This window comes from Oryx dammah, unplaced genomic scaffold, assembly GCF_014754425.2.
Source record: "Oryx dammah isolate SB20612 unplaced genomic scaffold, SCBI_Odam_1.1 HiC_scaffold_5, whole genome shotgun sequence".
Lineage (NCBI taxonomy): Eukaryota > Metazoa > Chordata > Mammalia > Artiodactyla > Bovidae > Oryx > Oryx dammah.
In genome coordinates, this window is record NW_024070189.1 from 83,795,816 (window position 1) to 83,923,866 (window position 128,051).

At 37.4% G+C, this 128,051-nt stretch overlaps 1 protein-coding gene across 2 annotated transcripts; it reads left to right on the top strand.

The window, feature by feature from the left end:
* The first annotated feature begins 25,543 nt into the window (after positions 1-25,543).
* On the top strand, positions 25,544-121,151 carry SLC12A2 (solute carrier family 12 member 2). Of its 2 annotated transcripts, XM_040241762.1 has the most exons (27): positions 25,544-26,455; positions 51,662-51,781; positions 53,035-53,110; positions 53,419-53,514; positions 64,961-65,100; positions 66,773-66,883; positions 67,455-67,563; positions 71,851-71,978; positions 72,069-72,153; positions 74,148-74,299; positions 78,494-78,601; positions 79,636-79,759; positions 80,740-80,841; positions 82,162-82,317; positions 83,612-83,711; positions 88,217-88,328; positions 89,854-89,994; positions 101,291-101,397; positions 104,415-104,494; positions 106,731-106,856; positions 109,537-109,584; positions 111,003-111,125; positions 112,605-112,716; positions 113,910-113,996; positions 115,247-115,382; positions 115,684-115,751; positions 118,288-121,151. In XM_040241762.1, the coding sequence occupies exons 1-27, from the start codon at positions 25,730-25,732 to the stop codon at positions 118,421-118,423; spliced, it is 3,609 nt and encodes a 1,202-aa protein (XP_040097696.1). In that variant the 5' UTR covers positions 25,544-25,729; the 3' UTR covers positions 118,424-121,151. The 2 variants fall into 2 exon arrangements, with proteins under 2 accessions (XP_040097696.1, XP_040097697.1); XM_040241763.1 differs by lacking the exon at positions 109,537-109,584 and having other exon boundaries at positions 25,730-26,455.
* The last annotated feature ends 6,900 nt before the right edge of the window (positions 121,152-128,051 follow it).

Consider the following 128,051-nt stretch of genomic DNA (forward strand, 5'->3'; position numbering starts at 1 on the left):
AAGTCCTGCATCATACAGCAAATTCCCATTGTGTATTTATTTTACATATGGTAATGTATATGTGTCAATGCTATTATCTCAGAGGTGCAAAGGCAGAAAGAAAGTTCCTGCGATGGACACAGGAAAGCAAGTAGCCTGCAAAACATTGAAGCAGGTAGCAACAGAGCTAACTATGTTACAACAAGCTAGAATAAATATCACTACCTTCCTCCAGTGAAAACAATTGGGATGAACATGGATAGAGTTCCAGCATATTTTTAAGAAAAAAAATCAAGTAACAAAACACTATGTACAATATGACACTGTTTCTGTTTTTAAAAATCCATAAAGCATCCAAAGAAGACATATAGATGCCCAATAGACACATGACAAGATGCTCAACAACAATAGTTAGTAGAGAAATGCAAATCAAAACTGCAACTGTACCACCTTACACCAGTCAAAATGTCTTAAAATAGCAAATATTAAAGATATGGAGAAAAGGGAACCCTCCTACACTGTTGGTTGGAATGTAAGTCGGTGCAGCCACTATGGAAAACAGTATGGGGTTCCTCAGAAAACTGAAAATAGAATTACCATATGATCCAGCAATCCCACTCCTGGGCATGTATCCAGACAAAACTTTAACTTGAAAAGATACATGCATTCCTATTTTCACAGCAGTGCTATTCACAATAGCCAAAACATGGAAAACTAAAAGCCCATCAACAGATGAATGGATAAAGGAAATGTGGCTCATATATACAATGGAATATTATTCAGCCATAAAAAGAACAAAATAATGCATTTTCAGCAACATGGATTAGAGATTATCATACTAAGTAAAGTAAGTCAGAAAGAGAAAGACAAATGCCATTTGACATCACTTACATGTGGAATCTAAAATATGGCACAAATGAACCAGTCTACAAAACACACTCACAGACGTAGAGATCAGACTTGCGGTTGTCAAGGGGGCTGGGAGGGGAGGGAGGGGTGGACTGACAGTTTGGGGTTGGTAGATGCAAACTACTACATTTAGAATGGATAAACAAGGTCCTACTCTTTAACACAGAGAACTATATCCAATCTCCTGGGGTAAACCATAACAGAAAGGAATATAAAAAAGAATATATATATACATATACATATATATGTAAATATGTGTGCATGGGAGTGTGTATAACTGAGTCACTTTGCTGTATGACAGAGATTGGCACAACTTTGTAAATGAACTATACTTCAATTTTAAAAATCTATAAAGTGGTATATATTTCCCAAGGATACATATCAATATCCATCTGTAAAGGCATAATAAAAAAGACTGGAAAACTACTATGGAAATAAACAAATGAGAGTAATCAAAGCACATTCATTCAGGGCTTGCTATATTGAGGAGGTCAGGCACCATCACTAATGTTTGGCAGAGGCTGAAAGACAGGCAGGGGAGTGGTAAAAAGAAGTGCTATAGTGGAAAACAGGAAGGCTTTGGGTATTCTGTGATTGGAAATTGTTGCATGGAAAGCTAGAGATTGGCTGGCTAGAAGCAGGGGTATCTTAAGTGATTGGTTTAGGAAGCATGTTTTACTCTCTCTGGTTGGTCCTGAGTTGGAAACTGGCAGTCATTAACCAAACTTGCTGAGCTTGTGGTTTGACTTACCAGCCTGGGTGCTAGAGAGAGTGTGTGTTAGAGTTCTGTTGATATACGTAGTCTGGCTCTTGTTCATTCGTATATTCAGTCCCTCATTATGCACTAAACTGATATTTCCAGTGACCATTAGCAAGGTGGGAAGGGGTATGGTCATCAAAGACTAAATCCTTATCTGTAATTTTTACCTTTTTATTTAAAAAATTACTTATTTTTATCTGTATAATTTTTTAAAATCCTGAAGCAAAATGGAAGAAGGACGTAGTTGTCATTTCTAATGTTTACAACAGCATCGAAGGATTGATGCTTTTGAACTGTGGTGTTGGAGAAGACTCTTGAGAGTCCCTGGGTCTGCAAGGAGATCAAACCAGTCACTACTAAAGGAAATCAACCCTGAATATCCATTGGAAGGACTAGTGCTGCAGCTGAAGCTCCAATACTTTGGCCACCTGATGCAAAGAACTGACTTATTGGAAAAGACTGATGCTGGGAAAGATTGAGGGCAAGAGGAGGAAGGGGCAATAGAGGATGAGATGGTTGGATGGCATCACCAACTCAGTGGACATGAGTCTGAACAAACTCCAGGAGATGGTAAAGGGCAGAGAATCCTGGCGTGCTGCCATCCACAGGGTCACAAAGAGTCGGAGACTACTAAGCGACAGAGCAACAACAACAGGACGAGATGGAGACTATTGTTATTGTACTATTGAGAATACTAAGGCACTAGGAAGCTAACTTGCCCAAGATCATACAGTTGATAAACAACAGAATGTAACTCCACATATATCTGATCCTAAAAGCTCCTTTCCATTATGCCATGCTGCTGCTTATGAAAGTATAGTTATTCTATCATTAAAAGAGAGGATGGTTATTTATACTAGCTAGAAAGGGTAAGCGTAAGACATGTTGGATTAACACAATATTAGCATCTATGAGTATATTAGACTCTGTCTACCCATATGATATTAGAACTCAGAAATTATTGCTATTCTTTTCAAATTGAATTTATAAGCCTATCATATAACAGTCCTGAATGAATTAATACAAGTCTGATCCTTTGTATTTCCAGAAAGTTAGCTTTGGCTTTTGAAAGAGATAGCATCTAAAATGTAGTTATAACTAGAGAAAATATAGGATGGGATAGTATGGAACCTTTTGTATCTTCAGAGAATTCCATCCAGAGCAAAACCTATCACCTCTATTGCTGATAAAACGGCATTGCCAATTTCTCCTCTAGGAGATGCTAATGATTCCACTTGCTGTAGGTGTAAAGCAGAATATGAACCAGCTGACTGTTTTTCAGTGCTAATGTAGCTAACCTAACTTCATCAAGTTGATTTAGAGCTTACACTTATAAATGTCTTATATTTACCTCTGGCTGAAGGAGTGCCAAGGGCTTCTTCGGTGGTTCAGCAGGTAAAGAATCTGTGTGCAGTGCCGGAGACACAGGAGATGCAGGTTCATTCCCTGGGTTGGGAAGATCCTGGAGGAGGAAACAGCAACCCACTCCAGTGTTCTTGCATGTGACTGGGCACACAAGGAGTGCAAACTAAACTGAACTCTTCTTTTCCTTTAAATCTCATCGGGATCACAGGTTATGATGACCTATGAATTTTTAAAGTAATTTTTATATCAAGTAACTATAGTATTCACATGAGACTACAGATGTGTAAGTATTTTTGCTATTTTTCTGCCTTGAATGTTACTGCAATGATTTACACAATAATCTAGTAGTTTTACACTGAAAAGCACATTACAATCACCTGAAGAGCTTAAAAAACAACATCACTGCCTCGTTCCTCTCCATCACCACCTCTTACCCAAGAAATTCTGATTGAATTGGTAGCCTGGATGGCTACAGTCCTTGGGATCACAAAGAGTTGGACGTGACTGAACAACCAGCACTTTACTTCAGGGTATCTGCATAGCTGTTTTTTAAAAACTCAACAAGCAATTCTAACCTGCAGCATGAGTTGAAAAGCACTACTATAGACTGTGAAAATTAATAAAAAGAAAACATAATTAAAATAGTCAGGAGGCCAGAAGAGGGAGCTCTCATGCCCTAGGAAGCTAGCAAAGACCAACTCTTCCCGCCTGGCAGGAGCCCAGCCAATGAGAGACTGCCACAACTCAGCTATTAAAAAGTCACTGTACTTTCAACTCTCAGTTCCTCTAGCAGACCCTTTGTTCACAATTACCCTTCCAACTTTCTTTCTCCGCTTAAAAGAATTCCCCTCTCCTTGTACTTGTGGACTTGCTTAAAGTATACCAAGGTCATAGACCTCAAATTGAAATTCTCTTGTTGATCCCAAATAAAGCCATTGTTGCTGGAGAAGTAACTGGCAGTTTGTTTTAGGTCAGTAAGACCAAGACAGTTGTAATGCAAAGGATTTCATGATGCAGTTGTTCAGTGTGTTTGTCAGCATCCATCCCTTTGGGGAATGATAGTCTCCTCTGATATGAGGGCCTAGCAAGTTTGACTTTATCCCTATCCACCCACGGCAGTCCTAGTGATGTGCATAGAACCCAGTTCAAAGTGATCCAGACCATGGCAGAGACCTCCCTAAAAAGTTAATGTCAGTAGGTGGGAAATGTCAAAATTGGAAAGGGAGTATGTCAAGGCTGTATATTGTCAGCCTGCTTCATTCAGTTCAGTTCATTCACTCAGTTGTGTCTGACTCTTTGCAACCCCAAGGACTGCAGCACGCCAGGCCTCCCTGTCCATCACCAACTCCTGGAGTTTGCTCAAACTCATGGCCATCGAGTTGGTGATGCCATACAGCGACCTCATCCTCTATCATCCCTTTCTCCTCCTGCCTTCAATCTTTCCCAGCATCAGGGTCTTTTCTAATGAGTCAGTTCATCTCATCAAGTGGCCAAAGTATTGGAGCTTCAGCTTTAGCATCAGTCCTTCCAATGAGTATTTAGGATTGATTTCCTTTAGTATTGACTAGTTTGATATCCTTGCAGTCCAAGGGACTCTCAAGAGTTTTCCCCAGCACCACAGTTCAAAAGCATCAATTCTTCGACACTCAGCTTTCTTTATGGTCCAACTCTCACATCCATACATGACTACTGGAAAAACTATAGCTTTGACTAGACAGACCTTTGTTGGCAAAGTAATGTTTCTCATAGCTTTTCTCTCAAGGAGCAAACATCTTTTAATTTCATGGCTGCAGTCACCATCTGCAGTGATTTTGGAGACCAAGAAAATAAAGTCTCTCACTGTTTCCATTGTTTCCCCATCTATCTACCAGGAAGTGATGGGACCAGATGCCACAATCTTAGTTTTTTGAATGTTGAGTTCTAAGCCAGCTTTTTCACTCTCCTCTTTCACTTTCATTAAGAGGCTCTTTAGTTCCTCTTCACTTTCTGCCACAAGAGTGATGTCACCTGTATATCTGAGGTTATTGATATTTCTCCCGGCAATCTTGATTCCAGCTTTTGCTTCATCCAGCCTGGCATTTTGCATGTTGTACTATGCATATGTTAGTTAAGCAGGGTGACAATATACAGCCTTGACATATTCCTTTCCCAATCTGGAAGCAGTCTAGTGTTCCATGTTGAGTTCTAATTGTTGCTTCCTGACCTGCATGCAGATTTCTCAGGAGGCAGGTCAGGTGGTCTGGTATTCCCATCTCTTGAAGAATTTTCCACACTTTGTTGTGATCCATACAGTCAAAAGCTTTGGTGTAGTCAATAAAGCAGAAGTAGATTTTTTTTCTGGAATTCTCTTGCTTTTTCTATGATGCAACAGATGTTGGCGATTTGATCTCTGGTTCCTCTGCCTTTTCTAAGTCACACTGCTTAAATGCTGGGCTGGATGAATCACAAGCTGGAATCAAGATTGTAAAGAAAAATATCAACAACCTCAGATATGCAGATGACACCACTCAAATGGCAGAAAGAGGAGAACTAAAGTGCCTCTTGATGAAGGTGAAAGAGGAGAGTAAAAAGGCTGACTTAAATGGCAGAAAGTGAAGAAGTGGCAAAGAGCATCTTGATTAAAATGAAAGAGAAGTGAAAAAGCTGGCTTAAAACTCAACATTCAAAAAAGATTATGGCATCCGATCCCATCAATTCATGGAAAATGGGTGGGGAAAAATGGAAACAATGGCAGATTTTATTTTCTTGGGCTCTAAAATCACTGCAGAGGGTGACTGCAGTCATAAAATTAAAACACTTGCTCCTTGGAAGAAAAGCTACGACAAACTGAGACAGAGTATTAAAAAGCAGAGACATCACTTTGCTTACAAAGGTCCATATAGTCAAAGCTATGGTTTTCCTGTAGCCATGTACAGATGTGAGAGCTGAACCACAGAAAAGGTTGAGCGCTGAAGAGTTGATGCTTCTGAACTGTGGTGCTGGAGAAGATTCTTGAGAGTCGTTGGATTGCAAGGAAATCAAACCAGTCAATCCTAAAGGAAATCAACCCTGAAACTGAAGCTCCAATACTTTGGCCACCTGATTCAAAGAGCCAACTGATTGGAAAAGACCCTGATGCTGGGAAAGATCGATGGCAGGAAGAGTAAGGGGTGACAGAGAAGAAGATAGATGGTTTGATGCCATCACCAACTCAATGAACACGGGTTTGAGCAAACTCCAGGAGACAGTGAAGGACAGGGAAGCCTGGTGTTCTGCAGTCCATGGAGTCTCAGAGTCAAACACAACCTAGAGACTGAACAACAAAAACAACAAGGGAAAGGTGCTTTTCCTCTACTCACCTTAGGTGTAATGGCTGGAGTTTAATTGACAAAAGAGATTAACGGGAGAAAAACAAACAGATTTTTATTAACACATGCATTGCACATACTTCCAGGAGAGTTCAGTGATGAAAAAATGACCTCAGAGGGGTGTTTAAAAGTGGGGCTTATATATCTCCTTAATAGAAGAAAAAAAATTTTGTAGAGAAATGACCAGATAAAGGAAAGGGTTTTCAGCTTCTAAAGGGAACAAATTGTTGAAAGGTAAGTATTACTATTAGGAGGAAACTAATGCTGCCAAGCAGGGCCCTGAGGGACTCCTGGGCACAGCAGCCTTTTTGTCTCCCATTTCTAAACCTCCATGACCCTCTCTCAGTTCCAAATGACAGTACAGTTGCTAATCAAAGGAGGAACAGCAACAAAACCAAAAGATTAAAGAACCAGAGAGGCTCATCAAAATTAGGAAACTGGACCACCTAAGACCCTGCACACACCCTAATATTGTCAGCAACACCACCCTTATGAAACTTTGCAGAGAGTCTTATTGCCATACTCCTGTCTGTTATAACCTTTCTCTACTCACCAGGGAGTGGGGACAGAGTTCTTGAGGCCCTAGCCTACTGTGTTTCCCCTTTGACTGGCAAAGTAATAAAGCCACTCTTTCCTTCTCCTCCATAATGGTCTCCATATTTCTGTTCAACACCGGTGCAGAGAGAACGTAGATTTTGGCAACACTAATGGAAGAAAAGGGCCAGTTGGTAAGGAAGGTTATGTAGGTTCCTCTGGTGCCATCCCAGTGCTGATTGGAGTCTAGAGCTATCTCCAATGACTAAGAATTGTTTTGCCCTTTGTGGTATAGACCAGGAGCCATGTGTCTGTTTTTTCTCAATTGCCTTCAGCTCAAAATAAGCCACATGCCAGAGTGGCATATTTTAGGGTGGTACACTCTGAACCGTTTCAGAAATCCTCTTCTGTGACTATAGCTGTAAGGACATCAGGAATGACTCATACCATCTTTATTACTGCATGGAAGTACTCATTCACCAGTAGAAGAGAAGTGACGGTAACATACAAAGAGAAAAAAATATAGAGGTGGAGAAAGCACTTTGATTTTCTTTCAGTAAATATTTACTTATTATGCTGTTGGCTGGTTGGGAAAATGAGCAAGGACCCCAAGGTCCTTGCTTCCCATGTCCTCCATCTGCCTTTTGTCTGTGGACAAACTTTAACCAGTGAGTAAGTTTAATTAGAGAAGTGAGAAAATGAAGAGACAGAGGGAAACAGTTCAGGAGGATTCAATTATAATAGTTTAGTTATTAAGCATGGGCTTCCCGGGTAGCTCAGCTGGTAAAGAGTCATCCTACAATGCAGGAGTTCTTGGTTCCATTCCTGAGTTGAGAAGTTCCCCTGGAAAAGGGATAGGCCACTCACTCCAGTATTTTGGGGTTTCCCTGGTGGCTCAGATGGTAAAGAATATGCCTGCAATGCAGGAGACCTGGGTTCGATCCCTAGATTGGAAAGATCCCCGGGAGGAGGGCATGGCAACTCACTCCAGTATTCTTGCCTAGAGAATCTCCATGGACAGAGGAGCCTGGCAAGGTACAGTCCACGGGGTCACAAAGAGTTGGACATGACTGAGCAACTAAGCATAGCACAGCACAGTCATTAAGCAAAGTTAATGATCTTTAGTTTCTTCTCAAGGGCTACAAATAATATTCTGAGCCATATCCTGTGAGCTATTTTGTGGATACTAAAACCCCCACCAAGTGGAAGATATTAACTACATGATGACCAGACTAGCCATGATATTAGCTGCCACAATTCCAGGAACTGGCCTCAAGGAAATGGGAAAAAACTGACTTTGGAACTAAAGATTAATTGTACTTAAAACAATCAACATGACAGGGGTCAGACCACTGATGACTAATTTTAAGATGAGTGTCAGGGACTTCCCTGGGGAAGTTAAGACTCCACATTCCTAATGCAGAGGGCATGGGTTGGATCCCTGGTCAGGGAACTAAAATCCAATATGCAGCATGGCATGGCCAAAAGAAAAGATGACCATCAGAGCTGATGATGCTGTTTTTGCAATAGACCCCTCCCTCTGTCTATAAAAGCTCTTGCCTGCTGCTAGTCAGTGGTGAAGAGTCCGCCTTTGGACAGGAGTCTACCCTCCCTGCCAGTTGCTGGATTCCAAAATAAAGAAAACTTTCCTTTCTACCAACCTTGCCTCTTTATTGCCTTTTGAAAAGCAAGCAGCCAGACTCCACTTCTGATTACAGGGGTAGGCGAGTGATGATAAGCCCCTGGATTCATCATTAGAGTTTCTATTAGATGTTCTATAGAATTAGCTTAAGCTATTTCATGCCAATTGACAGTCTATTGCTTGAAACCAAAACTGCTACCCCCCCCAATATAATATGCAGTTAACATTTTTGCAACATCAGAACCATTTTTTGAAGTTATGGAATAGAGGACTCCCCTCTCCTGACTTCCAATCATGGTTTTAAAGTCTTTTTGTGTGTGAAATAGAACAGCCTTATTGCTAAAACTAGAAAGTTTTAGTGCCCTGGATAGAAGATCCAATCAGTCATAATAACATTCCCTTGAGCCAAAGCCTAATCCAGAGCAATGCCCTAACTCTCTTCAAATCCATAAAGGCTGAAAAAGGTGAGCAAGCTGCTGCAGAAAAAAAGTTTGAAGCCAGCAGAGGTTGGTTCATGGGGGTTAAATTTAGAAGCTGTCTCCATAACACCAAAGTGCAAGGTAAAGCAGCGAGTGCAGGTGTGTTAACAGAAGCTGCAGTAAGTTACCCAGAAGATCTAGCTAAGATAACTACCCTTGGCTACACAACAGATTTTCATTGCAGAATGACATCTAGGACTCTTGTAGCTAGAGAGGGGAAGTCAATACCTGACTTCAAAGTTTCAAAGGATAGGCTGACTGCTGCCAGAGGCTAATACACTTGTGACCTAAGTGGAAGCCAGGGCTCATTGACCATCCTGAAAACCCTAGGGCCTTTAAGAATAGGAAAATATTTGTAACACATAATAGACAAAAAAGTTAATTTCTTTAACATAATTAGTTTTACAAATCACTAATGAAATCAAGCATGATCATATGGGGACTGCCTGGACACAAAAGCCTTTCCTTGTTCCTCTTTTTCTTATTTGTAGGAAAAAAAGATCTGAACTGACTATGGCTCAGATTATGAATTCCTTACTGCAAAATTCAGACTTAAAGAAAGTAGAGAAAACCACTAGAGTGTTCAGATATGACCTAAATCAAATCCCTTACGATTATATATTGGAAGTTACAAATAGATTCAACGGATTAGATCTGATAGACAGACAGATTTGTAACATTGTATAGGAGGTGATGAGCAAAACCACCCCCAAGGAAAATGCACAAAGGCAAAATGGTTGTCTGAGGAGGGCTTACAATAGCTGAGGAGAGAAGAGAAGTGAAAGGCAAAGGAGAAAAAGAAAGACATACTCATCTGAAAGCAAAGTTCCAAAGAATAGCAAGGAGATAATAGAAAGCCTTCCTAAGGGAACAATACAAAGAAATAGAAGAAAACAATAGAATGGGAAAGACTAGAGATCTCTTCAAGAAAATCAGAGATACCAAGGGAACATTTCATGCAAAGATGGGCTCAATAAAGGACAGAAATGGTATGGACCTAACAGAAGCAGAAGATACTAAGAAGAGGTGGCAAGAATACAGAGAAGAACTATACAGAAAAGATCTTGATGACCCAGATAACCACCTAGAGCCAGACATCCTAGAATGTGAAGTCAAGTAGGCCTTAGGAAACATCACTATGAACAAAGCTAGTGGAGGTGATGGAATTCCAGCTGAGTTACCTCAAATTCTATGCTGTGAAAGTGCTGCACTCAATATCCCAGCAAATTTGGAAAACTCAGCAGTGGCCATAGGACTGGAAAAGGTCAGTTTTCATTCCAATCCCAAAGAATGCTCAAACTACCACACAATTGCACTCATTTCACATGCTAGCAAGGTCATGCTCAAAATCCTTCAAGCTAGGTTTCAATGGAAGCTTCAGTGGCAGCTGTGCAGCACTGGAGTGGTAGCTGCGCGGTGCTGGAGCTGCCATGAGGAGATACCCCACGTCCAAGGTCAAAGGAGAAGCCCAGCAAGACAATAGGAGGAGCAAATTCACGTTTAGAATCACACCCCATTCCCACCAGAGATGCTCAGAGGGCTCAAACAAATCTTGTGCACACCAGGACCCAGAGACCCCACAGAGACTGAGACAGAACTGTATTTGAGTGTCTCCTGTGGAGGTATGGGTCAGCAGTGGACTGCCACAAGGCCAGGGGCTCTGGGTGCAGCAGGCTTGAGTATGGCATAAGCCCTTTTTGAGGAGGTCGCCATTAACCCCACCACAGAACTGCCGGAACTTACACAGGACTGGGAAATAGACTCTTGGAGGGCACAAACAGAATCTTGTGTGCACCAGGACCCAGGAGAAAGGAGCAGTGACCCCACAAGAGACTGACCCAGACTTGCCTGGGAGTATCCAGCAGTCTCCGGTGGAGGTGTGGGTCGGTGGTGGCCCGTGGCAGGGCTGGGGGCACTGAATATAGCAATGCATGCATGGGACCTTTTGAAGGAGGCCATTATCTTCATTACCTCCACCATAGTTTGGCCCCAAGTAAATAACAGGGAGGGAACACAGCTCCAACCATCAACAGAAAATTGGATTAAAGATTTTCTGAGCATGGCCTGGCCCATCAGAACAAGACCCAGTCAGTCTCTCTCACCAGGAAGCTTCCATAAGCCTCTTATCCTTTTCCATCAGAGGGCAGACAGACTGAAAACCACAATCACAGAAAACAAATCAAACTGATCACATGGACCACAGGCTTGTCTGACTCAATGAAACTATGAGCCATGCCGTGTAGGATCACCCAAGACGGACGGGTCATGGTGGAGAGTTCTGACAAAATGTGGTCCACTGAAGAAGGGAATGGCAAACCACTTCAGTATTCCTGCCTTGAGAACCCCATAAACTGCATGAAAAGGCAAAAAGATATGGCACTGAAAGATGAACACCCCAGGTTGGTAGGTGCCCAATATGCTACTGGAGATCAGTGGAGAAATAACTCCAGAAAGGATGAAGAGACGGAGCCAAAGCAAAAACAATACCCAATTGTCGATGTGACTGGTGATAGAAACAAAGTAAGAGCAATATCACATAGGAACCTGGAATGTTAGGTCTATGAATCAAGGCAAATTGGAAGTGGTCAAACAGGAGATGGCAAGGGTGAACGTCGACATTTTAGGAATCAGTGAACTAAAATGGACTGGAATGGGTGAATTTAACTCAGATGGCCATTATATCTACTACTGTGAGCAAGAATCCCTTAGAAGAAATGGAGTAGCCATCACAGTCAGCAAGAGTCTGAAATGCAGTACTTGGATGCAATCTCAAAAACGACAGAATGATCTCTGTTCATTTCCAAGGCAAACCATTCAATATCACAGTAATCCAAGTCTAGGCCCTGACCAGTAATGCTGAAGAAGCTAAAGTTGAACAGTTCTATGAAGCTTCTTCATAGAAGAAAGTTCTATGACCTTTTGGAACTAACACCCTAAAAAGATGTCCTTTTCATTATAGGGGACTGGAATGCAAAAGTAGGAAGTCAAGAAACACCTGGAGTAACAGTCAAATTTGGCCCTGGAGTACAGAATGAAGCAGGGCAAAGGCTAATCATGTTTTGCCAAGAGAATGTACTGATCATAGCTCATCTCACACACTAGTAAAGTAATACTCAAAATTCTCCAAGCCAGGCGTCAACAGTACATGAACCATGAACTTCTAGATGTTCAAGCTGGATTTAGAAAAGGTAGATCAATTGCCAACATCCACTGGATCATCGAAAAAGCAAGAGAGTTCCAGAAAAACATCTATTTCTGCTTTACTGACCACGCCAAAGCCTTTGTGTGGATCACAACAAAGTGTGGAAAATTCTTCAAGAGATGGGAATACCAGACCACCTGACCTGCCTCCTGAGAAATCTGTAGGCAGGTCAAAAAGCAACTGTTAGAACTCTGCATGGAACAACAGATTGGTTACAAATTGGGAAAGGAGTACTTAATAAACCTTTCTCTGCTCCAAATGACAACGTTTCCATTTTTTGGCCTCACAGTGCATTGGGCACAGGAACTTGTGCTCAGCAATACTAAGAGAAAAAGAAATGCAGCTATCTAATACAGGCAAAGGATATTAACAGGCAGTTGAAAGAAAAACAAATAGAATCATGTGCTTAACTTCACTCATAATTAAGTAAATGCACACCAAAACAAATCATGCTTTTCAATGACCAGAAAAACAATCATAAATTATTCTGCTAATGCACAAGGCTGGCAAATAACAGGTGACGGACATGTAAATTGATACAACCTTTGGAAGGCAATTTTGCAACATCTATTAGAATTTATAATGCTTGAACACTGTGAAGTGTAAGTCTACAGCTAGGATTTCATCCAGTGAGCAAACTCTCAAAAATTACAAGGCGTATGTTTCCATATGTTTACTAATCCATCACTGGTAAGAACAAAAACCTGGGGACTTCCCTGGTGGTCCAGAGGTTAACACTCTGCTTTCAGCTCAGGGGACTCCAGTTCAATCACTGGTCAGGGAACTATGATTCCTCATACCACACCACATGGCCAAAAGAAAAACAAAAAACAAAAAACCCTGCACATGACCTAAATACCCATCAATTAGTCTGCCTGGTTAAATAAATTATTATATACCCAGTCAGTTCAACATTATTTAGTACTGCAAATTAAGAATGATATAATACGTGCTGTTAAAAGAATGGAATCATGCATGCTGTTAAAGTGAACAAAAACAAAGAATACCATATGCATTATCATCTATATGTATAAGGGGAAATATATTTAAACATTTTCCCAGGGAGCATACAAAAGAAACTGTTAATTAGGCAGTCAGTTAGGCAGAACTTTAGGGAGAGGAACTGGTAGAGACTTTTTCATTTTATGACTTGCTTAATTTAAACTTTCATTTTACCATATATATGAACCTATATTATATATTTATATTATATAGTGTATTTGATATTTATTTATACATTATAGTATACATTATATGAATTTATCATTGATGATTATATATTTTATATATTAATACTAGATAATTTATAATATAAAATATTTTATGTATTATCCAAAAGGATAGGTTTCCATCCTTTCTAGATGGTATTTTAAAATTTATTTTATAGTAAAATATAATACCATAATCAGCTTGTTTTCATCTCTCAAGAAACTTTGAGCAAACATTTGAAGATATGGTAAAGAATCTTAAAAATAATACCATTCTTTGTACAAGCACTTGGGAAACAGTTTGCCATCTATGGTTTCTGAAGAAGCACAAGCTGGAATCAAGATTTCCAGGAGAAATATAAATAACCTGATATGCAGATGACACCACCCTTATGGCAGAAAGTGAAGAGGAACTAAAAAGCCTCTTGATGAAAGTGAAAGAAGAGAGTGAAAAAGTTGGCTTAAAGCCCAACACTCAGAAAATGAAGATCCTGGCATCCGGTCCCATCACTTCATGGGAAATAGATGGGGAAACAGTGGAAACAGTGTCGGACTTTATTTTGGGGGGCTCCAAAATCACTGCAGATGGTGAAGGCAGCCATGGAATTAAAAGATGCTTACTCCTTGGAAGGAAAGTTATGACCAACCTAGATAGCATACTGAACAGCAGAGACATTACTTTGCCAACAAAGGTTCGTCTAGTCAAGGCTACGGTTTTTCCAGTGGTCATGTATGGATGTGAGAGTTGGACTGTGAAGATAGCTGAGTGCTGAAGAATTGATGCTTTTGAACTGTGGTGTTGGAGAAGACTCTTGAGAGTCCCTTGGACTGCAAGGAGATCCAACCAGTCCATTCTGAAGGAGATCAGTCCTGGGTGTTCTTTGGAAGGAATGATGCTAAAGCTGAAACTCCAGTACTTTGGCCGCCTCATGCAAAGAGCTGACTCATTGGAAAAGACTCTGTTGCTGGGAGAGATTGGGGGCAGGAGGAGAAGGGGACGACAGAGGATGAGATGGCTGGATGGCATCACCGACTCGATGGGCATGAGTTTGAGTGAACTCTGGGAGATGGTGATGGACAGGGAGGCCTGGCGTGCTGCGATTCATGGGGTCGCAAAGAGTCAGACACGACTGAGCGACTGAACTAAACTGAACTGATTGAAGATGAAGGACACACCCTTTGAATGACCAATAGTCTCCTAAATACAGACTCTACAGAAATATATACACATATTCACCAAAACACATGTACTAAGATGTTCACTAGAAAAATGTTTCCAATAGCAAAAACAGAAACTGACCTAGAAACCATCAAAATATTCATTACCAGTGGAATGGCTACATCAGTTGTGATACAGTCACTTAAGGCAAAGCTATAATGTTGTGAAAATAAATGCACCACAACCCATCAGCATGGATCAACTGTACAAACAAAGGATGAAAAGGAGCGAGATACAAAAGAAACATGTAGTATGAATCCATTTATACTATGCTTAGGGTGTATACACAGATAGGAAAACCAAGGCAGTGACTATCACAAACTATCTGGGAGTGGGACAAAAGGGTTGTAAGCTGGAAGGGGCACACCTGGGGGCTTCTGGAGACCTGACAATGTTATGTGACCTAGACTGTGATTTATATATATTTGCTTCATAATTTTTATCAAAACTTACACATATGTTTAAATGCTTCCCTGTATCTATGTTACATATCATAATAAAAACTACAAAAATTAAACAAAGCACCTGATACCATTCTGCATCTAAACCATAGTTTACACAAACCAATATTCTATCTATGATACCAAAGGGTACATTATGCTAGTTTCCAAGGAGTCATATTTTGGGCTTGCAGGATGAATCCTAAGATTTGGGCACTTATAACTCCAAAATAAAGTACAGAGGAACAGGATATCAAACTGTGTCCAAACCATCATAGTAAAAATCAGCCCCAGTACTGAGTATATTTAGAATAGATGAGAAGATGGAACTTCAGACTATTTTTCATTGTTAGATCTTTAATAGTTATTTCTATCTATACAGACCATTACTTTTCAAGAATGTAGTATTTCTTGAAGAATTTACTACATAAATTTCTAGTCCTCTTAAATAATACTACTAATATATTCTTCCCATCGTTATTGCTCATATCTACCTACCCTGCAAAAAAGGAATCTGACAGCTGAACAAAAGAAGTACATGAGGCATGTCAAGAGGCTTAAAGTCATCTAACTAAAAGAAAATCTCTTTTCTACTTAAGCGCCACATCCAAACACCTGTTGGTGGTGATGGGTGATGGTGAAGGAAGAGAAAGGTAAGCTTTGAATTGCTATGGTACACACACACACACAGAGTCTCACATACACCACCATTTTGTATGGGGAACCCCCCCTCAAAATGTTAGCAGTATATTTTATTTTCACTTAATATTTGTTGGTACATTTTCAGTTCCATGTTCAACATACTTACTATTCTAATAGGAGGTTTTACAAGCCTGCAAAATGCAGATTTCTACCCACTGGCAGGACTCATCATCACAGGGAATTCCAGCTCGATGGGTTTTTAGCTGACTACATCGATTACCCAGTAAATGGTGACATTTTCTAACCTGCTGTGCAGAGCCAAGTGTCTAAATTTTGGCCAATAATATGCAAGCATGTGAGTATGTGTGTGTTAGAGTGTGTGTGTGTGTTTAAGGAAGTTGCTTGTTTTCCACTCTCTTGTTCCCTCTTCACACTGAACAGAAAAAAGCAAGAGAAGTAACTGCCTCTGACCCAGAGATGACAGTTCCTGATGAGAATGGCAGAGCTACCTGATCATTTGAGACACATTTCTGGAGTGTTGTCTGAGTAAAAGCTAAATGTTTATCTTATTTCTGCACAGTAATTTGAGGATACTGTTAAAGTAGATTTTAAATACAAAAGCCAAAATAAATTATTTGTAGTGGTGCAGGGTAAAGCATCTGCCTACAGTGTAGGAGACAAAGGTTCAATTCCTGGGTTGGGATGATCCCCTGGAGAAGGGCATGGCAACCCACTCCCATATTCTTGCCAGGAGAATTCCATGGACAGAAGAGCCTGGTGGGCTATAGTCCATGGGGTTGAAAGAGTCAGACACAACTGAGCCTGCACAGACTAAATGAATATGAATTTTACTTTAGACACATCTGGCAACATGCTAACTGGTAAGAATAATAAAAAATAGACAGTATAAATTAAATCACTGCCTTACATCAAACAAAAGTAAATGTGATAAGGAGAGCAAACATAAAACTTTACCCTGAAACACATATACATATTAATTTTATGTACGTGGTCTGGTGATGGCAAGTTTCTCTCTAAGCATTATAAAAAAGGTAAAAATCACAGAGGAAAAAATTGAGATACTTGACTCCAGCCAATTTTAAAAATAATTGCACATCAACACTAGGTTGAACAAAACTGCAACGCAACTGATAAACTGAAGAGAACCAATTTAGTTTAAGGTATGTGTCTGTGATATTTAAAAACTCTTAAAATCGGTGAGTAAAAGACATTGGGAAAATGGCAAGGAACGTTGTATTAATACTGATTCTTGTTTGCAAGCCATGGGAACCAACACTGGTTAACTTAAAAGAGTTAAGTACTGGGAGGACACAGGAAAGCTAAAAGGAAACAGAATTGGATGCAGAAAGGACAAGAGAAGTAGTTCCAGAGGAACTACAATACAGTCTTCTCTGAGTGCTATCACTGGAATAAAAGGACAGCTCCCTGGAGATATTTTGAGGTAGAAGATGATGGTTTCCCGGTGACTGCTTTCAGGAGATAACACCTGAAAGGAAATGAGGTGAGACGGGCAGAGGGAAAAGCCAACTCAAGCTGCGAATGCAGCTGAAGCCTCAGCCAACCCCACAGGTTGCCCCTGAGAGCAGCCCCAAGTAGAGGCAAGGGCCTTTGTTTGGTGCTTTTCTCCAGTCCTGCCTGGGGCTGTCCACAGGTAAGGCAGTTGTCTATAGTTAAGGGGGCAGTGAAGTATGAGCAGCTAATAGACACAGCGGCGGACTTATTTTCTGACTTTGCATCACACCACAGAAAATTCAAAACTCTTAGAAGAAACAGACCGACACACTTGGTCATGTGCTTGGAGTTTGACTGGAGTGGTCCAGGTCCTTTAATAGTCTGTCCTTCTAAAACTGCACAGAGAGGCCATACACTATCCCCCACCACCAAAAAACCCATTTGTATGCTCGTACCAAAACAAGGCAGAGTGGAAGCCAGACTCCCAGGATACAGCCACTGTCTATTATAGATATCAATGAGCAATTCAGGAATAATGATATATAAATGACTGGTAGGTTTTAAAAAGTTCACCCTCACTAGCAACTGATGATCTGAAAATTAAGCCTTGCAAATGAGAGTGACAGGGCTTCCCAGGTGGCTTCACTGGTAAAGAACCTGCCGGCCAGTGCAGAAGACATAAGAGATGCAGGTTCGATCCCTGGGTTGGGAAGATCCACTGCAGGAGGGCATGGCAACCGATTCCAGGATTCTTGCCTGGAGAATTCCACGGACAGAGGAGCCTGACAGGCTACAGTCCATGAGGTCACAGCGTTGGACGCGACCGAGGCAACTTAGCACAATGAGAGTGACAAAGATTTAAGAAGGACCTTTCTCAGAATTTCCAAGGGTGGTGGGAGACAGGCACTCAAATACAATGCTAACAGAAGAATAAAACTGCATAACCTTCCTGAACATCAATTTTGCAATGTATGCCAAAAGTTTTAAAAATACACCCATTCTGCAATTGCACTTCTAGGAATCTAGCCTAAGGAAATAACCAATTATTTAAAAAGTTAAATGCCCAAAAAGATATTTAATGCAGCACTGTTTGCTATATTTATAAAGGAAGGAAGTAAACTAAACTTTTAGAAGAGGTTGTAGAGTCAGTAAATTATGGAAAATCCAGATGATGCAATATGATGAAGCCATTAGGAATCAATTGGTTGCAAGATAATTACATATACAGAGAGATGGTCATGTTACCGTAAGTTTTAAAAATTACAAAATACATAATAAATCTTGTAATATCAAAAACCAAAAGGTAAATGCTATTTTAGTCTGATGGCATTACAGGTACTATTTCCCAAATCTGTAACAGAAAAAGACAGTTTACATGTCACTCAAAAATTATTGAAAAGCCTCTCAAAATCAAAACAAAAAGCAAAATTTAAAAACTGAAGTAGGACACACCCTCCAAAAAAGATACAATTGAAAAGTTTAGCCTTGGAACCATTTTTTAAATTTCAATAAAACATTAAATGTTTCAAACATTTAATGTTTATATATGTTAGGACTTACCATGTATCAGGCACTGTTCTAAAAACCTTCTAGATCGTCATTCACATAATCCTCATAACTCTATGAGTTAGGTACCATTATTATCCATATTTTACAGATGAAGAAACTGAGGCACAGACATCCCACTAGCTATAGGACTAGTAACTAGTGAAGATGAGACTCAAATCCAGGTAGTCTGGCTTTGGAGACCATTATTGTAATCACTTGGCTATTTTGTAAAAGTATTTATTTGAGAAATACTAATATTTGATAACAATCTTTTACTCTTTTGCAAATGTTCACTGCCTGCAGAATTCGAGGTAAATCACTGCAGACAAACAGCTTTTCAACAGAAAATCTGAGTGAAGGTGATATCCTTGATTAGTCTTATGACAAACACATGTGTAGGTGGAAGTAAGGCGAAAAGACAGATTATGTTTATTTTAAATGTATTTATCAGGAATTTACTGTTTGGATAAGAAAAAAACATAAAATATTTCAATTCAATAAAATCTTGGGCTACCTTTTTTGAAAGATATAATTTACAAATACTAATTTAAATGTTATTGAGATAAAAGCACAGTCAGATTTTGATTGCTGTTTAATTCTATCACTGCCTTTAAAATCTTAATATATATTTGGACTTCCCTGGTGGTCCAGTGGATTAGGAATATACATGCCAATGCAGGGGAAACAGGTTAGATCCCTGCTTTGAGAAGGTAGCACATGCCTTGAGGCCACTAAGCTCCTGTGCCGTAACTACTGAATACACGTCCTGCAACTACGGAAGCCCACGTGTCCAGAGCCAGTGCCCCACAGCAAGACAAGCCACTGAAACAAGAGGCCAGTCGCCACAACCAAGAGAAGCCACCTCTCACAGCAACTAGAGAAAGCAATGAAAACACAGCACAGCCAAAAATAAACAAATACGATTTTTTAAAAACTCTAATTTTTAAAAAAGAATATGATTGGACTTATATAAGAAATGAAAATTATAACACAGCATACACAAGCTTCTCTAGGAAGCCTTTTTCCATAATAATCACTTTATTTCTCAAGAAAAATACCATTGACCTAATCTGTATGTTGATTGCTAGCTAGTAAAAAAGGGAAATCATAACCAGGTAAAATGTGAACACAGCTAACTAAAACTCACTGTGAAAAAAAAAAAAGAAAAAGATAAATAAAATGGTGACTTTAAAGGCTCTACATGGTTTTATACCTTACATCTTCTGTTGCTATAAGATATGAAGAGTCGTAGGTCTAACATAATTTTTATCTCCTTCCAGGACATTTTAGCAGTTGTGAAATAAGAGGCTTGGAACAACATCCTAAGTCCCTTCTAGTCCTAAAATTCAAAGTACATTCAATATATAGTTCTAAAGACATTTATACATACCTTGGCCAGACTGACTTCCTGGTGAAAGAGGAAGATGAGCAAAATGCCTGGGTTACTCCTCCATCATGGCCCTTGCAACGAGTCTGTTCTCAAAGTTAGTCTCTAAATTGACAACCAGTGTATCTGATAAACGTTTGTGAACACCAAATTACAGAAGACCTTTCCTGACAATGTCTCTACGTGTTTCACATGCATACTTTGATTCTATCTCCCGGAGTCCTTGCTCCCTCTCTCATTACCCCCTTATCATGTTGGCTAACACATCACTAAATTCAATGTATATTCACCTTTAACCATTCCCCACCTCGTGGCCCATTTAACACAGCTGATCCTACTTTGAAAATCTGGTTTTCTTCTCGTATCTTAGGCCACTTCTCCTTTAAGTTAGTCATCAAATGTTGGAATCACACAAGTCTGGGCCTTGGGCCTTTTTTAAACTCTATATCTATGCTGTTTTATACAGAAGGCACTAGGCCATGGGACTATTTAATAAACTAAAATTAATAAAACAAAAAAATTCAATTCTTTAGTTGCCCTAGGCATTTCAAGGGCTCAAAAACCACAAGTGGCTCATTGTATCGGGCAACACTGAAATAGAATATTTCTGACATTCTATTACACAGTGTTGCTCTATACCATCTCCCTGAGTGACTGTCTTTATGCCCATGTTCTCAGTTATCATCTATTTGCAGAAAAATCTTCACATTTATACTCTTGTAAAAACTTCTTTTTTGAGCAAAAGACCAGCGTAGCCAAACACTTCCTTAATTTTCCACTTGGATATCTCAAAGCCCAAAATGCCCCAGACCAGGTTTCTCAAGTTCATCTCCAAAACTAGTTTTAGAATATTCTTCCTAATGTCACTGCCATCTAATTCCAGATGAACTAGTTTGAAAACTCAAGCTATTCTCTATTTTTCCTCATTCCTTCAATCCATTTCCAAGTCCTCTGCATTCTCTCTTAAGTACCATATCTCTCAAAATTTCCCCTTCCTCGTTTTTCTGCAACCCCCATAATCCATACTCCTATAGCTTGACTAGTGGAGAAATATTGCTGAATTTAAATCTTGACTGAGTGACCTCAGGCAAATTTCTTAGACTCCTCCTTAACCAAGTTCTCCATCTGTAAAAATAGGGATAATACTATGATATTCTACATAGTGTTGTTGTAAGAATTGAATAAGATTATAAACGTAGAGCTTAGCATAGCGTATAAGACATAAATTCTCTAAATATTAGCTACTATAATTACTATCATCTAGTGCCTAGATTACTGAAATTGTATCCTGTCTTTCCATACTTACTCTTGCTCCTCTCCAATCTTCTGCCTGCAATATAACTAGAGAGACTTTTAGTAAATGTAAACCTGATCATTTGCCCCCTCAATCTCCCTGGAAACCCAGTTTATAGGTTTTATAGGTCTTTTGGAATAGACCTCTTTTATCACACTTGTCCCTTAATCCCTGTGCTTTAACCAAAGTGATCATATTCACTCTAAGAAGGCTTTTGCTCATGATATTTCCCTTTTCTAAAACCCCCATGAAAATTAAAATTTTATTCTAATCATCCTTCAGACCTCAATGAATAGTCACTCCTACCTAAGTTTGGTCCCTCTCTTTTGCATTCTCATTATACCATATTCCTCTCTGTCCCAAAACTTCTCGGTTTGCAATCACACATTTATATGAGTGGCTACTATTTATTATTACTATACATTTCTTTGTTTCCTTCAACAGACATGTTATATTGAACTTCTGATATTCCTCCAACTCAAGTCTGCTACATTCACCATCTTCTTCATCTTAGAAAATTGCAACACCATTTTTCTAGTTGCCCAGGCCAAAAGTCTTGAACTCTCTTCAATATTCTATAAGTAAGTAAGTAAGTTAAGTCGCTCAGTTGTGTTCGACTCTTTGCGACCCTATGGACTGTAGCCTACCAGGCTCCTCTGTCCATGGGATTCTCCAGGCAATAGTACTGGAGTGGATTGCCATTTCCTTCTCCAGGGAATCTTCCCGATCCAGGGATCGAACCCCAGTCTCTCACATTGTAGACAGATGCTTAACCGTCTGAGCCACCAGGGAAGTCAATATTCCATATCCATCAGCATTTTCTATTGCTTCCACACAGTCTGACCACTTTCCTCCCATTTCCACTGCTCCACACAGTGGCCAAAACCCACAATATAACTTTCTGGATTGTAGCAATCTCTCTTAACATTTGCTTACTGCTCAGTCACTCAGTGGTGTCCGACTCTGTGATCCCCATTGGACTGTAACCCACTAGGCTCCTCTGTCTATGGGATTCTCCAAGCAAGAATATTGGAGTGGGTTGCCATTTTGTCCTCTAGGGGATCTTCCTGACCCAGGGATCAAACTCAGCTCTCTTACATCTCCTGCATTGGCAGCTGGGTTTTTTAACCACTAGTGCCACCCACATTTGACCATATTGAAGATACTGCATTAAGGAGGTGATTAATGTTAAAATGAGTCATAAGGGTGGAGCTCTGATCAGATAGAAATGGTGCCCTATAGAAGAAGCAATATCAGAGTTCTCTCCTTCTTCCTATGTCTTCACTGAGGACATAGTGAAAAGGCAGCCCAAACTAACATACCATTCCACTCAAACTAAAAGACAAAAAGGTACTACACAATCTGGTCTTCATGTCCCCAATCCCTAAATTCTGATTTAAATCTCCTTTGATTCTCCTTATCCATTAAACGGCTTCAGCCACATCCACCTACATGCAATTCCATCAACGTTTTGGGCATGCTCTCACCTTCTGACCTTGGCTTCTCTGCCTGGAACACGCTTTTCTCAAATGTTTGCATCATTCATTTCCACAGTCAAATGTCACCTTCTCACTGGGGCCATCCTATGAAAAATTTGGTACCTCCATCTTACACATATATCCTACCCTCTACTTCAGTTCAGTTCACTTGCTCAGTCGTGTCCGACTCTTTGCCACCCCGTGGACTGCAGCACGCCAGGCTTCCCTGTCCATCACCAACTCCCGGAGCTTGCTCAAACTCACGTCCATTGAGTCAATGATGCCATCTAACCATTTCATCCTCTGTCGTCCTCTTCTCCTCCTGCCTTCAATCTTTCCCAGCATCAGGGGCTTTTCCAGTGAGTCAGTTGGCCACATCAGGTGGCCAAAGTATTGGAGTTTCAGCTTCAGCATCATAGTAGTATCATAGTAAGCACATAGTAGGTGCTTACTATTTGCTTAAATCAATGAATGCTGAATTCCCATAGCCATCAAATTAGCTCTGTAGCTAAAAGATACCACAAACACCAGCTACTAAGGCAGCAATTCTGTCGTGGAAACTGTACTGCCACTTGATTGCTCTGGCCTCTTCTAGTTTTCTGGGCTTCCCTTGTGGCTCAGCTGGTAAAGAATCTGCCTGCAATGTGGGAGACCTGGGTTCAATCCCCGGGTTGTGAAGATCCCCTGGAGAAGGGAAAGGCTACCCACTCTAGTATTCTGGCCCAGAGAATTCCATGGACCATACAGTCCATGAGGTCGCAAAGAGTTGGACACGACTGAGGGATTTTCAGCTTCAGTTTCACATAGGTGACACTAGTGGTAAAGAACCTGCCTGCCAATCCAAGACATAAGAGGCACGGGTTCAAGCCCTGGGTCAGGAAGATCCCCTGGAGAAGGATATGGCAATCCACTCCAGTATTCTTGCCTGGAGGATCCCATGGACAGAAGAGCCTGATGTGCTATAGTCCATAGAGTTACAGAGCTGGACCTGCAGTTTTCTGCCAATATAACTAAAGCTCATGATGGACTTAAATTGTGGCTACATGATCCCAGGGTGGTTCCTTCCTCTCTTCCATCTTTACAATAAAGATAAACTAAGATGAAAAGTGAATGTCAAATAAAATCATGGATAGGACAATTTTTTGAAAATTGCCTGCTTGCAGACTTCTTCACAGTATTTCCAAACAGTTCCACAAACTCTGCCTCTCGGATCATGCTTCCAGGATTCAGCAAAGAATGGTTTTCATCTCCATAAAAAAATTTTAAATTACATTAACAACAATACAAAAAGACACATGAGGGAAGAAGTCATTCATGGTTATCTGTTTTTATGTAGGGCTGTGGGTAGAATTTATGTTAAAAATGGATTTTCTCTACTGCTAAAAAAGTTACAAAGTTCCCCTGTTTTTGACAGAAGAAAAAAATAGGCCTGGACAGGAGAGAGGTACCTTACTATTTTACTTGAAATAGAATTCTTCATAACCTAAACCACGTCGAAACTTCCAGGCGAGTGCTCCACTGTTAGTTTTTGCTCTCAATATATTCATTAAAAAAAAAAAAAACTTCAAGTTAAAAATCGTCTTGAAACACTAAGTTATCACAACTAGGCTCCGTTCTCGTCTTCAAATATCACAGCTTTTAAAATGAAGGTGTCATTGTAAGAGTGAACACACCCACTGCATCACCACAAGAATTAGTAACAGATTATGCAAATTAACGCTGCCTGGGGGTAAACGCCTCAAAGACAGCACAGAGGAAATCCTTCCTCCCCAAAGGCTCAGGCCTGGAGTGAGTGAGGGGAGTGGCGGCGAGCCAGATCTCCACGCAGGCCTCGCCCTGGGCGCATCTTGCCTAAAACTCCGGAAGCACCTGCGGGATGGACGAGAAAACCGGCCCCATCACCCGCAGGCGCGCTGGGCGGTCAGCGGCTCCAGCATCGCCTCGGGTACCAAGCGCCGCAGGGTAATCAGCCCAGTAGCCCTGCAGCATCTCGCGAGATCTCGCCGTCTGAGCCCCGTACTGCGAGCTCAGAACTTAAAAAAAAAAAAAAAAAAAGGCGAGCGGGCGACATCCCTCGGAGCCGCCGCCGTGGTGGCAGCTGGCGCCTGAGCATCAGCGGTCGGCGTGCGCCGAGGCAGGGCCCGTGCGCCCCTTCTCCAGCCGGCTCGGGCTGGGCGCCGTCCGCAGCTGGTCAGCCGTGGCCTGGGTGCCGGCCCACTGACGCGCGGCCCCAGGGGCGGGGAGGAAGGGAGGAGGCCGGGGGCCAGCTCCTCTCCGCCGCAGAGTGGGGCGGGGGAAGGAGGTGGAGGGGTGGGAGGAGGGCGACGGAAGAGGAGGTAGCCGCGCAGAGATCTTCCCGGCGACGGCGGCTGGCGGCCGCTCCCCGATCACACTGCTCGTGCTGCCGGAGGCCCGGCTCGGACTGGCCGGACGCGATTCCTGCGTGGAGCCGCGCAGAAGCCGAGACCCGCCGGGAACCGAGGGAGCCTCTGCCGCGCGCCTCTGCCGGTCCGCGGGTGGGCGGGCTGAGGGGCGGAGGAGCCGCGGGCCCCGCCTCCCGCGTGCTGGTGCCGGAGCCGCCACCGCCGCGGCCCCGCCGAGGCTTTAAACAGCGGGGCCCGCCCCGCGCCCGCCACACTCGCGCGCAGACTCGGCCGCCGGAGGCGTTCGTGCCGGCTCGGGCTAGCGGCGGCGAGCGCGCGGCTGGGAGTGCGACTCCCCCACCTGGCGTTGCGGCCGCTACCACCGCCGGCCGGGGGCGCGGAGGGCGTGCAGCCCGCGAGGTCCGCCAGGTTCTCCGGGTCCGCCGGGGGTCGGGCGGCGATGGAACCGGGGCCCACGGCGCCCTCCTCCGGCGCCCCGAGGCTGGCCGGGGCTGGGGAGACGCCTCCAGCCGCCCCGCTGGCCGCCGCCGGGATGGACCTGCCCGGCACAGCCGTGCCCTCAGTGCCAGAGGATGCTGCAGCTGTGAGCCGTGGCGGCGGTGGGGTCCGCGGGGAGGGCGCCGCGGCGGCCGGCGACGGGCTGGGCAGACCCCTGGGGCCCACCCCGAGCCAGAGCCGCTTCCAGGTGGATCTGGTTTCCGAGAATGCCGGGCGGGCGGCGGCGGCGGCGGCTAGCGCTGGAGCGGGAGGCAAGGAGACCCCGGCGGACGGGAAAGCCAGCGTCGAAAGCGCGCAGGCTAAGGCCAGCGAGGAAGCCAAGGGCCGCTTCCGCGTGAACTTCGTGGACCCGGCTGCCTCTTCGTCGGCGGACGAGAGCGTGTCTGATGCGGCAGGGATCGGAGGCGACGGGCCCAACGTGAGCTTCCACAACGGCGGGGACACGGTGCTGAGCGAGGGGAGCAGCTTGCACTCGGGCGGCGGCGGCAGCGGGCACCACCAGCACTACTACTATGACACCCACACCAACACCTACTACCTGCGCACCTTCGGCCACAACACTATGGACGCCGTGCCCAGGATCGACCACTATCGGCACACGGCAGCGCAGCTAGGAGAGAAGCTGCTCCGGCCCAGCCTGGCGGAGCTCCACGACGAGTTGGAAAAGGTGAGCTCTCCCGGCCCTCTCCCTGCAGCCCTCCCCTCCTCCCGAGCCTCTGGTTCACGCTGACCGCGGGACACAGCCGCCGGCTCTCCACGGGTAAGGCGGCGGGATTGGACGTGCACGACTCGCTGGCATCTCTGGATTCAGCTGTCAAGGGTGGAATTGCAGAGGAATGTAACTTAATATCTTGAAAGTTTGCAGCGGGTTAGGCTAGTTACGTGATACAGGAGAGGCTGCTTTTAGCAACCTTCCCCATCCAGTTGTATATCTAGTTATGCTTTTTTTTTTTTTCTTACCCACGCTTACCAATTACCATCCCTCGGAATGACAGTTGTGCTTTTAGGTCCGGACAAGGGAATGTGCAGGAGGTTTAGTTGAGGACATCTCTCAGGAGAGAGTGGAGAGAACCTACCATCCGTGCCTTTTTTTAAAGGTTGTATTGTATAGCTTCTGTATACCCATTAGGGCTCCCAAGAGTGGGAACGTTAGTGTTTGAAGGGAAAGCCTTAGCAGTGTGTTTGTGATCTATGAATTATTAAAGCTCTGTACCTGCAATCTTGAATGTCCAAAGATCATAGAAATCTTAAATCTTGGGACAAGCTGTTCCTGATAATAGCATAAATCCACCTTTTATAATGTAAACCTTTTGGAAGAGGGTCACATCAAAAGGGGGGTGGAGTGGGCAGAGTCTAAAAGAGGGAGAGGGAGAGAAAAACGGGAGACTTGTTTTTTTCTGTGGAGGATGTCTATTTAGAAAAGACCTTTTGGGGTCTTGCGTAAGTAGTTACACTTTGTGAACAGAAAGCCATCCCTATAAACTATTGATTTCTGTAATTCTATTTTTTATGACCCCATAAGACTTTTTATTTCTTCAGGGTACAAAATCGTTCTTTTGACGACATTGATGCTTTTGAGATTTGATTAATAATTAACTTCTTTTATAACTTGGATTACTTGAAGTCTGCCTTTACAAGTGTATAATGACTACATTGATGGAATTTGTGAATGCTAAGAGTTAGTAGTACCATGTAGATTGATGTGATCATAGTGTCGAAAAGTTGAAATAGAAATACAAAGAGTTTGTAATTTCTTTTGGATATGATTATTTGATCTCATACAGTCATTTTATACAAGATTACACCTGCCCCAGTGTTTGAAAATGTGACATAATATTCATTGAGATAATTACTGGGATCCCAACCCTTACAGAGTATCGATTGTTTAAAAGCCTGGCATCATTTAACTTTGGGTAATAGTACTCCTTTCATTCCGTTATGGTATTTTGTCATTTCAGAAGAAAACATTTTTTAAAAAACATTGTATTCATATTTCTGTTGTTTCTCTCAAATCTATTCTTTTTTTCAAAATTCCTGATATATTGTAGCTGGTAATTTCCCTTTTCTTAGAGCATTTTTATGATTGAAAATACTGTATAGATATTTTCAGATTTATTTCATCAAAGCCCTTAGTTGAGTAGTAAAACAGTCTATATTTATGCGTAAGTCTTAAAGGCTTTTTTTATTGAAGGATATTATTATATACCTTGATCTTGTATGCTTCCTGGGGAAGTTTTTGTTATTTTAAATTACACTCTCTAAATAGCAAATCACTTCTAGTTCTCCCAAAATTTCAGGGTTTTGTTTGGTGTTTTTGGTCCGCTCACAATGTATGAGAAAGAACACTGGCATTGTTTAGATGTGCAGTAGTTGAAGAAGTCACCTGGCCTGTCAACCTCAGCTTCCTCATCTTTCAGAGTTCTTTTGAAGATTAGAGAAAAAAATGTACACAAAGGCCCTTGTTAAGTACCAGCAAAATAATGGCTAGTGTAGTTACTATTTCAGTCTTATATTGGCCCTTCATAAAGTAAATAGTTAGGAACTTCCCTGGTGGTCCAGTGATTAGGACTCTGGACTTCCAATGCATGGGGCAGGACTTCAATCCCTGCTCAGGGACCTAAGATCTCCTATGTTGTATGCTGCAGGAAAAGAAAAAAAAAATTTTTTTAAGTACATAGTTAAGCTTTAGGACTTCTTTTAAGATTCTCTTAATCTCTACAATTTTCAATGAATGTCGTAACTAAAATGTTACGTTCAGAGTTTCATTTTTGCAGCATGTGGTATAATAAGTTCTTTGTAGTTTTTTACCTTTTACTAAGTGGCAACCCACTCCAGTGTTCTTACCTAGAGAATCCCAGGGACGGGGGAGCCTGGTGGGCTGCTGTCTGTGGGGTCGCACAGAGTCGGATACGACTGAAGTGACTTAGCAGCAGCAGCAGCAGCAGCATTCAGGTCCTTTATGGGCAGTGAAAAGGTTTATTAGGTTAGGTAAGTACAGAACCTCATCTTGAAGATACTTTTGTTTAGAAATTAGCAAACAGATTAAAGAGACGTGTCATGTTAAGGAGTACCAGTCTGGCCATAGATAATCTGCTATTGAAGGAGGGCAGGGTGAGGCTGATAGTACAGGTTGGCAAGATTCCCAGATGTTGTTCTTCACTTTTTAGATTGACTTTTACTCATTAAAATCTTTTCTATTGCTTGTAGCCCTAGATGAAATCATAGCGCTCAGAATTCTATAGCGTTTAATCCTAGCTCTTGATTGACTGTCATAGAGTCTGCTCAGGTCACTGAGTTCTTCATTATCTACCATGGGTCTAAGTCTGTGCTGGGAACTATGGAAGAATAAAAAAAGGTAAAAGAAAAGCACTCCAGGAACTTGTTGGGGGAAAGGACTACACTGTCCTCCTACACTTGAGTTCCTTTCTTGGCCTAGCACTGTGACGTTGTAAAGCATTTTGCCCAAAAATCCAGCTGAAGAGGAGTAGTTAAATAATCAAGGTGCATCTTGCTGTGTTACACAGCCATTCTAGGGCCAGGACTCAGGAGTCCTCCATTTACCAAATGTTTATCAGGGAGAAGAGTTTCGTAGGTGTAGGTCACGTGACTGTGGCACTATGGAGCGATGCAGCGATTAGCAAGATAGATACTGACTAAATGCCACCCCACTCCAGGACTCTTGCCTGGAGAATCCCAAGGATGGAGGAGCCCAGTAGGCTGCAGTCCATGGGGTCGCAAAGAGTCGGACACGACTGAGCGACTTCACTTCACGTCACTTCTGTCATACTCTAGTAAGTGGTAAGCATACATTAACCAAACAAATAATGTAATTAAATGCCACCTCCGCCGGTGCTGTGAAAGAGGAGTATAGAATGTTGATGAAGATATAATAGGTCCTAATTTTAGTTAGGTTTGGGGAGGCCTTTTTCATAAAGTGTGACACTGAAGCTGAAACTTAAAGGCTAAGCTGATGATAGAGCAGAACAACATGCGAGGTCAAAGGAACAAAATCTGTGAAGATAGGAGAGTGGTGTGTTCAAAGAACTATAAGGAGGCCAATATAAGATTTGTTTATAAAGGTAGTGAAAAGTGATTGATTTTGTGTGACATAGCAACGTGAACTGTTTTAACATCTTTTGATTGCTGGATGAAGGGATTGGCAGGAGGGAGAACAGAAGCAGCTTTTGCTGTGGTCTCATTATAAATAATAAGGGTTGGGGGCAGAATGAGTGGGATGTACGTGGATTGGATATGGGCATGAAAGAGAAGCTGACTCCTAGATTTTGGACCTGAGCAGCTGAATACATGGTACTTTGCTTAAGATGGGATACTGGAGAAGGAACATTGATTTGGGGAGGAAAGAAAGAATGCTTTTTGAGTAGCTTGTAAGACATCTTAGTCCAAGAGTCATTTTGAGGGAGAAGGGCAGAATATATATGTATATGAAATATATGTGTGTATGTGTATATACATATGTGCATATGTACTGATGGTCTAAAGCCATGCATGAAGTTACTTGGGAAAGTGGGTAGATAAGAGAATGAAACAGGTCTGGGCTTCGACTTGGGGAATGCCTAGAGGTCTACTGGAGATTGTGGAGACACTGGCAAAGGAAATAAAGAAGGAGCTCTTAGGCTGGTGAGAAATAGCCAGGAGAGCAGTGTCAGGGAAGCTGAGAGAAAATAATTTTAAAAAGGACAGAAAGTCTTCAAAGCTGATGCCAATAATTGATTTTTTTTTTTAAAGAATAAAACTGACGTAGTGATTCCTGCCCCTATAAGAAGAAATTAAAAAGTAGATGGTAAATAAAGAAATAAGTATTTGATAGACAATTTCAACGTGTATGATAGAAAACATCAGATGTGGAAAAATGTCTCATGTTTCACTAAGCATGTTGGTTTTTTCATTTAATTCCTAAGAAGTCTTAGACACATTTTACTCATGATAAAATGGGCTCATAGAACCTGAAGAAATCCTTAATACCACTGTCATAGAAAGTGGTACAGATGAAATTCACACCCAGGTTTTTTTTTTTTTTTTTTTTTTTACTGTTGCCAGGACGTAGCTCCTCTTTCTTATTGTTTCTTCTTCCTCTGTATTCCCTGGGCCTGCTCTGAGATGGCAGGGATGTTGAGGGGGACATGTTGGGGGTTGCCAACATCACTCTTCTATCTTGACCTGAGAGTGAAATGGTTACATAGCCGAAAGAAGAGAGGAGGAGTTATTAACTAATGTGACTGTCTCTTTCACTAGGGCCTGAGCTGGTATCTCATTCATCTCTGGAGAGAGAATAGTTAGTTAATAAAGATTTGTTTGTTGAGTATATCAGGGTGATAAGTTCCTCCCACTTAACAAGGACTTTAAACAAGTGTAGCTACCGCTCTAAGTGGGTTGTGTTGAGTCTTGGACAAGAAATTCCACACACTGCTAATCATATCAGTACAGAGCTTGAGTTTTGGAAGATCACCCAGGAAGAAGAAGAATGGGTCAAATCCCTCGGGATAGGGAGTAGAGTAGGTCCAGGTTGAGTAGAGGTGGGACCTTGATCAGAAATATGTGTGTGTGGCACAAACTTGGACTGTTTCATAATTTTGCCAGAGGCCCCACCCTCTGAGGGCTTCCCTTGTGCCTCAGCTGGTAAAGAATCCACCTGCAATGTGGGAGACCTGGGTTAGATCCCTGGGTTGGGAAGATCCCCTGAAGAAAGGAAAGGCTACCCACTCTAGTATTCTGGCCTGGAGAATTCAACTGAGCGACTTTTTAGTTCAGTTCAGTTCAGTTGCTCAGTCGTGTCCGACTCTTTGCGACCCCATGCATCGCAGCACACCAGGCCTCCCTGTCCATCACCACCTCCCGGAGTTCACCCAAACTCACGTCCGTCGAGTCGGTGATGCCATCCAGCCACTCATCCTCTGTCGTCCCCTTCTCCTGCTCCCAGCCCCTCCTAGCATCAGAGTCTTTTCCAATGAGTCAACTCTTCGCATGAGGTGGCCAAAGTATTGGAGTTTCAGCTTCAGCATCAGTCCTTCCAATGAACACCCAGGACTGATCTCCTTTAGGATGGACTTTTACCACCCTCTAAACGAGAGCCACCAGAGCTGAAGTCTGGTTTACCCATAAAACTGTACACATTCTCCAAGTATACACCAACTGACTGCCTGGGAAGAAGGAAAGATAAATTTGAGGTTTAAAATGTGGCAAAAAATCTGTGTACTGCTTTTGTAATCAATGTCTTCATGTGTTTGTGTTCACACTTGCATTCCCAATCTTGTTAGACCAGAGTTTAAAGGACCAAAAGAGTTTCTTGGTTCTTATGTATTGAGTGTGTTCATTTTCACTAATTTGTTTATTACATGTTTCATATGTGCTTGTAAAGTCTGTGGTACTAATCAGATTGGCTCCATGCTGAAGTGAAATGAATATGAATTTTTTAGTTATTCAGAAAGTCTTGATTGAGCACCAGTAATGGCCCTGTTCTGAGTGCTGAGGATACCGCAGTGAGCACAAAAGAATTGTAGAGCTTTTATCTTAGTGGTAGGAGAAGTAAGCCAGTAAGTGCTATATAACTGCTGTGAAGAAAATGAAAGGTAGATAGATGGTAATGGCTGGGGTGGTGCTGTTTTAGGTAAGTTAGAGAAGCCCTCTCTGACTTGAGCAGTCGCTGCTGCTGCTGCTCCTGCTGCTGCTGCTGCTCCTGCTGCTGCTAGGTCGCTTCAGTCGTGTCCGACTCTGTAACCCTATAGACGGCAGCCCACCAGGCTCCCCCGTCCCTGGGATTCTCCAGGCAAGAGCACTGGAGTGGGTTGCCATTTCCTTCTCCAATGCATGAAAGTGAAAAGTGAAAGTGAAGTTGCTCAGTCGTGTCTGACTCTTAGTGACCCCATGGACTGCAGCCTACCAGGCTCTTCCGTCCATGGGATTTTCCAGGCAAGAGTACTGGAGTGGGTTGCTATTTCCTTCTCCACGAGCAGTCACTAGACAGGAACTAACGATCAGTCCATGCAAATACCTTGGGAGAAGAATCGGCAGAGGACTGCAAACACCAGGACCTTGAGATAGGAGTGTGCCTGAGGTGTGCTTGACATGACTGAGAAACAAGGGACCAACAAGACTGGGGTGACCAGCAGGAGAGTGATAGGGGAGGCTGGAACAGTAGTGAAGAGCAACAGTGTAGAACCTGGTAGATCATGATGAAGACTTAGAATTTTACCCTGAGTGATGTAGGGAGTCATGGAAAGCTCTGAGCACAGACTTGACATGACCTGACTTAACATTTGTAAAACATCACTCTCATTGCTGTGTGGGGAGTATCCCATCAGCACGTAAGAGTGGAAGCTGGGAAACCAGTTAGCAGTGTTTTAGTTATGATGATGATGACCATTATGAAGGTGATAGTGTTTGATATGATGACAGGTGTTTAAATGCTGAGTATATTTAAAAGGTGAAATTGTTGAGATTAGCAACTGTTTGAGTGAGGAGTTTTCCCTTGTTGAGAATAGAATCAATGTTTATGAAGAGGTGAGAGACTGGGAAGAGCCAGTTTGGTAAGTGGACTCAAGAGTTGGGTTTCAGCCCACAAGTTAGTTCTATAATGGGGCAAACAGTTATAAAATTGCAGCTAATCGTTTGTGAAGTAATAGAACCTAAGAAAATGGGTTTTAATTTCTAACATAAAAATGTGTTTTTATGAGAACTGGTAGTTTTTCAAAGAGTATAAGTGGGGAACTAGTGAGTTGACTCTGCAAAGTGAAGGAGTGAGGGATGGACAAGGAAAACTAGTTAACTACCGAAGTTAAAAACATATCAATGGTTTCCCATTAAATATTAAATTTATCATCTGCCATTGGCTTTATTATCATTCCATTTTTCACTAGAACCTGTAATAGTGCTTTCCTAAAGCTATTAAGAAAGATCCGTATAGTCAAAGCTATGGTTTTTCCAGTAGACATGTATGGATGTGAAAGTTGGACCATAAAGAAGGGTGGGCCCAAAGAATTGATTGTTTTTGACCCTTGGTGTTGGAGAAGGCTCTTGAGAGTCCCTTGGACTGCAAGGAGATCAAACCAGTCAATCCCCTGAATATTCATTGGAAGGACTGATGCTGAAGCTCCAGTACTTTGGTCACCTGATGCAAAGAGCTGACTGATTAGAAAAGACGCTGATGCTGGGAAAGATTGAAGGCAGGAGGAGAAGGGGATGACCGACAGAGGATGAAATGGTTGGATGGCATCACTGACTCAATGGACATGAGTTTGAGCAAGCTTCAGGAGATGGTGAAGGACAGCGAAGCCTGGGGTACCGCTGTCCATGGGGTGGCAAAGAGTCAGACACAACTGAGCGACTGACAACAACAACAAAGCTATTATGGTAAAGAACCTGCCTGCCAGGGCAGGAGACATAAGAGACATGGGTCCGATCCCTGGGTCAGGGAGATCCCCTGGAGCAGGGCATGGACAGAGGAGATTAGAAAATCCCATGGACCTAGGAGCCTGGTGGGCTATAGTCCATAGGGTCGCACAGAGTGAGACATGATTGAAGCAACTTAGCACAAAGCTGTTATGAAAAACTTAAAGCCCATAGAGAGCTTGGGGACTTCTGATTAGAAGAAGAGGGAAGTCTGAAAGGCAAACATAGCTGGTGGAATCTCATCTCAATGTAGAAGCTGGTTGTGGCTGGTGTAGTCGTAGTACCCTTGTACTCAGAAATTTCTCTGTCTGAAATTTTCGCTATGCAGTTCCTGAGCACTGACAAACTGGCTATTTATCTAGAGTAAGCATACTAGGAACCTCTGGGTGGTTCTTTGTTGGGTCGGTGTGAATTGGTTCCTTCAGTGACGTAGTTTCTAACAGTTTAGTGTGTGAGTCATTTTGGAGCCGTATTGCAGGTAGGTGGTTTGGAAGACAAGCTCCATTAGAGTGAGACTTAAAGGAACTATGAGGATCCTGGCCATCTGCTGTACCATGACTTTTACCCCATCATTTCACCTAAATAGTTCTTGTTAAAAGTCACCAGTGAGCTCCTTCATCCTTATCACTAATTCCAGCAAACCCTTTTTCTCAGTAGCCGTCAGCCTTCCAGCAGCATTTGATATTCTTTTGAAGTCTTCTTGACACTTCCTTGGCTTCTGTAACACCACTCTCTTAATTTTCCTTTTCCCTCTCTGGCTTTTTCAACCCAGAGTCTTCTGCAGTCTCCTTTGTCTCTAAACTGGCCATCTTCTAGGCTTGCTTCTGGCTTGCTTTCTTCCTTTGTCATCTTCTCTCTGTATATCACCTTTCAGTATCACCTGAAGGCTAATTACTCCCCGGATTTTGTCTCTTACTAATTAATATGCGCTTTCTGAGTCCTGGGCATCCAGTGCCTGCTAGACATTTTTGCTTCACGTCTAAAAACACCCCACACTCACAAACTTATATCTCTCCCTCTGCCTCCCAAAACAAAACCGCCCAGGCGCTCTTGCAGTGTGTCCTGTGTTTCTGAACGGTACTGCCATTCATCACATTGCACGAGTGAGAAGACTGAGTCATCCCTGACACTTTTCCTTCTCTCTCTGTATATCCAGGTCATCACCAAGTTCTTTGCCTCATCTTTATTTTCTAAATATGATTTTCATCCTCACTGCTGCCATCCTAGACGACTGCAGCATGTCCCTCTCCAGCAGCCTTTTATGGCTTCCTCTTACTCACTGTGCCGTGTCGTTATTGTGCCCAGAGTGATCCTTTTAAAACAAAATTGACCATGTTATTCCTTGGCTTAAAACTAGCCCTGCATTGTCTAGCTCTGGGCTACATCCTCTTACATGTTTCGGTTCTTAACAGCACAGTATTTTCTTTGGCCATTGGGCCTTTGTAGTATGTAATAGGATCCAGGAAATCTTCCTCCTTTCTCCCCCATGCCACACTGATAAAACTTTTCAGTCTTAAAGTTTCACTTCAGTCCTTATTTCCTGGGAGAGGAAGCCTTTAACCTCCAGTCTAGGACAAATCTCTTTTCTCTTGGAGCACTTATTTCAATTAGAGGGAGTGTGAGTGTGTTAAGATGGTTATTTGAGTCAACTTGAGTTGACTTCAAGCTCCATGAGAAGCAGACTATGTCTTTGGCTGTTGATCGTTATGTCCCTACTACATAGCAGATCCTGTCAGTACATGTTGAATAATAGAACTGTTTTTTTGTTTTTTTATAAATTAATGTTGCAGAAGAATCTTAAACTTTTATGTTCCTTATATTGTCATCTAGAATTTATAAAGGACATTTGACAGCCATGTGGCCCCCGTTGGCACATGAAAGAGCTAAGTGACCTACCTGTCCAAAATCATAAGACCCATAACTGGCAGAGACAAGGCTGGAACTTGCCACAACCATTTTAACTCCCAGTTAATTCCAGTGTCCCACAGTTTAATACTATACAAGTCTTGCTATTTCAGTGGTTTGTTTCTTTTTAAAATACCCATGGCAGTTGTTTTTTAGTTCATTGAAAATAAAGTAGAAAAGGTTTGGACTCCTCAGTTTCACAGTGTGGATAGATCTTTTCCCAGTAGAAAATTCTTTTCAAAAAATTTTAAGAAAGTTTCTTATAAAAGGACTCAGTAAGTTTTTTTTTTTTTTTTCCCCATTTCTTCTGCCTTTCTTATCTGTATTTCCCAAAAGTGGGATGTAATTTTTATGATCTGGGCTTTCACTTTTCAATACTATAACCGCTAGTCACATTTGGCTGTTAAACTGAGTTTAAACTAAAGTTAAAAATACGCTTACTTGAGCCATATTTACATTTCCAAAGCACTCTTAACTCACATTTCTGCATTTGGTCTTCCAGTCTGTCTTTGGAGGAGGTGGGTTTTCAGAAGGTCTTGGAGTAGCAGTTATATTTTGCAAGGTTGTGGTTTTCCTAAGCCTTTAACTAACACTTGGTGAGGCTACATCTCTTTGAAACTAGCTTTCTGTCTCCCTTTCCTTTTGTTTGGACCAATGATTCCCAAATTTTAAGACTTACCTGGAAAAAAATTACTCCTCCCTCCCAAAGAATATGTCTTAGACAGATTTTGGTTATCATTGTGACAGTAGTACATTGTTGTGGGTTTTTTTTTTTTGATATGCTGAGTGTCAATTATGAAACATCCTAATATAGGAATCTAACTATCAAAGATCTGGATTTAACTCTTAGATAGGTGTATTGTTTTTCAGTTGCTTAGCTGTGTCCAACTCTGCGACCCCATAGATTGCAGCACGCCAGGCTTCCCTGTCCTTCCCATTTCCCAGAGCTTGCTTAAATTCATGTCCATTGTGTCAGTGATGCCATCCAACCATTTCATCCTCTGTTGCCCCTTCTCCTCCTGCCCTCAATCTTTTCTAGCATCAGCGTCTTTCCAGTGAGTCAGCCCTTCGCATCAGGTGGCCAAAGTACTGGAGCTTCAGCATCAGTCCTTCCAATGTATATTAAGGATTGATTTCCTAAAGGATTGACTGGCTTGATATCCTTGCTGTCCAAGAGACTCTCAAGAATCTTCTCTAACACCACAGTTCAAAAGCATCAATTCTTCAGTGCTCAGCCTTCTTTATGGTCCCATCTCACATCCGTACATGACTACTGGAAAAATAGCTTTGACTGTACGGACCTTTGTAGGCAAAGTGATGTCTCTGCTTTTTAATATGCTATCTAGGTTTGTCATGGCTTTTCCAAGGAGCAAGCATCTTTTAATTCCATGGCTGCAGTCACCATCTGCAGTGACTTTGGAGTCCAAGGAAATAAAGCTTGTCACTGTTTCCATTTTTTCCCCCATCTGTTTGCCATGAAATGATGGGACTGGATGCCATGATCTTAATTTTTTGAATGTTGAGTTTTAAGCCAGCTTTTTCGCCTTCATCAAGATGCTCTTTAGTTCCTCTTCTCTTTCTGTCATCTGATCTTGTTTTCAGTTTCTCCTAGTTTTTTTTTTTTTCCATATGTAGTTAGTTGATTGTCAGTCAAGTCTTTAAATCTTGCCTTTTCCACTTAATACTTGGATGATCTTTAGAAAGAGTACTTGCCACCTCAGGTCCTCAATTTTCTTCTGTAGAAAATGGGAAAGACGTTAATTCATAGTGAGAAATAGCATATATTCATGTAAGAAATATGTGAGCTACTAAGTGCATACTGTGTACCAAATGAAGTTTTTGTTATCACGTGTTTCTCCATGTTTATTGCTTTTCTAATATTACATATTTAGGATGTCACTAAGTAGAATGTTTATATCCTTGACAACTTCTGGTTCTCCTTATTTTAAAAATAAAACAATTTGAAATGTAAATGATACAGTTGTATCTTCCAGTATCACTTAGTAAGTTTTCTGGTACCTTGAATTAAAATGTTCTTTTAAGCTATAGTTTGTTGACATTAGCAGGTTGTATGGAACTTGAAATGATATATAAATTAAAGTATTCTTAATGCATTTTGTTGTAACTCAGTCTTGAACAAGATGGGCTAGGTAGAGGACTGAATTCTTTGACTGTAATCAGCAGTTCTGACTTGGTTCATTGTAAAGTCACATGGTCACAGCATCCACTTTTATCTGTGGCACTTGAGTTTTGAGCTCTGCATTAATGCCACTGGATATTAATAGACCATTGTTAGCCAGAGCAGATTGGATTCCTGTAAAACAATACTTTGTTTTGAGAGCATAGTCTGTATGGGGGCCATTACACTGAACACACCAATCACCGACAGCACGGATAGGAAATGCTGGTAGCTCTGGGATGATATCATTGGCTAGCGCTTCATGAAAGAATGGTTAGAATAAGCCCAGCCACTTTGACATCTATATTTGCATATGTATGCATCCATTTGTAGATACTGATTTGGCTTTGCTTCATGCTATTAATTTTAACACTTTAGCTTACTTTAGTATTAAGTAGATGCCATTGAAGTGTATGAGAAATTTTTATCTAAAGTATCTTTATGAATGCTTTAGTTCAAAAGTTTGTTTTTACAATTTAAATAGCATTCTTTTTGTGAATTTTAACTTTCTTGAAGTATAATTTTTTTAAATCAGTAATAAGCTGCTTGTAAAGAAAGTAGTGAATTCTCTTACACTAACCGTACCCTGAAGTGAAGATTTCCCACTCCTCTTTCTGTCATTAACAATGATTTAATTTGCTTAAATAAAGCTGGGCCCAGAAGTCTTGTTTCTGTTCTCTTATTGTGCAGTGTAATATTAACCCTTGCTAGCCCTGCTCTAACGGAGAAGGCAATGGCAACCTACTCCAGTACTCTAGCCTGGAAAATCCCATGGACGGAGGAGCCTGGTAGGCTGTAGTCCATGGGGTCTCTAAGAGTCGGACACTTACTGAGTGACTTCACTTTCACTTTTCACTTTCATGCATTGGAGAAGGAAATGGCAACCCACTCGTGTTCTGGCCTGAAGAATCCCAGGGATTGGTGGAGCCTGGTGGGCTGCCATCTGTGGGGTCGCACAGAGTCAGACACGACTGAAGCAACTTAGCAGCAGCAGCAGCAGCCCTGCTCTAAAGTGCTTATCAGTTGCCACTAAAGCAAGCAACACAGGGAGGAAGCGCTCATTTATTAAAGGCATTTTAAACAGCAGGGACAGTACAAAGCATTTCTAGTAGCGGGGTCACTTCAGAGCCGGTTCTTCACGCTGTACCCTGTTGACGTGCTGATGGTAGAGGCTATCATCCTTGAGCACGATTCAGCATGGAGGTGCCATATTTGTACATATAGGTCATGTTTTTGTTTATTCTTCCAAAGGTAATCTTAAACTGTCAATATTATAAGAAGCAGTGTAGTGGAGTCTAGATTAATAATGTTTTGCAGTATTTATTTTTATGTATTTGTTCAACATCTAGTTATTTAAACTTACCCATGGGCAGTTGCAATAATACATCACTTGTTTGTTGTCCATAATAATAGCCAAAATTTATCAACCGCTTACTTTTAATGTCAGACAATGTACCAAGTAATTAATACATTTTCTTTTTTAACCTTTTAAAGGTCTTTTAAAAATTGTGAAATATAGCAAAGAAAAAACATAAAGTCTATGTGTAATTCAATCAAAGGATAAACCATTGCTAGCACCCCAGAAACCCTCTGTGTACCCAGCTCTAATCTTCCTGTGCCAAAAGTAACCACTGTCCTAACTTAATGGTGATTATTTCTTTGGGTCTGGGTCTTGGTCTTTCTTTGTTTTTTTTTGTTTTTTTAATGTCTTTTGTCACCTTTATTCCTGGAGACCATTAGTCTAGCTTTGCCTGCTTTAAAACTCTGTGGAATCCTATGGTTCTTTTTTATCTGTCATCTTTTGCTCACTGTGTGTATTTATAATTCATTCGTTTGTACTCCTGATTATCCCTCATTATATGACATGCTGCTGTTCTGTAGCTGTGGATGTTTGAGATTGTTTCTGGTCCTTGGCACTTGTTAACAATGCTGACATGAACATTTTAATATGTGTCCTGCTTCATTTAAGTGTTGTTTATCTATAGGAATGTTTCTAGGAGTAGATTTGCTGGATGAAAAGGTGTGCATTTTTTTCAGCTTACAAAGGTAATGCCCAAACTGTTTTTCCAAACTTGTGTACCACTTTATATTCCCACTAGCAGTATGTGAGAGTTTTTTGTGTTCTGTATAGTCACGTTTTCTCACTTTATCTTCTCAAACATTGTGGGATCGGTAATACAATCTCCGTTTTACAGATGTGGAAACTGAGAGCCAGAGGCGTTAACTTGCCAGAGTTTCACATAGCTAATGAGTAGCAGAGCTGGGTTTTGAACCTGGATCTGACTCAGGACATACAATTTTACTTGTTACTATTTCAGGACATTATTTGGAAAACAGGGATTGCCCATAAAGGCCCATAGAGGCTCAATACTTATTCTCTCTGTTTTTGATTAAAAATGTCAGGGAAATCCATTTTAATTTATTTTGAAGGAGTAGAGGTAGATGCTTAGATAACAAGAGCTGAATAAATAAATTACCGAGTGTGATATAAGCTATGAAGAAAATAAAAGGGGCACCGCTGAGAAGAAACTATATGTTGGGTGATCTGGGAAGGAGGCTGCATTTGAGCGAGGACCTAAAGGTTGAGAAGGAGCCAGCCATTTTCAAAGTGTGTTAAAAACAGAGGGAATAGCAAGCAAAAAGTTCCCCAGGAGGAAATACTTTAAAACCAACATTTCAGCAATAAAGCAGTGTTATATCAAATTAAATATTTAGAAGTCTTTCAGTAATTTCCTAACTTTAAAGGATAGGATTTTGAGGATGTACAAAAAAGTTAAAGAAAAATTATTAGGAATAGTAAAGTCTATAATTGTAAAAATATAGAAACTTTACTTCTATTTTTAAAATAAATTTATTTATTTTAATTGGAGGCTAATGACTTTATTGTATTGGTTTTGCCATACGTGAACATGAATCCACCATGGGTGTACACATGTTCCCCATCCTGAACCCCCCTCCCACCTCCCTCCCCAGAAACTTTACTTCTAAAACAGACTAATAATTACCTTTTCTTCAGTTATGTCAAATCTTGCTACGCGTGGACACAAACCACTAATGATAAACTTCAAGAATTCTGTGTGGGTAATTTTATTTTTCAAGCCTTCCAGAAAGGGCATGGATGTGTAGGTGGATTGCCAGGAGTCAAGAGGTTGCAATGATAAATTATATATGGGAGGAGAGAACCTAGAATCACCTTAGTTCAGTTCAGTTCAGTCACTCAGTCGTGTCCGACTCTTTGCGACCCCATGGACTTCCCTGTCCATCACCAACTCCTGGGGCCTACTCAGACTCATGTCCATCATGTCTGTGATGCCATCCAACCATCTCATCCTCTGTCGTCCCTTTCTCCTCCAGGCTTCAGTCTTTTCCAGCATCAGGGTTTTTTCCAGTGAGTAGGTTCGTTGCATCATGTGGCCAAAGTATTGAAGTTTCAGCTTTAGCATCAGTCCTTCCAATGAATATTCAGGACTGATTTCCTCTAGGACTGACAGGTTGGATCTCCTTCAGTCCAAGGGACTCTAAAAGAGTCTTCTCCAACACCACAGTTGAAAAGCATCAATTCTTCGGCGCTCAGCTTTCTTTATAGTCCAACTCTCACATCCATACATGATCACTGGAAAAACCATAGCTTTGACTAGAGGGACCTTTGTTGGTAATGTCTCTGCTTTTTAATATGCTGTCTATGTTGGTCATAACTTTTCTTCCAAGGAATAAGCATCGTTTAATTTCATGGCTGCAGTCACCATCTGCAGTGATTTTGTAGCCTCAAAAAATGAAGTCTGTCACTGTTTCCATTGCTTCCCCATCTATTTGCCATGAAGTGATGGGACCAGATGCCATGATCTTAGTTTTCTGAATGTTGAGTTTTAAGCCAGCTCTTTCACTCTTCTCTTTCACTTTCAACAAGAGGCTCTTTAATTCTTCTTCGCTTTCTGCCATAAGGGTGGTGTCATCTGCATATCTGAGGTTATTGATAGTTCTCCCGGCAATCTTGATTCCAGTTTGTGCTTCATCCAGCCTGGCATTTTGCATGATGTACTCTGCATAGAAGTTAAATAAGCAGGGTGACAATATACAGCCTTGACGTACTCCTTTCCCGATTTGGAACCAGTGTGTTGTTCCATGTCGAGTTCTAACTGTTGCTTCCTGACCTGTATGCAGATTTCCCAGGAGGCATGTCAGGTGATCTGGTAGTCCCATCTCTTGAAGAATTTTCCACAGTTTGTTGTGATCTACACACAGTAGATGTTTTTCTGGAACTCTCTTGCGTTTTCAGTGATCCAGTGGATGTTAGCAGTTTGATCTCTGGTTCCTCTGCCTTTTCTAAATAGCATTAAAAAAAATATTTTGTAATTTTTTTGCTCATTTTTGGCTGCTTTGGGTCTTTATTGCTGTGTGCAGGGTTTTCTTTAGTTGCGGTGAGTGGGGGCTCCTCTCTCCTGGCAGTGCTCGAGCTGCTCCTTGCAGTGGCTTCTGTAGTTGTGGAGAACGGGCTGTAGGGTAAGTGGGCTGCAGTAGTTGCGGCTCCCAAGCTCTAGAGCACAGGCTTAACAGTTGTGCTGCACTGGCTTAGCTGTTCCGAGGCAAGTAGGACCTTCCTGGGTCAGGGATTGAACCCATGTCTTCTGCATTGACGGGTGGATTCTTTACCACAGGGCCTCCAGGGAAGCCCTGACCTAGAGCATTTGATCAAAAGAGGTTGCTAACTTGAGCAGCTAACATGGTTTGTAATTGGAAAAAGAATATCCTAGGTAACATAGAAACCAAATGATTGATTGGTCTGTCTTAACTACCCTGTCTACCACCACAGCATCCAAAAAACCTTCTGAAGTTAAATAACTAATGTAACTATCTTGGACAATTTCATATTTAAACATTTTACATGCCTTCCAGGTGGGTTCTGTCTGTACACTAGCACTTCTTTCTCATAGGTGGTCTCATGCAGCTGTCTGTAGCAGTCTCGTATACACTGTAGACCCTGGGGGAATTTCTGCAAAGCGCAAAGAGATTTTTAAAATATCCCTTCTGCTGTCATGCAGTGCAGAACTACTTCTGTCGTTTTTTACAAGGATTATATCAGAGACCCTTAGCTTCTCTAGGTTGGAAAGCAGAGGAAGGAAGGATGAAGCAAGGTAAGAGTGAAAATAGCTGAGGAATTGGGAAGTATAAGCCGGACAGTTTCTTAAGTTGGGCAATTTGTCTATAGTCCTCTTACTCAAAATAGACAGCTTAAAATAATTCACTTTGGCTCACTCACTGTAATATGTGGAATTCTCCCGTTTAGAAGATTCTCTTCATTGCCACATTAACAGCTGTGTGGCTTGGGTAAGTTAACCTATCAAAAGACTGTTTCCACCTTTGTTAGGTGGAGATTATATCTATCTCTCAAAGATGTTGCAGTTCAGGGAAAGAGTATGTGTAAACATTTAGGGAAGTGTCTGGCACACAGTAGGCTTTCAGTAAATGCTGGCTGTTAGGAAAGGAAGCCAGACAGATAATAGGAGTCCAAATATATAAAACCAAATTATTGCCTAACCTACAAAATCAATTCATATCCAGAGTCAAACTCTTTGAGAGTCATGGGGGAAAAAAAAACCATCCTTTTCTCTGTGATATTTTCCATGTGTGTATGTAGTTATAGGAAATGATAAGAGAATTGCTCAGAAACAGATGAAAATACTGTGTATTTTAACAACTCAGGCAGATTGTTGCACTGTTAAATAGGCTTTTCCTACTTGTTTTTCATTTACTACAAATATTAATTTGGAAGAATTTGAAACTTCTGGAATGGATTAATGTTTCAGTTCTACTTATATGTAATCACCCTTATGCTGGACTTTTGACCTTTTTGGTGGTTGTAGTTAACAGAAATTTTTAGCATTGTCTGCTGCAACCACTGGAGAAGGTTATGGCACCCCACCCCAGTACTCTTGCCTGGAAAATCTTGTGGACGGAGGAGCCTGGTGGGCTGCAGTCCCTGGGGTCTCTTAAGAGTTGGACACGACTGAGCGACTTCACTTTCCACTTTCATGCACTGGAGAAGGAAATGGCAACCCACTCTAGTATCTTGCCTGGAGAATCCCAGGAATGGGGGAGCCTGGTGGGCTGCCGTCTATGGAGTTGCACAGAGTCGGACACAACTGAAGCGACTTAGCAGCCGCAGCAGCCACAGACACATCAATGAATAGATAACTTGATAACCTGAATAAGGATAAGCATTTTTGTATATTTAAAAATTTCTCTATTCTCTGGTAGAGAGTAGCTACCACCCTATGCATCAGTTCAGTTCAGTCGCTCAGTCGTGTCCGACTCTTTGCGACCCCATGAATCGCACACGCCAGGCCTCCTTGTCCATCACCAACTCCCGGAGTTCACTCAGACTCACGTCCATCGAGTCAGTGATGCCATCCAGCTATCTCATCCTCTGTTGTCCCCTTCTCCTCCTGCCCCCCACCCCTCCCAGCATCACAGTCTTTTCCAATGAGTCCACTCTTTGCATGAGGTGGCCAAAGTACTGGAGTTTCAGCTTTAGCATCAGTCCTTCCAAAGAAATCCCAGGGCTGATCTCCTTCAGAATGGACTGGTTGGATCTCCTTGCAGTCCAAGGGACTCTCAAGAGTCTTCTCCAACACCACAGTTCAAAAGCATCAATTCTTCGGCGCTCAGCCTTCTTCACAATCCAACTCTCACATCCATACATGACCACAGAAAAAACTATAGCCTTGACTAAACGGACCTTAGTTGGCAAAGTAATGTCTCTGCTTTTGAATATGCTACCTAGGTTGGTCATGCTCAGTCGTGTCTGACTCTTTGTGACCAGCCATGGACTGTAGCCCGCCAGGCTTCTCTGTCCATGGAATTCTCCAGATAAGAATACTGGAGTGGGTTACCATTTCCTTTTTCAATCTTCTGAATATGTAGTTGTTAAATACATTTGAACTTTTACAGCCTTATCTCTGCCCCCAACATTGTATTCTGTTCATGTTTTTTTTTCCCCTGTGGCTTCAGATGATTTGGTAAGGTTGATTTACTGTCTAAAAAGTCACATCAGTTGTGTTCAGAATCCAAATGTTACTTCGTAGTTACAATGCTGTAATGCAGTGTAGTTCCCTAGTCTTCATTTGGCAGGGTGAATGATTCATTAACCCATATTTTGTGGCAGCCAGAAAGTGATTAGCCAGTACATATAATTTTGTCATGTTGAAAAACTAAAGCTATCTAATATTATTTCCTGTTGTTTTTTTTTTTTTTGCACTTTTCATCTTCAATAATTTTAACTTTGTGTTTCTATGTAAATGAATACCCTATCTTATACAACCCTCACATTAACTCTGTAAGTTGGTGTATTAGTTTAATAACTACTTTCTAGTTGCCAAGGTAACACTAATAGAAAATTTTTTTCCTCTAAATAAGTGGACCTTTACACAGAAGCATGCATTCAGTTCAGTTCAGTCGCTCAGTCGTGTCTGACTCTTTGCGAACCCATGAACCGCAGCACGCCAGGCCTCCCTGTCCATCACCAACTCCTGGAGTCCACCCAAACCCATGTCCATTGAGTCGGTGATGCCATCCAACCATCTCGTCCTCTGTCATCCTCTTGGATTCATGAGACCATAAAGCATGATTGAGGTTTAATGCAACATATATATCAGAGATACAGTGTGGGGACAGAAGGAGAAGGGTCCCTAGTTGTAAGAGAGTTAAGGAATGCTCACTGGCATGCACTTTGGTCCTCCATTTAACATGGTGGGTTTGAGCTTCCTGGCAGGTGCCATGAGAGCAGCATTGTGTGGGTGCTGAGACATGTGCAGCCCCAGGGAAACTGCTGCCTTTATTCTGGTGGGGTCAACTGAGTGTGTAATCTTGTCCTTGTTGAGAAGTGGCCAGGCATTGAAAAGCCAGGCCACCTAGGAATAAGTTTTCTGCTAATCCTTTTGAAATGTATTAACTGTGAGTCACACTCTCACATTTCTCACATGGCACTCAAAGTTAAATTGCTGTACTACAATCAAGTCATATCAGCTGACTTGATAGTCAAGCTCTAAGAAGGCCCAGCTGCTATATGTGGCTATAACACATTGATCTTTATTTATAGTTTTGAGACTCCAAGGAGATGGTACACATAGGCAGGGATTATTATCCCATTTTACATAGGAAACAAACTTTATCATAAAGAGGCTGTGACTTGAAAAGAAGCACCCAACTGTTTCTTTGACTGGTTGAGACTTATTGGTATAGTAGAAAATGCCCTGGATAAAAGATAGAAAACCCACCTTTCATTTTTAGTCTCTACTATAAAAATATGAATTCTGGGAGGGCTGAAAAGTCCCTAGGATGGTTCTTAATAAAATCAATTAGTAAATATTTGTTTAATGAATGAATAGAAAGATGTGGTTGTAGTTTATGCCCAGAAACTGCTTTTTGAAACTGTAGAATCTTCAAATAAAAGAATATCAGGAGCTATTTTAAGGGATTGGAACATTTCCCTCTTCAAAGGGTGTCCATATTTCAGCAGCCTTGAGTCTGTCTGGAAACAATATTTTAGTAGCCATAGACCTCAAGAGATAGTTTGATACAGCTTTGCTCAGTTCTTTAAAACATCAATAAAGCAATAAAAACCCAAACATTTTCCCCTCCTCCCAAATTAAAAAAAAGTGTGTAGCTTACTGTCTTTTGCCTGCTGTGATCTAAAATTGCTGAGCTGAGATACTTTTTACCAAGCTTTTACCAGTTTAATGGTAAAAACAGAATGAATTTGTATAAAAATGAATAGATAGGGAATAGGCTTTGCCCAAATGTGTTATTAGTATTTTTTAACTGTATTCAGAAGTTGCACTGTCTAGACAGTCTTGATTTTCCTTTGCACAATAATAAGCCCCTTTATTCAACTCTGGAGAAAGCATGTGATCATAAATCATTCTGATCCCTGCACGATCATCTTTCGTGGGCATTCACATCCTTGTCTAGTGATGTCACAAACACCATCTATACTACTTTGTACACTTGAGATGAAAATTTTGTGGACTTAAATAACTGCGATGTCCAAAGAAAGAGAACAACTGTGACATTTTTAATGTAATATGTACTTAAAACATTTGTCAATGAAAAGTGCATTGGCGTGCTCATGGTGAGGATGTACACAGAAGATATTACTGCACTCTAGGTTACAGAGCCAGTGAGACGTTTTTAACTGTAATTAAAAAATCCTTGGATAAGTATTTTTCCCTAAAGCTTTGTTTTTGTCCATTATTGTAAAAAGAAACCTGGCTTCATCCTAGGTTGTCTCTAAAATACTCAGGAAAATTCTTAAACGTTAGGGAAGAAACAACAGGTCAATTTGGCAAGAATTTTTTTTTTTTTTTACTGAGGAATCATCATTAAACCAACCCCTTGTATTGAAGTAGTATTTTCTCTTAGGTCATGCAGAATATGAACTATGAATTCTGATATGTAAAAGATAATTTAAACCAGTGAATTAAAAGACAAGTTAATTTTTGGATATTAGAAACTGAAAAACTGTAAATTCTTAAAGAGATGCATTGCAGAATAAATCTAAATTAATTTATATTATAAACAACGTTAATTATTAAGAACTTACTGTCTTTCTGATCAAATACCTTTTTTGATATTTAAGTGTTCACTGAAACCTTTAACAATTAAAAACTAATCCAAAACAGAGAAACTACTTCCCTCTCCTTTTCATTTGGAAAAAAGTTGTTGTTTGTGAGACACTGACAGTTTCTCTTTTTCTTAATGGTAAGAGCTGGAGTAGTAAACATAAGGAGCTGTTCAAGTGACAACATGAGTATTTACATGGCGGGCTGAAATTCAGAGGGGAGACCTGATCTGGCAGTGTATGGGAGCCATCACTTATTACTCGTCACATATAGATGGTGGTTAGAGCTACAGGTCCGGTGAGATGACCACAGGGAAGAAATAGGGTGGAAAAAAGAGATGGGGCTAAGACCAAGTGTTGAATTGACTTCTGCCATTTAAATGCTGGGGGAAAGAGGCTGAGAGAGTATGGTATTTCAAAAAACGTTTGAAGAAAGAGGGGTTTGTCAACAGTATCATGAGCTACTTCAAAAGACCTTTGAGACAGAGACTAAAAAATGTACATTAGACTTATTATATTTGGCAGCAGAGAAGTCTTTGAATGTCCTGAAACATTTCAGTGTTGTAGCGTGGTGAAGCCAGCTCGGTGAGCTCATTGATGAATATACTGTATAGTATTTCAGCAAGTTTGGCTGGGCATTTGGAGGTGGGATATGCAGTGTATAGCAAAAAGATCACCATGATTAGAGGAGAAAAGAATGATCAAGTTGAGGTAGAAATTTGAATATACAAGGGAGAGTATCCATAGTGTAAAAATTCTACTTTACTCCCTGCAAAGAAATGATGACCATGGAAATCAGAGTTCCCTTTCATTCTTATGTTTTTTGTAGTCTCAGAGAAATGGTCAGTTACTTAGGTCTCCCAAAGTTTCTCTTTGCATTTTTTTCCCATGGCTTCTCCCACTAGCTCTTTATCCCTGGCCCCTCTCCTAAGTTTCAGTCATGAATTTTTTAATAGCCTGGTAGAACTCTTTGTTTCATGGCTCCTCAAATTCAGTATGTCCAATTGAATTAATCATTTTCTTTTCAGACTGATGTAATTGATCACTATCTCTCTCTGTTTCATTGAGAAATCCTTCCTGTCACCGAGGGCCTTCCAGAGAGGGCCTTCCATTGTTTCCCTTGCCTCTTTCTCTCTTCCCCACCCCGTTCTTGCTCCCAGTCTCAAACCCTGCTTTGTAGGTTCAGGTTCTCAGTGCTACATTTTGAAAGATTATTTCCCCAAATATATTTAAATTAATTTGGTCCATCTCATTCAATATGGTATTATCCAAAAAATCATTTATTTTTGACATTGTATTCATTATATGAAAAGCAGTAAAAAACAAAAAATCGTTTGTCTAAAAATGGTAGATAAAATATTTTATTTATGTACCTTCTGTCAGTATGATATATAGTCCATAATCGGACATGTGAAATTCTTCTGATAGTAAGATTTGTATATAATAGTGTGTGTGCGTGTGTAGATAAAATGCCATACTCAACAGTTTCTGTATTTCTCTGAAACTAATGTATTTACAGAAACAAAATGTGTATTGTACGTTGGTTTCTTATGATTTTGGAAATTAATTATAAACCCAATTTCATTAACTTAAATTTATTGATTTAAATATAAATGACATAATTGATTTTAATTTTTGAATTGTATTTGAAAGATTAATAACACTTTTTAAAGTAGAGCTATTGTAAGATGATAAGGAAGTTAAAAGTTTATTTGGATTCATCTTTGTTTTAAAATACATTATTCATGCAGAAAAACCTTACTTTGTGTTTTAAATATAGTTCATAGTGGAAAGTAGTGTAATTATTGCTAGATCTTCAACTTTGAGGTGGAATTCTAATAAACACCCACAGCAAAAATTTTGAGATGCCATCTTGCTTCTGAATTATTAAAGACACCCACATTAGTACTTAGCCTTGGAGAAAGTAGCCTATTAGGTACACACATCTTTAGTTTTCTTTTAATAGAAATGGGAATAGAAAGTCTCTCTTTATTATTATAGATATTGAATTTTCTTTGTAATACTTGCAGGTTATATAATAATTTAAAGTGTTATTTTATAACTGAAGAGCATTAAATATTCTAGAGTGAAATCTAAGGAACTTCTGACTATTTTAAAGTTAATTGAGTTAAGAGGCAGACATTTTTGTTCTTGTTTTATTTGGGTAATGGAACAGTTAAGTCATCAGTTCTCTTTTGGGGGCCAGGCTTGGGGAACTCATCAGTGATGTCCTACTGTCTAGAACATAAATGACAGTGGAGGTAAAGCCAAAGTGGGGTGCTGAGCTACCAGGTCCCTGATGGTATTTTTCCTGTTTGTACATGTTTCTAACATGTTTATCTGTTACTGGTTTATGTCAAATTCTACGTGAGAAAGAGGACTAAAAATAGGTAGATACATTGAATAAATGAGGAGTGACAGTCTGCAGTCTGATAGAGAAGAAGAGGTGAGAAAGATGAAAAGATGTAGTCATTGCAACAAGTACTTCATGGCCTAGCAGTTCTCCTATGTGTATACCCAGGATAAATGAAAAACACATGTAGCTCAGTAGTTAAGAATCTGCCTGCCAGTGTAAGAGATGCAGGTTCAACCCCTGGGTCGGGAAGATTCCCTGGAGAAGGAAACGGCAACCCACTCGTGTCTTTGCCTGGGAAATCCCATGCACAGAGAAGCTTGGCAGGCTATAGTCCATGGGGTCACAAAAGAGTTGGACAGAACTTAGCGACTAAACAACAGCAGGTCTTGGTTGACAGCACTTTGAAAAACCATCAGCAACAATGCATTTGAATCTACTTGGCTAACAGAAGTCAAAGAAAAAAAAGGAAGTTTGTTTTATTACATACATTTCACTCTGTTGTAACACAAAACTTGCTTCAGCTCATTTTTGTGAGAAAAATTATTTTCAGAATTCAGTAGAGGGTGTAACCACTGAAAATGATTGTTTAAAAGGAACTATGGACAGGAAAAGAGAATGTAAAGAACAGAAACTAAGAATTATAGAATCAGACATGAGACATACATAAAAGCCTTAGAGGGAAACACTTGTGAAAATGCACCGTGTCAACCAGTTCATGTCTGAATCTGAGAAAAGCTGGGGAAGAGTGAAGAGCACTGAATGAAGTACTGAGTAAAGATAGGAGTTAGGAGTGAACCGTGGGGCCAACAGAGTCGTACTATCAGCAGCTGTACAGAGAAAACTGTTCATTGGTTCCAAAGAGGAGTTTGACAGTGTTAACACTGAAATTTCAGATATGGGTTGGATGCATCCAGGCAGTATGAAGTTGTGGCTAGAGAGACAAGGTCTGAATTGACCCACCTGGCTAGCCTGTACTTAGCAAATAGTATTCTTTGTGTTCTCTGGATAACACCAAAGTGTAATTAAAATTTGAAATTATTAAAATGGATTTGCTGTCACAATAAGATTTACAGATTTAAAACTCAGTGATTAAGGTTTTCTTCCACTTTATTGATTTACATTTTCGATCCCTGGGTTGGGAAGATTCCCCTGGAGAAGGGAAAGGCTACCTACCCACTCCAGTATTCTGACCTGGAGAATTCATGGACCGTATAGTCCATGGGTTGCAAAGAGTCGGACACAACTGAGTGACTTTCACTTTCAGGTAAAATATTTAGAAACTTGGTTCTTGGAATTCTGTACTGTGCCGTCCTTAAACATGGTTAAGTGTGTTTAGTGATGTTTGTTTTATCAAGTGGTTTTAAATGTTAAATAATTCTTAAGCATAATTCACATTTTCTCTTATGACCAGGAACCTTTTGAGGATGGCTTTGCAAATGGAGAAGAAAGCACGCCAACCAGAGAGGCTGTGGTCACATACACTGCGGAAAGTAAAGGAGTCGTGAAGTTTGGCTGGATTAAGGGTGTACTAGTATGTACCTGTAGACTTAATTTTAGAGTCACATTTTCTGTTTATTAGAAAGTCTTCCTAGTATTATCATTAATTCTCAAATAATGTTTTCTCTTCCTAAAACTGTTTTTATCTGTTTTTTAAGGAGAACCAAATTAATTACTTACACCTCCTTTTCTTCTGGGTATTAAATTGGGCAAAGGAAATATGCTTATTCATTTAATTGAACTATACTTGGTTCCCTCTGAATTATATTTGACAACCTCTTATGAATCTCACATGTTGTCACTTCTTGGAAATTAAGAATGAAGCTATTACATTGATGGAAGCAGCAGGATCAAGGAAGCCGGGCGGGCAGCATGGCTGAAATGTGCCTGCTTCCTGTCCTGCTACCAGATTGTCTTTTGAAGAGAAATGTGTGGAAGTTAAGCAGCAGAATACAGGAGAAATATTTATGTTGAGATCACACCAGTAGACAGGTTTAGGTAACTAAGGTTCAGATTTTCTTTGTTTTTTTTTTTCCCCTATGTTTGAAAAGGCTCTAAGGATCTAACTAGAGTAGACAGGCTGATTGAGACTTTAGAAGTGCTAAATTAGAGTTGTATTGACATTTAGGGGAGTAGAGGAAAAATTCCAGTTCTAGTCATAGTTTTATTGTCTAATTGGTAGAATGCATTTTATGCTCTGGGTTGTATTGTTTGCCTAGTCTTAGATTTTAGCATTTCAAAAGACTATATACTATGTATGAGCATAATAAATAAAAGTAAAAATAAGTTGGGGATACTGTCTTTACAAAGAGTTTTGGTTTCTGAAACGTGTGAACAGTTAGCATTTGAGTTGACAAATATTACAGAATATTTAAGGCTACTTAGAAATTATGAAATGAGGATGTTATTAAGGAGTAAGTTAAAAATTAAACTTAGTTGGATTGAAAAGAGGGGAACATACACTGCTCTTCCTTAGCGCGGAAGTCTTAAAATAGTCCTTGTATCTTTCTTGTTCATTTGCTTCTGCTGCTTCAGATAATTTGTGTGTGTGTGTGTGTGTAAAATATATACACACTCATATATTACATCATACTTATACTTTAGTTAGCTCACATTGAAGCTCTCACTAAAGCTCTTTAATATCTGTTAAAGAAAATCTTCGTATAAGAGATTTGAAATGACTTTCTGTAGTTTTAAAAGTATGTTATCCAGCTATTGGCTAGTTGAGCATTTACTGTGTATTGTATTTAATTACGTTGATCTGTGACTTGGCTCTTCCTCTTCTAGGTACGTTGTATGTTAAACATTTGGGGAGTGATGCTCTTTATTAGATTGTCATGGATTGTGGGTCAAGCTGGAATAGGTGAGTCAAGTTACATACTGTTGATTCATTTGAGAATGAGTAGGCAAAGTAACTGAGTGCATCTGTAGGCTGTAAAATTGATAAAATTCAATCCGTTGGAATCATTCTAAGCTACGTTCTCCTTTGTGTCAGACAGTTGTCTTCATGTCCCTTTTTCTAATTCTAGATTTGATCTAAAATGGGTTAAAAATAAGATAATTTGTAAGTTATAATATTAATTCAGTATACTTAGACTCATCAGTTGTAGATGTGGCAGATTTAAATGAGACTGAAAGTATTCTCAAGTTTTCTTTTCTTTCTCCCTAAAGGTCTGTCAGTCATTGTAATAGCAATGGCCACTGTTGTGACAACTATCACAGGATTGTCTACATCAGCAATAGCTACTAATGGGTTTGTACGAGGAGGTAAATTCAGTCTTTTCACGTCATCATCATTGGATTACTGACACTAAATAAACAGATTTTAAAATATTTCTATTTTTTACCTGAAAAACAACATTTTAGGTTCTATATAGGCAAGAAAGTTGCTGTTGAGCACTTCTGAAATAGATTTTGAATATAAATTTTAAATTGATCCATACGCAAACATGTATGCTTCAAATTGTTCAGGTGTCTGGTAGCAAGAATGGAGCTTCTAACTGGATTTCTTCTCCACTGAGGCACCCTTTGTTACCTCCTCCCAGGATTTCGCCCTTGGATTAGTGTTGTGCAGCCTGCATTTGGTCAGTATTATACAATACTGTCACCTCGTTCCTCCCCACTGAAGGAAATGTAGGCAGAGTTCTTTCCTCATGGTCTTAACAGCTTGTGTAAGTTAAACCTGGGGCTCTGAATCCATACCCTCAACTCCAGCTCTTTTCTGAGGGTACCCTGAGGCCTGTTGTATTGGAGCCCACAAGATCTGCCTTGTGAGGTTTTACTCTTCCCAGGAAGAATACCCAAGACAGCAGGAGAATGGCTTTGGGACCCCTGAGAACAAGAAAAAAAGAAATCCATTTCCAAAGCAGAACTCATCATTCAGCTGGAGGGGAAGATGCTGAGAGAAAGAAGAGAAGATGTGTACCAGCTCCTATAAATTCATCACAGCAAATCAACTGAGGAAGGCATCTGCCTGTTCCATCTGCCTCAACTATTTTGCAGATCTGTATTTAACGTTACATACATACAATTTCTGCTTTATCTGTATTAGTACTTGAAAAGCTGAATCTGGTTCTTTCTCCATTTTTTCCCAGTCATCTTCATATATCTTATGTACCAGAGGATTCAATCACTGTGGCTCTAGGGGAAGCTGGTAGCTCATATCAGTACAGTTATGACTATGTGTTGGCTGTTTCATGTGTACATGAAGTTGGGGTCTAAGATGTGGGTATGCCCAAGAGTTAATCAGGCAATGCTGAGAGATTCTTGGTTGCTTGTGTACTAGGTGCCCCATGCTTCATTTCATTCTGCTACTATTAGGGAATGGAAGTAGAAGGAGAAATTGATGCAGTATTAGTTATTTGAGAGGATCAGCAAATCATCGTCGACTTTCTCCTTGTCTTCAGCCCTTCAAATCTAGGTTGTGAGCCTCAAGGGGAGTGGGGCATGGACCCACGGTCAGCACAAACCCCAGACTGTTCTCTGTGTGAGTTCAAACTTCTGGAAAGTATAGATTTTCCTGCATTGTGACTAAAAAGCCACTTCATGCACTACTACCAGTAGTTTTCATATATTTTTACAAATACTTCAAAAACTTGTATCTAATCTTCTGTCCTGGGACACAGACAAAGTATGAGAATGTGAAATGCGTGAAGCTGTGTCCCAACAAAGTACCATGTTTCAGTTTTGTCTGAGTTCCCTCAAAATGTTAAGTTAGTTTACAGAGTAAACTAACTATAGGGAAAAAAAACCATATATATATATAAATAAATAAATATATGGAATTATATAATTTGAAATTCTTATGTTACCAGTTAATTCTTAAATAACAAAGTAAATATGTTTGCTGAGATAATGAAACCTATAGGAAAAGAGAAGCCATTAATTTAAAGAAATGACCAAATACTTTGAAGCTTTCCTAGAAGGCATTCATTTTTCATTTAGATCAGTCAGTGATGTTAGAAACCTGGCTGATCTTTTATAGAATATAAGTGAGCTGCATTATCTGCAGTGAGAGTTCCTATAGATGCTTGCAATGAATGTAAACTCCTATCTCCTTTATATATACTTCATAGACTTTAAGATCCCTAACAGCATTTATTTTGGTTTCTTGGTAAAACAGTATTTCCACATGGGAAAAAGTAGATATAGGTATAAAACTGGTGAGATTACATTTTATTCTGTATTCATGATTCTAAATTAAAAACACCAGTATGAGTCATATCCCAAAGAATGTATTTCTTAGCTCTCTCCACAAAAATCACCTGTCACAGATGGTCAGCCCAGTACCAGTGAGCGCCCCTAGTGCCCACATTGTGTATTTTCATTCAAAGGAACCAGGGGACCTTGGAGAAATTATTGATTCCATATCTGGGTAGGAAATGCACTAGACAAGTCTAGACATCTTTTCTCATCAGTAGGTAAAGAAGATAACAAAGGCTATTGTTTCCCATTAAAAGGACTGAGGAGCCAGCTTGAAAAACCTAACACTTTGGATAGTTTGAACAGGAGTACTACTACTAATTATAACTGATTTAAATGAAAGCATAATATAAGATAAAATCCCTAGCTTTACAGACATTACACAGACGCACAAAACCCCATTTTTACCTTTGCAGAATGCCAGAGAACTAACTTATTTTGAAAACTGATAAAGAATCTAGGGTGAATCAAGTTTTCTGATTGAAAATTTCCTTACCTCAACTCAGTATAAGAAAGAAATTAATAAGAGATTTATCCTTTAGGTAATTATTCTACAAGATAAGTGAAGAAGAAAAAGAAATTGGAGTATCCCAATTCTGTAAACGCTTTACTTAATAAGAGCACCTGTGAAGTACTCAGTGTGAATCACCTTGTGCCTATAGCTCCTGGAAGCAGAGAATAGGCAAGGAAAAGAGGAACTTACAAATGAGACTGTAGGATGACAGCAGCAAATGCCAGACTGGGAATCTCTCTGGAACAAGGAATCCTTGTTCAATAAAATTTTGCAGGGAGCAAAAAGATAGAGAGGGGGTTATGGTTTAGAACAAACTTTCAGACTTGGTTCATGTATAGATGGAGTTATCTTTCAGTATTGTGAGACCAGGGGTGCCTACATTGAATGCCCTCTATCCCAATCACTGAGGACTTAATTTTGACTTCTTCCTTGAAAGGGCTGCATAAGAGGAGATCAGGAGAGTTGGAATTATCTAGAAGGTCAGGGTGCAAAGAGTTTGGTAGAGATGCAATGGGAATAGCAGTATCTGCATGGGATGCCCTCTAGCCCAATCACTGAGGATTGAAAGTTGACTATTAAGGGAATTAACAAGAAAATATTTTACTCAAAATATTGCTGATTGTGGTTGCTCTGTTTAATAATTTCATTTTCAAGAGCCCTCTTTTAAACTTGAGCATGTAGTAATTAATATAAACTATTTTGAGGTAGTGTTTGACAGTTTAATTTGTTTTATCTTGATTCTTAACTGAATTATATATTTTTCTGCATTAATACTGAATAATATTTTATTCTCATTTTATAAGGTGTGTGCTTCCAACTCCATGGAAGTGTGTGAAATGTGTTTTGTTCTTTATGCCATAGGAGAGATTTTATGTTACTAAGTAGCCTTTACATTGACTTTAACAGTACCTTTTAGAGATTTAAACAAGTAGAATCTAGAGAAGTATAGTTTTTTAAAAAATAGAAATTAACTGTCAACTTGTAAAGAAATGTGCTGTTCTGTGCTTAGTCGCTTAGTCGTGTTCAACTCTTTGTGACCCCATGGACTGCAGACAGCCAGGCTCTTCTTGTCCATGGGAATTCTCCGGGCAAGAATACTGGAGTGGGTTGCTATGCCCTCCACCAGGGGATCTTCTCAACCTAGGGATCCAACCCAGGTCTCCCGCATTGCAGGCAGATTCTTTACCGAGTGAGCCACCAGGGAAGCCCAAGAATACTGGAGTGTGTAGCCTATCCCTTCTCTACGGGATCTTCTCGACCCAGGAATTGAACTGGGGTCTCCTGCATTGCAGGCGGATTCTTTACCAGTTGAGCTACCAGGGAAGCCCTGTAAAGAAGTATAACAGTGTCTGATTATGAAGTCTAGGATAAAAATAATATGGAAACATTCAGGGAAAGAAAAAGAGGTAAAACTTGGAAAGAAAAAGAGGTAAAAGTTAGAAAACGCAAGGTTTTTAGTTTCAGTCTTGATTGGATTATAGTAATAATGGGAGGAGGGTACTGTTTGAAGCTATTAGTGGCAAGTTGGAGAACCTCAGGCCTCTGTTTCCACCGAGTAGAACTAGCACCGCCAACTAGCTGATGGAGTCCCCTCTTGCCTTCTCCGGCATCCTCCCTGCCCTAGCCATATACACAGGCAGCCCAGAACTCTTTCCCGTCCTACAGATCCTGCCAGTGTTCTTGAAAGCTCCTGTTTTACAGAATTTACAGGTCCTGCAACTCAGGTGGTGCTGGCTAGCTTCCACTGTCACTCAGATCTGCGTCTCCTAGATTTCACAGGCCAAAGTTTCTTCTGTTCACAGACCATTAATCGCTGAATTTCAACTCATTTATGAAATAGAGGACAACCACAGGCAGCCTTTTATAATATGGAGATATAAATTCTGCTTTTTGATTTATAGTGTATTATATGAACTGAGCAATAGAAGGGAACAGTTCTTCAACCACTTTATGGTTTGGAGCATTAAAAACAGAGGTCTGTACACTTTCAAATAAAAGCCCACACTACATCAAATTTCTAATAGGTGGTTCTGAGAATCTCAAATCAGTAGAAACCTACCTATGTGACTAAGATCAAATTTTTATATTCCTTGTATTTCAGTTCATCCAAAGATAATTGTTGAATATGGGTTTTAGATTTTTAACTATGAACAGGCTCACATCATGTGAGACAGAGATTGTGTTTCTCCCTGCTACTGTCACTCCCCTCCACCCCGCCATAGATAGCCACTTGTCTAGCGCCATTTGTCAACAAACTATCTACTCCATACTGAATTAGTTTTGGTGCTATTGTTGAAAACCGAATTTTCTGTGTATTGTCTTTATTGTATCCTGTTCGATTGACTTGTTTATTCTGATACCAGTTATTCCAAGACGACCCTGTTTTGATTGCTTAGCTTTATAAGTTCTAAGTCTTTAAACTTTGTTCTTTTTCAAAATTGTTTTGACTCTTCTAGGTTCTTTGTATTGCCATATAAAATTTTTGAATTGGCAGTATCAATTTCTCTAAACTCAGAAACCCTCGCTGGGACTTTGGGATTTCACTCTTAAAAATTTTTTGGGGGGGAAGAATGGTCATGTTAACAATATTGAATCTTCCAGTCTCTAAACATGGGGTATCTTTCTGTTTATTTAGATCTTATTTCTGTCAGCACTGTTGTATATTTTTCAGTATAGAGATCTTGCATGTTTTGTTCAATTTATCCCTCAGTCATGTTTTTAATCTGTAAATGGTAATTGTAAATTTCATTTTCCAAAGTTTTTAATGACTGTGTAGAAATGCAGTAGACTTGTGTGTCTTAGTTCTGTGACTTTGCAAAACCTAAAGTCATCATCTGTGAACAGACATGGTTTATACTCTTTTCAATCTTTAGTGTTTTCTTCTCTCCCTCTCTTTTTCCCTCTCCTTCTGTTTTGTCAATCTGTTGAAATAGATAGGACCTCCAGTACCATGGTGAAGAAGCGGTGAGAATAAACATCCTTGTAGTGTTGCCAGTTTTAGGGGGACTGAGTTGAATATACTGAGTAGTTCTGGAAGATGTAATTTGTCAGATTGAGACAGTTCTATTTCTAGATTGCTGGTAGTATTTATCATGAATGAATGTTGGATTTTGTTACACTTTTTCTACATCTGTTGAAATGGCTATGTGTTTTTTTCTCTTATTCTATTATCAAAATTATATGGTATTTTGAATCTCAGTAACCTGGCATTCGTGGCATAAACCCCACAAAGATCAAAGATCTATTTGGTCAAAAAATATAATGGTTTCTGCTGCTTTTTACTTGCTGGCATTTTGTTAACGACTTTTGAATCGATGATCATGAGAAATATTTTTCTAAATTTTTCTTTTTTTGTAATAATCTGTGTCAGGTTTTGGTATTAGGATTAAGCTCAACTCATAAGGGGTGTTGGCTAGTATTGGTTCTTCCTCAATTTTCTGAAAGAGTTTTTGTAAAATCGATCTTATTTCTTCCTGGGCCTGTGGTTTTGTATATATGTGTGTGTGTGTATTACAAATTTAATTTCTCAGGAGTATTTCAATTTACTGTTCTTTTCAGAGTTCTGGCAACTTTTTCAAAGAGTTTGCCAATTTTCACTTTAAGTGATTTTTCTTTAATGTTTTCTGCACCTGTGGTTTTAACTTTTTTTTTTTTTCTACATTAGGCTTTCCTTTTTTTCTGTTTTCTTAAGGTAGAAGCTTAGATCATTGATTGCATATTACTTACTTTCAATAGAAGTGTCATTTTTTTTTTTCTTAATATTAGCACTTAAAGCTGTAATTCCTGCTTTAGGTTTATCCCACTGATTTTGATAGGTTCTCTTTTCATTATTGTTCAGTTCAAAATACTTTTTAATTTCTCTTGTGATTTGTTCTTTTACTAGTGGGTTACTTTAAAATATGTTGCATAATTTAAAACATATTTAGGGGAAGTCCATACATTCAATTCAGCACTATTGTCAGTAATGCTATGTCATTTCAGTTCTTTGAAATATATAGTGACTTGTTTTATGGCCAGTAATCATATAGCTGTTGATTAACCTAGTCATAGTTTTGGTTATTGGTGTGAAATCTACTGAGAGCTGCAGGGACATGTATCCCCAAATCAATATGTAGTAATAATGGAACCCAGTGTATAGTATTGTCATTACTTAACATCTCTCGTGTGTGCTTCATTGGTGTCTTCTACACTCAGAAGACAGGGCATTTTATTGCCAAATTTTGAGAGTTCATGAGGATCTTTTCTTACCGACTTTCTGTGTTTGCTTGAACAACAGATTTTTTTTGTAAATAAAATAGTTATTTTTTCTGTTGCTTCCTTTTAATGCATCATAATTTTTTATACTCTTCAGCTTACTCAATGATAATAAAAAGTCTTATTTAATTTCACATACTATACTGAATAAGCACTCAGAGAGACTTGAGTTTAAGCCCATTTCTTCCCTTACTATATGTGTGACTGTGGTCAAGTTACTTAACCTCTGTAAGCCTGAATTTTCACATATGTAAAATGGGAATGATAATCATACAGTTGTCCCTTGAATAACACATAGGTTAGAGATGCTGATGACCCCTATGCAGTTGAAAATCCTTGTATAACTTTTGAGTTCCCCAAAACTTAACTATAGATTACTGTTGACCAGAAGCCTTGTAGGTAACATAAACCATCGATTAACACATATTTTGTGTATTTGTATTATATACATACATATATGTATTCTTACAGTAAAGTAAGCCAGAGAGAATAAAATGTTGTCAAGAAAATTCTAGTGAGGAAAAAGTACATTTACAGTACTATGTTATACTGATGCATAAGTTTTACATCATCTTTTTACAAGATGAATCATTTGTTAACTGCATTAATACTGTCTTATATGCTACAAAACACTATATATGTTACATGTATTACTAACACTAGAGATAAAATGAAAAGATTCTTTCTTGTATACCTGAAAGTAAGACATCATGCAAATCAACTATGTTCCAACAGAAGTTTTTTTTTTTAAATGTGAGAAATTAAAAAAACATTTAACAATTTAAAAGAGAATATGAAAAATGGAATTTATATTTATTTACAGGTATAGCAATTCACACTTGAAAACAAAGAGGCAGCAATATGATTGCTTTATTGTAGCCTAGTATAATGATATGATTGTATCATGGTAGCCTAGCCTCTACACTAATGAATGAATCCTTGTACAGTTTTTATGTCATACAGTATTATAGTCATATTCATAGTATAGTATTATAAACACTGTTACATTTTTAAAAAACCACTTATCTGGCATGATGCACAGTTTCTCTAATTACCAGAGAGGGAGGAACAGAGCACAGCTTGTTTTGTATGTTAATTCTCTGAGCAAAGTTAATGTATTAGAAAGAAAATTAACATTAATTTTGTATTAGGTATCATTTACCTTAAGCCTATGTAAAGATAGACTAGTATCCACATACTTTTTGTGTGTTTAAGACATACCTAACTTGTTCTTAATTTTTTCTGTATTTCTATACCATGTGATTCATCTGTGAGTTTTTTCAAATTATCACAAATCTCCAAAAAAATTTTCAGTGTATTTATTGAAAAAAATCCACATATAAGTGGACCTGTGCATTTCACACCTGTGTTTTTCAAAAGTCAATTGTACTTGCTAGAATTAAATAAAATGTGTAATTTTACTTAATTAAAAAATAAACATTTTAAGGTATGTATCACTCTGTGTTGATTAGTAAATAGACCAGCCTTTCAGAGCAGTAGATCTTTTATACTATTTGTTGCTAAGGGAAAAAAGGGAGGGGAGAAAGCTCTTAAAACTGGTTGCCTCAAGGACACAGGAATAGAAATGAGAATAAATAGGGTGGAGTACTGTTGCTTTTCATCAGGAATTTATAGGAAGATGAGCAGATGCTTTTAAAATATTCTTCATGTGTAACTTTTTATTTTCACTAAAAAAAATAAAATATTTTAAAAAGTAGTGAAACTAGGTAGGTCCTAGGTTTTAAGTTTAGGTATCCCAATTAGTGGAAGGTTTTTAAATAGTTCTGAAATGTCAGAATTTGTTACTTACATTCATTATTTCCCTTCCAGTTATCTTTACCAATGTTAAATACATCTTAAGATATATATTTTTTCTTATTAGTAATATAAAGCCTTGAAATTTCAGAAAATCAAAACTTTAAACACATAACAACTGAATTCTCTGCTTTTATAGGTTCTCTTGGTATATTTCTCCTTCTAAAGAATATTATCAGCTATTGAAATACATGAGTGGCTGACTGATTTCAGTTTACCTTTTATTGTGACTTAATTGTCCTATCTATTAAGTCAGGGTAATAATACTTGTCTTAATTCATTATTGATATTGAGATTAAATGACATGTTCATAAACTATCAGTTTAGTTCAGTTCAGTCGCTCAGTCATGTCCGACTCTTTGCAACCCCGTGAATCACAGCATGCCAGGCCTCCCTGTCCATCACCAACTCCCGGAGTTCACTCAGTGATATTCTAGGGATTTTCTGTGTGATTAATTATGTGATTTAATATCTTTAACTTTAGCTCTTTGACATAAAAATTGTCATTATATGTAAGTCCATTAGAATTTTTAGTGTTCAAAAGTATTTGGGGAAAATTTTTGTCATTTCATCTCATTTAAAAAAATGAGACTAATACTAAATGATCAGGTTGCAATTCTTTTTCTTCAGAATTTTAAAGATGATAAAAATTATTAATTGGTAAAGTGAATTACTAAGAAAGTTTTTTTTAATTGGCCTAGTAGGCTGCAGTCCATGGGGTCGACTGAGCAACTTCACTTTCACTTTTCACTCTCATGCATTGGAGAAGGAAATGGCAACCCACTCCAGTGTTCTTGCCTGGAGAATCCCAGGGACGGGGGAGCCTGGTGGGCTGCTGTCTATGGGGTCGCACTGAGTCGGACACGACTGAAGCGACTTAGCAGCAGTAGCAGTAACATAGTTATTTTACAGTGTTGTATCTGTGCCTGCTGTACTGTAATGAGGAAGTTTTGGTGGGTAGGTTTAAAGTATAGAATATTTTGAGAAACTTGATAAAATTAACCCCAAAACCTATTACAGATATTTTCAAAATAAAGTTTGCATATTTAGTAATTTATTAAATTGTAGAATCTGTTGTTGCATTTGTCTTCATTATACGATTTTAAGACTTCCTCATTATATGGTTTTAAGACTTCCTTAAGGCAGAAAGTGAAGAGAAACTAAAGAGCCTCTTTATTGAAAGTGAGAGAGTGAAAAAGCTGGCTTAAAACTCAACATTCAGAAAACTAAGATCATGGCATCTGGTCCCATCACTTCATGGCAAATAGATGGGGAAACAATGGAAACAATGACAGAATTTATTTTCTTGGATTCCAAAATCACTGCAGATGGTGACTGCAGCCATAAAATTAAAAGATACTTGCTCCTTGGAAGAAAAGCTATGACAAAGCAAGACAGCATATTAAAGAACAGAGACTTTACTTTGCCAACAAAGGTCCATCTAGTCAAAGCTATGGTTTTTCCAGTAGTCATGTATCAATGTGAGAGTTGGACCATAAAGAAGGCTAAGTGCCAAAGAATTGATGCTTTTGAACTGTGGTGTTGGAGAAGACTCTTGAAAGTCCCTTGGACAACAAGGAGATCAAACCAGTCAATCCTAAAGGAAGTCAATCTTGAATATTCATTGGAAGGACTATGCTGAAGCTCCACTACTTTGACCACCTGATGTGAAGAGCTGACTCATTAGAAAAGACCCTGATGCTGGGAAGGTTGAAGGCAGGAGGAGAAGGGGACAACAGAGAATGAGATGATTGCATGGCCTCACTGACTCAGTGGACATGAGTTTGAGGAAGTTCCAGAAGATGGTAAAGGACAGGGAAGCCTGATGTGCTGCAGTCCACGGGGTCGCAAAGAGTCAGATACAACTGAGCTACTGATCAACAAAAAGAACAGAATATTTCATCAGTGTCTAGAAAAATGTATATAACTTAATGTAACTTCAGTACTATTAAAACTAAGTTGATTATGACCTAGAAACCAAAAATAAATTAGAGATTTAGGGGAGCTTTTAGAGACTTTAGATAAGTATTACTCTGACTCAGAATCAAAATACTGATTTAAGTTAGAAAAATACTTGCTTCATGATAATAGCTCATTTAATGTCTTTGTCTGCTCTGCCATTTAGGCAGGATTTATAATATAAATATGAATTTATAATATAAATAATTAAATATATAAATTTATTAATAAATTAATACAAATTAAGTTTTATTATAATAAAACTGGGCTTCCCCTGTGGCTCAGCTGGTAAAGAATCCACCTGCAGTGGGGGAGACCTGGGTTCAATTCCTGGGTTGGGAAGCTCCCTTGAAGAAGGGAAAGGCTACCCACTCCAGTATTCTAGCCTGGAGAATTCCATGGACTGTATAGTACATGGGGTTGCAAAGAGTCGGACACGACTGAGTGACTTTCACTCACTCATGTAATAAAACTATGTCTCTTCAGGATGTCAGTATGTGCTGTTCATTAAATTTCTTGTGCTACCTTCATTTTTCTTTAGTATTCACATTCAGCAAATTACCACACTAAGTAACTGAAATCATGTCAATTATCATTTTAAATGTTATTTAAGATTAAAAATGTTACTTAGAAAATCATTGGGAAATGATCTTGATGTCTCTGAATATGAGGAGGAGGCTGTTGCCATTTTAATCTAAGCTTTAGAAAAGAAAGTAGGGACTTAAATAGCAGGATTTTTATATTTAATGTGAGGAAGATTTTCTGGATGTTCAGAACTGTTATGAATGAAGTGGGTTGTAAAGAATTCTTTCTGGGTGTTTCTTCCTAAAAATATGCTCACCCACTCGCCTATTACTTTAACTGCTGTGTTCACTGATGGCATGTGTTTGTGAACTCTTGTGTAATTGAAAGGATTATTTGACATTTAAAATTCTAACATTAGTACTTATGTTTTTTTCTTTTCTTTAGGAGGAGCATATTATTTAATATCTAGAAGTCTAGGGCCAGAATTTGGTGGTGCAATTGGCCTGATCTTCGCTTTTGCCAATGCTGTCGCAGTTGCCATGTATGTGGTTGGATTTGCAGAAACTGTGGTGGAGTTGCTTAAGGTAATTCACCTTTTTCCAGTCATTTGTTTTCTGGATCTTTACTGAGGATTTACATGCCATTCACCATGTAAGATGCCAGGAAAGCAGCAAGGAACATAAAACTCATCCTTCAAGAAGTTTAGTGTGGGACATAGACCAACAAATGTCAGAAATGGGTAACTGCAGGAGGTCTTGACAAACTAGGAGGATCACTTAATTTACCATCCAGGAGTAGGGTGGCAGAGAAGTGTCAAGACAGCATTTTCAAAGGAAGGGAGTGAAGACATTAGCACCCAGATAGGAGAGGTGAGATATGGTATGAGGGAAATAGGAAAGAAAAGAAAGACCTAGAAGGGGTAGAGTATGGTGTGTTATTAAAAAAAAAAAACAAAGACAAAACTGGAAATATTTCAGTATGGCTGAAGCACAAAGTGGCACGAAGTTCAAAAGAAGAGGGAAGAAAGAAAGGATCAAGTCAGGAAGGGTCTTGTTTGCTGTTAAACCTGGATTGTATCTTAACTGGAGTTGAGATCCATGATGATCAGATTTGGTGCCTCAAGAAATATATGATTACAGTGTAGAGAATTGTGAGGAGTCACAGTTGGACATGGAGACAATTTAAAAGGTTGTAGCTATTCTGGGAGAAGAGATGTTGGTGAATATTAAACCAGTGATGAGTGGAGCTGAAGAGATGTATTTGAGTGGCTTTTAATAAGTTGAGTAAGTAGACTTGATTGATGGGATGTGAGAAATTAGAGAACAAGGAAAGAGGACTGATTTAGATGGATGGTAAAGCCATTTGCCGTGAGATAGAGAACACAGCATTTCAGTTTGGGATGTCTGATTTGGTATCTGTAAGTCAAGCTGGCCAGGAAGTGGTTGATGATACTGCCCTGGAGTTGAGAAGAGAACTTAGTTGAAAAGAGTAATTACTATGTGTGTAGTTAAAGCAGTAGAAGTAGGATTCAACTTTATTAACTGAGAAGAATCTTGAATGACACCTGTAGTTGTTCATGTTTGGTTGTAACTTCTTATACTGTAGTATATGGTATATTAGGAAGTGTAACATCTGAAAAGGACTGATACTTGCATTGGCATTGACCTTAGATGCCTAGGCCAGAGGGACAGAGAAAAGGAAGTAAGCAAACAGTATAATCATTAAGAATTCATAGTCTTTCATTGTTTAATTTAGTATATGTTTTTAATGTCATTATTTTAGCCACAAATAATTTTGTTCTTAGAATGGAACAGTGTGACTTTGGACAGCTGTATGAAAGTGTGTTCATCTCTTTTCCTTATGCAACGGAAGAGACTGTTGAAAGCTGAATTCACTAACTACAATGAATACAAAATATATTTCTGCTTTGTAACTTTAAAAAAATCCTATTAGTACTACTTAGTCATATTATAATTTTTTGGCTTGTTAGCAATCCATTTGTTAAAATTTGAGTCTTTGTAAATATAGCAGTATTAATATTTGATCATATTTTTGATGTCTTCAGATGTTTAAGTGACATCTTAATAGTAAACAGTAATTCATTCTTTTTTTTGCTAGATATCCCTATTCATTCCTTAAATAGGAATTTATTCAAGTTCTATCTGTGAAGAACTGTGATATCTCTAAAATGTTTCAAAAAGGAAGAATTTAGCTGAAGTAAATAATATTTTTCATTCTATTATTTTCTTTTTGTAGGAACATTCCATACTTATGATAGATGAAATCAATGATATCCGAATTATTGGAGCCATTACAGTGGTGATCCTTTTAGGTATCTCAGTAGCTGGAATGGAGTGGGAGGCAAAAGTAAGTAATGGTATCATTGGGACCTCTGTAAATGTTGAATGTACAAACTTTTAGAGCTTATATTTTAGGTATTTTCTAAGGTGCCTTTAGATTTTGAAGGTTCCTAAGTGGCCATTTTCAAAGATGTTTACATATAAGGTCATTTCTATTTGGCAAGGTGGGGAGTATTTGGAAATAATAGTCATTTAATGAGGTAATCAAAGAGTATGTAAGAAAAAAATGAATTGTGGGGTATGTCAGAGGGAGTTACTAAAGGTAATATCAGTACTATAATTTTTTTCTATATTTTAACATTTGTGTTGTTAGTGCATCTAACATGCACATCTTTAACTCACTATAGAAATAGTTGGCATGACCCTACTTTTGCTATCCATTTTCCCCCAGTGTATTGAATATTCTGAGATTGTTCCTTTAACAAAAATTTATTAAGCACCTGCTTTGTGCTTAGCACTGTGTGAGGCTCTGCGAAGACAGAAATCTTTTCCCTTAACGGGAGTGATATTCCAGTGGCACTGAATTGGTGTATCGACACAGTATGTTTGATTTTGATTTTTAACGTTTAAAATTTCAGGCGCAGATTGTTCTTTTGGTGATTCTACTACTTGCTATAGCTGATTTCGTCATAGGAACATTTATCCCATTGGAGAGCAAGAAGCCCAAAGGTTTCTTTGGTTATAAGTGTAAGTTAAGAAAGAATGTTTTTTTTAAGGTGCACATTATAGCATTCTAGTGTTAAATAAATTTAGTACATTTTTCATATTTTGTAATGTAATTGAGTTTGGTGTAGTGACTAACACTAATTGACAGTCCAGTTTAGTTTGGTTTCTTTATGTTTATTGTATAATTGGAGTAAAAAAAATCACTTTTATTTATATCTTTCATTTTTCATCATTAGCAAAATGAAAGGTGATAAAACAAGAGAAATCAGTGTTACTGAGGAAAAGTACTTCTGTTCTCATTTGGGGAATTTGTTACTGAAATTGTAACTTCTGTTCTAATGTTGCTTTTCCCTTCTTTTAGTTGTATTTAAACAAAATAGTCTCAAAGTGCCTGAGATTGTGAAAGCAACTAGAAATAGTTTCTTGATGTAATTCTACAGTTTATATTTTTAATTGTGTGAGAATTTTCCAGTTTTCATCTTCCATAACCCTTTTCATTCTGCCTCTTAACTTTCACTACAGGTGTAATTTACGTGTCATTTATTATTTTATAAAGTGTCTTTCTGTATCTCTGCCCTGCTTCCTCCACTGAGCTGCTGTTCTGCACCTGTCTCTTCACGGCAGAATGAAAGCCAGATAGAAGAGCTGCAGTAGCAACAGAGTTGCTTTCCCTTAGGGTAAAGGGTCTGCCTGTGTTAAGCTGACAAAAACTCCTTGTTTTTTAGTCTCCTGACTCTGGGCAACATTATGTTTAGCTGTCCCATTCTCCTTTGATGTCAGACACCATATTCTAGTGAGTTCTTTCCTACCTAATTCTCTGGTCACTGTCTTTTACTCCTGTTTCCCCTTCTCTTCCTTCATCCTCTAAATGTCAGAGTTGTACAGGGTTGTCCTGGGCTTTCTAACTGTATTCTTTCCTTTGGCAATATCTATTCTCCTGTTTCAAAATGCTTTCAAGAGACTGACATATTTCTATTCCTGGGTCTCTCCTTTAAACTCCAGATATAAGTATATATTCAACTGCTTATTTGATGTCCATCCTAACTCACCATTCTTGAACTTCTCCATCCTGATACATGAAAGAAATCAGGATCTCAGTGTTTTCTACTTGCTCTCTTTCTAATCCTTCTCTCATCAGTACATAATTCTATCACTAGATTGAACCACTACAGTCACCTTCTACTTGGTTCCCTGCTTCAGATGCTGATCCTTCAGTCCATTGTCTCTGCAGCATCCACATAAGCATTGATCATACCATGTCATTTCCATGACCCTGTGCCCACCTTGGCTTTTCATTATATTGAGGACAAAATCTAAACTCTTATAAAATAAAATTTTGCATGATCTCACCCCTGCTGATCCCTTCCATTTCATTTCATCTCCTCCGAACTGTGAGAGCTTTGCCTTCTTTTAGTTCTTCAAAAGAGCTAAACCTTCTTCCTGCCTCAGGGCCTTTCTATATGTTGTTGGTTATTCCTGGTGTACTCTTTCCCTGGAACATCACACGGCTGATTCCTGCTCCATAAAGTCTCAACTTAAGTGTTAACTCCTTAGTTGCATAACTTTCAGTTCAGTTCAGTTCAGTTCAGTCGCTCAGTCGTGTCTGACTCTTTGTGACCCCATGAATCACAGCACGCCAGGCCTCCCTGTCCATCACCAACTCCCGGAGTTTACTCAGACTCAGTCCATCGAGTCAGTGATGCCATCCAGCCATCTCATCCTCTGTCGTCCCCTTCTCCTCCTGCCCCCAATCCCTCCCAGCATCAAAGTCTTTTCCAGTGAGTCAACTCTTTGCATGAGGTGGCCAAAGTACTGGAGTTTCAGCTTCAGAATGGACTGGTTGGATCTCCTTGCAGTCCAAGGGACTCTTAAGAGTCTTCTCCAATACCACAGTTCAAAAGCATCAATTCTTTGGCACTCAGCCTTCTTCACAGTCCAACTCTCACATCCATACATGACCACTGGAAAAACCATAGCCTTGACTAGATGGACCTTTGTTGGCAAAGTAATGTCTCTGCTTTTGAATATGCTATCTAGGTTGGTCATAACTTCTCTTCCAAGGAGTAAGCGTCTTTTAATTTCATGGCTGTAGTCATCATCTGCAGTGATTTTGGAACCCCAAAAATAAAGTCTGCCACTGTTTCCACTGTTTCCCCATCTATTTCCCATGAAGTGATGGGACCAGATGCCATGATCTTTGTTTTCTGAATGTTGAGCTTTAAGCCAACTTTTTCACTCTCCTCTTTTACTTTCATCAAGAGGCTTATTAGTTCCTCTTCACTTTCTGCCTTAAGGGTGGTGTCATCTGCATATCTGAGGTTACTGATATTTCTCCCGGCAATCTTGATTCCAGCTTGTGTTTCTTCCAGTCCAGCATTTCTCATGATGTATTCTGCATATAAGTTAAATAAGCAGGGTGACAATATACAGCCTTGACGTACTCCTTTTCCTATCTGGAACCAGTCTGTTGTTCCATGTCCAGTTCTAACTTGCTTCCTGACCTGCATACAAATTTCTCAAGAGGCAGATCAGGTGGTCTGGTATTCCTATCTCTTTCAGAATTTTCCACAGTTTATTGTGATCCACACAGTCAAAGGCTTTGGCATAGTCAATAAAGCAGAAATAGATGTTTTTCTGGAACTCTCTTGCTTTTTTGATGATCAAGTGGATGTTGGCAATTAGATTTCTGGTTCCTCTGCCTTTTCTAAAACCAGCTTGAACATCTGGAAGTTCACGGTTCATGTATTGCTGAAGCCTGGCTTGGAGAATTTTCAGCATTTCTTTACTAGTGTGAGATGAGTGCAATTGTGCAGTAATTTGAGCCTTCTTTGGCATTGCCTTTCTTTGGGATTGGAATGATAACTGATCTTTTTCAGTCCTGTGGCCACTGCTGAGTTTTCCAAATTTGCTGGCATATTGAGTGCAACACTTTCACAGCATCATCTCTCAGGATTTGAAATAGCTCAATTGGAATTCCATCACCTCTACTAGCTTTGTTCTTAGTGATGCTTTCTAAGGCCCACTTGACTTCACATTCCAGGATGTCTGGCTCTAGGTGAGTGATCACACCATTGTGATTATCTAGCTCATGAAGCTCTTTTTCGTACAGTTCTTCTGTGTATTCTTGCCACCTCTTAATATCTTCTGCTTCTGTTAGGTCCATACCATTTCTGTCCTTTATCGAGCCCATCTTTGCATGAAATGTTCCCTTGGTATCTCTAATTTTCTTGAAGAGATCTCTAGTCTCTCTAATGCATCACTTTGTGTAATAAACACATTGAATTAGATTATCTCTCTCTGATTATTTGTCACAACACCCTGTTTCCATTGAGTACTTTTACTGCTGTTTGCAGTAGCCTTTTGTTTTTTTTTCACTTATTTGGTAGCTCCCTATTGATACCACGAGGGCTTCCCTTGTAGTTCAGTTGGTAAAGAATCTACCTGCGATGCAGGAGACTTGGGTTTGATTCCTGGGTCAGGAATATCCCCTGGATAAGGAAATGGCAACCCACTCCAGTATTCTCACCTGGAGAATCCCATGGACAGATTCATGGCAGGCTATGGGGTCGCAAGAGTTGGACACAACTTAGTGACTAAACTACAACTACTACTACTGTTGATACTTTTAAGTTCCATGAAGGTAGCTTGTTGCTATTGGACTTCCTCAGTACCTTGAGATAACAGATGGCTCCAGTATTGGCACATGGTATATACTCAGATATTGGATGGATGGATGGATGACAGTTAATTGTTTGTTTCGATTTGAGGACCTATTAGAATAGATGGAAATAGTAGGAACTAGTTGACACTTTCATTATTATTGAAATGGAAAGGACCTTTACCTAGTTTGTCTTAGCTAAAAATTATCTAGATGCCTGATGGATAGCCTCAAAATTCAAACAGTTCACCCCTAGGAAATAGAGAAGACAGTACAGATAAGTTGTATGTAAGGGAGAAAAACAGTTCCGGGTTAGTGTGATGTCCTTTTTTTTGTTCTTCCTGCTTTCTTGTTTCTTTGACCTCTTGGCCTGTCTTAAGAGTTAAGTTAGAGGTATTTCAAACATAATTCATAAGGTATACAAAATAATAGTGCATGAACCAGATCAAACCACCATTTTGGCTGTAAACTGTTTTCCTCATACAAGAAAAGAGGAACACCAATACTTGAATTTGAAAATATTCAAGAATTTACCAGTTACTGAAACTGAAGAAAAGTCAGGGATCATAAATCACCACTTACTCTTAATGTAAAATTTTATGGCCTAATCTGCTATCCATTAATTGCCAAAAATATTTTATTCTCTATAGCTGAAATATTTAATGAGAACTTTGGGCCAGATTTTCGAGATGAAGAGACCTTTTTTTCTGTATTTGCCATCTTTTTTCCTGCTGCAACTGGCATTCTGGCCGGAGCAAATATCTCAGGTGATCTTGCAGTAAGTATTATAAAGTACTTTACTGATTTCATATAAAAATGATATATTTATTTTTAAAGGTAGATTTTAAAAACTGTTTTTGTCTTCTAGGATCCTCAGTCAGCCATACCCAAAGGAACACTCTTAGCCATTTTAATTACTACACTGGTTTACATAGGAATTGCAGTATCTGTAGGTAAATAACCTTACATTTCTCTATGTGTTTCAGTCATTTAATGATGTATATACTATAAGTATTCATTTTCATGATATTTCTAACTTTTAAATTAAGAACTATTTCAATAAAAAGACATGGAGTTTTGTATTTTACTTCAAAAGTACTTACGTAGGCTGCTGCTGCTAAATCGCTTCGGTCATGTCCAACTCTGTGCAACCCCATAGACGGCAGCCCAACAGGCTCCCCCGTCCCTGGGATTCTCCAGGCAAAAGCTAGTGGTGACTTAATACATGTTGTCTAAGCCACCAAATACTCTATTGTTTCTTGTCTGGGGTTTTTATTTAATTATATAGTAAGTTAGAAAGTTATGTAAATTCTCATCTGCAGATTCTTAAATTTCACTGAGACATATTTAAAGAAAATACAATTCGTGTGTAGAAGTAAATGAATTTTACTTTCTGATCTTCACAAATTTTAGCATATTTTTGTTTATGGTGGTTATTTTTTATATTTTTATATAATCTTACTCTGTTAATATTGTTTCAAGGCCATTATACAGAACCTGACATTTTTTACCATAAAAATTTGATTTCAATTAATAGGAGATACTACATTGAATGAAAAGTATTATTAAATTAATGAAAATGATCTTAAGCTATTTTAATACATTGATGTAATCATAGTACTTGAAGAAAGGACTTAAGAGGTCAGCCAGTCTCTAAATCTTTTATGTGTGAGGAAGCCAGTTTTGCTGCCAAAAATAAGATAATAGCACTGCCTTTAAAAATTATTTTTATGACAAAGGAGGTTTTGGTGTTTTTATTTATAAGTAAGTAAGTAAATAATTTTGAAAGACTAATTTAAGATAGGTTCTTTAACTGAAACATTCTAGTCTAGGAAAAATTTAATAACTACTGATTTTACATATAATTTGCATACACTGACTATAGATGCTGTTGTCTTGTATTTATTGTACATTCATGAAATTAAACACTTTATCCAGAAATCATATTCCTAAAGTATAAGCACTGTGTTTAATGTCTAAATTCTAAAATTCAGGTTTTACAGTTAAAAATTTTAAGCATACTAGAAGAATAAATCATAGGCTAGTACTAATCAAAAGAATCACAAACTCCAAATCAATTAACTATAGAATATATTATTTTTCATAGTATTTGATTACTCAGTCTGCTGCAAATCTCAGATACTATATGTTTTCTTTTTTTAATTTTTTTCATTTATTTTTTATTTCAGTAGAGTTGATTTACAATGTTGTGTTAATTCGTGCTTTACAGCAAAGTGACTCAGTTATATGTGGATATACATTACTTCTACTAATCTTTTCCATTATGGTTTTACTAGGATACTGAATATAGTTCCCTGAGCTATATAGTAGAACTTGGTTTTTTATTCATTCTATGTGTAATAGCTTACATCTGCTTACCCCAGAGTCCCAGACTACCCCTCCCCAACTCCTTCCACCTTATATTTTCATATTATCAGAGTGGACTTACTTGATGCAAAGGTTTAAATAGAATTATATAATTCATTCATGTTTAAATTACTTTTCCTCACAGAAGATTGATGTTAACTCAAGTCTGATCTTCGGCACATTTTAAATATAAAGTATTCAGAGTATATGAAACTGTTTCTGCCATTTGGAACTCTTTCAACATAGTGTTTCTGTATTTGCTTTAGGACATTTTAATCAAGTAGTACAGGAAACGATTTTGCTAATATATCATTTTCACAGTGATGTTTAGAAGATTTTTAAGTATATACATATACATACTTTATAAGGTTTCATTTCACTGACTCAGTACTGGGGACCATGATGCTTTCCAGATTCTGTTCCAGGTAAAGCTTTCTTAACTGTAATACACTGTATTCTATTACTGTTATAAGCAAGTACATACAGTCAGTACCATAAATTTCTTTATGGGTATATACAATTTTGAAATGAAGGTAAATGTTAGCTTGATTATTTGTCCTCATTGTCACTTGTGCTTCAGGTTCATGTGTTGTTCGGGATGCTACTGGGAACGTTAATGACACCATTGTAACAGAGCTAACAAACTGTACTTCTGCAGCCTGCAAATTAAACTTTGATTTTTCATCTTGTGAAACCAATCCTTGTTCCTATGGCCTAATGAACAACTTCCAGGTGAGCATCAAATTTATATTATACAAGCATTCTGTGTTCATCTAGAGGTCAAACTGCTGTCAATTCTACCATTCAGAGTATAGCAAAAAGTTTTTGCTATTGCTTTATACTCAGATATCAGTGAAGACGGTATGCAGCTAATAGTGCATGCTCAGTCCCTCAGGCATGTCCAACACTATGCAACCCCATGGATTTCAGCCCGCCACACTCGCCTGTCCATGGCATTTTCCAGGAAAGAATACTCGAGTGGGTTGCCATTTCCTCCTCCAGGAGACCTTCCCCACCCAGTGATTGAACCAGTGTCTGCTGCATTGATAGGTGGATTCTTTACCAGTGTGCCATCTGGGAAGCCCCATGTAAATAATTGGGCAAACAGAAAAATATGAAAGAATGAAACCTGAGCCTGTTCAGGGGCAAAAGGGCCCCAGAGGGTAACACTTCTAAAATAAGGTATAATAAATAGTAATTATATATAGTATACTGTTTGAGAAAGTAAGAAAGCATCTCACACATAGTCATATGTGCTGGGCCTATTTCTGGCTTCTCTGTTGTGTTCCATTGATCCTCCCAACAATGCCATACTTTCTTGAGTACTGTAATTAGACTGTCAGTCTTAAAATCAGGTAGCTTGATTCCTCCCGCTTTATTCTTTTTTCAAAATTATTTTAGCTATTTTAGTTCTTTTGCTTTTTTAGATACATTTTAGAATAATCTATGTTAATCTACAAAAAAGTCTTGCTGGAATTTTGGTAGGAAATGCATTAAACTTGTACATCAATTTGGGGAGAACTGATAGCTTTACACTGTTCCAGTCCATGAACACATATATTCTACCCTTTATTTAGATCTTCTTTGACTTCCTTCATCATTGTTATGTAGTTTTCAGAATATCAGTCCTGTATATTTTTTATTAGATTTACACCTAAGTATTTTGTTTTTATTTTTGAGCAATTTAAATCCATACTAACTGAAATGAATTCAGCTTTCTGATTTGAGATTTCTCCCTAATTCCTCTATATATAAATGCCCTTTTAAGTATTGATCAGTATCAGCAGTCTTATTTAATTAAATATGGCTAATATAGTGATGCTGTGTTAAACCACCATTGAACAGCAGAATTAAATTATTAATGAATGCTTAAAAGTTTGTGACTAGTAAACATATGAACTCTGTAAAGATTAGTAGTAGTACTAGCAGTAGTTTAGTTGCTAAGTCATGTCCGACTCTTGTGACCCCATAGACTGTAGCCTGCTAGTCTTCTCTGTCCATGGGATTCTCCAGGCAAGAATACTGGAGTGGGTTGCCATTTCCTTCTCCAGGGGATCTTCCTGACCTAGGAATCGAACCCGAGTTTCCTGCATTGCAGGCAGATTTCTTTACCAACTGATCTACAAAGGAAGCCCCAATAAAGATTAGTACTACTGCTCTAGTATTTGCAGAATATCAGTCCTGCTTTTTATTTATTCTATTTTTATAAAATTTATGAGTTTTAGATAAGACTTATAAGATGAAAAGGAACTACTAAAATATGGAGGATATTTTGAGAGTTGCTTGATAATTCTCAGGATGCTAGAAAGAAAAAACTCAAAGGTATAGATAGATTCAGGAGATTAAAACAAGATATTTTGTGGTAAAGTTATAGAATAGATCTACAGATTCAAAGTGGAAAATGAAAATTCTGCTTCCTCATGTTTTTCTAGTAATACTTAAACCTAATAAACAGAATAGTTGAGGATTTAATGTATTTCAGAACATTATATAGAAATATTATGTAGATATCTTATATAGAATCTGTGTGGTTTACATGAAAAATTTTAATGGCATTATGTATATTTTCTTTTGTATAGTTTCAGACAATTGGCTGCACTTTCAGTGGTTAAAAATATTGGACTCAATTATGTAATAGATGTTTGTTTTTTTCTAGTCACAAGACTAGGCAAAATCATAGAATGAAAGAAAGTATTCATGTCCAGCTAATTATTCAGGCCAATTCTGACATTGATACTGTGTATGAAAGACACAAATGTTGGTCTCTGCCCAGTGACTGAAAATGCCAATCAGATTTCTGTGTTGTTGCCTTAAACTACAAAAGTATGTTATCTTTATTAAGTCTAAGTATGGAAAATATGGACTTACTCAATCAAAGTATAGGAGTTTGGTACATGTAAATCTGCTTTTCTAATTTAAGTAAAATTTTTAAAAGTACTTTGTGAAGTGATAGAGAGTGGAAAGAAAATTCTGTCCAATTATTAATTGCTTGTCACTTGGAGAATGAAGAATGGTGAATAGAACATTACTGAGAAGCATATAAATGGAGACTCCATCATGAAATCTATACAAAGGCACACTATATAATGCTATTTTGCATATAATTGATAAATATATGTACATATAATTGAATCACCTTATCTTAAATGTTTAATTTTATTTAGTTTTATGTTTATTATATTTCTATATTTTAATGCCCTCAGAAACCTTTGACTCACCATTGTTTAATAAACAAAGTGTGATGATCATTCACTACTAGTAAAATTTATAATGGATAGGTCAAATTAACAGTACCTGAATCCATTAAACAGTTCTTGCAAATCAACTTTATATTTTGACAGATTTTAAAGGTACACAAGGAACAGTGCTATGAAAACCTACCCTACCTACTTACCCTTCATTTGTACTTATTAGTTTATCTTTGTAGGCATAGTATTTTTCTTCTCAAACCAATGAGAATAAATTATAGACATCACAACTGAAGTATTTAGAACATTCTTTACAAGTTTGGTTGAATTATCCCACCCAAGTAATCCCAGTGTTGATGAAATACTGTTGTCTAAATATATATTCCATATTCATAGTTCTCACTTGTTCCAATAATGCCCCAGATCATTTTTTCCTGATCTAAGATTCAGTCTGTTGTCACATGTGGCCTTTAGTTGTGTTATTTTAAAATGCTTTAACCTAGAGGAGTTCACAGCTTGCTTGTTTTTAACCTTCAAGATGTTGACATTTTGAAGGGTTCAGGCAAATTACTTTGCATTATGTTCCTCAGTTTGTTTATTTTATTGCCTTCTCATCATCTAAGTTAATGATCTATTTTTTTTAAACTCCTTATAGGGAAATATTTGAACATGTTCAAAGAGAGAGAAAGCAATCTAATGTACCTGACATACACATTTTCTAGCTTCATCAGTTACTAAAGCATGGCTAGTGGTGTTTTGTTTATGACCCCCAATTCACAGATTACTTAGAGGCAATTCCTAGCCTTAAATCTTTTTGACTGGATATTTCAACTTTTATCTTAAAAAAAAAATAAGGATTCTTTAAAAACAAACAAAAGACATAACCATGATACCAATCTACTATCTTAATGTCAAAAAAAAAAGAAACAACCTTCCTGACAGAAGTATATCATACCAGTTTGGAGTATTATTGTGCACCTTAGTCTGATTAACTGTCTAGATCTACCTACCAGATGACTAGAAATAGAGGTGAGAGGAACAAATTAAACAAGGCAACGGAGACTGTCAGCAAAATCCAGAGCATAGGGTTTCTCTAGGAGAAATAATATAAAAATAATAAAATTTAAAGAAAGGATGAATCTGTGGATTGAAAAAGTCTTAAGACAAAACCACCAAATATAAAGTGTAATCCTTTTGTGGATCCTGATTTGAATGAACTATTTTAAAAAGCAAGGAAAGAGAAAGAATTTGGGAATTGTAGATGCAATTGAGTATTTGATGCTGTTAAAGAATTAAGCAGTTTTTAAGATGTGACAGTGACTGTAGTTACAGTTTTTAAAAGTTCTTACCCGTTAGAGGTACGCACTGAAACATTTATGCATGAAATGATATCTGGAACATTTATGTGTGAAATGACTTCTAATAATGCAAATATTGGCCTGTTGAAACTGATGCATATTTTGTAGTTCAGCATGCTCTTCTCATTGCCATTGTGTTTGCCTTTGATGTTGCACAAAATAAAAGGTTTTTTTTTTCACATCAATTAAGGGATGGTGATACATCATTTTCAGAAGTTTGTAATGCATGTAAGAACCATTATTACTGTGGACTATTGCTTTTGTTATCATATTCTCCCCAGTATTACTATCAGTGTTCTTCATAGGAATAGTAAAGATGTATAGTGTTGTGGATTTTTTTGATTTGTAAATGACTTACTTTTCCATTGTCACTTTTTAAGGTAATGAGCATGGTGTCAGGCTTTGCACCATTAATTTCTGCAGGTATCTTCTCAGCCACTCTTTCTTCTGCATTAGCATCTCTTGTGAGTGCACCCAAAATATTTCAGGTGAGTATTTCACATTGCAAATTTTATTATAGAGGTAGGCAAGGTAATATATTTCAAATGGGATTTTAATATTTTTTAAAGATTTATTTACTTCTTTCAACCCTGTGTGTTTATATGATACATGCCAACACATATATCAAGAATGGCATATTTAATTTTATGCACAGGAATGTGGTTATGTATATTTATATAAACAGTTGTGCATTTATTCACTGACAGGGTATAGTTTTTGAGTTGTCTTTCTAGAAGTGGTAATGAATTTTTGCTTTTTTGACATGCTCTGTTAGCATAAATTTTCATGTCTTACCAAGGATAAAAAGTACCATAAATCAAAAGAAGATACTTTTATCTTGTTCCTGCTAGCATAATGCCAAAATAAGTGTTTTATTTTTATGAATATTTGAATGTCTAGTATGTGCCATACATTATGTTATGTGCTCAGGATATAATGATAAATAAAACATTATCTCCCTTTAGTGAGCATCAAATAAACAAACAACTGATACTGCATAGAAAGTACTTTTTATTACTAAAACAAATGAAGTATTGATTCTGCAGCTTTGTTCTTAATTTCTTGTTATAATTAATACAGTAGAGGTATAGAATATTTCCTAAAACTAGTTTCAGTATTAAGAAAAGTGATTAAGTTTTATAATTAGGATTTTTATTTGCTTTAAGTCTTAGGTTTGGACTTGGTTTTCTTAAGATAGGTCACACATCTATCATACTTCTCAAGCTTCCACACTTCTATATATATGCCTGCTTCTTTGACTCTTTATTCGTATAAGACTGTCAACTTGGTGTGGGGTAAAATAGATAAACACTACAGTGTATTCTAAATCTCCTGCCTTTCTGATACTGGAAATGTTTGACTCTTCTTTACAATTTGTTGATAAAGCAGTATGAGAAGAAAAAAAAGAGGACCAAGAATTAGAAACTTGGGTTCGTCTCCTGATTAACCTGTTGTAACTGTAAGCAGATCTGTATGTCTTATTTCGATGTATTCTATTTTAATGTTTACATTTCTTTATTAGGCTCTATGTAAGGACAACATCTACCCAGCTTTCCAGATGTTTGCTAAAGGTTATGGGAAAAATAATGAACCTCTTCGTGGCTACATCTTAACATTCTTAATTGCACTTGGATTCATCTTAATTGGTTAGTTTATACATGTGTACTGATGTAGATTTTGGTGTACTTACAGTATTAACTGTCAACATTGAGTCGTTAAGTCATAAAATGTTACTTTGCCTGCTATACTGTTTCTTTTTGATCAAAAGTTTAGAAAATATTGCAGATAATAGCATTCATTAAATATTTGCTCAAACTCATACCCTCACTAACTCCCTATTAGGCTAAAGGGAGCTCCTATGTTCTTATCCCTAAAACAAATATGATAATAGGGTAAAGGGTTACGGTGTCTTCCATGAAGGTAGAACCTCTGCTGATCTTTTTGGTTCCTTTGCCTCTGATTAGGAAGCTAATGGGTCTTAAAGAACGTTTGGACTTTTGATTATACCATGGAAACTCTTTCTCATCTGATGCTTAAAAATGTATCTGGTATAGCTACTTTTTGAGAACAGGTTGGCAATATTTAATAAAGTTTCCTATGATCCACCAGTTCTTAGAGCTTTGTACCCTGCAGAAACTTGCATATATAAGAATATTTTTAGTGTCATTAATTATAATAGTGAAAAATGGAAACAACCTGAGTGAAACAGCAGAATAATATTCAGCAGTAAAAATATGAATAAACTTGGTTTTCATATGTTAATATGGATGAACCTCAAAAATAATGAATGTAAAAAAAATCGAATTACTGAATGATAATATTGAATGATGTAATTTATGTAACTTTTAATACATCCAAAACAGTGCTCCATAATCCTTGTGAACGATATATGTATGTAGGAAAACAGTATAACGTCACTGGAAAGAGTATTTCAACTTTGAGAGAGTCATAAGGGAGGTTTCTACTGTGTACCTAGGATATGATTTAAAGTATATGAAGTATGTATAGCAAAGTTCATTAAATCTGGGTTATGGATTTAGGAGCATTATGCATTATCTAAAGGTTTGAAATGATTCATAGTTTTGAAAAGTTAAAAAATGTCTAATATGTCATGTTTCTTTTGCAGCTGAATTGAATGTTATTGCTCCAATTATCTCTAACTTCTTCCTTGCATCATATGCACTGATCAATTTTTCAGTATTTCATGCATCACTTGCAAAATCTCCAGGTGATTTTACATTTTCTTTAAAAGTTTCGTAAATGTGGCAGTGTTTGATTTTAGAGAAAATAAAACTTTAATACATTTCAAAAGATGGCATGTGTGGAATTAGTTCACTAATGCTTCATTCTGCCTTTATAGCTGAGTCAAATTGAGTCTTCCGAGATCTTCTATCATGCAGTTTATTGGTAAAGAATGTCTGTTCCTTGCTTCAAATAATTTAAAATAGCATTAATCTCAAATTCTGGCTAACTATGAAAGAATTATTTTGTTTTTTTCTGTATTTATCAGTTCTAAGAACATTGTAATGATATAGTACCCTATCCAGGAATATTTTTAACACAATGAGTTCTGTGGAATTCTAATATAAGGGGTCTTTATCAACTGAAAAATTACTCCATATACAGTTTTTATGGGTATTTTGTTATAAACCATGACAACAGTTGGGCATCAGAGAAGGAAATGAAGTAACAAAAACACTATTGCTTCTATGGGCCTAGAAGTTTCTCAGAACAAGAAAGATAAAACATCGGAACTTAGGACACAAACAGCTTCAGTTTTTAAGAATATAAAGTTTAGAGATGAAAAAAAAAAAGTTTAGAGATGTATGTGGGTATACCTATATAAAAGGGCAACACAAGGGATTCTTGTGTTGAACTTTTATCTTGACTATTTTAATATCAATATTTTAGCTGTGATACTTTGGTATCATTTTGCAAGATGTTATCACTGGGAGAAATTAGGTAAAGTGCCCCCAGAATCTCTATATTATTTCTTAAAACTTTGTGTGAATCTGCAGTTATCTCAAAATTAAAAGCTTAATTTTTAAAAAAGAATATAAATTTTATTGAAATACTTCCCCAAATGATATGTTTTTTTTAACAATTCTAAAAGAATAATTTATTTGAATTGTTTTCTATATTCATTAACATATGGATGTGTTTTGTGCTAAAAACCAGAAAATAAAATCTCACTATTAAGGACTCAGTTTGAAACCTGATTTTTTTCATCTTCTCTTATTTTTAGCATTCACTGAGTTTAGGTTGATTTGTATTTTTTTAGTAAGGACTTTTTGAGTTGGGAACTAGTAAGATAGGATAATGTTGATGTAGATAGATGTGCCCACTTCATGGCTATCAGGAATCATGCCATTATGATCAGTAATGGTCTATGACTTTCCTGTTTAATTAGCTTTACAGTTCACATTTAAAGACTTCTCAGTGCAGCAGCCACAGAGAAATTTATTTTGTGCATGCATATGTACCACTGTCTAAAGCAGATGAGGTAGCTGAGTGACTTTTATTTATCTATATTACTTGTTTCTGTTAGGGTGGCGTCCTGCATTCAAATACTACAATATGTGGATATCACTTCTTGGAGCAATTCTCTGTTGCATAGTGATGTTTGTCATTAACTGGTGGGCTGCATTGCTAACATATGTGATAGTTCTTGGACTTTACATTTATGTTACCTACAAAAAACCAGGTCAGTAGTCTTCTCTCTTAATATTTAGTATTTCAAGCTAAAAAATGTTTAGATGTTCTTTGTACCTTTTCATATCTAAACATCCATCTTTTGTATTTTGGAAAGGCCCTTTGCATAAAACCTAAAATGCTTTATTTCTAAATATATGTAGTTTTAATGAAAAAGTTACTATAAGACTTTTTATTCTGTGGAATTTCATTCTTACCCATGAGTTAAATTTAATTAATCCTATTTGTAAAAAAATAACAAATTCATGTAATAAACATTGTTTCACTCAATATGTTTCAAAATTAATCTTTGAAAGGATTTAATTACAGTACAGTAGTTTCTATTAGCCTGATAAGCATCATATGTATTACCTAATGTGGTTTAGTACCTACTATAATTTGTACTACAGAATCACAAAATATTAGAACACATAGTATCTTCCCTCTAGCTTACTGTATAGCAAGGAAAATTAGACAGATATACTTAACTGGGAAATAAAGAGGGAAATAGTTAAAGATTATCTAGAATGTGTAGCATTGATAACTGCCGGGCATATCTCCACATAAGCAGATGCTGGGATAGGTTAGGATTAGTCCAGTTATTTAGTGTGATAACATGGAACAAGGAAATCTATTGAAAAAGACTTGAAAAGTTGTGGCCCAATTGAGTAGATTAGAAAGAGACGACAAAGTAGTTGCAGTGTAGTTATTTTAAACAGTGAGGAAACATTTTGTAATCCAAGTATGAGAGAACGAGGTTTTGGATTAGAATGGTGGCTTTAGAAATGAAATGGACAAAGAAGATATTGTTTTAAATATCTTAGAAACAATTATTTCTCTAATACGCCTATTAAGTCTCTAAAGTAACAGATGTCTAAAATCATCATTTGTGTTTAGACTGTTTATTCAATAAGAAGTAAAATTTGCCTTGATGTTCAAATAACTTAAACGGTGAAGTACTATAAATAGTACTTTATAACAGTCATAGATCTGCCTTTTTCCTTTTTGACCTTTGGCTGTATAAACAATGATTTTTAAATGTTTTCTTTGTTTGCAAGATTCATTTTGAGTTGAATGCACAGCATGTCTGCAGCTCTTTCATCTCAGTCTCTTCCAAGTTGTACATTTTCTTTAAATGTTAATAGCTCAGATTAGCATTGTCTTAATTTCATGCTGTAGACGTAAACTATTGAAATTCCTGAGTACAACAGTTGGTTTTAGCATTTGACTTTTTAAATGTGCAAGCATTGGTCATTGATGATTTGTGATCACCAGTATTATGGTGCATGAACACTGTGCTCTTACAGATGTGAACTGGGGGTCCTCCACACAAGCTCTGACTTACCTGAACGCACTGCAGCATTCCATTCGTCTTTCTGGAGTGGAGGACCACGTGAAAAACTTCAGGTAAGTGACCAGGTAGCACAGAAACATTTGTCTTAGCTGGCAATCAGTTCTTCATTTATTGTTTAGTAATATTTTCATTTGGAGATATTTCATGAAAAATTATCTAAAAGCATATAGTTTCTTGTTTGGTTTGATTTGAGCAGTTTATTCAAAAACAAGGTTGAGGCTTCTTGTTCTCAAAAATTTACAAAGAGAAGAATTATCATCTACCTTATAAAAATGTTACAGAAGTTTTGGAGGTCTCTCTTTGAAGGCTTTTAAATAGATAGCATTAAAGTAAACTTTTTCCCCCCTCTGTGGCCATTCAAGTTTATAACTATTAAGAATGAAATTCATAAAAATACTTGTTTTATAATTTTACTAAGGCGGTAAATATTTTCATGTTAGTGACTTTGTTCTCACTGTGGAACTGGCAATCAGTTTTTGTGATAAAGAATCAATGTCAGAGTAAACAGCATTTCTTACTATTTCCTTCCTTTTTATTTTATCTTAAAATAGTTTATCAGTCATCAATTTAAAAGCTATTTCTTAATTTAACATGTTTCTAATAGTCGATGAGATTCAGTTATTAAAGCACTGTTGTAAACCCAAAAGTATTAATTTATTTATATAGATTCTTAGAAATTATAGATTATTGTTAAGTATAGCTAAAAGTATGCTTGTCATTTTAAAAAAATAGACCATTAGACAGTCATTCTCATACTGTTCACGTAAGCCCGGCTCTGAACAGGCAACTCTTCAGTCATGAGTAATTGCTTCTCATTGGCTTCTGCACAGTAATCACAGGAATAAATTCCTGTTTTCAGTAAAACAAAAGACAGAATCTTTTTAAAAGAAAATTTCAAGAGTGGATAAGTGCCAGAAAAGAAGTGCTCTACCAAATTTCTCTCAAGAAGAAACACCTTTGTATTAATATATTCTTTTTGTCACTCTTTGAATATCCTTCCCCCCCAACCAACCACCACTACCACCAATTTGTTTTGTCAAATGAAAGACTCTCATAGACCACAGATCTTCAGTTTTGGAGTAGAAAGAAATAAGGAAAAGAAGTGAGAGCCCTGGGAGGAAAACTTTAATTTCAGCACATTTTTAATGTTTTAATAGTTAATGCAAAGTATGGCAGAAAATAGAAATACTTCCTTTGCATAAAAAGCTGTGTCCCAGAAGTGAGAGTATGATCAAGAATCAGAATTAACTTGCCATCAATAAAAAACTGTTCTTTCACTTATTAATAGAAATGGGAATTTTTAAAAAACTTAAAAAAAAAAAGTTTACTCTAACAAGTGTTTTAAAATTTTTATCAGAATTATACATGAACATATTTAAAAGAGGAAAAGCTTACATTTGTTGTGAAAATTAGTTGTCCTATTTCTCAAATCCCTGTTTCTTTTATGCCACTGGCAACCAATTTCAACTCTTAGCTGAATTGTGTAGTATTTACTTCATAGTCCCCAAAAGCATGTTTGTCTTATTGTATTGTTTGATTTTCAATTTTAGGCATTCTCTTTCGATTTCTTTCATCCATGCATGCCCATTACAGACACACACCCTTCTCTTTACCCTATCCTCCCAGCATATTTTTATGTCATTATTTTGATTAGGTTAGACTTGATGTTTATATTTTTATGACTTTTAAAGCATAATTCAGAGCTTAGCCTTGTAAATTATGATTGCTTTCTTTTCCTGTACAGGTTTTATGTTTTCTATGTAGCCAATAAATTGTTTTTCCTATTTCAGTTTCTATTTATCACTATCTCAGCCTTCACCAAATTTGCCAAAAGATTTTGTTTTCTTCACTTTATAGTTTCTATTTCCTTGAAGTGTCTTTCTCATCATTTCCTTCCTCTTTAATTTGGGTTCTTAGATTTAGCCTTGTCTGAAATGTCTGTGATCTAGGGCTTGGGAAGTTCTGCATTGGGGGTGGGGCTCTCAGTCAAGCCCTTAATGGAGATTAATGTGATGGTTCTTTGAGAAGTTTAAGTCATCTTAAAAGTTTTCTTTTTTAATTTGATTAGATTTTTCAGAAAAGAATCTTTTAATCTTCGCTTACTGATAAAGTTCTGGCTGCCATAGTTCTGAGAGCTAAGTTAGAAGGCCCCTTGGAGATTTCAGTGTCCAGCATATAGCGAATGTTCTCCTAACTCCCTGCTTAAAGTAGCTGCTTATGCCCTCAGCTATTGCTCCCAGACCACAGGCCTCTCTAGCAAATAAGCTCTAGCCTAATAGGGTTGGAGAAAGGCAGGGATAGTTGCCCATCATAGTGATGGAAATGACTTGGGTTCATCTAGAAGCTTCTTATGCAAACTTTAAATTAGTCCTCCTTATTTTTGTTTTCTTTTGTAACACATTGCCCCTGCCACTTCCAGAGGCATCTACTGCCTGTCAGTCCTAGGCATTTTGATGATTCTTAGGTGTAAAATCCGGAGAAGGCGATGGCACCCCACTCCAGTACTATTGCCTGGAAAATCCCATGGGCAGAGGAGCCTGGTAGGCTGCAGTCCATGGGGTCGCTGAGTGACTTCACTTTCACTTTTCACTTTCATGCATTGGAAAAGGAAATGGCAACCCACTCCAGTGTTCTTGCCTGGAGAATCCCAGGGGCTACTGCTAAGTTGCTTCAGTCGTGTCCGACTCTATGCAACCCCATAGATGGCAGCCCACCAGGCTCCCCCATCCCTGGGATTCTCCAGGCAAGAACACTGGAGTGGGTAGCAGCAGTAGCAGCAGGTGTAAAATCAGGTGGCTTCACAGTTTTCTCTTAATGCTCATTTATAATTTAGCCTTTTCCTGATTTGTCAAATCCTTTATTCTTGCATCTGCTCTCTGGCTTTCAAAATTTCAGTGCAATTGTGTCCTCTCCTCTTCTCTATATTTTGGTGCCTTAAAAAAAGTCCTATCATACTATGGAGATTTTAAAAGAGGGAGTAAAGATGAAGACAGACATTCACACTCTCTCGTTACTAGAAGACATCCCTAATATATTTCGATCTTTACCTTTTTTTGGTATAATATTATACCCAAATTATGCCCTTGTGGTATGTTTACTAACATGTTTACTATTTAGTAAAGATGGGGACTACAAGTTCATTTCCCACAGTACTAGGTTTTATTAGTAAGAAGTTAAACTACCGTAACAAAAAGCTGAAAAAACAAAGTGGCTAAACAAGATGGATATCAGTGTTCTGTGATAGTTCAAAGGTAGATGGACAGTTTATGGCTGCTACGTAGATTGGCTGCACTTGGTCACTGAGGTCCCACATTTCTTCCTTTTACCTCATCAGCCTGCCATTCCCTAGGATAGGTTTTTATGTCCATGTGGCCAAAGACATCACCAACTCCACAGTCTAGATTACAGAAAAGGTAAAGAAAGTATGGCGGGTGACCCAGGTTCCTTTTAAAGGATAGGATGAGGACTTAGGAACATCATATGGGCTGGAAATCAGTTGTAGGGCCACTTTTAGGAAGGCTAAGAAAGGCAGCTGGGGAGCCATGTAACCTGCTAACACTCAGATGGAGAGACTGGACTACTAGCAGTCTCTGGGCTGCTAAAGATGACTTCATGTTTGGTTGCCTCAAATCTATTCCTCCAGACAGAACTGGATTTTCAGGTGGCTTGCTAAAATTCTAAATCAGTTTGTAGTCTTTATTCAGCTTTTCCTGCTTATTTTATGAGTATGGTTAGGAGCTACTAATTTAGTAGGTAAGTCAGAATTCTTAGTCTGTTTGCTTTTTGTTAAAGTTTATCTATACACATTGTTGTTTTAATGAGTTTTTGTGAATCTGTTTGAATTTATAAAATGGATATGTGAATATTTTTTCCTCAAACAAGATTGACTTTTATTTCTAGTCAGTGAAAATCAAGAGTTAAAAATGCATGAAAATCATGTGACTGTCTTATTTTTTGAAAGGCAGTTGAATTAATTTTGGCTTTCATTGTAATGAAGTAGAATTAAAACTTTTAGTTCAAATAGAAACCTTTTCTTCATCATAGGTGATTTTACTCATAGAACAACATTCACTAAAATTAAGCTAGATTAGGGAAGACTGATACTACTAAGCAGAAATGAGTATGATGGGATCAGGCTAAGAAGGAAAGGGACCTGTTCTTTACATGAAGACATGGCCATGTTCTCACGAAGTTTTGTGAACTCTGTGAAAGAATTGTAATGTTTATTACCTTTGGAAGATGAAAAGTTGTTTCATGTTTTTAATCGGTTATGGTCATTTCTTTCTGTAGTACCTCCCAGGATCTTGATGTATATTACCTATTAATTTAGGATATTTGGTACGTTTGCTCAAAGATTTTGTTTCTGCATTTCTCATGTACCAAGGAAGCCTGGTTATGTCTCTTCTATGAGAATCGTGTAGCCTGTGTCTTGAGGACAGTTGTGTAAAGGAGAGTCTAGTGTAACAGTGTAGTGTTAGAGAAGCAACTTGAAATCATGTCCATGTTATCAAAACCTTAAATTTCTCTAATTACATTTCTCCTTTTAATCTTAAATTAGGCCTCAGTGTCTTGTTATGACAGGTGCGCCAAACTCACGCCCAGCTTTACTTCATCTTGTTCACGATTTCACAAAAAATGTTGGCTTGATGATCTGTGGTCATGTGCATATGGTAAGTCCTAGTTTTGTCTTCTATATTAAAACATTTTATACTCTGTGTATATCATTTGTAATTTGTGAATCTTTCTAGATTTGAAATAATTTGAGTAGCTTTTAGGAAGCAATATTGCTTTAGCTAAGAAAAATAGCCTACTAAGGAGCTAAAAAAAAGTAAGGAACCTGAATGGAATTCGGTATGTGTTTTTTTCTTACTGATAAATCTAATAAAGTCCTGAGAATGCTAGGAACATTTACTTGTCCAATATGGTACTGATAAATATTTAGTATCTGGTATGTAAAGAGTAGGGTGAAAGCTGAATTCTTACCCATTCATTTTAGTTTTATTCCTGAGTAAGGAAATTACTAAAAATAGGGGTAAATGTTCATCTAAAAGTAGTTTTATTTTTGGCCTCTTGGCTAAAATCACTAGATGATGGGTCTTTTCTGCATAAGAAACTGGAGTTGGGTAAAATTATTTACTAGATTAACTTACCTCCCAGGCTCTATTGCTTATTTTATTTTGGTGCTAGAAATGCATGTTATATGCCCTATGTCCCAGTCCCTGCTAGAGTTAATCTTCTACTTGTATAGTAGTAAAATGTGTGTGGAGGGTAGTGGAAGAACACACTGGGACACTGACTCCACTTGGTACCTGTGGAGTTTCAGTTTGTCTCCAAGTAGATCAATTCAAGTTGGAGTCTTGAGCATAAGAAATTGCACAGAGGCAATTTTTCTACTAATAATGATAAATTGTACTATTCCTTTTCTTGTTTAGTTGCTAAGTCATGTCTGACTCTATACGATCCATGGACTGTAGCCCACCAGGCTCCTCTGTCCATGGGATTTTCTAGACAAGAATACTGGAGTGGGTTGCCAGTTCCTTCTCCAATTCCTTGTCTTATTCATGTATAATTAAGGTGAACTTTTAATCTTATTTTTAGATTATTTTTTTCTTAATACATTTTAGGTAAAACATATAATACATTTTATGTGTTGCTTACAAGGATGAAAATAGAATTGCAAGTTGAAAAAACTCATTTCCTTTCATATGTTATGTCATTGTTCAACAGAAGAACAAAGGAAAAAATGAATTTATATAGCTAACTTTGACTTTTAATGATATTTCTAGGTTTCTGAGAATTAATAACTCAGACATTTGAGACAAATGAAAAACAAGATGGGAAACTTTCCATAGAAAAACAGAAGGCTCTTATTTTTCTATGTGTAATCTCTTCTGCATTTTCAGTAATTTATAATTTCTCTTATTTACTACAACCAATGCTTATTTATTTTTCAAAGTCTGTGTTTCCTTTTCTCTTCTTTCTGTGCCTCTGTCCCATCAACACTGTCTTTTCATAATCTTTATTGGATATAATTCACCAATTTGAGAGTAAAAGGCTAGCATTATATTGTACTTCCCTTCTCCCGCCACTGCCATGTTTAGATGCCTTGTTTAAGCCAAGATAACAGGAAGCTTTTTATGAAAATGGAATAGATTACCTTTCAGTTAAAGACTTATTAATATTTTTACCTTAAAGGGCCCTCGAAGACAAGCTATGAAAGAGATGTCCATTGATCAAGCCAAATATCAGCGGTGGCTTATTAAAAACAAAATGAAGGCTTTTTATGCTCCAGTACATGCAGATGATTTGAGAGAGGGTGCACAATATTTGATGCAGGTAAATTTCTTACCTCTTTTAAATGATAACATTTTAATTTTGTGTTAAGTGTTCAAAAATTTTTTTATTCCAGGTTTCATTATTCACATTAATAAAAATTATAAACCTTCAACATCTTTATTACCGTATACCACTACAGTTTATGTAATTTGAGAGTTAAAAGGACTATAGAAATACTGTGCTGTTAGCTGACAGCAGAGAACCTCTTTGTGAATTATCTTAGCCTATTTCTGTCCCTTTCCTAAGGTATTTCCCATTCACTCACTGCTAAGATTCACTGGGGTTTTTGGAGAGAGTGTTAAGTAATGGCAGTCCTTATTTAATTTTTAAAGAAATTTTAATTCCTTATTTCTATTATTTTACTGGTTCTAAACTTAGACTTGTCGTAGGTTTTGTGTTTGGCATAGTAACCAGAATGTGGGATTTGGAATCAATCCTAGGTTTAAATGCTAGCTAGCACTGCCACTTCCTTATTATAGATTTTGGATCAAACAAAAAAATTATTTACCTTCTCTGAAACTCAGTTTCCTCACCTCTTACAGCTGTAGGAAGACAGTGTTGGCCAACTTATTTTTATAGGAGCCTCTTTCTTCAAAAGAAAACTTCAAGCAAAAGCCCCTTGTTTTGCTTTGCTTTGTTTGAGCTGCTTTGTTAAAATAGACTGGGAGATTCAGAGTACTGTCACTGGCCTTTTTCTATTTTGTGTCTTTTAAAACTTGACAAGCATGCAGTTAAGAATAGTCTAGGCAGTCCTCTGGAATAATAAGAGGTGGAAGTAGGATTGCTTTGACAGACATAAAGCCTTATCATAAAACTATAGTGATTAAGAAATCGTGGTGTTGAAGTAGGGACAGACATTTCAACTGAGTAGAAACTGAGTCTTTGATACAGGAAATAAAATACATGACAGAGGTGACATTGAAAGGATGAACTGGGAAAACTGATTATGTGAAAAAAAATAACAGGTCTTTATAAAGATAAAAAATATTTCCAGGTGAGTTGAAAGACCTGCACAAGAACAGAAAATTTTTTAAGCTTTTAAAAGAAAACAGAAAATAAATTTTTGATCTTGGACTAGGGAAGAAGTTTTTAAATGAGACAGAAAAAGTTGAACTATGAAAAAGAAACCAATTTTTTTTTTTTAGTTAACATATAAAACTGCTTCTTAAAGAAAGCATGAAAATGAAAAATGAAGCCACAGACCTAAAGGAGAAAACGTTATTAGCAAAAGAATATGGTCCACAATATATAAAGAAATACTGTAAATCAATAAGAGATTTTTCTTTTAAAGAAGTAAAAAACATGAAAAGAAGAGGAAACCTAAATGACAGAAGTAGAAATTAAAACCATAGTACAGTCTTTAGTGCCTTTTCTAGTGGCGGTAGATTTGAAACACTTTAAAAAGGACCAGACCCTGGGAAGAGGAAACTGGACTGGTGCAAAGAATTTAAGAAGGCCTGCACAAGTTATTTAGAAGATAAAAGATAATCAGGAGCAAAATGATTGGATTCGTTTGTCCTTGATTTTTCCCTGTTTAAAGTGTGTTCACCTGAAACTGTATTTTACTCAGAGATCGAAGTATTGACACCATGGGAATAAAGGTTCAGCATCCTAGATATTTCTTTGACATCGCCACTAATAATCAACCTGCTGGAAGAGTTGTCTTTGAATTATTTTCTGATATGTGCCCCAAAACATGCAAGAACTTTCATTGTCTTTGTAAAGGTGAAAAGGGGACTGGGAAATCAACTCAGACGCTATTATATTAGAAAAGTTGTCTCTTTCACCGAGTTGTCAAAGATTTTATGGTTCGAAGTGGTGACTTCAGTGAAGGAAATGGACAAGGAGAGGGTATCCATTTAAGGAGCATTTATTGAAGATGAGTTTTTTGCTGTTAAACACAATAAAGAATTTCCCTTCAGTGTAACCACGGGAAGGATACAAGTGCCTCACAGTTCTTCATAACAACAAAATAAACTCATTTAGATGGGTATCATGTTGTTTTTAGGCAAGTGATTTATGGTCAAAAAGTTGTGAGAGAGAGAGAAAACCAGAGAACAGATGCAGCTAGCAAACCATTTGCTGAAATGCAGATACTTAGTTGTGGGGAGCTAGTTCCCAAATCTAAAGAAAACAGAAAGACTTCTGAAGAAATCTGATTATCTGGGCCTATCTGTATGTGGTCTCGCTCAGTTCAGTTCAGTCGCTCAGTCGTGTCCAACTCTTTGCGACCCCATGGACAGCAGGCCTCGCTGTCCATCACCATCTCCCAGAGTTTACTCAAACTCATGTGCATTGAGTCGGTGATGCCATCCAACCATCTTATCCTCTGTCATCGCCTTCTCCTCCCACCTTCAATCTTTCCCACCATAAGGGTCTTTTCAAATGAGTCAGTTCTTCGCATCAGATGGCCAAAGTATTGGAGTTTCAGCTTCAGCATCAGTCCTTCCAGTGAATATTCAGGACTGATTTCCTTTAGGATGTACTGGTTAGATCTCCTTGCAGTTCAAGGGACTCTCAAGAGTCTTCTCCAGCACCACAGTTCAAAAACATCAATTCTTTGGCACTCCTCTTTCTTCACAGTCCAACTATCACATCCATACATGACTACAGGAAAAACCATAGCCTTGACTAGACAGACTTTTGTTGGCAAAGTAATGTCTGCTTTGTAATATGCTGTCTAGGTTGGTCATAACTTTTCTTCCAAGGAGTTGCTGCTGCTGCTAAGTTGCGTGAGTCGTGTACCGACTCTGTGCAACCCCATAGCCGGCAGCCCACCAGGCTTCTCTGTCCCTGGGATTCTCCAGGCAAGAATACTGGAGTGGGTTGCCATTTCCTTCTTCAGTGCATGAAAGTGAAAGTGAAGTCGCTCAGTCGTGTCTGACTCCTTGCGACCCCATGGACTGTAGCCCACCAAACTTCTCTGTCCATGGGATTTCCCAGACAAGAGTACTGGAGTGGGTTGCCATTGCCTTCTCCCTTCCAAGGAGTAAGCATCTTTTGATTTCATGGCTACAGTCACCATCTGCAGTGATTTTGGAGCCCAAGAAAATAAAGTCTGCCACTGTTTCCACTGTTTCCCCATCTATTTCCCAGGAAGTGATGGGATCAGATGCCATGATCTTCGTTTTCTGAATGTTGAGCTTTAAGCCAACTTTTTCACTATCCTTTGTCACTTTCATCAAGAGGCTCTTTAGTTCTTCTTTGCTTTCTGCCGTAAGGGTGGTGTCATCTGCATATCTGACGTTACTGATATTTCTCCCAGCAATCTTGATTCCAGCTTGTGCTTCCTCCAGCCCAGCATTTCTCATGATGTACTCTGCATATAAGTTAAATAAGCAGGGTGACAATATACAGCCTTGATGTACTCCTTTCACGATTTGGAACCCATCTGTTGTTCCATGTCCAGTTCTAACTGTTGCTTCCTGAACTGCCTACAGATTTCTCAAGAGGCAGGTCAGGTGGTCTGGTATTCCCATCTCTTTCAGAATTTTCTACAATTTGTCGTGATCCACACAGTCAAAGGCTTTGGCATAGTCAATAAAGCAGAAATAGATGTTTTTTTCTGGAACTCTCTTTTTCCGTGATCCATCAGATGTTGACAATTTGATCTCTGCTTCCTCTTCCTCTTCCAAATCCAGCTTGAACATCTGGAAGTTCACAGTTGATGTACTGTTGAAACCTGGCTTGGAGAATTTTGAGCATTACTTTACTAGTGTGTGAGATGAGTGCAGTTGTGCAGTAGTTTGAGCATTCTTTGGCATTGCCTTTCTTTGGGATTGGAATAAAACTGACCTTTTCCAGTCCTGTGGCCATTGCTGAGTTTTCCCAATTTGCTGGCATATTGAGTGCAGCACTTTCACAGCATCATCTTTTAGGATTTAAAATAGCTCAACTGGAACGCCATCACCTCCACTAGCTTTGTTCGTAGTGATGCTTCCTAAGGCCCACTTGACTTCACATTCCAGGATGTCTGACTCTTGGTGAGTGATCATAAACCATCATGATCATACTATCTGGGCTATAAAGTTTTAAAAATATGTAACTTAAAAATTCAAACTTATATATCCCTAGATAATGGAATATATAGTAAAAATATAAGGAGATCTTGAAAAGGATTCATAGTGTGCTTATATGTATTCATCAAGCTTATTAAAGTGAGTGGTAATTATTACTTTATTCACTTTTTGTATGTGAAATATGTAAATATTTCAAACGGAATGCTACCCCTCATCATAAGGTTGTTTCTAGTGCTTAAATCTTGGTTACTTTTGTATAATTTATAAGAACACTTTGATAATTACTTTATATATTTAATAAGTGTTATAAAGGAAATGACGGAGAAGGCAATGGCACCCCACTCCAGTACTCTTGCCTGGAAAATTCCATGGATGGAGGAGCCTGGTAGGCTGCAGTCCATGGGGTCTCGAGGAGTCGGACACGACTGAGCGACTTCCCTTTCACTTTTCACTTTCATGCATTGGAGAAGGAAATGGCAACCCACTCCAGTGTTCTTGCCTGGAGAATCCCAGGGACGGGGGAATCTGGTGGGCTTCCATCTATGGGGCCGCACAGAGTTGGACACGACTGATGCGACTTAGCAGCAGCAGCAGCAGCATAAAGGAAATGAAGGAAAATACTTACTTAGAGCAATGTTTCTTAACTTTAGCCTGCATCAGAATCACCTATTGGACTTCCTAAAACACAGCCTTCTGGGCCCTGTCTTTATAGTGATTCAGTAGGTCTAGGGTGAGGCCCAATAATTTGCATTTCTAACAACTTTTCAGGTGATGCTGCTGCCATTCCAGTCCAGGTACTACACTTTGAGCACCATACTCTCAGGGGTTTTTGTAGTATATGTGACAGTATTGTAAATTTGCCAAGAGTGAGGAACTATCCTGCTTAGCATTCTCTTCCACCTAACATGCTCATACCCGCAGGTCATGACAGTTTCACCAGTGTGGGCAAAGGGAGCATCAATATCATTCTGAGAATGCCTTATAAACCTGACAAATGCTGTTCCCTTTACAAAGATGCTCAGGAGATGGTTTATTGCAGTGGCAATACAAATTGCCTTTTTAGAACTAATCACTGAAATATGAGTATGAGTTGCCACTGAGTATTTCTCTTTACTTCATACCTTCTCAAAACCCATTACATAAAGTGGCAACTGCCTTCATGTCTGTTGGAGATTTATAATCTTTGTCAAAGTAGTTTGTGCATTGATTTCTTTATACAGTAACTTATAGTTCTAGAGATGCTGTTTTATATGGGTTTGTTTTATTCTGCATTCTGATCTTTTTAATTTCTTTGTCACTTCATTTATCAGGTTACTAATTATAATCATAAGCATTTATATAGAGACTCACTATTTTAAGAGGTTCAGTTCAGTTGCTCAGTCGTGTCCGACTCTTTGCGACCCCATGAATCGCAGCACGCCAGGCCTCCCTGTCCATCACCAACTCCCAGAGTTCACTCAAACTCACGTCCATCGAGTCCGTGATGCCATCCAGCCATCTCATCCTCTCTCGTCCCCTTTTCCTCCTGCTGCCAATCTCTCCCAGCATCAGAGTCTTTTCCAATGAGTCAACTCTTCGCATGAGGTGGCCAAAGTACTGGAGTTTCAGCTTTAGCCTCATTCCTTCCAAAGAAATCCCAGGGCTGATCTCCTTCAGAATGGACTGGTTGGATCTCCTTGCAGTCCAAGGGACTCTCAAGAGTCTTCTCCAACACCACAGTTCAAAAGCATCAATTCTTCAGTGCTCAGCTTTCTTCACAGTCGAACTCTCAAATCCATACATGACCACTGGAAAAACCATAGCCTTGACTAGATGGACTTTTGTTGGCAAAGTAATGTCTCTGCTTTTTAATATGATGTCTAGGTTGGTCATAACTTTTCTTCCAAGGAGTAAGCGTCTTTTAATTTCATGGCTGCACTCACCATCTGCAGTGATTTTGGAGCCCCCCAAAATAAAGTCTGCCACTGTTTCCCCATCTTATTTCCCATGAAGTGATGGGAACATGATCTTAGTTTTCTGATGTTCAGCTTTAAGCCAACTCCTCTTTCACTTTCATCAAGAGGCTTTTTAGTTCCTCTTCACTTTCGGCCATAAGGGTGGTATCATCTGCATATCTGAGGTTATTGATATTTCTCCCGGCAATCTTGATTCCAGCTTGTGCTTCTTCCAGCCCAGAGTTTCTCATGATGTACTCTGCATAGAAGTTAAATAAGCAGGATGACAATAAACAGCCTTGACGTACTCCTTTTCCTATTTGGAACCAGTCTGTTGTTCCGTGTCCAGTTCTAACTGCATATAGGTTTCTCAAGAGGCAGGTCAGGTGATCTGGTATTGCCATCTCTATCAGAATTTTCCACAGTTTATTGTGATCCACACAGTCAAAGGCTTTGTCACTGTCAATAAAGCAGAAATATATGTTTTTCTGGAACTCTTTTGCTTTTTCCATGAAAAGAAATACAAAAAGCAAAATGGCTGTTTGGGGAGGCCTTACAAATAGCTGTGAAAAGAAGAGAAGCGAAAAGCAATGGAGAAAAGGAAAGATATAAGCATCTGAATGCAGAGTTCTAACTAATAGCAAGAAGAGATAAGAAAGCCTTCCTCAGCAATCAATGCAAAGAAATAGAGGAAAACAACAGAATGGGGAAGACTAGAGATCTCTTCAAGAAAATTAGAGATACCAAGGGAACATTTCATGCAAAGATGGGCTTGATAAAGGACAGAAATGGTATGGACCTAACTGAAGCAGAAGATAGTAAGAAGAGGTGGCAAGAATACACAGAAGAACTGTACAAAAAAGAGCTTCATGACCCAGATAATCACAATGGTGTGATCACTCACTTAGAGCCAGACATCCTGGAATGTGAAGTCAAGTGGGCCTTAGGAAGCATCACTACGAACAAAGCTAGTGGAGGTGATGGCGTTCCAGTTGAGCTATTTTAAATCCTAAAAGATGATGCTGTGAAAGTGTTGCACTCAATATGCCAGCAAATTGGGAAAACTCAGCAGTGGCCACAGGACTGGAAAAGGTCAGTTTTATTCCAATCCCAAAGAAAGGCAATGCCAAAGAATGCTCAAACTACTGCACAACTGCACTCATCTCACATGCTAGTAAAGTAATGCTGAAAATTCTCCAAGCCAGGCTTCAGCAATACGTGAACCGTGAACTTCCTGATGTTCAAGCTGGATTTGGAAGAGGAAGAGGAAGCAGAGATCAAATTGCCAACATCCGCTGGATCATTTTAAGAGGTAGTCTTGCCAATAGCTTGCTTATGGATCCCTTTGGCAGTAAGACATTAACACTGCTAACTTCTTTATTCCTCCCCCACTTTTTTTTTAAAGGCAGGAGATACTTGATTGTGAACTGAATTTTAAACAGTCATTTTAAATTAGTAGAAAATTCTTGTTTTTACTGAAAATTCATATTACATCATGATGATCTTTAAACCACATGGATCTCATCCAGTCTTAGTATAGCTATAATTACCTTTTTTTCCTGGGCAAAACTAGCCTAGAGTTATCCTATAATATATAATGAGTGTTTCTGAAACCTTTTCTCTTCTTTATCAGCTACATTTTGAGGTAAGAAGCAATTAAAAAAATTTTTTTCTAAAATAAGTAGGTCAAAGTAACTTAATAATGCCAATAAGAATATTTAAAACTAAATTATACCCATGTCCTGTAGCTCCTTTCCATATATATAAAATGCCATAATATTAAATTAATTAAATTATAATTTAAAACCATCACTATTAACTCAACCTTTAAAAAACAAACCATCTAAAACATGAAGCCAAAACTATAATTTTTATCAGTGATTCTTAATACAAATCTCATGGCAGTATTTAACTGGATAACCATGATATTTGGAAATGTTTTCACTTAATAGCCAAAGACATACTATTGAGGAAATAGCTATTCTTTCTGCCACACTAAAAACAGTTACCCAAAAATAAATAAATAAAAAGTTACAATGATACAAAGAAAAATATTATAAAAAACTAAATGCATTTCTTGTCAGCAAATTCTTGTGGAAGATATGCAAAAAACATTGCTAACAATTCAAACAAATGACAGAGGGAGAATGTCTTGATTGAAACTAAAGATATCTGTAATAAGCTTCAGATGATTGCACTTTGCTAAATCAGTTTCAATTATGGAAGTTCACAAAGAACTTATTTTCTCAGAGCCAAAAGAAATATGTTCTAGAGAAGACATATTTTCAGTAATGTTATTTCTTTAAAATACAGGATGTTTTATAGAAACATAAAATATTACTTGTAATTAAATAGCTACTTTGATTATAATTTATAAAGGATTTAGGATGACTGATGTGAAATTTCTTTACTCAGTCATTCAAGAGAAAGTTATTATGATAATGAAGTTGAAAGCAGAAGTGCACAGAATACTTCAGGATGTTTAATGTTATACAAATAAAACCTTTTAATTATAATAAGATTGTGCAAAAGTTTGTGATGAGAAAAGGAATAATTCTGACAGTATTTTGTATTATCAAGAAGTTACCAGTCATCTTGTAGCTTAGTTCTTTAAAAGAAAAACAACTGTAAAACTTGAAGATATTTCTTGGTTTTTGCTTACCAGAAAAGTGAAACAACATTATGCTCTGTAGTTAGTAGCCACCTTGCTACCTAACACTTAGTTTTAAATAACAAAAATAAGTAATTTTATCTCTTTCCTAAAGGTAAATTGTTGTTTATAATTCTGAGTTAAAAAAAATTTTTTTGAAATCTGTGCATGAATAGAATATTTTGGAAATGACTGTGAACTTTACATGGGTAGGCTTGCTTTTGTTCCCAAGTTATCCAGTCTTTAGAACAGTGGCACATGGTCAGCTCTTGAAAAGTACTTGAATTAATCTTTAACCAAAAATAATTTAGGTATATCACCTATAAAAACTTAAGTGCGACCTCACAGCACATAAAAACTTAATTCAAAATGGATCTAAGATCCACAGATAAGGGTAAAACCATAAAGCTCTCTGAAGAAAACATAGAGGTAAATCTTCATGATCTTGAATTTGACAACATATTCTTAGATATGGCACCAAATGCACAAGCAGCAAAACCAAAGAGTAGACAAGTTTGACCTCATCACAGCTAAAAACTTTTGTACATCCAAGGACATTATCAAGAAAGTAGAAAGACAACCTACAGGATGGAAAAAAACCTTTTCACATCATATATGTGATAAGTCCTAATATCCAAAATGTATATAAAATTCCAAAGAGACAAAAAGACAACTCTATTTAAAAAGGGGCAAAGAACTTGAATAAACATTTCTCCACAGAAGATATAAAGATAACTAATGAGCACATTAAAAAATGCTCAGTATCATTAGTCATTCAGTTCAGTTCAGTCACTCAGTCATGTCCAACTCTTTGCGACCCCGTGGACTGCAGCACACCAGGGCTCCCTGTCCATCACCAACTCGTAGAGTTCACCCAAACTCATGTTCGTTGAGTCGGTGATGCCATCTGACCATCTCATCTTCTGTCGTCCCCTTCTCCTCCTGCCCTCAATCTTTCCCAGCATCAGGGTCTTTTCAAATTAGTCAGTTCTTCGCATCAGGTGGCCAAAGTATTGAAGTTTCAGCTTTGACATCAGTCCTTCCAGTGAACACTCAGGACTGATCTCCTTGCAGTCCAAGGGACTCTCAAGAGTCTTCTCCAACACCACACTTCAAAAGCATCAGTTCTTCGGCATTCAACTCTCACATCTATACATGACCACTGGAAAAACCACAGCCTTGTCTAGACAGACCTTTGTTGGCAGAGTAACGTCTCTGGTTTTTAACATGCTGTCTAGGTTGGTCATTACTTTTATTCCAAGGAGTAAGCGTCTTTTAATTTCATGGCTGCAGTCATCATCTGCAGTGATTATGGAGCCCAAGAAAATAAAGTCTGCTACTCTTTCCATTGTTTCCCTGTCTATTTGCCATGAAGTGATGGGACTGGATGCCATGATCTTAGTTTTCTGAATGTTGAGCTTTAAGCCAACTTTTTCACTCTCCTCTTTCACTTTCATCAAGAGGCTCTTTAGTTCTTCTTCATTTGGGCAATGCAAAATCAAAGCTATAGTGTGAGATACCATTTTATACTACTAGCTTGTATGTAATTAGGTAAACAAACAAGAAATAACAAGTGTTACTGAGGATGTAGAGAAACTGGAGCGTTTGCATTGCTGGTGAGAATATGAAATGATGCAGCTGCTGTGGGAAACAGTTTGGTGGTTACTCAAAAGGTTAAACAAGGAATTACTGTATATCCAACAATTTATTACTCCTAGTCATATACCCAAAGAAATTAAAAGCCAGGAGTCAAAGAGATGTTTTTAGGCCAGTGTTTGTTTCAGCATTACAGTAGCCAAAAGGTAGAAACAACCTAATTATGTATCAAAAGATGAATGGATAAACAAAATATTGTAAATACATAGAATGGAATATTATTCAGCCATGAAAAGGAGAGTAGTTCTAATAGATGCTGTAACGTGGATGAGCCTAGAAGACAGTATGCTAAATGAAATAAGCCAGGGCCCGGAGGGAGGAAAGAATTAGTGTTTAGAGAATTTCTATTTAGGGTGATGGGCAAGTTTTCTGGAAATAGATAATGGGGCTGGTTGTACAACACTGTGAATGTGATTAATGCCATTGAATTGTGCATTTTAAAATGGCTAAAATGGCAAACTATTTTATCTTTTATATGTATCCAGGCCTGGGAATAGGATTTTCAGTGTTTTTTAAAAATATTATAAAAGAAGAAGTTAATTGGATTTGGGGGCATATTTGTCAAGCACATTGAATTGCAACTCTGCACAAAGTTGTGAGAACAGTTGATGGAATTTTAAACTGTGGCCAGCAATGCATGTCTTCAGTTTGGACTTCTGATCAGGTTTTAATGGCTGTTATCAAAATATATATGTAATTGAGAGTATCACTGTATTGTTACGATTTTTATGAAGGGTTAAGTATACTCCATCATCTTTCTCTTACTAAAATCAAAAATTTTGATAAGTCATGAAAATACAAAAATTTAGAACTTTTCAGCTGTTTAATTTTATCTTCTATTTTTATGTTTAATCATAAGTAATGTGATTTATATAGTATATGTAATTTATTATAAGTATGCATGTATTGCTCAAGAATTTTTACTGATAAGAGTACACAGTTTTGAAATGTTTGGAGTCTGTCCCTTAGGATATTGTCATTTAAAAACCATTTTGTGAATAGCGTATCTTTAAAGTTGTATTTTTTCTGTGTTTTAGGCTGCTGGTCTTGGGCGTATGAAACCAAACACACTTGTCCTTGGATTTAAGAAAGACTGGTTGCAAGCAGATATGAGGGATGTAGATATGTATATAAACTTGTTTCAGTGAGTATCTTTTTAATTCAGTAATTAGTTGATTGAGAAAGTACTGATTTTGAAAGCTTGCACTGGTAATAGTCTTTTCTAGTAAAAGGATAAGAATGAAAATAATCACTTGGAAATTATTTCCATTTCCTTTTTTAAATGCACTTAATATGTTTGCTTTTCTGCACCTTTGAGTTAACTGTTCACTTTTCAGTGGTATTGCCAGTGAAGTTTATAAGATAGCTTAGTTTTGATTTACATCAATTTACAGGTTGTCTAATGAGTTCTTGTCCTTTTGTTACTTTGTCTTTCTGATATTACTGTATCCATGTTGTTACTAGTTTTTGCATATGTATCTGTTTAATATAAATATATTTTGGAACTGAATTTTTTAATAAAAAATAAAATTTCTTTTTGTCAGATTTTGTTTTTAAGCTTGAAAAGTACTTTCTTTTTCTATAATAGTATTCCTGGTATTTATTTAGCAAATCTCTTTGTTTCGTCCACATGAGCATAAGGATTCCCTCTCCCTACATCATAGTTGATTGAAGAGTAGCTTCTTCTTGTCATAGCTACTGATGAAATAGAACAGTTCACTCTTTATAATTTCTTCATAAAAAATTTCATTTTAAAGAAAAATTCATATCTAGCAAAATAACTCTTAAGACCAGACTCACACCCTATTTCTCTGAATTTTTGTCTGTTTACCCTTAACTAACTGGAGCCGTTTCCCTTCCCAGAGCCCCTATTGTGTCTATTGATAGAACCATATAATTATTTGCCTGTGTCACATGTAATATTTTTGTTTTTGTAGCTGCCTTGAAACATTTTTGTGGAAGTACCCAGACTTTATACTTTTATTTTTATAAATCTCCTTGTATTGATTAGTAAAACATGCCATAGATAAGATTTCCCAAGGAACTGTTAAGTGGTTTTAGTAAAATTCAAGCTCTGCTGGGTTTGTGAGAGGTTGTGACTGCTCTTTGGGTTTGTTACTTGTTTATAAACAGCATTTCATTCTCCCTTTCTTATTCTGTGGTCTGTACTTTGTATACATGTGGATCAGGGAAAGAAGGACAGTATGAAAGAAAGAATCCATCATGGGGGCCTTGAGCCAGGGAGTATGCTTTTTTCCTTTGAAGATGTAAGACCAGTGAGATGGAGTAGTTATCCTAGAAGACAGAAAAAGGGACATTTTTGCAAATAATCATTCGTTTCTTGCTGTGTTTGTAATAATGGGAGCACTGAAAGAAGGGAGTCTTATCTGACACTGATCTTGCAGGAACTGAAGTGAATGTTTGCTCTGAAAGTCCGGTATTATGTGTCAGGCAGCAGTTTAAAAATAGGTCAAATATTGCTCTCTGGTTTCTGAAACTATAGGAGTTGATGGCTGTTTGAAAGCAGTGATACTGCTTACTCTTTTATCTTGTGACACTTACGTTTTGGCTGTGATTTGAAATACCGGGAACAGTTAAGGTATACTTTATTTACTATGTATGTATTAACAGTATGGAGGGTCTGAAACTGCAAATCAATTTCTATAGCTTAAAGAAATTATATAGATTATAGGAATTTCTATATGTTATAGCAAAAGCATTTAGCTGTTTTAATCTGAAGTAAATTTAGAGCTATATTCCCTGAATTTTCTTAAAGGAAATTGATTTTGGTTCGATTACTTTATTAACTATTTAAAAAAATACTTGTAGTTATTTCTTTTCTAATAATTAATTAGACCTTTGACAGTAGAGCTGAGAATGTCTATTCATTTTTTCTCCAGTGAATCTCTTTTGACCTTATTTAAAATTCACCCAAGGAGAAATGAGGTTGAAATTGTCTCCCTGTGATTTAAAACAACAATGACAAGAGACCTTTTACAATGACATATTTATCAATAAGAACAAAAATTTGATCGTTTATTAGTTTTCTTTTTGTTATGTCTAGCTACAGGTTACCATATCATTTTTATATGCATATTATAAACATTGATTACTTGTGTAATTAAAGATAATAACTAGAGAAAAGCCTGCTGCCATTGGGCTTCCCTCATAGTTCAGTTGGTAAAGAATCTACCTGCAATGCAGGAGACCCCGGTTCGATTCCTGGGTTGGAAAGATGCCCTGGAGAATGGATAGGCTACCCACTCCAGTATTCTTGGGCTTCCCTTGTGGCTTGCTGGTAAAAAATCCTCCCGCAATGCGGAAGACCTGGGTTCGATCCCTGGGTTGAGAAGATCCCCTGGAGGAGGGAAAGGCTACCTACTCCACGCAGTAGCAGAGTCTGACCGACTGAGTGACTTTCACTTTCACTCCAGGAAACAATAAGTTTTGCAATTGGAAACTGTTAACTGCAATTGGAAACAATTTTGCAATCGTTAAAGCTGGCTTTAACAGCTTAGCTCTACATGATTTATGACGTTAACAGAGTTTTCAGAATTTAAGTCTGGTTTTAGAGTTGTCTTCGAGGTTTTAATGTATTTTACCTATATATAAGATGCTCCTGTTTTTGTTTTTAAAAAAATTTAAAGGGCATATCAATACATGTTTGAAAATGCATATATAATCTTAGGACCACTTTTTAAACCAGTTTTGTAAAAATTTTTAAATTACTTGAAAAATACCCTTCTCCTTTCATAAGTGATAAGGGATCCCTTCATACTATACAACCTGGTCTCATTCTAAGAACCTGTCTTCTTTGCTTTCACATATTTCTCTTGGCTTTAAATGTATAAGCCTAAATTATATATGATGGGATTACTGAAAGTTTTTTTTTTCCCTGTAATTTTAGTTTGTTTCTGATAGATAAAACTATAGTTACTGCTTTAAACCACTACTGTAGGTAAAATGTTAATACTATAAAGAACTATACTTAAGTAGATTTTAGAGTAACATATGATATCACCTAATTTTCAAAGCATATTTGAAAAAATCAGATATTTAAACCTGAAAGTAATTTCAGAGATTGTCAACTATTGCCTTCATTTTATAGAGGAGACTTAAATTTTTGTGATTTAAAATATTGCTATTTTTTTCATGTTACAGTGATGCTTTTGATATACAATATGGAGTAGTAGTTATCCGCCTACAAGAAGGTCTGGATATATCTCATCTTCAAGGACAAGGTAAATCTTGTTTGAGATAAGATATATGTATATCTTAATATATTCTTAAGTATATCTTAAGAATATAAATTACTTTGTTACTAAATACTTTTAATATTTACCATCTAATCTGTGTCATATACTTATTGTATGTCATTTAAAGATCTGTTTGGCACCATCAGAGTTTGTATTTTCTCATTGTACCAATCTGGATAAAAGCTAGTAATTATTAATATAATACAATTCAGATTGTAAGTTTAAGAGAAACAAATGTTAGCTATGATTGTAGTTTGGCCAGATTTATAAAAATACATGATAAATAAAATAATCAGGAAAAAATTTTAGACATTTTCAAGTTTATGAAAAGTGTACTTTGTACATAGAGGCATATTATTAATGAAAGACTCTTTCTTCAGAGAAGACCCTATAAATATTTTTTAAACTTTCTCATTTTGAAATAATTATAGATTCACAAAAATGTGTGTACGCTTCATCCACTTTCCCCTAATGGTAACATCTTATATATTCCATATTATCTTCAGTTCAACATCAAAACCAGGATATTGACATTGGGACAATTTGCATACCTTACTCAGATTTCACCACTTTTATATACACATGTGTGCACACAAGCACATGTGTAGTTCTGGTTTCACTCACTTGTCACATTTGTTTCATGTAAGATACAGAGCTGTTCCCTCACCACAAAGATCTCTCTTGTACAACTGCTTTATACCTTCTATCATATTCTTTCACTAGCCTTTAACCCCTGACACCCTAATCTCCTCTCAAGCTGTATATTTTCAAGCATTAAAAATTTTTTTCATTAAACTTAAAACCTGTTAAAGTATACTTATCATTTTTACCAACTTTATAAAAACTATGGAAAATTCCATACCCTCTAATGCTTTCCTGGGTAGTTTAAAAAATACTATAAGCTTAAGAAAATTTGCATAACTAATATTTACCCTTATCAATTAATTAACGAAGTCATCAAAATTAGCTAAGCCTCAATAGCTGAGAGCCATGTAATGATCTTTTGTCATCTGTTTATGTATTTAAACTGTTTTAATCCTCCCACTCCCCCCACCATTTTAAGGGTATTGTGCAGTTCTGAAAGGAATGCTTTGAGGTCTTTATCCGTGTAACACAAAAGTATGGCCTGCTGAAAATGCATTTTCTTACTCTGGAGTAGGCCTTGCAAAATACTATTTTCATTCCCTCTTGCTCTCACAGTAATTTTGGTTTAGGATACCTGTTAACTCTGCATAATTATTACTAGTGTTCCCTTTCACTCTCAAAAATATCAGTTTGGCTAATAAATTATATATTCAAGTGTTAATAATCATTATGAGGATTGTTTTGAAACCCTTGTTATTCATCATTAAGATCTGGAAACAGGAATTTGCTTTAGCACGTGGCTTAAGAGCACAGGCTGTGGAGTCAGATATGCTTTAATAATTTTCAGCCTTTTCTCTTAGTAGTTTTGTAGCCAGGCCAAATGTGCTGCCTCTGAGCCTCAGTTTTCTCATCTTTATTCAGAGGATTATTGTGAAGATTAAATAGGAGATGCTGACTGACACCGTCTTTGCACAGTGCTGGCACCTAGGCTTATGTACTTCCTATTTTTATTTCTCTTAATGCATGCATATCAGTTGATGAGGACTATGGATAGAGGATCAATTTCATATCATGCTTGTCTTTATGATAAATACTTTTATCATGGAAGCTAAATGTTTGCTAACCCCTTCCTAAAAAGCAGAAAATGAAGAAAGTACTTTAAAAATAAAGAGGTAACACATTTACCATGAGCTAAGGAAAAAACTCTATCCCTTAGTTTTAGTTCAACAGTCATGGGTATAATTTTTCACTGTTGTCTATCATCTTATATGTATATCAACATTTGTCACATTCCACATTTTTTTACATGTGTAAATGACTTTGAAATTAGAGTTGATTCACATTTTATACATCATTCTTTTGTCTACCATATTATGTTCTGTAAAACTCAGTCATTATTGATTTCTCCCTCATCACCTAATTAAAATGTCTGACAGTTGTGGCCGAATATAATTTAGTTGAATGGTCATTTCAAAATGGATTATCACATTTCTTTGTATAAGAAGTAATTTATTATGAACTCACCATTATCTCATAATAAACTGTGCTTAAAATTGTCATTAAGTTGATGTTACACCATGATGCCCTCTTTGATTGAAAGATTTAGAAAATATTTTGAATACTTTTATGTCTACAGAAGAATTACTGTCATCACAAGAGAAATCTCCTGGTGTAAAGGATGTGGTACTAAGTGTGGAGTATAGTAAAAAATCAGATTTAGATTCTTCTAAACCATCCAGTGAGAAATCCATTACACATAAAGGTAATTTTTATTAAACAAGAAATTTTATTAATGGTTTTAGAAGAAATGGTTTTTATTATATGGCATGTCTCACAAAGTAACTAGTTTTCAAATATGTACTGTTGATTTCTATTTGCTCAGGTGAAAGTTACACCTTTCAAAAATGGCTCCAAATAATTAATTATTTTTAAGGTATTGAATAGCTCATAGAATAGAAACCATGCTAGTTAAATACTAACATGCTCTTGTATGTTTTTGTTTATACTTAATTTTAATTTGAAACATAGGTTAAAGCTGAGTTTGCAAAGAAACTTGGTAGTTTTGGAGTAATGTGTATGTAGCATATGATAACACTGAAAGGAATGAGGTTTATAAGATTAGTTTATCTGATATTTTTGGTTAATCAAGATATTTTAATACCAGAGGTCTTATTTATGTACTGAAATACCCAGAATATTTATATATCTACTGTACCTAGTATTGTTCAGGTAAAACAGTGTAATAAAAAATCAGTTTAATCTCCTCCCAAGAAACGAGCTATTTATGTTTAGTTGCTGAACTCTTTGAGTCATAACTACAGACATAAATACCCCTGGTGGCTAAGCCAGGATTTAAGCCACCAAAAAAACTTCCAAGTCTCCTGAGACTTCAGAATAATTTCATCCATAAACCTCTGTCATGTCTATGAGAAGGAAAAAGGAATGACTTCCAAATCTTACTCTCCCACCCTCACTCTCCTACCTCTGTTCAGTCTAGTATCTCCATCTGTCCTACTCCCAGCTGACATGCAACAAGAAAAATCTGCACTGTAAATCATCAAACCATATCATACTTTTGATCATATAAAATAATTACCATTCTTTTTCTGAAATTGATTACCATGGAAATTTGATAACCTAACTCTGAAATCTCTTCTAGATCATTTAGAAGCATTAATGCTATTTTTTCTTTCCTCCTTATTTGTTTGCTTAGAGTAGTGATAGTTGAAAGTTCAGTTGCGACCCATTTTCCGTATCAGTTCTTTGCTGGCTTTTTTTTTTTCTATTTCACCTCAAAATTCTATAAACTGATTCTGCTAACACTTAAACGTTCCTGCATTTATTTTTAGTTTATGGTATACATTCTTTCATTTACTCTTACTTTTGTTGTTGTTGTTCCCCTTTTCTCTTGCCTCAAAACAGATCTTTTCTTTATAGGAATCTGTTAGGAATTAATAGGTAAAGCTATGACAGGAGAAGTAATATTTCTCAGTCATCTACTGTTCCTCTCACACTGTAGTAGACGTTATCCTTACGCTAGCTTATTGATGTGTGTCTCAGTCTTATGAAGGCATTATTTTTATAGAGTAGGGAACTAGGTCAGTACATTTCTGCTCATCTTTTTCTTTTAAAAATGTAAATGCCCTTAAAATTAGTTTAAATCACTTTTAAGTGTCATATTTTCTTCACATTTCTGAGCTCTTTGAAATGAATACAGAATGTCCACAGTTATGTTTTTTATTACTATTAAAGATAATATCAAACATCTGCTTTATAAGAAGTTTATTTAATAGTATAAAATTAGATGTAATAATTGAAATGTTTCTTATTCCATAATATGCATAGAAAGTAGCATTCAAAAATAGCATACATTTTATTTTGTTAGCTTTCTGTTTAGCTAATTATTTTCAGAATTACATAGAAAATGTAGAAAAGTTTATATAAAAAGCCTGCAGAATTATAAACATTCTGTTACTGTTTTTATATCTCATATGTCTATCTGACTGAGGCCTGCAGTATGCAGAGGGACAAAAAGAGTACCCTTTAAATACATGTTTTATGATAGGCACTGAGCTCAGTGCATTAATGCTTGCAATATAAAAACCTTAAGAGGTAGGTATTGTTCAACCTTTTAACAAATGAGGAAAGTGAGGCGTTAAGTAATTAGCTCAAGGTAACACCACTAGAAAAAGGTTTAGAGGTACTCTTGAAATGCTGGGAGTCTGACTCAAGAGCCCATCACTGTAGTGTACTCTTTCCTGTCCAAGTTTTGGGAGTTTTATGTGCCTTAAACAAATAGTACAGCTTATATTAAGAAAAAAAATATAGGTTAAGAAAAGTATTAATCCTGGGAAATATTTATAGATATATAAATATAAATGGACTGTATATGCTACATATATGCATATACTCACACACACATACATATATATATATATATATACAAATTTATGTATTTGAAAAATCACTCCTGTATAACCTGGCATTTTATATAAACCATAAGACTCTTGTCTTTGATCAAATTCCTTAATATTTCAAGTGGTAATTAATTTTTACAGAAACCAAATATCTGCTTCTAAAATTACTTGGCAGCCATTTGCAAATGATGCCGTGGCATATTTGACTGCAACATCAACTTTTTGATATCACGTTTCTACTCTATAAGCCATAGCAACGGATTTCAAGTTTGCCAGTTTAAAGTTTTTGCCAGTTTTACAGGAATAAAATTTCGGGGCAGGTGTTACTCAGTAGCCCTGTTGGAGGAATCTAACGTGTTTGCTTTTTCAGTCCTGAACACTCAGTCTAGAAAATATGCTCAGTCTTAATTATTTTTCACACTGTTTCTTCATACTATGTTTGCTTATAAATGTGTTCTAGTTACATTTTCATTATTAATAAAAAGGCAATTAACTGATATTTTGTGTTTCTTAAACGTAATCTAGATGAGGAAGAGGATGGCAAGACTCCAACTCAACCCCTGTTGAAAAAAGGCAGGCATTTCTCATCATTTTATTTTACTCTCTTTTCTCATACTGTTAATTCTTTAACTCCAATTTTATTATTTTCTCTCTTTACCTTGGTTTTTATTTTCATGGTGAGGTGATGTTACAGTTATTTATTAAATGCAGATTAGAAAAATAATGACTGGTCCAAATAAAGCATTAAATCGTCCCAGCAAAAGGTGATATATCAAAAGCAAATTCTTTTAAATCATAGTAGCATTTCAGGAATATTCAGATCCTGAAAGTCAGTATTTTAATTTTATAATTTAAACTGCATGGTTTAGATGATAAGTAGAGACACTGAAACAGGTTTATTTACAGTGTCACTTGCATTCTTTACCATCAGTTGTACCCAGCCAAGTCCTTAATTTTGATACTAATATATTTCTCATTTCAAAAATTACAATATTTCTCACAGTCCTGCTGCGTTTGGGAGATACAGTCATGTCAACGTACATGAATTTTATGAGAAGGAGATAGAGGTGAGAGTTATGGAGCAGTGTGGTTTGGTAGCCATATTATTTCATCATGCAAAGTCATTCGTCATGTTTGCATACATCATGGCAGCATGAAACGTGAATGATAAGACATTCTTCAGAAGTGATCAGATTTCTTTCTGTGGATTTATGCTTTTAAAATTTGGCATAGGGATCTCATTATAGTCATTTGCTTGCTCACAGTCAGTGCTGATTTTTTTTCTTCCTTTTTAATTCCTAGCGATATAAATGAGAATTCCATTGACAAATTGTTCTTTAGACCTGCAGCAAATGGGTGCTCTTCCTGGGAGTCCCCACATTCTTTTTGTGGTTCACAGAAAGATGTTGTGCTTATATGGCTTTAGAATTGGGCCTCACATATTGAGGGGACAAGAGTTAGGTAAAGATGAGGGAGTTTTCCCTTCTTCAGTGAAACAGAGGTTTTACTGTGATAACTGCATGATTGTATTGATATATCTCCCACTTCCTTCTGTCTTTTATATTACAGATAAAAACATTTAAATATTTTTGAGCTTTAAATTATTGAGAAACCAAATTACAAAAGAAATATGTTCATGGAACAGGCATAAACTTACTTTGTCCAGTCAGCCTAAAACAGCTTTTCAAAAGTCAAAATCTAGCAGTTATAATTTTATTTACTGTTTTTTGTGATTCTCTTTCATTCAGAATGCTTCAAAATATTAGAAATTAGGCAAGGTAGTTTGGATGAGTATAGATATATTTATCTATAACCATTTAAAAGTATGTTTAAATTACAAGCAATTAATTGTGTTGTGAAAAATGCCATGTATATAATTGTCTACATTATAAACATCTGAATATACAAAAGTTAGGAAACTATGGGAATTTAGCAAGATATACTTTAACATTTACCTCTCTTATATCTTATTTTTCTGCTTAATCCTTCAGAATCCAAAGGCCCTGCTGTGCCTTTAAATGTAGCTGACCAAAAGCTTCTTGAAGCTAGTACACAATTTCAGAAAAAACAGGGAAAGAATACTATTGACGTCTGGTGGCTTTTTGATGATGGAGGTAAGGTTGATAACCTACTTTTTTTAAACAAGTTTAAATTTTTTGAAGTTGTGGGGGTGGTATTAGGAAATAGCATGTACTCTTTACTCACTGACCCATTCCCATTAGGCCAACATTCCCCAAAGCATTAGGATTAGTTCCAGAATCAGGCGTCACACTTAGTTGTCATCTCTTTTCAGTATCCTTTGGTTTGAAAGTTGCTCAGCCCTTCCTTGAGCTTCATGACTTTAAAAATTTTTAAAACACATTAGGCCATTTTGTAGAATGTCACTCGATTTGAAGTGCTGTTTAATGATTCATAATAATTAGTTTCAAGTTATGTATTTTGGGTGGAACTATCACAAGAGTGATGCTGTGCCTTCTGTCTGCATCTCATCAGGTGGCTCATGATGTTGATTTGTCTCATCACTGGTGAAAGTAGCTTTGACCTTTGAGTAAGGTGGCTTTCACTATGTTTATATACTGAAAAGCTATTATTGCCACCTTTTATAATTACAGGTATTTGGGGCATGGGCAATTTCTTTGAGACCATGTAAATATTCTATTGTTGCTGTGATTTTTGCCACCATCTTGAGCATCCATTGATATTTCCACCTGAATTTATTTTTGCTGTTATTGTTGTGGTGTGTATGTGGTTTCCAAATGATGATTTTTCCAATCCCATCATTTCTTCCTTATTAGTTTTATCTGGTGTTTAACTGTAAAGAAGAGCTTTCTCTTCACTTCTATGGGTGTGGACTTAACAGTCTCCAATTTTATTCAATGAGTTAGCATTTTTCATTTTTTAATTTATTTTGATGTTCCAGATTTGACCAGCAGTATCCTCTTTAGGCTGATTTATGTGTCCATTTGTTATGTCCTGATCATTCTTTATTTTATGATAAAATATGATGTTCCAGGCTCAATTTTGTACTTCACCTGCAACAGCACTTGAATGACCCTTTATCCAAAGAGCCTTGATTCCTTTCAGTGAAGAACAGTATTTAGAAACATAGGTCAGAGCATTAGATATGCCCATTTCTACTAGGGTGTCACTGCTCCCATGCCCTCTCAGTGGACAGATGTAGGAAACACACACAGCACTTATTTGTATGTATATGTGTAGACTGAAACCACTTCCATTGCCAACACTGCAGGGTTTGCTCCCGCTTCTCCCTTTTCATGTTTTGAAACATGACTCCCTTTAGCTTCAGTGAACATTCTTTTTCTCAGTCCTGATATAACAAATATCCCTACCCTACAAGGCCAGTACGTCATTTTTTGCTTTCATGACATGGGCCTTATCTTCACTGGACCTCCCTCCTTATTAGGTCTGCCAAGTGGATTTTTGACTAAATCATTACAGGCAGGACAGAAAGAAAATGTTTGTTGTATATTGAGGTGTGGTAAAGGAATTTTTAGCAGCTAACTTGAATTAAACGTTTTTAAATGAGGAATCAATGTTAAATATAAATGATCTGTTATATTTTTATGACTTAGGTTTGACTTTATTGATACCTTATCTTCTGACTACCAAGAAAAAGTGGAAAGATTGTAAGATCAGAGTATTCATTGGTGGAAAAATAAATAGAATAGACCATGACCGAAGAGCGTAAGTCTGTTTTAAACTGATGAACTTTTATCTAATAGTATTTCATTATTTCAATATCGGTTTGGTAGGGTAACAATTAGACAGTACAGAAAATGTCAGTAATGTTGCTCTGTTCTGTAGTGAAGCTGAAGAGTCTAAAATAAAACTTCATTCTCTTTAATTTAGTCTTAATGTTCAAGTTTAGATTCTTGGTTTTACTCACATGCAATATTTTTAATATGTTGACATTTTAGAACATCTTTAAATACTTGTAGCATAGATGCATTACTCAGCCTTTTATGAAAAAAAAAATTAGCAGGGTAAAAAGTGCACAAAAGTTACACATCCATATATGTATTATACTTTTCAGACTTCTAGACAACAGAAATGCATGATGGCATTGTCCATTCTCTCAGATCTGTCCTGTCACACAGTTCTAGTTCTGGTTTCAGTGCTTCTCTAAGTACCCTCTGTCTCATTTCTGACTATTTCATAATATATTGTACATATTGCTCCCAATTTCACGTTTGGAAAGAAAAGCTTTGATCATGTGATGCCTCTGCCCCAAGGAATTTTAACTTCTTCTCTGTTACATACCATAGAAAGCCTGTGTGACAATCAGGGCCCTTTATAGTCTTGTCTTGTTTCCTTTCTGTCTTTATCTCCTGTTCCCCCAAATATGCCTTCTACTTCAGTTTATGTTTCTGCACCCACCCCAAACATACATATGATTTCAGACTTTTACTTCTTTGCCTGCTCTCATCTCTCTACTACAAATAGTTCTTCACTAGCCTCCCTTCTGTGTTAAAATAACTCCATTCTTTAAAACCTAGTACTTATTGTCACCTTCCTCATAAGCCTTCCCTGTTTCTTTCTAGTTGTTACAAATAACTGTTTACCAGTTTTTACTGAAATCCATGTACTTACTAATACAAATTAAAATTAAAAAACCAGGTGCCATTCAAATTTAATTATTGTCTTCCTCTGTGCATTGGATACTAAGGAAAAATTCAAAGATTGTAAGAGAATACAATACAAGTTTCTGGAGAATTTAGACATCTACTTTGTGAATGAGTAGTATAAATTAATTCGATGGATTTTGCTCAGCACCTGACATTCTTTCCTATAAATCGTATGGAGTCAGCCCTAAATAGAATAAAAATATTTCTATATACAGCCTTCATGTATATCAGTGCTGTTCACTTTTGTTTTAGGATGGCTACTTTGCTTAGCAAGTTCCGGATAGACTTCTCTGATATCATGGTCTTAGGAGATATTAACACTAAACCAAAGAAAGAAAAGTAAGTTATTAGATAAATTATTTTGTATAAATTTCTGATTCTTTTATGGATGACCTACTCAGACACTGTTATAGATCATTTATTACCTGGGGGTTTTGCCTGATTTTAGTTACATGTGAAGTCAACTTTTTCTTAAGCTAGCAGATAACTGACTGACATTGCAGATATTGAAATAAGTCCAAAGGGTTTTCGATAATTAGAGAAAAATTCCATTACTGATTTACAAGTAATTTCTGAAAATCATTAGTGCCACAGAAATTCTAAGTGGTTCTTTAAATTTCCATTGTTTTTCATTATGACCACCCAATCCCTATTCCACATGTGTGTTACTTTCCACTATTTTATTACCAAAATGAGAAAGAAAAATCTAAGAATCTGCTTATAAATACTGCATTCAGAATTTACAAGAGTTAAGCAAAAGTAGATTTCATGGAATATTCTACTGAAAATGGTATATGGAAGTTGTTATAATTATATGTATTTATATTATTGTACATAATTTCAGTTACTCTCAGTTTTATGTTGAGTATATGATGAAGTCGGAAAAAAGAATTCATTTTAAGTAGAAAACAGTAAGACATACCTTGTAAGGTTGTAGTCATGGAGACTGTTTTTTCTCTTATAGAATTATATATACTAGGAGCTTTGTATGAGACTGATATTGAAAAATACCATTTTCACATTCATAGGGGGCTAGAATGCTATTCATGTTCTTTTACCATCTTTTGTCCTATTAAGTATCTTTGGATCTAGAGCTTTAATTCTGCATCTTCTTAAATATTTAATATCTGCCTTTTCCTCCCTTCAAAATGTTTTAGTACCTTTTTTTACACTGCTTCTATTCAGTGATAATGGAACTGGGAAAGTGATTGAGTGTTTTGAATAAAGGAGTAACACAATTTGACTTATTTTTCATGGGTATCATTTTGGCTAAGGTGATGAAATTTATTTAGGTTGAGGGAAGTGGGCATAGGAACAGATACTGATACAAGGAAATCTGCATTAGCAGTTAAAATTTCAATTCTCTTATTATGACTATGGTTCTAAATTTCTAATCAGTTAGAGAAACTAGTGATTGCTATTTTCAAAATAAATTGCCAGAGTTAGGGTACGGAAGGGAGCACAACAGCTGGAAAACACTAACTTCTGAAGTTATAATTACATTAACTTTTCAAGTTATAATTTAATGTTTAAGATCTTACTGTTACCTAATTCAGCATAGGTTAACTGTCTGTATTCTTTTTTTTAAGTATTGTAGCTTTTGATGAAATGATTGAGCCATACAGACTTCATGAAGATGATAAAGAACAAGATATTGCAGATAAAATGAAAGAAGATGAACCATGGCGAATAACAGATAATGAGCTTGAACTTTATAAGACCAAGGTATTCTTTCTCACCTGCTTCCTTTTCATTAGTCTTCTTTGTGTTTTTTTTTAGAAAATACTTAAAAATAAATATCAAGAACTACAGTTGGTTATGAAAAGAACTAGTTGTGTAAACTAAATCTACTTTAAGTTGTACTTATATTTGGATAGTGCAAAGCACTGCTTTTTTTTTAAGTTTGGGAACGGATATTTTTATTATACCAAAATTGATTTTGGTTTCTTTTTATCTATAGTTTTATGTGCCAGGGAAAATTCCAGTTTTCAAAAGGACTAAGAATGACTGTTATGTTTCCTTTCAGACATACCGGCAGATCAGGTTAAATGAATTATTAAAGGAACATTCAAACACAGCTAATATCATTGTCATGTAAGTAATACCTATACTAAGATTTTCTTGGGTATTCATTTTATGATAATTCAATTAGGATTCATTTCTTTTACCAAAAATATATCTATAACCATAATAACTTAGTGGTTATGAGAGAAAAACAAACGTTTTTAATACACTTTGCTTTAAGCATATGAAGAAATCATTTAAGATAGGAAAGATAAACAAAAATATTAACCTTAAGCTTGTATAAATCTAAATAATTCCTTATCATAATAGCATATTCTGGGATTTTTTTCCTTTATGCTTTTTCCCACTTTTAAAAAATTCCTTAACTTTGGAAATACCACAGCAATAACCATCAGCATTTGTTGGGTAACAGGGCTGCAAGTTAAAATTTGGTTCCTAGACAGTTTCTTCATAGAAATAATTATATCAAGTTAGGTTGAGGATTAAATTTAGAACATGGTTCCTATCTGAATTCCCACTCCCAAGTTCCCACATACAAAATGTCATATAGACACAATGTCTTTGCATTGAATATAGATACTTATGCTCACTCTGGCTTTTCTTTCACTAAATCAGATTACCTAGATTTTTCTTGAACCCAAATTTTCTAAGTCCTGGAGCCTGGTCCTTATATAGGTAAAAAAGGCTCAGATCTCTGGAAACATGTCAAATTATGAAACTAAGTAATACCAAAAAATTGCTATTTTTGACTAACAGCCAGGAAATTTGACTACACCAGGAAATTTCAAATTTTGTTGATGGCAATTAAGTATCTGTAGTGAAAGTCACTAAGACATAGAAATCTAGAGAAAAACACTCTATGGAGCAACTGGACATACTTCCACTACCTACAAATGAAAATGAAAACTCAGAGATAGGTACAAGAAATTGAACATTAATATGTAGAATTAATTATGTTTGAATTTCATTCATCTGTATGTAGTTACCACTACCAAAGTTCAGAAAGAAATATCCCTTTCTCCTAAAACAATTTTAAGGGGAGATTTGAGGTTTAATTTTAGATACTAACTCAGCAGTGGCCATAGGACTGGAAGAGGTCAGTTTTCATTCCTCCCAAAGAAAGGCAGTGCCAAACAGTGTTCAAACTACCACATAATTGCACTCATTTCACATGCTAGCAAAGTAATGCTCAAAATTCTCCAAGTTAGGCTTCAACAGTATGTGAACCAAGAACTTCCAGTTCAAACTGGATTTAGAAAAGGCAGAGGAACCAGAGATCAAATTGCCTGCATCTACTGGATCATAAAAAAAAGCAAGAAAATTCCAGAGAAACATCTGCTTCATGGACTATGCTAAAGCATTTGACTGTGTGGATCACAACAAACTGGAAAATTCTTGAAGAGATGGGAGTACCAGACCACCTTATCTACCTCCTGAGAAACCTGTATGCAGGTTGAGTATCAACAGTTAGAACCAGACATGGAACAACGGACTGGTTCCAAATTGAGAAAGGAGTGCATCAAGGCTGTATATTGTTACCCTGATTTTTTAACTTGTATGCAGAGTACATCATGCGAAATGCCAGGCTGGATGAAGCACAAGATGGAGTCAAGATTGCCGGGAGAAATATCAGTAACATCAGATATGTAGATGACACTACCCTTATGGCAGAAAGTGAAGAGGAACTAAAGAGCCTCTTGATGAAAGTGAAAAAGGAGAGTGAAAAAGTTGGCTTAAAACTCAACATTCAAAAAACTAAGATCATGGCATCCAATCCCATCACTTCATGGCAAATAGATGGGGAAACAATGGTAACCATGACAGATATCATTTTCTTGGGCTCCAAAATCACTGCAGATGGTGACTGCAGCCATGAAATTAAAAGATGCTTGCTCTTTGGAAGAAAAGCTATGACTAACCTACACAACATATTAAAAAGCAGACATTACTTTGCCGGCAAAGGTCCATATAGTCAAAGCTATGGTTTTTCGAGTAGTCATGTATGGATGTGAGAGTTGGACCATAAAGAAGGCTGAGCACCGAAGAATTGATGCTTTTGAACTGTGGTGTTGGAGAAGACTCTTGAGAGTCCTTTGGACTACAAGAAGATCAAATCAGTCCATCCTAAAGGAAATCAATCTGGAATGTTCATTGGAAGGCCTGATGTTGAAGCTGAAACTCTGATACTTTGGCCACCTGATGCAAAGAACTGACTCATTAGAAAAGACCTTGGTACTGGGAAAGATTGAAGGTGGGAGGAGAAGGGGATGACAGAGGATGAGATGGTTGGATGACATCCCTGATTCAATGGATACAAGTTTGAGCAAGCTCCGGGAGTTGGTGAAGGACAAGGAAGCAGTACATGGGGTCACAAAGAGTCAGACACGACTGAGTGACTGAACAACAAAAATTTGCTGTTCTTAAGATATATTGTAAGAAATACTTTGTTAAAACTTGAAAAAAAAAAGGAATATATGGTATAGTAGTTACAGCATATACTGTAATTATAGTAATTTTTAGTTACTATTACTGTGACTTATCGTTTTTATTATTTTATTCTTAGCTTAAATACATTGTTTAATTTCCTGTTGTTTTTTAATACCAGGAGTCTCCCAGTTGCAAGAAAAGGTGCTGTGTCTAGTGCTCTCTACATGGCATGGTTAGAAGCTCTATCCAAGGACCTGCCACCAATTCTCCTCGTCCGTGGGAATCATCAGAGTGTCCTTACCTTCTATTCTTAAGTGTTTTATCTGCACAGTGGACAGCCCTCCAGACGGTACTTCAGTGCCTAGTGAAGTAGCTATCACTGAAATCTTCAACATCACAATGGCAAACTGTGACTTTTTTTCACTATTTCATTAATTTGAAAGCACACAGGGAAGTTGCTCCATTGATATATGTGTGGAGACTTCAGTTTTAGTCAATTCCGTATTTCAGTCTTAGTGAATGATGATTCCTTGTTGGACTGAAGCTTGTAAGAGTAAAGTTTTTCCTTTGCTACTTGAATAGCAATAAAAGTGTGTTTATTTTTTGATTGATGAAAGGAGTACAAAAAGCCTTTAGCCTTGAGGTGCCTTCTGAAATTAACCAAATTTCATCCATATATCCTTTTATAAATTTGTAGAATGTCAAACTTTGCCTTCCGCTATTTTTATTTCTAATCTTTCCCACCTTAAAATGGACACCGCTTTTTTTCCATTGACCAATTAGTGTTGAGTACTGTATGTTTTCTATTACTTTTGTAAATGTGTTTGTTAGCTATTAAAGGCGAGAATTAGGGCTAGTTAATGAAAATGCAAGGGAAAAAATGAGAACCGAAAAGTGACCCCAAGGTTAGGTTTGCATTAGGATGTATAAATGTATATCTAGGGGGGAAAAAGCCCAATAAACCTTTTTTTAAAAAACCTCTAATTGGCTCTTATTTATATTTTTTTTTGATTATTATTATTTGAATCCTTAGGGGAGGTTGAAGATTTATCCAGTATTTCTATATACCATCCTGAAAAATCACATATTGTCATTCTTTAAAGAAAATCTTTAAGATCATTTATATTTATTAGAAGAAAGATCTGTCCTAATTTAGAGTTTTCCTCAAATCTGAGGGACCTTTACAAAATGCTAAAAGATTTTCCTGGTTGAAATTAGACAAAGCATTGTCATTGAATAGAATATTTCAATAAATATATGGAATATCACTATATCATCCTTTTTTAAATCATTAAAATATTTAATGTTTCATCAAATGGTTAAATGGACCACTGGTTTCTTAGTGAAATGTTTTTAGGCTTAATTCATTCAACTGTCAAGTACATAGTCTTAATTAATATACTCAGGTTTGAACAGATTATTCTGGACTTTTAAATTTAATCCATTCTTAATACTTTAAAACTTCTGTGTTAAGAAAAACTGCCAGTTTGTGCTTTTGAAAAGTCTGTCTTGACATCATAGTCTACTAGTACAATTTGGACAGTGCATATGTACTGTTACTAAAAGCTTTATATGCAATTATTAATGTGAAGTTTTTTGTTTTTTATTCAAGGAAGGATTTCCTAGAAACATTTCAAGGGATTGTATGTCTACATATCTGTGTGTGTGTGTGTGTATATATGTGTATGCATACACATATGCATATGTGTATTTATAATGACACAATGGTTTTTTGCATTTTAAAGTGTTAAGATTTATCATATTAAATTTTTTGTTTATGAGTTCACAGATTGAAAGACAGGTTTCATGGAGAACAAATGTGATCACTGGAAGGGCATGTAACTTCACACAGTTATCATTCGATTAGGAAATGGAGAATGTTTCATCTAAAGTACTCTTCAGTGTATTCACTGGTATAAGTTTCACGGTGAAGAATTTATGTAGGTGTTCATGAATCTCGATAAAAATCTATAAAGTTACTACTGTTGTTCAGTAGTGCAATATCTTTGCTGCATGAGTATGAACTAAGTTAATATCATAACAGAGATCTGACAGTAATTTTAAATTCAGAATGCTAAGAGAATGAGGTAATTCTTTTCCTAAAAACTTTTTCCTATGTTATAACTCACACCATTGTACCATTTTTTGGAGGTTTTGTAGTATTTAAGAGGAAAGACAGTAAAAATGTCATATTTAATAAACAATATCATGTCTCAACTTTTTAAATGGATAATAGGGCATAACTGAGTGCTGCTATCTTGAAATGTGCACAGGTACACTTACTTTTTCTTTTTTTAAGTTTTTCCCATTCAGGAAAACCTCATTGTGATCTGTACTGCAGGAACCAAATGTCATGCATCATACATATGTGTATAAAGTACATAAAATATATCTAAATATACATAATGGGGGAGGGTAATATTGTCTGTGAAATAATGTAAGAAGCTTTTCACTTAAAAAGAAATGCATTACTTTTACTTAACACTAGATACCAGGTCAAATTTTTCAAGGTTGTTTTTGTGCTCTGATAAATTTTAACAATTAATTCCTAGAAATGTTACCTAATGTTGAAGCTATTCTACTCTATTTTATTTATGCTGAATTTGATTGTTTTAATGCCAAAAATTTTAAGTTCTAATCATTGGTGATAACTTGGAAATAAACAGTTATGCAATGGCATATGACCGTTCATTATTTCTCTAGGCAAAAATTCAGCGGGTTTAAAGAATGGTGGTGTTAAGCTGATTATTAACAGTTAATTAAATCACATATTTATTTGTCACATTATTTCATTTGTATTTTAGGTTTCCTTTTACATTCTTTTTTTATGCTTTCTGACATTACATATTTTTAAAAACTATGGAAAAATAATTTAAAGATTTGAGCTCTGGTGGATGTTTACTAGTTTGAAAATGTAATATTTTGATAATACTGTACTATAACTGTCACACAAATGCTTTTCTAATGTTTTAACGTTGAGTATTGCAGTTGCTGCTTTGTACAGAGGTTACTGCAATAAAGGAAGTGGATTCATTAAAACAATTTAATGTCTATTCATTTTATCCATTTTATAAATCTATATCAGCTCTGTGATTTTTACCTCATTTAAACAACTTATTTCATGGATGTCTTGAGTTTTTTAAAATGGCTTTTACCCTAATATTCATTGTTTGGAAAAGTTGTTTCAAGTTGTTCACTATCCTTAAACCTTTGGAGTAATCACTAATTTTCTTGACAGATTGAGCTATATCAGACACAGCTCATTCTGATATTTTGTAAATCATTTAACTTTTCTAATTCTGCTTTATTTGTCTTTTGGTTAAATCATGTGTTTATGAGTGAAGAAAGTAGAAATGGATTCACAGTCCCTGAGTATAATCTGATTCATTTCTTGCTAAGATTTTTGGCAAAGCTAATTTACAGTTTTACAAAGCATTTTCCCTTTACCATTTGAACATTACAGTAGGTGTATTATATATGCAGGACAGCTGTTTCTTTCTCTTCTACTCTTGAGAAAGTAGCTTGGAGAATTGTAGCGAGTTTCTCAAGATCATGTGATAAATCAACAAAGGATACTGGTCTAGAACACAGATCTTTCATCTTCACACATATCACCATTATGCAGTCACTGCTGCCTGATCCATAACTTAATTACTGGTGTAGAATGGTCATTTCCAAACTACTCATACTTACCTGCCCAGGAAGTTTGTGCTCAGGTAATACAAATTACAGTTACAAGTGTATACTGGCCACAGGCTACCTAATAGATCTGAAACAAATGTAAGTGTCCATTGTATGATCTTTGCTTTTTGCTTGTTCCTCAAAAAGCTGCTATTCAAGTTTACTCACTTTTTTGTGGAATAGGAGGGAGGGTTAAGAAAGAATTCAAAGGCAGCTATGATTGTGACATTTACTATCAGAGCATCCAGTGGTTTTCAAAACAGGAATGTAATTAAGTCTTTGAGCCAGCAGAGTTTTTTGTTTTTATTTGCGGAATAAAAGATAAATGCTTTGATATGCATCAACAGGATGCATATGTATGTATCAACAGGATGTTTATAGGATTAGAGGAAATAGATGATAGTTTGATGTTTAACTATTTGGGTAAACAAGTAGTTAAAACATCAAAATAATGGTTAACACAGCACAAGTCTTAGAATACACTCATCAGAAAGTACTGTTTAGCTAGTTCAGATAGTAGGTACATAAAAGGTGTTCATGGATTAACCAATCAGACATACTTTTTTGGGGGGGACTACTAAAATACCTGAAGAGCTCAGTCTCATTGCTTTTTATAGGGAAGCATAGGTCATAGACCTATTTTACCTGTGGCATAGAAGTTTAAGGTAAGCTGTTAAATGGCAGCATTAAGGAGAACTTCAGCCCATTTTTTCCCTGTTGGAACTACCACTGAATTTTGTGTTGGACAAGGTTACTACTATTTCAGAGGAAAATGTGAATATGTCTGAATTTTTTGTCTCCTGCAGCCTTAACCTGTGGCTGTGGTCCTCAGATCAGGAGCTCATTCCCCCAAATAATAGTTTACACATATTCTTTGTTCCTCTTTTCTATCATATGAATGCCAGTAAGCAAGATATCCCATCCAAAACTACAAATAAAAAAGAAATTTACTTTTCTGATCCATGTGAAATGCAAAAACACACACCTCAGACTCAATATTTGTCAGAATTTCATTAGAATACTGCTAAATAAGCTTTGCAGGTAAAGAATTGTGGAGGTTTTATTCTAGAAACGTTAATTGAGTTTCTAGATAATTTCATATCCAGTTCCTATCTAATAACAGACAAACTTTAAAAGTAAGCAGGCAGCATGTTTTGATTTATATATAGTACACATAAGGCATATAACAACTACTGCTATAAGGTATGACTGTATTTGCTCTCTTACATTCTAAATAAAATTAAGTCCCAAGTAAGCCATTTTGAAAGGAGGTCATCACAGTTTGAAAGGGAGCAAGTTTTAGGAGTTTGTCTGTATGACCAGTATAACACAGGTCAGTATAACACTTTTATTTCAAGCACACATTTTTGCTTAAGCCATGAAAACTCCTTTGAGTTTCCTAGGAGTGTTACTAGTCAAGACGTTTAAAAGATGGCAATGTCTATTTGGGAATTGGGGTGGAGAGTGGTAGGATGGAAAGTTACCCTCCAAGAAAGGTTCATGGATTGTCAAAGACTGCTTTTATGGCTGAAAGTCTTGCGTTCACTCTTCCTTCTGGGAAACAGTGAATTGTGAAGAATGGAAGTTAGGGTTTTCTGAATTTTAAAATCTGTTGATTTTAATAAGCATCTCCTATTAGTTTTAGTAAGCATCTCCTATCTCCTACGGCTGTTCCATCAATAAAGATAATCCTTTGTTTACTGTCTATGCACCTGTGAGCTTAACACTGTTGATGTAAATGTCACACGATGTTTTTCAGAGATTTGACAGAAGGGAATAACAGGTGTATTATGTACTGAGACAGGTGTATTATTGTATTGAGAACAGTGGTTATCAAACTTCAGTGTGTATTGGAATCACCTTGAGCGTTTGTTAAAAATATAATTGTTCCTGCCAGTCTCTGTTCTGAGTGAAATTCCTCCCCTTTACAAACACAGCTTTCCAGTATAACCCTCCCTTCTTTATGGTTCCCTTTATCCTTTACCCATGCCTATCAAGTTTCTTAGAGAGTACACTTATTTCCATCTCCCCTCAGCTGTGAATTCAGATAATGACCATTCTTCCACATTGCTGAGTGTTTTCTATCTGTATTATCATCATCTTTAGTGGTAGGAATAGAACCCAAAGCATACTAACAGAAAAAGCAGTCCAGGAAGACAACTGAGATGAGTCCCTGGACTCAAGTTTGTGTAATCAGGGACTCAGAACAGTGTCATCAGAATTCTGTCTCTACCTTTTCTTCTCTCTGGTTTGCCTCTCTAGGCTTGACTTGATTCTTCAGGTAAGACTGTCAGGGCATATTGTGCTCTATGGCTTCTGGGCAGTGGGGGAGGGCCGTGGGGGGGGGGGGGCGGGAACCAATCCCAGTAGTTCAATGACTGTAGTAAAAAAAAGAAAAGGCGGGGGGTGGGGGTGCTGTGTTGGCAGCTAGTGCCCTTAGTTTCTTGGGTTTATGTAGTCGCTCAGAAAATTAAGGAAGGGCTGCTTCAGCTCTGATCTACACTGATGACTGGCTACTTCAGGTGCTAGTTTGCCCAAGTTCCAGACGTAAACAGCTCTGTAGGCCAAACCCAAGCCACTGACACCTTGACTAGGCCCTCAAACTTTGCAGCCAAATGCTCGATATCCACTCCATTCCTTGCTTTCCACCCTGCTCCCCACCTTCCACTCCCACCCCTACTTTCCACCCTCATCCCTGATCCATCCACTCCCCACCTTCTACCCTAGCCCAGCAGTCCCACAGCCATCCCAGCCTCAAACTTTGTGTTCACAGGGTATTTGGCAGAGGATTTCTGATTCGCTAGTTTGCAACAACTCCATTTGCACACCCCTCTTGTCCTTACTCCTTAGGCTAGTATCTCCAGAACTCCCACCCCAGTCCCTGCCCACTCCAGGGGGCAAAATCCCCCAACCCAGAACAAGTCTTTCTTTCCCTTCCCCTTTTCCTGACAATGGGTCCTCATGGCTTGTGGGAAAATGCAGAAAACCTGGTTTAGTAGGGTCCACATCACAGAAGAGTCTGCTTTTCCTACAATATCAAGAAACATCATAGCGGTTTAGAAATGCATTTAGTCGAAATGCCAGTCTATGTCTGATGCAGGATATGACACGCTTGGGGCTGACGCGCGGGGATGACCCAGAGAGATGTTGTGGGGAGGGGGGTGGGAGGGGGGTTCATGTTTGGGAACGCATGTACACCTGTGGTGGATTCATGTTAATCTATGCCAAAACCAATACAGAATTGTAAAGTAAAAATTAAAAATAAATAAATAAAAAAAAATAAATAAAAAATAAAAAATAGAAAATAAATAAATAAATAAATAAATAAATAGAAATGCATTTAGAATGGCAACAGAATCTTCCCTCACCAAAACAGAGTACTATACTTTTTCTAATGGAAAGCAGTTTGATTTTTCCAACTATGTTGCACTAAATTCTCAGCAGATCACTCTGTTACCCTTGAACCATGCCCAGACAATGGTAAGCCCCCCAAAGTTTTAAAAAGTGTAACGCAGAATTAACTTCTCTAAAAGACATCCATTACCTCTGGGCTACAGTAGGGGAGCCAGTGGGCACTGGTGGTATCAGTATCAGATGGAAGGTCATTAAAATAGTTCTAAAGAGAGATGTCAGGGATGAAGGGGGACTGAATCAAGTTGAGTAGCAGGAAGAATTAAAAAGAGTTTAGATTCAGAAACCATATCGAGAAAGAATTAAAGGCAGTGGGATTGTAATGAGGTTAGGTGGAGAGACTAGGGGATGAGATGACGAAGACATCTGGCTTGGGCCATGGGTGGATCTGATATTGAAACAGGAAGCTGAGCAATTTTGGGGAAAGGTATGCATGTGGCAGGAGAATAAAGGGGTTGTTTAGAACATGAGTTAAAGATAAGATTCAGGCTCTGGAACCCAACATGACAATTAGCTATTTATCCACTGAAATAATTTACCAAAAAAAAAATCACTGAGACTAGAACCTTCTTTAGAAGCAACAAGTAAATTATGTTGGTTTTGTTTCACAGTTACAGTTTGCTTAGGTTTTCTATTTCTTGCTATGTCAATTTTAATAATCCTTCATTAAATGTTAATTCCTATGTATTGAAATTTATTAGCAATTGGAGCAAGATTTTATAACTTCAAACTCTATTCACTTTATATATTCCTTTCCTTTTTATATTTTTTCTCATTTGTTGATTGGATTTGTTTCTGATCCTTAGAAGAAACACACTTGGACTTACTTATCACCTTCATTAATTTTCACAGGTGTCATGGCTGAAGAAACAAAAAGAGAAACAATGCTCTCTACATTTAATTTTCTCCTTCCTAAATCACATGGAATATGAGGTCTTTTTTCCTCTTAATCCCAGAAAAGTACACTCTAAGATATAAATCTATGGAAATATTCATTACTTTCCAAAAGGTATCACTATCTTGCAAATAGCAATATGGAGATAAAGGAAAAGTCACACTCCTATCTCCAACATGCTTAACTATTTCAAAACATCAAAGATACTCTTCTGTTTCTAAAACCATAGCACAGAACTAGCTCCTTGGCAGAAAGCTCCACATTAGCTCAGGCTACACAGAGAGAGAGCTGACATGTTCTGTTGGATGAACTTGTTATACTGGAATAGCTGATAAATAAGAGCTATCTCTTGAACTTAATAAATATAGTCACCAGTATAGTACAGTGAAAGGAATATTATTTTCTGATCACTACAAGAGGCCATATTTTTTTCAGGGAAGTTGAGTATAGATATACTGGAAGGTTGTCTTTTGAGAAGAAATCAAAATGTAGACGTGGCTTTCCAGAGAAACTGACCCTGACCCCCATTCGTGTCCTGACTCTCTTATTTACTGTGATCACAGCCCCTCTAAAGTCTTGCTCTTTAACTCTACTATGAGGATAATACTGTCCACTTCAGAGAGGGGTTATGAGATTAAAATAAATTATGTAAACAGGTGGCATATGAACAGTGTTCAGTTGATGTAAGCTCTTTCTCCCCCATTTCTGCTAAATTAGAAATAAAATGATTCTCAGTTAATCACAGCACCATGAGTGACCATTTTCTTGCTCATCCCCTAGCACAATCTGATCTTATTGATGTTTTCCTTCTAAACAACTCAAATCTCTATCTCTGTTCAACCAATAGATTTGCTATGACTTCAGTTCTGATTTCCAACACTGGGAGCCAGACAATGTTAAGCCTGCTCTAATGCTAACATGATGAGAAGAAACCATTTAAGATTATAAAGCCAGGGCAGAGAAGTAATTGCCACACCTGGTGGAGGTGTACTTCCTTGGATATTGATGTGGGTCAAGTTTTGGGGCTCCTCTCTACTGAAGGCTCTCTTCCTCCATATCCTCTGAACATGTGGGATACATTCCTGAGGAACTAAGGGGCCACCTTAGAGCTGCATTCATTGACTCTGTATTTTTTGCACTGTTTTCTATGCTAATTCTTCAGCAAACCCAAGCAAAGCCCACTTAAAACTAAGTCCAAATCTTTATTCTCTTCAAGTCCTCTAACTTAGACCCAAACTTTGTGGACTGACCAAAAAGATCATATAAAAAGATCATATAGTTCTCACTTGTCTCTTTGCCTCCCATATTAATTACATCATTCTGAAAATGAACTGCATACGGCTTTTGTTTCATTGCAGTTGGAACATTCCAATTTAACTGCCTGGTCTGTCCTTGACCTTACTCAACATGAAGCTCAGAATCATCTGCTATGGGAAGTTTTCTGATTCCATAAGGCTGCATTAGAGGTCCCTCCTCTGCTCTGCCCCTCTATGCTAATCCACTTGCCCCTGCCATAGCCTCATTGCCTGCAGTGGAGTTGCTTTCTTTGCTCTATGTTTTTCACACCAGTGTGGAAGCACCCTGACTGCAGTGACCTTATGCAGGGCTTACAATTTAATGGGCACTTAAGGTTCATCTAGTCAAGGCTATGGTTTTTCCAGTGGTCATGTATGGATGTGAGAGTTGGACTGTGAAGAAAGCTGAGCGCCGAAGGATTGATGCTTTTGAACTGTGGTGTTGGAGAAGACTCTTGAGAGTCCCTTGGACTGCAAGGAGATCCAACCAGTCAATCCTAAAGGAGATCAGTCCTGGGTGTTCATTGGAGGGACTGATGCTGAAGCTGAAACTCCAATACTTTGGCCACCTCATGCGAAGAGTTGACTTATTGGAAAAGACTCTGATGCTGGGAGGGATTGGGGGCAGGAGGAGAAGGGGACGACAGAGGATGAGATGGC

What these genes read in the sequence shown, in the direction of transcription:
- SLC12A2 (XM_040241762.1), top strand. Translation starts at nt 25,730, where the DNA reads ATGGAACCGGGGCCCACGGCGCCCTCCTCCGGCGCCCCGAGGCTGGCC. An exon ending in TGTTACCTACAAAAAACCAG is followed by an intron (nt 82,318 to 83,611) that starts GTCAGTAGTCTT and finishes GTGCTCTTACAG; the next exon opens with ATGTGAACTGGGGGTCCTCC. An exon ending in ATGTATATAAACTTGTTTCA is followed by an intron (nt 101,398 to 104,414) that starts GTGAGTATCTTT and finishes TTCATGTTACAG; the next exon opens with TGATGCTTTTGATATACAAT.